Source organism: Phaseolus vulgaris, chromosome 9 (assembly GCF_051622355.1).
Source record: "Phaseolus vulgaris cultivar YP4 chromosome 9, ASM5162235v1, whole genome shotgun sequence".
In the NCBI taxonomy this organism is placed as follows: domain Eukaryota; kingdom Viridiplantae; phylum Streptophyta; class Magnoliopsida; order Fabales; family Fabaceae; genus Phaseolus; species Phaseolus vulgaris.
In genome coordinates this window covers 21,352,208-21,465,524 of record NC_143506.1, presented here as the reverse complement: position 1 = coordinate 21,465,524, position 113,317 = coordinate 21,352,208, and the positions used below count along the sequence as shown (strand labels likewise).

General features: G+C 29.8%; 9 protein-coding genes across 17 annotated transcripts; 4 read left to right on the top strand and 5 right to left on the bottom strand.

The window, feature by feature from the left end:
- Positions 1–5,571: 5,571 nt before the first annotated feature.
- On the top strand, positions 5,572–12,965 carry LOC137820636 (replication factor C subunit 2). Of its 3 annotated transcripts, none has more exons than XM_068624810.2 (14): positions 5,572–5,928; positions 6,030–6,092; positions 7,397–7,454; positions 7,528–7,606; positions 7,689–7,768; positions 8,464–8,586; positions 8,686–8,755; positions 8,836–8,909; positions 9,963–10,083; positions 10,618–10,680; positions 11,557–11,616; positions 12,145–12,270; positions 12,365–12,448; positions 12,638–12,965. In XM_068624810.2, the coding sequence occupies exons 3-14, from the start codon at positions 7,423–7,425 to the stop codon at positions 12,740–12,742; spliced, it is 1,017 nt and encodes a 338-aa protein (XP_068480911.1). In that variant the 5' UTR covers positions 5,572–5,928; positions 6,030–6,092; positions 7,397–7,422; the 3' UTR covers positions 12,743–12,965. The 3 variants fall into 3 exon arrangements, with proteins under 3 accessions (XP_068480911.1, XP_068480912.1, XP_090151389.1); XM_068624811.2 differs by having other exon boundaries at positions 5,694–5,907; XM_090295263.1 differs by lacking the exons at positions 7,397–7,454; positions 7,528–7,606; positions 7,689–7,768 and having other exon boundaries at positions 5,772–5,907.
- A 2,872-nt stretch (positions 12,966–15,837) lies between these two features.
- LOC137822883 (hydroxyproline-rich glycoprotein family protein) lies at positions 15,838–16,615 on the top strand. The gene has a single exon (XM_068627900.2). It carries the CDS (start codon positions 15,932–15,934, stop codon positions 16,439–16,441), a length of 510 nt encoding a protein of 169 aa, XP_068484001.1. The 5' UTR covers positions 15,838–15,931; the 3' UTR covers positions 16,442–16,615.
- A 10,220-nt stretch (positions 16,616–26,835) lies between these two features.
- Positions 26,836–31,166, top strand: LOC137821905 (metal transporter Nramp7.2). The gene is made up of 13 exons (XM_068626700.2): positions 26,836–27,010; positions 27,142–27,220; positions 27,353–27,393; positions 27,521–27,599; positions 27,691–27,795; positions 28,603–28,712; positions 28,921–29,102; positions 29,434–29,503; positions 29,582–29,755; positions 29,869–29,973; positions 30,057–30,188; positions 30,312–30,407; positions 30,544–31,166. The coding sequence occupies exons 1-13, from the start codon at positions 26,900–26,902 to the stop codon at positions 30,874–30,876; spliced, it is 1,617 nt and encodes a 538-aa protein (XP_068482801.1). The 5' UTR covers positions 26,836–26,899; the 3' UTR covers positions 30,877–31,166.
- Positions 31,167–32,510: 1,344 nt separating this feature from the next.
- Positions 32,511–36,866, bottom strand: LOC137821605 (proteasome assembly chaperone-like protein). Of its 2 annotated transcripts, XM_068626278.2 has the most exons (8): positions 36,549–36,866; positions 36,245–36,292; positions 36,129–36,175; positions 33,253–33,319; positions 33,129–33,172; positions 32,854–32,911; positions 32,722–32,768; positions 32,511–32,594 (listed from the first exon to the last, which is right to left on the bottom strand). In XM_068626278.2, coding segments are annotated over exons 1-8 (384 nt in total). In that variant the 5' UTR covers positions 36,621–36,866; the 3' UTR covers positions 32,511–32,593. The 2 variants fall into 2 exon arrangements, with proteins under 2 accessions (XP_068482379.1, XP_068482378.1); XM_068626277.2 differs by having other exon boundaries at positions 32,511–32,768.
- Positions 36,867–37,580: 714 nt separating this feature from the next.
- On the bottom strand, positions 37,581–45,378 carry SWI3C (SWITCH/sucrose nonfermenting 3C). The gene is made up of 9 exons (XM_068624496.2): positions 44,996–45,378; positions 44,337–44,858; positions 43,699–44,234; positions 39,779–40,142; positions 39,637–39,710; positions 39,161–39,288; positions 38,759–38,832; positions 38,468–38,652; positions 37,581–38,234 (listed from the first exon to the last, which is right to left on the bottom strand). The coding sequence occupies exons 1-9, from the start codon at positions 45,012–45,014 to the stop codon at positions 37,773–37,775; spliced, it is 2,364 nt and encodes a 787-aa protein (XP_068480597.1). The 5' UTR covers positions 45,015–45,378; the 3' UTR covers positions 37,581–37,772.
- Positions 45,379–53,423: 8,045 nt separating this feature from the next.
- On the top strand, positions 53,424–59,711 carry OGG1 (8-oxoguanine-DNA glycosylase 1). Of its 6 annotated transcripts, none has more exons than XR_011082966.2 (5): positions 53,424–54,273; positions 54,357–54,567; positions 54,767–54,919; positions 55,023–55,104; positions 59,515–59,711. XR_011082966.2 is itself a non-coding variant. In XM_068627649.2 (4 exons), the coding sequence occupies exons 1-4, from the start codon at positions 53,591–53,593 to the stop codon at positions 59,544–59,546; spliced, it is 1,152 nt and encodes a 383-aa protein (XP_068483750.1). In that variant the 5' UTR covers positions 53,424–53,590; the 3' UTR covers positions 59,547–59,711. The 6 variants fall into 6 exon arrangements, 2 of the variants coding, with proteins under 2 accessions (XP_068483750.1, XP_068483751.1); XR_011082963.2 differs by having other exon boundaries at positions 54,694–54,919; XR_011082964.2 differs by lacking the exon at positions 59,515–59,711 and adding an exon at positions 55,727–55,975 and having other exon boundaries at positions 54,694–54,919.
- On the bottom strand, positions 56,149–65,085 carry LOC137822701 (beta-galactosidase 16). The gene is made up of 18 exons (XM_068627648.1): positions 64,734–65,085; positions 61,837–61,932; positions 61,619–61,731; positions 61,382–61,448; positions 61,091–61,183; positions 60,842–60,985; positions 60,364–60,458; positions 60,144–60,249; positions 59,938–60,022; positions 59,739–59,857; positions 59,395–59,556; positions 59,056–59,234; positions 58,828–58,919; positions 58,488–58,597; positions 58,050–58,142; positions 57,642–57,746; positions 57,276–57,421; positions 56,149–56,599 (listed from the first exon to the last, which is right to left on the bottom strand). The coding sequence occupies exons 1-18, from the start codon at positions 65,016–65,018 to the stop codon at positions 56,482–56,484; spliced, it is 2,208 nt and encodes a 735-aa protein (XP_068483749.1). The 5' UTR covers positions 65,019–65,085; the 3' UTR covers positions 56,149–56,481.
- A 4,042-nt stretch (positions 65,086–69,127) lies between these two features.
- On the bottom strand, positions 69,128–72,139 carry LOC137822704 (BTB/POZ domain-containing protein). The gene is made up of 4 exons (XM_068627651.1): positions 71,812–72,139; positions 71,580–71,725; positions 70,686–70,792; positions 69,128–69,823 (listed from the first exon to the last, which is right to left on the bottom strand). Exons 1-4 carry the CDS (start codon positions 71,919–71,921, stop codon positions 69,218–69,220), a joined length of 969 nt encoding a protein of 322 aa, XP_068483752.1. The 5' UTR covers positions 71,922–72,139; the 3' UTR covers positions 69,128–69,217.
- A 4,561-nt stretch (positions 72,140–76,700) lies between these two features.
- On the bottom strand, positions 76,701–83,716 carry FBP7 (F-box protein 7). Its single transcript, XM_068624397.2, has 11 exons — positions 83,513–83,716; positions 83,189–83,275; positions 82,930–83,042; positions 82,326–82,442; positions 82,147–82,243; positions 81,449–81,522; positions 80,032–80,085; positions 79,844–79,945; positions 79,602–79,660; positions 77,550–77,760; positions 76,701–76,999 (listed from the first exon to the last, which is right to left on the bottom strand). Exons 1-11 carry the CDS (start codon positions 83,526–83,528, stop codon positions 76,940–76,942), a joined length of 990 nt encoding a protein of 329 aa, XP_068480498.1. The 5' UTR covers positions 83,529–83,716; the 3' UTR covers positions 76,701–76,939.
- Positions 83,717–113,317: the final 29,601 nt, after the last annotated feature.

Sequence of the window (113,317 nt, the reverse complement as noted above, 5' to 3'; positions counted from 1 at the left end):
AATTTTGTTGAGTAAAATAAATATAAAAAAATATATTTTAAACATTCTTAATATATATATATATATATATATAATTTATTTTTTTGTTGCGTATAAAGGTATAAAATATTATGATGTATATAGTTGAGAATCTTTTCTCTATTTTAAAAATTAAACAGCTGGATTAAGTAGTAATTTTACGATTTCTAAGGTGTGTTTATCATTAAAAATGGATAAAGGTGTATTAAGATGATAATATAGTAACGAAATAACGTAAGCAAAATGCCAAATTCCATGGCAGAAGAAAATAAAGTGTTTTCTAATAGAAGTTTTAGGCTTGACATGTTTGGCTTTATAAAAGGGTTAAAATATATTAATTAATTATTTCTTTTCGAACTCATAATGTTATGTGATGCATTATGGGTTGGATCACCGTTTATATGTGTATTATTTTATGTAATTTTTTTAATTAATGTGTATAATTGGTAGTGTGTTGAGATTAAGTGACCTAGGGTTCATAATCACTACAATATGGTTTAGAAATACCACGTTAGTGGTTCTGAATAGTAATAAGAATAATGATATCTGAATAATCAAAATTTGTTTTTTTTAATGGAATGATATGAGTTTTAAACGTGATTATTAATCAATATAATCACAGATTAAGTTTAATCAAATATAAAAGGAGTAGAATATATTAACTAATTATTTATTTTCAAACTCATAATGTTATGTGACAACATCATGGGTTGGATCACGTTTATATATAGTAAATTTTTTTATCATTTTAACTTATTTTTAAATAATTATTCTAGATGTATAATCAATGGTCAACTATAATTATTATTGTCATCATTATTTTTCTCATCTCTCGTGTTAACCTTGTGAAAATATATTGTAGTACTATTATAATGAATAAACATGGTGATGAAACTAGTACGTAATAATAACATTATTTTTAAAATTTAAAATTTATATTAATTTTAAAAAATAAGTTGAACACATTTTATTAAATCTATTTTTAGTTGAACAAGATTTATTTAAATTTTGTATCATCGTGTTAAAGATAACATTAGATATGGGAGATGGTAACGCTATGAGTTTGTTAGTAACTGATATGGGTTGATATTAATTATTTTAATTTTTTATTGTTATGTAATATTGTTTTTTATTGAATTTCACTAAATATTTGTATTTATTATTTCATCAATATCATATATTTATAAGTATAAATTTAAATTTTGTTTTATTATTTACTTTAATAATATGTATCCTTATAGTAAATAGTAATTTTAAGTTTTTTTAGTTATTATACTTTGTAGTGAATTTTTTTTAGGAAAGTGATAGTTTGAAAATTACGAGAGTTGTATATAATTTTTGATGTGATAGGTTTAAAAATAAATATATATTATAAAAGATAAATTTATAATTAAATTATATAAAAAATATTAAAATAATAATATTGAGAGTTGTAACGTGGTTTTATAAAAAATTGAAGTTGTGAATATATTTTTATTTTTTTTCTACAGTGTTGCTTTCAAATTCTGTATTTTTGTAAACATTTAGTGCGCACATTTCATTACCAAAAGTGTTTAGTTGGGGAAAATTTGCGATTTCCAGCTTTATGCATTTATATCATTAAGGGCACTTAAATAGCCACTATGATGGGTGTGATTTTGGTCCTCTCTTGTTTAAAATATTTGGTAGCTGGGATTACACAGAATTTAATTCCCCATCCACAAACATAAACAAATTCCAGAAAGTGGAAGAAAAGATGTGAACTGGGTGAGACAAATCGAATTTGTCTTTCTTAAACAAATGATTTCCAGCTATTCAAACAAGTCCTTCAGATTCATCACCTCATTAAACTACTTACCCACCAAAACCATCCTCATTAGGGACATAAATGAGTATACTAAGATTAAACGAATAAAAAGTAATTAGAAGCTCTCAATGAAGAAGAAAAAGAAAGAGAAAAATCCATATTTTGTGGAAACTGGGTTCTCTGTCTTATTCATTTTCATATGATAGAAGTGAAATAATGCAACCAAAGCAAACCACTCTCTCTTGGAGATCCCATATCGACTAGAGATTAAGACATTTCTTTGTGTATAAGTGGGTGCAAACCTTAACTTTATGAGTCGGTTTTATGGGGTTTGGTTAAGCTTAAAGTCCACTTCGTAATATGGTATTAGAGTCATTTTCAAGTCTATCCTAACGAGTGTTTATGTTGGACCTATCGTACCACCCGCTATCGGATCACCCAAAATATATAGTGTCACGTAATACTGTCCTCTGTTACAAGCTTCCACAACATATGCCGTATTTTGTGTCTCCACCAGAACCCCAAATCTTCACTCTTTCTCTTTCTACTTCACAAAAATACCTAAAATATGGCACTATAAATTAACATCTACTAATTAACAAATTATTAACATACCACATACCCTTCTTTTTAATAGGATCCCACGTGGACGGAAATTGGCTCCACGCCTTTCATGCATCATCATTTTTCCCTGCACTCCTGTCCTTTACTCATGCTTCATAACTAAGTAATGTTAATCACCAACATCATGAATTAAAAAAAAAAACACTACAATACACTGTTTTAGTTGTTTAATTACTGTTACAGGTAAATTAAAAAATTTTGAGATATTGTAAGTAAGGAAGACTGTGTTTTCATCTTAACTTTTACTAGTTTTTTTTATTAAATTCTAAATACCTTCATTTGTTAATTATAAATTAAAAATACTTTTTAAAATTTAAATGTCTTGTGAAAAAAAACATTTCAATTTAACATTTAACTTAAATAATATATACAAGAGATTACTATTATATTAAAATCATCTCAATTTAAACAGTTGGATAAAAGTTACGGAGCACATGTACTGCTAATAAAGGTAACTTTAACACAAAACAGTTAAATTTTTTAACCACAAAGCAAACAGATATTAAACAAGGCATGGAAAGGTAACCAAACCTATACACTAAATTCAAGTTTACTTGGTGCAATAAAAATGAATTCTACTTGTACTTACAAAATATGGAGAGGAAATGAGACTCTATTAAGTGTCTCTTTTTTTTCTTCATCTACTTTATTTGACTTTTCTTGTAAACATTATAAAATGTGTTATTAACAGAAGTAAACATTGTACAACGTGTTATTAATTCTTGAAAATGGTGGAAATATCTCAAAAACTCTCTGATACTTAAGTTAGTTTTGATTCTTACATGTTTATTAATTATTTTATTATTGAATTAAATGCATTGTTATTTATACTAACCTCTAATAGACTTAATTTGTTCATTACCTTGACTTTCTTTCAAAATAAATATACTAATTAATTTTTATAATTTTAACCTTAATTAATAGTTAATAATTTTTTTTGTTATATTTACATGTGACGCTTTTAAGAAACGAAATGATATTAATTAAGCATTATTTGATAAGCCATCCTAAAGGTTATTTGTCCATTGGAACTTTCGGCCTATGAGTTCACTATGTAATAAAAAAAACTTTGTTTAGTTCTTATCGTGAATATACAATAGGAAAGCAATGATACAAAGGTCTCTAATCTGGTTAAAGACAATGCATAGTTGTTAAAATTTCTACTTCCATAAATAGTTTGAGAAAAAAAGTAGAACTGCGTATGTGAAAGTAGTTAGAATCCACAAAGAAAATCCATGTTTACACATTACTGTTACCTCTCTTCCCTTCTCTTTGATCTCTCATTGAATGTATAAAGTTAGTTGAAAACAAACAGTAAACATGAATCCTTAAAATTAAAATTATAACAGAATTGGAAGGAACAGGTTTGGAGAAAGAGCAATGGAGGTGGCAAAGTGGTTTTGTCTTGGCTTAAGCATTGTCTTTATCGAAATCCACAAGAAAATGGAAACAAGGATAGGTATTTGGTTATTGGTGAGAGAGGGGTATGTGGTTGGGGAATAAGGTGGTTTGGTTCACACTCTGGCTATCTTATTTTTCTTGTCCCCTCCTCTTGTTCTTAATTACATAAACCAATAAACAACTAATCTCTATTATTTTGTGTCTATTAGTCAAATCCAATATTGGGTGACCCTAACTCTGGAATGTGGACGGCGTATACTTATAATAACAACACATAGAGCATTGGCACAACAATGAAGACAATAAATTATAAACAAAAAGTGAAAGAAAGTGTCATAAGCCATTACAGTTACCAAGAGTGAGGATCCTCTGCCACATACATCTTTTATCTTTCTTCATTTTCCTCCTTCTTAACCCTCAAATTCATTATTACTACTCTAATACTTTCTAATTACTTCTCTAAATCCACATTTTAAAGGATTTTAAATAAATACATTCTGTAAGACTTTATATAAATATTTTTTAGGCTTGGCTTTAATCCTCTCACCTTCTCCAACAAAAAATACATCATCATATATTAATAGTTGAAATGTTTTTCCTTGTTATATTAGTTTTATTTTATTAAAATAAATTATCAATATAAATATTATTAGTCAGCATTAATATCCCGATGCATTACAATTTTGGCAGCCACTATGTGGTATTCCTCCCAATCTTTCACGTAAAATGGCTAAAATACCTTATGTAGTTTTAAATAGACGTGAAGAGACTCAAAATGTATTTTGGATTTGATATTTTGAAATACATTTTTGGATTTGAGTTTTTAAAATACTTTTTAGATTTTTAATTTTTTTTGACAAATTATTTCTCCAACTTCATATTTTTCATGTACATTGTGAATAGTCGATTGAATGATTTTAATTTTTTTAAATAAAATATAATTTCACATTTTTAAATAATTCAAGTTGCATTCCTGCATTCTCATATATTCATTATATTCGTAACACTTTGATTTTTCTTTAATTACAAATATTTGAGAGAAACACAGTTTCATCATTTAAATGTGAGATGATTAATGAAAAAATTTATTGTATTCGACATTCTTAAGTTCAAAGATGTTTTTTGAAGTTTTGTACTCCATTTTTGCATGTTGTTGATTTTTTTTTTTAAGGTTTTGTTACTTTCTATTGTACACCACAAAATTACCTTAACCACCAAGGTTCACCATCAGTCACCACAAACAACCATCACAAATAACCATCACTACTTGAAAATAAAGAATAAGGCACCACACTTTTCATCATACTTGTAAAGATATTGTTGGAATTAAAACAAAGATGGACATGTTAGAGGGAAGGTATAGAAGTAAGAGGAGAATTTGTCAATTTCATTTCTTGCACTATATTTATAGATTTTATTTTTTAGAATTTCTTTTCTATAATGTATTTTTTTATTTGGAATTGGACTTTGATTTTTTAAATCTATTCCAAATTTTCATTTTCATGACACAAAAATCTATTTTGGATTTCCTTGTTTAGAATTTATTTTTTAATTTTAGATTTTTATTTCCCTAATAAGGGGCAAATTTGGAATTTCAAAAGTTAATTGAGTGCAGCTCTAAAATAAGTGGGTGCAAAAAGCAAATGTCTTAAGAGATGGGCAGAATCTTTGAGCCTAGTGATTTTTTTTTCGTTGGGCTGTGTTACCTGGCTATAAAATTTGGGGTTTTACGTAAAGAATATATTTTGGTGCGAATTAGCTATGATGGAAAGATTTGAGACAGGTGTCAGAAGAAGAGCTAGATACTGAGCTTGCGAAGGTAAGCAAGTGCACATCAAGCAAGGGAGCAGGAGGGAGGTTGATAGAGATGCGCAGCAGCATATAAGAGCGTTTCAATCCCCACTTCCCAAAATGGCTTCCACACTCTGCTCCTCTTCCACTTGTACACCAACACCATCGTCCCTTTTCTCCTCCTTCACGCTACGACGTCGTTTGCCCCTCGTCGGAGCCTTTTGCATGCTCAGTTTGGGACTCTCTAATCTCTACACCCCCTCGTATTCCTCTGCCCTCAAAACGGGGTGCGTTCTGTCTCTCTTGCGGTATTCGCTGTTCCGTCTTCGTAACATCGTCCACTTTCTCTTCCTTTCTCTCTCCATTGAGTTCAATTCAATTGCCTTCACGTGCGTTGGTGGTTGTGCAGGTAAGAAGTTGGCTGAAAGCATTGCCACAGAGAAGCTTGCAGCTTTTGTGAACATTGTACCGGGTGAGAATTTCCCACTTGAGATCTGTTATAATCACTCACAACACACTGCAACTTTGTGTATCTAATGGTTTAAAATTAGTAATATCTGGGAGGGGTTTGGTACTTCTAGATATTAATTGTAGTAACAGAGTACTTTTTCTAATTATGTTATTTTTTGTGATTTTGTCCCTGGATTTGAATTGATTTGATAAATACTTGATTCTGGACAACGAGAACGAACAACAAATGTGCTTGCCATTGCATAACAGTTAACTACTAATAATGTATTGGGCTGTGTACTGTCTTGAGTTAGATTTTTGTTTTAAATGAAATAGCAAGCTCCGGAATAAAAAAAAATTGCTTGTATTATGGGTTACTTTGTTTGCATATACCAATCAATGTAGACGTCCCTCTTTTTTTTATGTTCACTTGATCACTTAAATTGAACGTGATTCTATTAATCGAAAATAGTTTCTCTGATTGAAAATATTTTGAATATTTTTAGTTACCTTCACGCGTGGCCAGAACTTCTTTTTGCATTCTTTGTAATGCCACATGTAGGTAACCAAGACTTGAATGAATTCCACCACTTGACAAGTTTTCTTCACTTTTAGTTTATATACTTGTTTCACTTATGGTGTGTGTGACCATGTCCACCAGTGGCATTGTTCTGGTAGGGTGGAAAAGGCCAGTTTTGATATGGTCTTGACTAGAGCTGCTTAAGGTCTCTTGATCACAAGAAATTGGCATAACAGTTAGAAATAAACAAGCGCTCTTCTAATTGTGAAAATAAAACTAAAGAGGGATACCCAAAAAGCTGGTGGGCAATTGCAAGAGCAGTAGTTGTTTTTCTTCTTCAGTCCATCTTTCATACTGCTCTTTTCACCATGTTTCTCTTTAAATAGTTTAAAAGTCAGACTCCATCTGTTTATACTTGCTGCATGTGTGATTTTCCTCTAAGTACATCAGATACACTCAAAATATTATAAGATATTTTAAGAAGTGATAGAAGTCACATTCTATTATGCACTATCTTATGTATCCATATTCTATTGCTTTCATTTATGTTACAAACAACTTAAGTTTCCTATTGGTAGGCTTAGCATCAGGTTTCTCATAACTGGGTCTGGTTTTAAGTTCTAATACACCAAATGAAGATAGTAACTGTTATCAATCTATCATTAACATACCTCATTTTTCTATATTATGATATGCAACTTCCTAGTAGTTATCTGTACGTTTCATTCCCTGATATGATACTGTGTTGGTATGTTATTGCCTTGATATATGCTGTTTTAAAACTTTTTCTTTTTTCTTTTTAATAGTGTGTGAAAATAAGACGGCCTCAGTCATGCAGAGCTCTCAGCAATGGGTCGAGAAATAGTAACATAAGTTCTCTTTCAATTATTTCTATATTTTATTTTGTACAAATCTAATTTTGAATGTTGTAACCCAGCCGACCAAGGAAAGTGAAAGATGTTGCCCACCAAGAAGAAGTTGTTCGAGTGCTAACAAATACCCTTGAAACTGGAAGTGTAATTATCCTTTTCAAATACCTACTTTTCCCTTTCCTCCTCCTCCTCTTCCTCATTGAATCAAGCTAATCTTGTATTGCAGTGCCCCCACATGCTCTTCTATGGTCCTCCCGGCACTGGAAAAACAACTACTGCTCTTGCAATTGCCCACCAGCTTTTTGGGTATCCCTCTTTAGTTTTATTTTCACAATTAGAAGAGCGCTTGTTTATTTCTAACTGTTATGCCAATTTCTTGTGATCAAGAGACCTTAAGCAGCTCTATCTAACAACTACCAGCTTTGGTTGCTCTGTAGATCAAAATAAACAGAGCTGCTAAATAATATCTAATCAAGAATCCAAGATTGACTACTTGTAATGGAAACCAAAGTGATATGAACTATCTGTTAAAACTTTCTCTTAATATATGCTTTACACTCTTAAGAGTATTTCAATAAACCTTTGTTAGTCAGTTTCACCATGAAATCATTTACTGAGTAAAAAGGAAATCAAATCTAATTTAAGGAATACCTTAAGTTCAAATATTTTCACAAAATTTATATAACTACCTTTGGATTCTTGACATGTTGAGCCATAGAGATCCAAAGACTATGCAAATTGTGCATCACTTTAATAGCAACTTACGGTAATAATTTTACCAGGAATATTTTTTTATCAACTGTTAGTAATGAAAGACCTAATGTTACGCAGTAGAGGATCATTTTGAGGGTTGAATTTATCAAAATGTCAATTTTGTTTGTTTTATGAGTTGGGATTCATTGGTAGTAAAAAATGCTTCCGTTTTCTTCCTTAAGCTAATCTGTTGTGCTGATGGACACAATGGCACATGTAATTTAATTTCTAACAACTATATATTACAGGCCTGAGCTATATAAGTCCAGGGTGCTGGAGCTGAATGCAAGTGATGATAGAGGGATTAATGTTGTTCGTACAAAGATAAAAGATTTTGCTGCTGTGGCTGTTGGTACTAACAAGCGTAGGAAGTATGGGAAATCTAATTCTCTTAAAATCCTTTCCCCCTCCTTTCTCTGCTTGTAAGATTTGAATAACTTCCTCCCTGTTATGGTGTTTTGATATTGCAGGGGTCATCCTTGTCCACCATTTAAGATTATTGTTCTAGATGAGGCTGATTCAATGACAGAAGATGCTCAGGCATGTTTGTTATGTTTTTCATTTCTAACGTTGCTGTCTCAAAGTGTTCTGGTTTCACACCACCTTCAATTGCTGTACAGAATGCCCTGAGGCGTACGATGGAAACTTACTCTAAAGTTACAAGGTTCTTTTTTATATGCAACTATGTGAGCAGGTATCTTGTCTTCCATGCTAATATGTACTGTTTAATTTGGTATTCTCATATCTTTAAGGAGCTAATGAGTATTATAGTCACCATGATGAAAGTAATTAATCCAAATAGTGCCATGGAGTGGTTGGCTCCAAAAACGCTATAGCGAGTTATAGGACAATTGCTATTTTGAAGCTTTATGATACGCATAACATAAGTTTTATACCACACATATATATGCTGAAAAATAAGATAAGAACTCCTAAATTGAATAAATTTCTTAATTAATGACAAAGAAATGAGTTTGAGAGATGAACACATTAATAACAACCAACATCAAGGAATCAAACAAGTCTAAGCCTAAGGTTTAAAGCACCTAAATAAATAATTTTAACTACAAAATTATAATAGATATGTCCATAAGATACCATGACCATGATTTCCATCAATTTTGACATGTAATGCTAATGAAGTTTTAATTATTCTTTTGGTCCCTATTGTTGCAACACTTCCCCTTTTAGCCCTTATAACCTAAAACATCTAATTTTGGTCCCTGTATTTGCATCTATTTACCCTTTCGTCCTCCTTGCCAAGTGTTGGCTAACATTGTTTGAAATGAATGAGATGTGGTTCATTTAATCAACATTAATCTGAAATGTCGTTGTATGACTTTAGAGAACAATGACCCAAAGGGTAAAAACATGGCAATTATAGGAACCAGAAGAGAATGTTTTAAACTATAGCAACTAAAATGGAAAGTTGTTGCAATTGTAGGTACCAAATGGTAATTAAACCTTATGGAATCATAATATATTTGAATTATAGAAAACTTGTATAAGTATTTCTGGTAATATATTTGACCAACCAAATAAAACTTATCGTTTGTGTGAATCATAATTCTCAAGATTCATATTGATCAGGAATCATGATTCCCATGTATGAAAAGTTGCTTTGGTATCAAACGCCATGTTAATATGATATATTGATACAGTCCTTTTCCTTTTGTTCTTGTTAATGGTTTCCAAGGATAGAACACATTGACTTCATACATTATATGGTTGTCATTTTTTTCCATAGGATTATAGAACCACTTGCTTCAAGATGTGCAAAATTCAGGTTCAAGCCATTGTCAGAAGAAATCATGAGCAGCCGGATTTTGTACATATGCAAAGAAGAGGAACTCTGTCTTGATGCTGAGGTGAGAACCTTATGGGCTGTTTAGTTCAGTGGAGGGGAAGGGAAGGAAGAGGAGGGATTTTGATTAGATACTCTGTTTAGTTAAGAGGAAGGGAGGGGAGGGATATCAATAAAGAGGATAAGCAACTTGTTTCTTGTTTGGTTCACAAGGGGAGGGGAGACTTTTTAAAAATTAATTTACCTTCATTTCCTTGTTATTTTGGGTTCCCAAGTGTAAATAGGATTATTTTTGTCAATACATTTAAAATGTTTTAAATGACTTATCTTCCCCTTCAAATCTCCCCAATATTGGAGGGGAGCAAAAATTGAATGAGGGATTTGGCTCCCCTCCATTCCCAATCCACCCCCTCTTAGAATTTGAATCAAACAAAAAAGTTTTATTAAAATCCCTCTTCAACTCCCCTCTCCTCTATTTCTCTCCAACCAAGCATGTTAGTTCTCACACAATGTAGTATCATTCTTAATGTTCAGTCTTTTATCTATAGAGGTTTTGTTACATCATAATGGATTATTTTTCATGCCTTTGCTTCCATAGGCTCTTTCAACCCTTAGTTCTGTTTCTCAAGGAGATCTTCGCCGGGCAATCACATACTTGCAGGTGAGCGGCATTTCCTGATCAACACACTCAATTTTCAAACAATTAAGTTATATGATTTCTATTTTCTTATAGTTTTCATGTGTAATTTAACTGAACCTCTTCACATCAAATAATGTAATCTTTGAATGTGATGCTTTTAACATATTCTGCTTGACTCCACCAGACTAATGAGTAACATTCCAAGTGTGTTAATTCTGTGCTGTTTCTTAGGGAATAATTGTTACAAGAAAAACTGTTATTTTTCTTAAAAATATTGCTTTACAGTTGCATGTTGTCTGATTTTTAGGACATGTTTTCCATTTTTATTTATATCTAGTACTGAATCAACGATTAACATCAATGGAAAGTTGATGCGGTGATGAGGTCAAAAGTTCCCTGCTGATAAGATAGGAGAGCCTGCGCTATAAATAATATTTGTTTGATTGTAGGAACGTATGCTTTCATCTTCATGCTTTTCTAGTAATGGCATAAGAATAAAATTCAATGGAAAGATGCAGTGGAGAGTATATTAACACCAGGTTGATAAGAGAGGAGATCCTCTAGTTAAGATTTTCTATTGAAACTTGGTAGAGCATAGATGTGTTATGGTTTGGGTATTTAGTTGCAACCTGTCCTATCCTTTAAAAAATATTTTTCTGGCTTTCCTTCCTGTTGGTTTCCATGTAGACGTTGCTTTCACTTCATGCATAACTAATTTATTAGCATAAACTATAAAATGGAATTATCTTGTGTGCTATTATTTAATACACATAACATAATGCTATCACCAGGAAATGTAAATTGACTTTTTAAATTCAATCAAGGCAGTCCTACTGAAAATAGAGGAATTGTGTGCCTATTTATTTTTTTCAACTAACTTGGTATTTAAAATTGCAGTCTGCAGCTCGCTTATTTGGATCTTCAATTTCTTCAGAGAATCTGATTTCTGTGTCTGGGGTAGGTTGTTGCAGTACCTTCCTGCGACTTCTGTTTCTATTTTCAAAGACAACAATTTAATACATTAAAGTTGTTTATGACATTATTTTGTACGTTGTTTGTATGTATTCACATTGGGCTGAGGATTGATTGACATAATTATTGGCTGAAAGACAAGGATTTGGAATTACAATTTTGGCTTTACGTTAATCATGTGATTTTCACTCTTGCTTTTTAAGTATCTAGATAAGGGGTTTTTAACTTCTCCTAATAGTGTGGTTTCTTGTTATATAAGTTCACAATTTGCGGTCTATTCTATATGCTATTTTTGTGAAGCATTGGAGGTCAAAATTGCATATATTCTTTGAAGTGACCTCCTATTTGGGGTCTTCTCTTCAAGCTGTGTGCCACTTTTTTGCATCATTAACTAGTTTTCAATTCAATTTGTTGTTTTTTGCATAATTTCTGGTAACTATGTACTAGATGGCCTCTTCTTTTTCTCCCATTCCTGTTTATCTGGGCTTTCTAAAATCCCAATCAATATATCAGGTTGTTCCAGAAAAAGTTGTGCAGGCAGTTCTTCAAGCTTGCAGAAGTGGTAATTTTGATCTCGCAAACAAGGAAGTCAACAATTTCATTGCAGAGGGATATCCAGCTTCTCAAATGCTTACTCAGGTCTTTATTTGGTTGTTTCTGTTTCATTGGGCCAGTTTCAATTAAGACTTCTACTATTTTACTTATTTGAGTTTTGCTTTTCTTTTTTTTCCAGTTATTTGAAGCCATTGTTGAAGACAATGATATATCAGATGAACAGAAAGCAAGAATATCCAAGAAGTTGGGTGAAGCTGATAAGGTTACTTACGACTTTTAGGGAATTAATTATACACAATACTCCCCCTTTCCCATTTACTGTTCCTGGACATGATTTTACCACATTTTCTTTTTTTTTGGCATTTTTAACTTTTAAGAACTTCTAAATTTCACTGAAACGCAATTTGCCTATTTTGGGTTCAATTCTCACTAGTTGCTTATGGAATTGCAGTGTCTAGTTGATGGTGCTGATGAATACTTGCAACTTCTCGATGTGGTCAGCAATACAATGCAGGCTTTTAGCAACATGCCAGAAGGATTTGCTTACGAGTGTTAGATATTAGATAGTCAGCATATCGGAAGGATAAATTATTCTGCTGTAAACACGTTGACTTCTGTATCAGAAAATGAGATTTGGTAGTGTCAGTTGTTAACTTGCTTTATGTGGAATTGGATTGTGAAGATCCATGAGTGGATAATTAGACACTAGTTCTTGAGTACAAAATTGACGCCGCTGCAGATAAAGCGAATACATAACTGATCAATTTTCTGTTTTTGCACTTAAATATTTAAAACAGTTAAAGCACACTCTTTACTTCTCAACTCCTCCTCATCCCATAACGAATTAAATGCAATTGTTGAATTCAATATCAGCGGCAACTCAATTCGTTTGACATGTTACTCATTTGATTTTGTCAGTATAAATCTTGTGTAAAAGAGTATTATGCATTCGTCACTATTAATCTAGTTAATCACATCGGCATGTAGCTAAGCTTTTTGTCTGCAATACTGTGTATATACCAGTTGGAACGCCTCCTCGTCTTGTTCCAAAATATGCATCCACATATTTACTCAATATATTTTCATGCATGGAATTTTTGTATTTAGTTCGTTTTGCTTTCCAACTGGATATAATACCATCGATCAACTTCGGATTCAGCAACCTAATTAAAAGAAAAGCAAAGACCAAAATGAGTAGCTCTAACTGAAGTAGTTAATATAAAAAAAAACCACGGCTAATATCATTGCGTGGTAAGAAAATCTCTCCTCAATTCCAGTAACACTTCAACTATTGGTGTGCTTCTTTGGTTGTATGAACTTTAAATGGATATATGCAATTTCTCATGCTAGTTAGTACTAAGATCATTCGGTACTAACCAAAAAATTAGATAATACACTCTTAATCATTGTACATATGTTAATATCGGTCCAACGGTAAAATGATTCATTAAAGTCATATAAATAGCCATAACAACCAAAACAAAGGTACGTCGGTATTACCGTATTTATTGCATCAGCATACCGAATACTTACTTGAAAGTCGGATAACCTTTTACATGTACACTCTCAAGTGAGAATCGAAACCCGAACATTAGGAGAGGAGTTTGAAAGAAGGAGATCACAACTATTACATTAACTTGTACAAGATGTTCTCTCGGTCCCTTACACAAAGAACAATACCTTTTCCATTTTCTCACCCGGCTCTTGCACAGAACCCCATTTTCCATTTTCTCACCCGGCTCTTGCACAGAACCCCATTAGAAGAAACACAATAACTAAGCTTGATTCCTTAAGGAAACAAACCATATGGCTACAACAATAACTCTATACCAAAGGGATTTAAATTCATGTGTTACTACGATAAAGTCAAGACCTCTAAGAAACAACCTTTTAAGCAGTAAACACACTCTAACTGGTTTATAATGGATTATTTGAAATCAACCCTTTTTCAGCCCATGACGTTTTAGGAATAATAACTAACAAGTTCAAAGTTGTTCACCACAATACAATTACAAAAACTTCAAATTTGGAAACAGAACAAAATTCAGTGAGTGCTTTGACAAAGTCAACTCAGGACAATTAATATAAATAAGACAAATGTAATACAAATTCATACCACAAGTAACTCACGCACTCCAACACATCCGGGCATGCTTCCGCAAATAACGAAGTAAAATCATGCATCATAATACAATCCAGTTTAAATTTTTTGCCACATTCCACCTTCACAATGTAAAGATCAAATGTTGCAGCCATGGCCAGAAAGTATTAAATATCAGATAAACTAAACATATATGAATCAGGATAGGATGAAGCTGAGTGCATATAGCACAATCACAATACATGCAACCAAAATTTATAAAGCATATCATTTGAAACTTGGAACTCATCCAATCACGAAGAAAAACCATGGAGCAATTCATGACAGCACAGGGAGTGTATAAACTAAAGTCAAGTCCTCTTAACAGTTACTTGTATCTTTCCACCCGTCACAATTCAAACACGAACACAGAATCCAATCATGAACAGCACGCAAAAAAAAAAAAACATATATAGGAGAAAACAAGGAGAAGAACAATGCCAACTTAAATCAATGCTGTACATTCGGAACTAGGAGCATAAAATGCTATCAGGCTAGTAGAGGAGACAAACCAAAGAGGAAGAACAATAATGAAAAACTTTGACTAGATAATAAGTTGACTGAATAAAAATGATAGAAAATTTATGAAGCTACTAATTAATTGAAGGGTCAGCACGCTGATTATTATTATGTTCTGGAAGCTGTAATTGGTAAAAAGAACATGGTTAGTATTTTTTTGAAGAAGGTTGGTGTTGAATGGGAATGTCATTATGAGTCATTGAGCCTCTTCTAGTATACTACTACTCATAACCTACAATTATGGCCATTGTTGGCCTACCACCTGACTTTGTCTTACTCTCTACTGGCGCCAAAAACAACTTCCTTTCCCCTTTCAAATGCCAGTGACGTTTTCATCTAAAATGATTACACATGCCCCAACTTGTCCCAATGAAAATGCACCCTACATACTGCTCTTCTATCTACCAATTTGAACCTTGTTTTATGCAATTTTTTACTATTTTTTATCTGATATCTTTTTCCAATCTCTTCAATAGAGATCATTTCTTGATTCATCATATTGTCTGAGGAACAACCCCTTTTATTACATTTAATCTCATTGCTTATGCTGACATGACCAATTGACTATAATTCATTGGGGCTGTTTGAACGTTCAATTGTTGTACTGAGTCTAGAGCTCATAAAAAGACAAGAACAGTAACTAAAAAATGGAGAAATTTATGGGTTGAAACAGGAAAGGTCAGTGGTTGATATTTTCAAATCCTGGCAAGAAATGCAGCAATAAAGATAGGGCCATGATGTGAATTCTCAAAAGACGTTTCAATTTTAAATTGTGAGTCCAGAAAGTCCAGTACACAAAGCTGAGTCACATGGTGTGTCTCACTTTTCTCCAATGGAGTTACTCAAGACAACAACAAAGTCAGATACTCGTATCAAAATGGACACGTAAGTCCCACCTCGTGTGGGCCAAACCCAGAGTCCCCACTAATCCATGCCTTTGATTTCGCAAGCACAGAACGTAGTCACTGTTCATCACCCATATAAATACACCATAGTGCCATAAGAAACACACTCGCAGTTCACAAACCATTGCTTTAGTTTTGTAATTTGTTTAGAATAGTAACGATATCAATAAAATCTAATACAATGGGTGCAAGTGTAGAATATGATGATCATGATTCCTTTAACAAACCAGGAGCAGTTCCTTTCAAATGGGAGGTAAAGCCGGGGCTTCCCATTGAGCAGCAAAAGCACCACCATCAGAAGCTGGATTCGCCGTCACCGAAGCTGAGGCCGCCGCCGCCGGCGGGCTCCTACCTGCTGTCTTCGGCGGAGCCACGGACACCGTCCTTCCGTTCCACTCCGAGGGGCCGGTCCGACCGGTGGCGGTTCGAGCGGCCCCTCATGACTCGAGCCGAGAGCGTATCGTCGGGTTGTTTCTTTTCGCCGTTTTTAAGGCGGCTGCAGAGGAGGAAGATGGTACCGAAGCGAGTGGTTGAAGAGGACTATACGTCGGAGCTAGAGACGCTTAGTCGGTGGTCCTTGTCGTCGACGAAGTCGCTGTCGCCGTTCCGAGCTTCCACAGCGTCGTCTTCTGTGGCGTCGTCGCCCCGGCCCGTTAGCGATGCTGAATGGGCCGGATTTGGGCTTTTCTGAAAGAGTAGCTGGGTCGTTTTTTAACTTTAACTTTTTTTGGAGTGGGCCTGCGTGTATGCGGAACGGAATTGAAGAGAGTTTTTTTTTTCTCAGAGTGAACGATATATAGGCGACGTTCTGTAAATATAAATATAAATATAAATTATAAATAAATATTAAAAAGATCATTACGAATGACCAGTGGATCTCTGTCAACATCTTTTTTTTTATAATAAAATATTATTATTAGTATTGCATGGGTTTTAATTATTTTATATTATTTTCAGTATAAAGTAATGAAGTTATATATATAATAAATTTATATTATTACAATTTATCCTTATATTTTAAGGGTTTATGATATAGTATTAACAACAAATAGCTTTCATTCCTATGTGTAACGCATTATATTATTTTTATTCAATTTAGATCTTTTCATCATTGACATTTCAATAAAAAAATTCAAATATATTCTAATATAATTTATAAATAAAAATATTCAATAAATTGGTAAAAAAAAATCATGTTATCTGTCTACATTAAAAATTAGTTTAATTTTAACCCTGGAACCCTCCTTGGACCTTTCCACTCTTTTATGCCAAAAATTGGGATCCCATTCCAATTTTATCTACGATATAATCTCAATTTAAAATTTGTCCACAATGCACTATGCTAAGTAAAAAATAAAAATGCATTTTATTTTTAAACTATAATTATGTGTTACTGAAATGTATTTAATTAAAGAATGATTTTTGATTCTTATGATAAAATGTATAACACAGTACAAAATAAATGTCATCTATTGATGGATAAAAACAAAAAATTGTTGTTGTTGTGTTACTTATGAACTATTTAAATTGTGAACTTTCAAGCAATGTTAATCTAGAATTAAACTAAAAGAGTCTAATGTTTAAATTAAGTGGTGTTTTGGTAAAATAATAATGTGAGTGACGAAGTATATCCTCATGAGATGAAAATAAATAAGATATAAAATATGATGTTAAATATGTTATCCTATCTGAATTTGAATCTCCCCAAATTGTGGAGATGTTGTGGCACAATTCAATGTGCCTATATTTGTGCATATGTTAATACAATTTATAACAAATTTAATGCTAATCTGTTTTGTAGTGTTCCACAACATTTTTAATAGATGGATTCAGCACTGGGACAATGATACTACTTTCTTTTAATACATAACATACAAAAACATTATCTCAATTAACACGCACCATTTATTTACATAAACAACACCAACTTGTTGAAAAATCGATGTCTCAATCTGGTTTTTTAGAAAGATTTCTCTTTTTTTTCTTCAGAAAATCAGTTAATAAAAATTAATTTATAATTTAAAAAATATATATTACTTTGATTTTATATTTTGGTGTTGTTAGATTATTTTTTAAAATAAAAAATAAATATAATAGGATTTAAATTATTTTTTCAAATTGAATAAGTTATTAATTTTGAATTCTTGTTATAAAAATCTAATGACTATTGTACTATTGTCATTTTAAATTAAATTATTTATAAAATACTCATTTTAAAATTGTACTGTTGTCAGATTTTTTATATCATCATATATATTAAAAATTAAATAACCATTTCAACTTTTAGTAAAAACTTATACTTTTTTCAAAGTCTTAAAATTAATTAAAATTAGTTATATTATAAACTAATAACTGGCAATAATTGTTTAAAAAATTATAGTATTTATATTAATAGTTTATTTATGAATTAAAATATTTATATTTTTAATTACAATACAATACCATTTTTAAAATATACATTTTTTTTTTCCATTTTTTCCCATCATCTTCAAAAAATTAAAAAATATATTTTAATTATTCAAAAATATTATAAATTAGTCTTCTCACATATTTTTAAACCATTTCAATAATTTTTTTGAAATTGTTTTAGTTTTGCTATACAAAAGTTAGTAAAAATTAAGTAATTAACCTTAGAATTCAGTAACCAATTGTTGAAAGAATTAAATAACATGTTGAGAAATCAGTTCTTTCAACCTATTTTTAATAGTGATTTGCATTATTTAGAGAAAAAAAAAAGAATAATGTGTTATTGATGTAACTTTTTAATTTTTTTTATGTTATCATTAAAATAAAAGTTGAACAACGACTCCTTTATCCATTTATCTGTTCATCATTAAGAAGTCAACTTGTGAGAATGAATTATCAGAGATGGTAATAGCTTATTCTAACTTCAGAAAACACTCACAAGTCCAATCAAACACGTGTTCTTGTGTCTGTCTATGACTTCAGAACACCTCCATCTCCATGCTGTGTTCATATATTTTAAGAACTGAATGAATCATGCAACACAGAATCACAAGAACATCTAACTATATATTATGTTGTGGTGCATAACGTTAAACTTCAATATGTCACATTCTGCAAGTTGCATATATGGACATTTAACTAGAAACATGCATTTTGCAGGCCACACACAAATTTTCTTGTAAGAGTTTTGAAGCCAACTAATTCCTCTTTGTCATCTTTTAGTTTCATATATGCTAATAAATTCATGTATTCCAGACAAATGGGTGGATTCATTACACAATAAGCCATATGTTAATTAACTATATATTATATAACCAACTTTGCAATGGGGTGGGATAGAATCAATTTATTGTTTTGTTTTCTTCATGAAAACGACTCTCAAACAGATATTGTCTTCAACACAGAATCATTGATCCTCATAAAATATTGAAATCCAATACTGATTTTAACAGTGTCTGATGCTTAAAAAAATACGAACTTTGTAAATTGGAGTTCATTACAAATTAGAAGGAGACAGATTGATGTGTTCTAATTAAAAAATTCATTAACCAACTTCCACATATTGATTAATAAATATCTACAAAATAATAAAAATCAATTTCAGATGCAAAAATAATTAATTATTTTATTTATTATATTAAATATTATTTTAAATATTATTTTAAAAATTAAAAAATTATAAATATATAAAGTATTTTTTATTATTAAAAAAATTTATAAACTAATATATACACGTAAAGTAATTTCTATTATTAATAAAATTTATAAATTATTATTTAATTAATTATTAAAGTTTTAATTATTATCTTTAGAATTTAATTAATTAATAATTAATTAAATATTAATTTATAAATTTTACTAATAATAAAATTTATTCTATATATCAACTAATTTTTTAATCTTTAAAATAGTATATAATTTAATAAATATAATAATTAATTATTTTTATTTAATAATTTTTTTTAGTGTTAGAATAAATTTTCTCTATATATAACTTAATTCCTCCTAATGGATAACAGTAAATTTTGTACTAATCAACTTATCTTCAGTATTCTTCTTTCTATCTATTTATATTTATTCTCTATATATAAATGTATATCAAGGGGAGAGAAAGGGAAAGGGAAAGGGAAAGGGAGAGATTGAGCATTTAATGAATGTTTCATTTGATTGCATTATTATCATATTATTAAAAATAACTAATATAACTCTATTTTTTAATTAGTGGCAAACACACATTATTAAATAATAGTTACAATTAAATACTAATCAACTTATCTTCAGTATTCTTCTTTCTATCTATTTATATTTATTCTCTATATATAAATATAAATATACAAATGTATATCAAGGGGAGAGAAAGGGAGAGATTGAGTATTTAATGAATGTTTCATTTGATTGCATTATTATCATATTATTAAAAATAACTAATATAACTCTATTTTTTAATTAGTGGCAAACACACATTATTAAATAATAGTTACAATACTTTTATTATTACTTCTTTAAATTCACACAACAATGCTACACGTAGAATAGATCTAAACCTTGTCTCAACTTAACACCTCCCATAACGAGATCATAAAATTAATACTTATAATTTTATGCATTAATGTAAATCATTTAATCATGTATCAATATCTTATTTAACGAATTTACTATGATTAACAACTATAGCAGATATTAAACTCATGAAATAATACAAAATACACTATTAACAACACAATTTATATCAACACTAAAATACTTCATTAAATTTTTTACATCAATTAAAAATATAATTAAATCAGAATATATATATAATTGGATACAAATTTCACTTAACAAACTAAATTTATGAGACTGAATTAAATATAAATTTACTTATTAATTTTTTTAACATAATTACACATTTTAAATTTTAAAATAATTACATATGACATAACTATACAAAAGAGGGAGACAAGTTTTTGAAGATATTATAATAAATCATGGTTAGAGAATATTACCTTGTCCAAAAACCATTTACTACTGATATGAGCTTGTGTAGAAAAGATACCCGACGGGGTTATTTATTAAAATGTCATACCAATGATTGGATGAGTATATTCCTAGAATCTTGACGTTGTCTTATTGAGTGCACCTCTTCAAAATAAATGGTAAGAAGGAACTACAAAATAAGGAGAATGTACATTTTCTTATTGATATATTGCAATAGTTTCTTTGAAAAGATGTACATTTTATATTAAAATATGGTTTAATTTATTATCATTAAAAATATTAGAGAAAATATTTAATTCATATTAATTAAATATATGGTCAAAATAGAATATAATTTGAAAAAAAAATTATCACATTACAAAACAGGATTATTGGCAATAAATTAGCTTCAAACTTATTGTAAAATTGTTGGGTATGAAGCCATGACCAACTGGGTTGGGCTGACTAGGCACATGTTTAGTGAGTGAGCTTAATCATTGTGTCTATTTTATAATATTTATTTAAAGAGATCATTGTACATGTAATTGGTGTGCAACAGGATATAATGAAAATCTAATAGTTGTCCGTGTGGATGTAGGTTGCAGTTGGCGACCGAACCACGTTAAATCTTGTATTGTTTATTTTTCTGCAGTTGATTCGAGATTGTGTGTTGCTTCCGCGTGCGTTTTTCCCGTCAACTGGTATCAAGAGCTTTGGTTTGTTTACACACTAGAGATCTGATCAGCATAATTAATCGAAGAGACATGAAAATTGTGGTTGCAGCAGCGTCCCAGAGTCAGGGTTTCGCAGGGGCTGCAGCGGCGTCCCAAAGTTAGGGTTTCACGGTGGCCCAGGATTCGCGACAACCCAGACTTGCGACTCGCGGCAGGTGCGCGTAGTAGGCGGTGCAACGTGCAGTGGTGTGGGTCGCGACAGGAGTGGTGGCGGCTCGCGACGTTGTGCAGGTGGCTTGCTCGGAGTAGGGTTGTGTCCAGGTAGTGCGTCGGCAGATCGCGTTTCGCGACGAATAGGTGCAGGTGCTTGCGGTGAGCAAGACGACACGGAGGTGCAGTGCGATGACAGTGACGGAAGACGTAGGGTGACGCGTGCATTTTTATGCTGGTGCAGCAGTGACAATGCGATGCTAGGCGCGAGGTGTGGCTGTTTTTCGCTACGGCACGAAGTTAAGACAATTCAGTTACTGAGCACATCAATAAAATGAGTTCGTTCTTAGCCAGACTTATGTCAGTGGGCATTAAGTTCGATGATGAAGTTCAAGCTTTACTACTGTTATTGTCTATGCTTGACAGTTGGTCCGGAACGGTTACAACAATTACCAGTTCAGCGGCATCCGATGGATTCACTTTTGAGAAAATTCGTGATCTCATTCTGGGCGAGGATGTCCGAAGAAGGAGTTTTGAGGAATTATCTAGTGAATCGCTATATGTCATCAGAGGTAAGAAAAATATCAGAGATAGTAGGAGCAAGAACAAAAGAAGGAGTCAGTCAAAGACTCGGGATTGCTCAAGTGTAACATGTTGGAACTGCAAGGAGGTGGGGCATTTCAGGAATCAATGCCCAAATGATAAATAAGTCAACATTGCAGAAGACTTCGCGGACGAGGACCTTTTAGTCTGTTGCGTGGATAACAGTGTGGTTTCATGGGTTATGGATTCTGAAGCATTGCAAAATCTAGTTATTGGAGACTTTGGAAAGGTAAGACTAGCAGACAACAGAACTCTTGATGTTACGGGCATGGGTGACATAGTGTTGAAGACATCAGTTGGTTTCTGGACTTTGAAGGATGTCAGAGTCGTTCCAAGCTTGAGGAAAAGTTTGATTTCTGTTAGGCAGTTGAACGAACAGGGACATGAAGTGAAGTTCGGAAATCAACAGTGGAAGGTCGTTAAGAGAAATCTTGTCATGGCCTGCGGAAGAAAGAGAGGTTCGTTGTATATGGTCGGATTACCGTTTGAGGGAGTGACCATCCCAGTTCAGAAGATAAACAAAGTCTGGTTCATAGAATCTCATGGGCAGAAGATGGTTGTCTTTACAAGAGAGAAACCCAAAGCCACATGTTAGATTCAGGATGAACGGGCATGGAAAGGTTAAGGTAGACCAGTCAGAGGTACTTATGGCAGTGGGAGCACGGGTCGTGCTTCAGCTGAGGTTCCTAGATGATAGTGGGTTATGAGAACCAGTATTCCAGCGGTTGAAAATTCTTTAGAAAATTTCTTGTTGAATATGAAAAGTGTTTGTTCTCAGGTTGTTCCAGGATCCGACATTTCTTGCAAGTGGGAGCCGGTAGGAACAGAGAACGGGTCAGTGACTGACGTGTTGAAACTCAGGGGAGTTTTAACGAAGTCTTCAAAATGATTAAGAAGGCTGATGGCAACTAAAGGTGGAACATTGAGTTCCGTCGACAGATTACAGAAGTACATGTACACAATTGAAGCGCAGGTGAACATTGTTCCGTGACTTCAAGTGGGAGATTGTTGGGTATGAAGTCAAGACCAATTGGGTTGGGCTGACAAGACACCATGTTTAGTGAATGAGTTTAATCATTGTACACAGTTGAAGCACATGTGAACATTGCTCCGTGGCTTCAAGTGGGAGATTGGGTATGAAGTTAGGACCAATTGGGTTAGGCTGACTAGGCACATGTTTAGTGAGTGGGCTTAATCATTGTGTCCATTTTATAATCTCTATTTAAAGAGATCATTATACTTGTAATTGGTGTGCAACAAGATATAATGAAAACCTAATAGTTGCCCGTGTGGATGTAGGTTGCAATTGGCGACCGAACCACGTTAAATCTTGTGTTGTTTATTTTTTTGCAGTTGATTCATGATTGTGTGTGTTGCTTCCGTGTGCGTTTTTCCCATAAAAAATGATAAGAAAAGTTACCATAGAAATTCATATTGGACCTAACATACTACATGTTATTGATTCATTAGACTACCCGTGTATGTTTATATCACAAACTTTTCATTGGAGATATATAGTTTTGCAAACTATTAAATTTAATTTTTAGTAAAGTCATTTACCCTGATAAGTTGGAAGAATTCAAAAAAGATAGTTATTATCTTATGTTAGTTGCATATATGTTTTCCTGTTTTCCTGCTTTTTGACATTATGGTGCACTTACATTATCATTTTGTAAGAAAAATGAAAAATAAGATTGTACAGGTAAATTTATTTAAGATGAATGTATTTTATTGAATGTTATATAAATTTATTGTAAAGATATGTCAAAAATGTATATCATTGAAAAACCTGAGTATATATGACTTTATAACAAGTGAAAATATATGTATTATAATATATGCATTATAAACTCTAAATCCTAAACGATAAATTTATAATATATGTATTATATTTTTAGTGTTGTTAATATTGGTTATTTTGATTTGTTAACATTTATATATGATTGATGATTAAGTTTTATCACTTCTGACATGCCTTCTACGAAATTTGGTAAATGATCTACTAGATTTAGGTCTCTACATTATATATGATGCATAGGTGGTGAAAGTACACCACTCAAACTAACATCAAGATTGGAGTGACCTCTAGGGACAAATGTTGAGTCTTCGTTTTGAGATCATGTTAATGAGAAAAGGCTCATGATAGGAAAGATATATTGGTAAAACATATAGTTATATTTATGTATTTTTTAAAAATATTAGTTGGTTTATTTAAAAGAATTAATTGATATTTTGTTTTATTTTCAATATAGGTGCATTATGATATTCCTAATATGAAGACGTTGAGATCGAAAGTTTTTTCTTCAATCATAGTGAAATTTGGTCAACTAAGTCAAAATTGACCATGACTTATGCATTTGGTGTGACACAAGGTGAAAATCCTAATACCAAATTAATTCACGAGGATCGACAAATAATCTTGACAAAATTTTCTTTAAAGACGACTAAATGACAAGTAAAAGGTTAGTACATTTTTTTTTCTAGTGTAAGTTATAATTAAATATATTATTAACTAATATATAAATATTCTTTAAATATTGGTACACAGTTAGGAAAAGGCACAAGCTAGTAAAAAAATGTAATTGGACCTCTTCACTTATTATCTCGAGGAGGTTCTTAAAAGAGCTTTATGCAAAATATCATAAATGAGAAGTACAAAATACAAGATGCACCTATTGAAGATACACAATTCATTATTTATCACCATCTTCCTTCCATGAGAAATAGAAGATAAGTTTACCTAAAACACTCAGACACATATACTTCTTCTGAATCATGTTGATGGTTGAGTAGATTGTAAGTAAATATATTTGAGTTTATTTGATATTATATATAATTGACTATAATCATATTATATTTTGGTTATGTTGTATGATTTCATGGTTTAGCAGAGCACATTGATAAATGTCAGATTTCAATAATATTTCATATTAAAATACAGGCGCTTATGAATATTAGTTGATAAAATAACTATAAAATATCCACTTATTTCTGAAATTAACTTTTTTTACATATTTTGTGATTTTAATTTAAATAAGAACGATTTATGCCTAAATTGAAATGAAAAGACAAAAAGAGAATATACAAAACTAAAATGAAAAAGCTGGAACTCACTTATCTTCTTTTCAATTTTAACTTTTAAAATACAAATCATTTTATTCAAAACTATATAAAATTATAATCAATATAATTATTAAATTATAATTCATTCAAATAAAATAACATGTAATTATTATTATTAAATAGAATATATAAATAAAATAATAATTATTAAAATAGCATAATATAAAATAAAATAACATTATAAAATAGCTAATTATTATTATTATTATTATTATTATTAATGGTGGGACCTATTGGGACGGTTGAATCACTGTTGACTCTATTCTGCAGTGTCAGAAAAATTAAAATGGAGTTTTTCACATTTATATCTGTTTTTGTATTCACCTTACTTGTTCTCTTACCTTTAACGTTTCTGATAACTGGGTTTTAAAGTGTACTAACTATTTTTTAATTATCAAAAAATAGTGTGGACACGTCGATTAGTGAGTGTATATATATATTTAGCGTACTATATTTCTGTTCTTATCGAGGTAGTACAATTTATATAGGGATTGATTTAATTAAGGGAAAAGAAACAAAACATTCCCACTTTACAACTTATTTTAATAATATAATAATATATTTATAATTTATATTAAAATATATAAAAAATATGATTAAAATAATAATATTTTAAGTTGTAAAGTGAGTGTATATTTTTTAACGATATGAACGTTACCTTTAATTAAATTTTTGAAAAATAAATAATTGTATATAATTTTTTATGTGATAATTTTAAAAAAAATCAATTTTTTTATAATTAATTAATATAAAAATAATAATATTAAGAGCTTTAGAATGGAAGTTTTAAAAAAAATGATAATCGATATATCATTCTTTTTAAATTAATTGCATGTTGTTAGTTTTCACTTTGCCCAGTTAATTTATTTTCGAAATAACTACAGTGGTCAAAAGTTTATGCAAATTGTTGTGATTTGTTTGGAGAGAATAAAAATTAGAGGGAAATTAATACCTAATCCATTGACATGTTAACTATGTAGTGAAGGAATCAGAATATGATTAAATTAGAAAATTGTATTCTTGGCACTAATATTTTGAATTTATAAAATGTTAACGAGTTTTTGTTGAGTAAATATCTAAAGATCGAGTGGTTAGCAATAATTGGATGGTTAAAAAAGTAGTAGAATGGTTGCAGGATTATTTTCCTTAAACAATGAAAAGTTATGTAAAAGATGGATATTAGCGTAAGTAAATGATTTAATTATAAGGTGTAGAAGATTCATGCCATCTGCAATAAAATAAAAGTTATTTACCACCTCAATTTTTATACAATTACAACTTTTAAAACTATTATTTTAATATCTTTTTATATCATTTAATAACAAATTTATCTTTTACTATATATATTTATTTCTAAACCTATCTTTTATATATATATATATATATATATAACTCCAATAATTATCAACTTATCATTTTCCATAAAAAAATATGCTATGTGGTGTCAGGTAGCTGAGAGTAAAGAGGCATGAAAATGGAACTCTTAATTAACTTGTCTCAACTCCAAACCAGGCATAACTATTGAGTATTCACTATAAATATAGACACTTTTACATTCACTTAATCACCCTTCATCCTTCACCTTGCATTGCATTGCAAGCACACAAAACTCTTACATGGCTAGCTTGATGCAACAACAACCAAAGGGAGTTAATGGAGGTAGCAGCCGCATAGTCGCAGTCAATGTCACTCCCTCTAACCATCTTCCTGCATCATCTCCTCATGAGGTCCTTCTCCTTCTTAAGATCATTTCTCAAACTTTTATTGGATATGTGTTAATTAACATCAACAATGCAATGAACTTGAGTTAAGAACATGATATATATGTATAACATATATTTCACATTGTTCATCACAGAAGCCTGGGTGGAAAAAGTTCATGGCATATGTAGGACCTGGCTTTCTCGTCTCCTTGGCTTACCTTGATCCCGGAAACAGTAATTCTCTCACTCAATTTCAAAAATTACTTCTCTTTCTAGTTGTAATATGGTTATGTGTCTCCCACACTTTATCATGTTTTCTTGTATCTGTGTAAGCTTAGTGATTCTTTGCCATTTACATATATGCAGTGGAAACTGATCTGCAAGCTGGAGCTGACCACAAATATGAGGTATATGACAACAAATTACCCGAACTGTTATACATGTCAATGTTAAAGATGTTTTGAGACAAGTTTTTGTTTGGTTAAATACATAATAAAGGCTCGAAAACTGAAATTACATGTTTTGTTGTGCTAGCTGCTGTGGGTGATACTCATTGGACTGGTGTTTGCGCTTATAATTCAATCGTTGGCTGCGAATCTGGGCGTAAGCACTGGTAAGAAAGATCCAAAACAAACAATACAAAATGAATGAGATTGATATAGTTTGTGTTTAACAAATTATTATTGTGATTTTGAATTTTTCAGGAAAACACCTTTCAGAATTGTGTAAAGCCGAATATCCATTATTGGTGAAGTACTGCTTATGGTTATTAGCTGAGCTCGCTGTTATAGCTGCAGACATACCTGAAGGTTCTCATTTCTTTTTCCCTTTCAACTTCAATCAAAATCTTATGAGTGTAATGTTCTTAAAAAAAATACTTTCACAACAATTTTTATTTAAAATTTATTGACTTGAAAAAGAAAATTAGATAAAGGATGTCATAACATCAGCTTGAGACAAGAAAGAGTATCTCAACCCACCTCAGCATCAGTTCCAATCCATTTAGGTTGGAAAAAAATAGCTTTTTTTATTAAGTATGGATAAAATTGAATCTAACTTACTTAATCCACTAACTTGGAATTAGGCTGACTCATAACTTATTAATAATAACTCTTTATAATTTTTTTTAAACATTTATGTATATTATTTGAATAGTTTAGATGTTTAATTTATTATATTGCTCATTTATATAAATTAACATTTTATAATAATATTTTTTACTTGTGGTTAGTGTTTAGTGAGATGGGTAAACATCTCACTGAATTACTATAAATAGACGAGATATTGTATCGTAAGAAATTGGAAAAATAAAATATATTTAAATAAATCATCTCAAGTAACCTATCTACCCTTGGTTGGTCAAATTAGGTTAAGATTTTTTTTGAGTTAACTCATTATTAAACCAATTCAAGCCATACCCTTAATTTAAATATATAAAAAAATCATAACTATGCTTAACAGCTTAGAAATGGTTTCTTGATTTTAAAAAATAATTACAGTTTTTCACAAAGTTGGCATCTATATATCTATCTATATGTATATAAATAAATAAATAAAGTTAAATCAAAGTGTAGACATTGACGGTAATTAATTTGATCCAAACTTGATGATGACAGTGATTGGCACAGCCTTCGCGTTGAACATACTTTTCCACATCCCTGTATGGGCAGGAGTTCTGATAACTGGCTGCAGCACCCTCTTATTTCTTGGTCTGCAGAGATTTGGGGTAATTTTGATCATTTTGTTGTTGTAATAATTAAGAATTAAGATCCTAAAACCTCATGATGATTTCTTAATTTTCTTTTTATGCTTTGATGTGTTTGTCAGTTTGTAACAGTAGCAGAGGATTAGAAAAGGAGAATTTAAGTTGGTCTTTTCCACAAATTTGTTTCTAAATGATTACAATTTTCTGAGTGTTGGTGTTGTTTGTGTAGGTAAGGAAGTTAGAACTGCTGATATCAGTGCTGGTTTTTGTAATGGCTGGATGTTTCTTTGGGGAAATGAGCTACGTAAAACCACCTGCATCTGGTGTTTTAAAAGGAATGTTTATTCCAAAACTCAGTGGTCAGGGAGCTACAGGCGATGCTATTGCTCTTTTGGGTGCCCTTGTCATGCCGTATACTTCCTCTTTTCCTTCTACTTAGTTACTACTTTTTTCCATTTTCTCCCCTCAAAAACCACTTTAAACTATCAAACACTCCTTCACAAATTTAAATTTCTCTGTTACATTCATATACTATGTTACAACTCCAAACAGAAATAATAATATACTGATTTCTCCTGAAATGGATCAGTTGTGAAACTAACATTTCTCATTATTAATACATCATTATTTTTGTTTAGTAGCAAAATGATAGCAGCATGTTTTAATTTTGTTTCAGTTTATTAGCATAATGCACCCAACCAAACTAAGTTTATAAACTAGTTTAGCCGCTCACAAAATGCAGGCACAATCTTTTCCTCCACTCTGCTCTGGTCCTGTCAAGAAAAGTACCCAGTTCCGTGCGTGGCATCAATGTAAGCCACTCTGAAAATAAAGAAAGCTTTTAGTAAGTAAGAGTAATATGTGTAACGTATTTGCTTGATTTTACGCAGGATGCATGTAGATACTTTCTCATAGAAAGTGGATTTGCTCTGTTTGTGGCATTCCTGATCAATGTAGCGATGATTTCTGTGTCCGGAACTGTTTGCGCTGCTGAAAATATTTCGGCAGAAAATGCTCATCAGTGCAGCGATCTTACCCTTAACTCTGCTTCTTTCCTTCTCAAGGTTAATTATCTAGTTCACTACAGAAGTTGCCATAGTAAAATCATGATGCTAAGTTTAATCCTATTTCGGCTCCAATTTTTCTGACACCAAAAATTGTTGTCCTTTGCTTGTAGAACGTGTTGGGACGGTCGAGCTCTACCATTTATGCCATAGCACTGCTAGCTTCAGGACAAAGTTCAGCCATCACTGGAACCTATGCAGGGCAATTCATCATGCAGGTTACTTAGAAATATCATTAAACACTGTGTTTTTTATGATTTGATGAAGGATATATGCTCAAGTTGTTGGTTTGATGAAATAGGGTTTCTTGGACATGAGGATGAAAACATGGATTAGAAACTTTGTGACCAGGTGCATTGCCATAACACCTAGTCTTATTGTTTCGATCATTGGGGGTTCTCAAGGAGCTGGTCGGCTTATCATCATTGCATCGGTTTGTATATTCTACAACTCTTTTCTAGTAAATGTTCTAAGAGCATTGGTTAACAAATCAGTGAATAAAATTATTATATTGAAAAGAAAATCACAAAAAACTGCATTGTAAATTGTTTTGCAGATGATACTTTCATTTGAGCTTCCATTCGCTTTAATACCTCTCCTTAAGTTCAGCAGCAGTAGTACAAAGATGGGACCTCACAAAAATTCTATGATTGTGAGTTGTATTCTTCCCTCGTCTACATAAATGCTGTTTAAATTATGGTTTAAAGAATGATAGACTTTAGAGCATTATGTGTTGGAGCAAGATTAAAGATTTTAGATTGAAAAAAAGTGGCATAATTTTGGTGCAGATAATTGTGATCTCTTGGATTCTGGGCTTGGGAATCATAGGTATCAATGTGTACTACCTTTCTACTGCCTTCGTGGGTTGGTTAATTAAAAACAGTTTACCAAAGGTGGCAAATGTGTTCATTGGGATCATAGTGTTTCCTCTAATGGCACTTTATGTGGGCGCAGTAATATACCTAACCTTCAGAAAAGACACTGTTAAGACGTATATTGAGAGAAAGAATGAAGGAGCAGTGCAAACCCAGATGGAAAAGGGGTTTATGGTTGATGGTCAATTAGAGTTGAGTGAAGTTCCCTACAGAGAAGACTTGGCTGATATCCCCCTACCACCATAGGGGACCTGCACTATACTAAAATGCATCACCATCACCTCTTCTCCAATTGTCACCCATGTGTTTCTTCTGTGTACTACATAGTTAACTGCCATGTTATGTAAGCTTTAAGTTAGTTTATATGAAAAACCATTTCAGTGTAAATCCCCAGATCAAGTGGTGCCCAAAATTTTGGAATAAAACCCCCCACGGTAAGTACCTTTGCCATTTTCGACTTTGTAATGCAAAGTAACACATTCATCTTACACTATGCATTTTGTTGTATTAAATCCATTTTCTTCGAGTACAAGAATGTGTTATTCTCACCTGCACACTATATATACATACACATACTAGATTGCACTGCAACACAGGCATGGAGGACACATTTAACCATGTCTGAGTGATACATAAAAATATTCATTTATTTTTAATATAAAATTAGAATATATATTTTTATATTATTAAAGTTAGTTGTTAAGTGGGAACATTTTATTTAGGAATGTCAAACTAATCTTCTTTTTGGTTTAAAAAACATAAACAATATGATACTTTAACATCTATCAAATAAAAAATATTCACTTGACATTTTTAAATAATAATATTTTAATAATATTTACTTTATTTTTTAATTTAAAATTCTAATATATACTATTATATTATTAAAGTGAATTGTAAAGTAAATATAATTTTTTTGAGATAGTGTTGAAAGAAACATTTTCCTTATGTCATTTGATAGTGGAATACGTTAGATTTCTTTTAGCAAACATTTGAAACACCTCTATTCCACTTTTATGTGGATTCTTGAAACAAAGACACCAATGGTAAATTTCACATTAATTAATCATAAATAAATTTATATAAAAAACAAGAGTATTATTTTTAGTTCAAAACTTTAATACAATAAATTTGTAGATCTTTTTATTTTTATTTTATTTTATTTACTTTTTTTTATCTTTATTCAATATCAAATTTCCAAGTCATTTTAACAAATATTTATAATACAGTGAGGTTTTTTTTTTCTCTTGAAACGATTTAGACTATTGCAAAAAATTATAATACATTAATCACAATAAATTCTTTAATTTCACTTTTTTATACAAGGCGTTCTTCTATTTCGATTAAGATTTTTTTTTCAAACTTGATTAATATATACAAGTTAAATATCATATTTAATTTTTACAAAACTTTGACATTGTTTTATTTAAATACACAACATGGACATGATGACATTAAATCTACCGCCATCAAAATTAAGATGAAACATGACCTCTTTGTATTAATTAAGTATAGAAAATTAAATATTTAAATTGTTTAATTTGAACAATTCCATACTCAATACAATATTTTTTAATTTAATTATTTATTATATTAGTATTCTCAAGCTGAAAACTATACTTACTCTGCGCAATGAATAACAACATAATTAAACACACAAGTTATGAAGTATATAATTAAAATACATTTGACAACAAAATTAAAATATTATAATATATTTATTCCTACAAATACATTATTACACATTAAAAATATCATATATGTTCCTTTTATAATGGTCGTTTAAGGTTTATTTACCTAACCAAGGGGGAAAACTATTTTTCGATATTTTTAGTGCAATTTTAAAAGAGTTACTTATTATACGACAAACAGCATGAAAATTGCGATCTTAAAAATTCTACTTTTACTATCCCGCTTCCTACTCCGGTCATTAATTCAACAGTGTCTCTCTACACTTATAGTATCTGCAAAATTCGCATTAAAAAATATTATAAGTTTGAAAACTTGACATTAAAACCCAATCACTGTTTTCTTTAGAACTTCCTTTTGGTAGAAATCCAATCACTTGATATTTCATCAGTAATTTCTTACCACATGCTATTGTCCATCACAGCAGAAACAATGCCTTTCAATGTCTCCTGCATATTGATTGAAATGTGTATGGTTATTTGTTTGTTGATTCTTTTCCTTTTGAGTGAGGAAGAGCAAAGCAGTAAAACATACCACAGAATGGTCTTTAAGACCAAGCGAGAGCACCAATGGCCTGGAGGAGCCAGACAAACTGCAAATCAAGAATTGGAGAGTCAACATGATTACCGAAAACGAATTATTAAATTATACATGAACAAAAAAGGGTCACATATTAACAATTTGAAATATCTCTTTTAAGGGATATTTGAAACCCAAATTAATTTTTGAGGAAAAGTGGAACACTCTAGATGCGTAATAAAATCTGAAAAAGTTGGAGATTTTCTCTCAAATAACAAAAGAATACCTACCTCATGTGCTCAATCAGCTGGCGTCCACATGCTACTAACATTGGCTGCATCAATGTATTCAGTGAACAATAAGCCGAATATGACAGAAAAGATCAAGGATAATCTCAGGCATAGACAAGCATACCTCATCCCGTTTGCCGAACATAACAGAAACGTTGAATGTCGGATTGATGGACACCCCTTCTTCCTTTCTGGCGTTGAAAAGTCATATGTGCAACTGTGTGAGTAACCCTTTCTTTTTGAAACATATCAATAATTTGAAAGTGCATGATGATACATAATTTTAAGCTGACAAAAAAACAAGGATTTATCTAAAGTCCTAGTTATTTTAACAACTTTTTAGTTTGTTAGTTGTCAACAGGGGTTTCCAATTATTTGAGTCAACTCATGAGCATAAGGGTTTGGGTCCCCAGCAAGGGTTTCTAGAAGGGTTGATGGATTCAGAAGAATTAAATGAAAAGGGTACACAAAAAAGAAAAGAGAAGACAAGGAAAATCAGTCAAATCAGTTGGATTACTTCTAGAATCAGTTATGCAGGAAAAGTTAAAATGAGGAAGATCTCTTGACTAATAGGAGAGGCGTAGAAGAGGGTTCATTCAGATTGTAAAGTTTGGGAACTGAACAAGTAACTTGGTCAGGAAAACCCTTTGTCCACGGGGAATCCCAAGGGAGTTGGGAGGATAATTCTCTCCTCTGACCTTTTTATTCGATAAACCATTACAGGGTAGTTTCTTCTCTTTCTCTCTTCTCCATCTCTTAATTCTTTCCCTAATATCTAAGAACTTTATCTTGGATCTACAACAAGATAGGCCTGACCTGCCAGAACATGGACCTGATGACAGAGGCTTTGGAAAATCTTGTGGACAACCCAGCGAACATGGATTCCAATTACATTCTCTAGATTCTAATGTTGGAAGACTTGGAAGTATGTGAATGGAATAGAAAGAATATTGAATGAGGAGAAGGTTATGAACAACTCACTTCTGATACACCAAACTTGTGGCTGAATAAGGACAAAGCTGAGAGCAAAATCAAATTGCCATCTCAACAGCAGCAACCTCATGATTTGGACTGCTAGTGCAGAGAAATTTTTTTGAGGTATGACAGCAGAAGCAAAAGAGTAGGTATGTTGTATTTAGAGGCAAGGATCAGTCATGCATTGATATGGGGGAGGATTTTTAGGCTGCTTGTATGAAAGGCAACCAACTTAGCAGCAATCAAGATCAGCCGGTAATGTATATACAAGATTTCAAAATCTTGGTGGTGCATGTATTGGATGTCCCCAAGGAAAAACTGAGATATTTCTTGGACGGATGAAGTACTGAAGTGCAATACCAAGTATGAACACAATCTTAATAATAGTACAAATTCCATACATCTTGCCTGAGATATCAAAGAGGAGTTGTGTGCCAACACAGTGTTTTGAGCATTGTTGTCAGAACCGGACGGGACCAGCCGGTTCAACCAGTTGAGCTGGGAACCAGACCAGTCTCCATTCCAAAGCTTCCTAAAAACTGAAATTCATTTGAACCAGGATAAAACCAGTTGAATCGGCCATGAACTGGAAAAATAGGGAAAACCAGCAAATTGAGAGATTCAAACAGTTAGCTCTAAAAACTTGTGTTTTCTTGTCGTAGTTGGTGTTTTTAAAGAGACTTACAGTTTCTAATGAACTTTATGTTATTTTTTAACTTAAATATGATGTATTAGATTTGTTTGGTTTCATATATAACTTAATTCTCTAATAGGTTATGTCTTACGAAACTTTTAAGTGAAGTTTAAATTCAAATCTTATAAATTCATGTGTCATCCTGTTTTAATTAATACTACTTGTATATAGCATTATTATATTTAAAATATTAAAATGATATTATTTTATTAAAATTGACTCGATCCTCGTTGAACCTCTGAATTTGAACCTTAAATGCATACCTTCACCAGTTCAGTGACTGGTCCGGTTTTGACAACCTTGGTTTTGATGTCAAATCTACACATAACTCAAGTGAAAGAGGAATTGCAACTCAAACTGGGATCCAAGGAATGAAGTTGTCACGCCTTTTCAAGAATACTACTGGCCCAACCAAAACAAAATTCAGAAAAAGACTGTGTGGAGGAAAACACAGCACCTGCACAATCAACTACCAAGTCCTGTACTATTAGTGCTTATCCACGATGAAACAGAAGCGTTAGTAGCCATATTCCGAATAAAGAAGAAGCAATGAGGGCAAGCGTTTTCACTTTGGCTTGGCAGGTCAGCCATTTAGATGAAGGCATAGATGTCCAAGAAAAGTATCAGGGTTACTATTTTGGCAGATGATAAAAATTGGAGGAAGACGAGATTGAAAAGACAATTCTCAGGAAGGAGAAACTCTGTAGAAAGATCCACCAATTGGATTACATGTTAGATGCTCAAATTATCTCTCTTTTAAGTAGGAGAAATTACACAACTGAGAACTATAAAGTGTCATCATGTGGACAAGTCCTTTTGTTTTGTAGTTATCAAGATAGATGGTGGGGCAAGTCATATTTCATTGCTTGGGAATTAGTAAAGTAATTGGGATGTATTCCCGACCACTCCATTTGGAGTTAGATTATGGGATGGACACAAAAAATTTACCCCGAGGGTGCTGTCAAAATTTGAAGTTAACGGTTTCTTTAAATGACCCTGAAGGAGATTGACTTGTTCAAGTTGGGAGGAGTGGATCCATTTTTAGGGGTGGCATGCATGGTTAGAAGCCAAAGGTGACTAAAAAGTTAAATAAAGATCTCTACATGTCCATTGCACATTAGGGGATGGATTTTCTAATCAAAGGTGACCTGAGTGACTGAGTGTAACAAAGGCAATGATATCTCATAAAACTATATAAACAAGGTCTTAGATGTGGAATTCTCTTTAGTATCAGTAGTACTATATTTATTATCAGGATTAGTTGCTCAAAATTTTACTGGTCAAGAAATATAAATGAAATCAATGATATTGCACAGAAGTCACATGCAGACCTGGCATACACTATTGTCCCCATGGTTCCTATTTGAGTAGCAATAACCTGATAAGCAGTCAGAAAATTAAGTACTATCACCATAAAAACATAGAAAACAACTCCATCGGCACTCACCAGAAAATGATCTTCGTATCTCGAAATAATAATCTCCGTTTCATTTCCCTGCACGCAAGCAAGCAACTTCTAAACATTAATACCAACATTTTAACATCAGTATTAATTATCAACATTAAAAAATATAAATCAAACAGCTAAATTTGAACCTCTAACATTGACTTTGGGAATTTAGAAAATGAAATGAAGATCTGTGTTTAAAACTTCATTGCATCTTCTAAAATTATAAAATCAATGGTAGGGAGTTCAAAATTAGTTGTTGGCTACTAAGAGTTGCAAGAAACGGACACTCATGCATGCATACATTGATTTCCCGAGAGAAATTGAGTTGAGACACTGGAAATTGTGAAGTGGAGCTTTCCGTATTCATTGACATCGGCGCTGATAGGTCACACTCACACTACTCAAAGCGTCTCACAGTCGTTACCGTTATCTCAAAGTATTTCTTTTTCGAGAATCGGTTTCAACGGAGAAGATGAGATCGCCGCCGGTAGTGCCGACGAAGCGGAGAGGCGAGGTTTTCGTCGTTCCTGTTGAGAGAGAGAAGAAATGGGAGAAAATGTGCACTTCTGTCTTACTCTTTGCTACCAAATTTGGGTCTATTTTGAAACAAAATTAAAGTAAAAATTTCTAAACTCAACTAAATAAATATACTTTCATAGTTAGTGAGTTACAGTAAAATTGTGTTATCTTATGGATAAATTTGTGATTAATAAACCTAAATTAAATAAAAATAATAATATTTATCGTCTTTCTTTCTCCTCGTTCAAACTTGAAGAAAACATTAGTTCCCTCTCTCTCAAACCATGACTTATTTTTCATTGTCTTTACTACTTCCTATTAGGGCAACGTATTACTAGAAACAATAAATATTTTAAAGTATTATTTAATGCATAATCAATTATGAGATAATTAGTTATAAGTTTTTTTTCGTTATTTTATAATAATAATATTATTATTAATCATAAATCATTTAAAAAATAATATTAGAAATAATAAATAAAATTATTAACAAATAAAATCATTTTAATTTGTATCTTTTTTCTACTCTTCATTTCTCATTCTAATTCTTTTTCTTTCTTTTATACTACAAATAGAATAAAAAAAGTCATAAAAACAAGTGCTTTTATTGATTATCTTCTAAGCACAGTATTGTTACATTTAGGATATAACAATACATTTAGGATATAACATACACGAGCAGTGAAAACAGCAGTCTTCATAGCGTGGCCCTTTTCATCCAAGTAGTTTTAATGTAATCTAACTAAACGAGATCTGTGCCACTTGACATGATTTCAAGGTACCTAAAGGCCACAAGAAAATAAACAAGAAAGAATTTGGAGCATCGCATAATACTTATTTTTCCATTAAGCAACAGTTTCACAATCAACTGCAACGAATTACAGGATCTACAGAGTAAATAACTTTTTTGGCACATCCACCTAACCTCCTCTTCGCTTCTGAAATAGATGATTACCAAAGAAAATTACACCTTTAAAGTTCCAAAACTCAAAATCTACTCCCCAATTTAACCTAAACCAGAGTTAGTTCCTGATACAGGCCTCAACAATGGATGATTGGTTGTGGGCTGCACATTACCGGGGGCATTGAACATGGCAGTTGAAGAAGCTGATTGTGATTGTTGTATCATAGACAGCGGTAATCTTTGCCCCAACCCAAACATCGAAGGTCGTGGGGCAAAGGACATATGCGGATGAACTGGTTGGTTGCCGCCATACCCTGAGATGCTGGGCTGTGAGGGAGAAACAGAGATCATTTGTTGCCTGTTGTTGCCGTTGCTAGCCATTGAAGGACCAACACCCGATGTAGTCATTGTGGGTGCGGCTCCGGCAGCTCCAAGACGTGCTGATATTACACGAGACCGTTCAGCAGCAAACCTTTGCTTTGTTCTCTCCAGTTGTTCGCATTCTTTCATCAACAATGTTTCAATTTCCGCAAACTGTTTCAGCTTCAACTCTAATCTTTTCAGCTGGCAATAACAGCAAGCCACTAACAAAAGTTAAAAAACATCAAAATACTAGCTCCGCACCTGATTTTGAGTAATCTCCAATTGCTTAATTTACTTTATTCTAAGAAAAATGTTAACTTGTTTGCACACATAGATGCATACCATCCAGACAGAAATGGACAAAATAGAAATTAACTACATCTGACATTTTAGTTTGATCAACTGGAATTACAGTCAGAAAACAACAGTGATACCTGATGATTAACTATGTTAGCACACAACCTCTGAATTTCTCGCTCTTCATGATCGGCAAATAATTTTGCTTTCATCGCTGCTGCAGAGAGGCCTGCTTTAGCTGCATCTTTAACTTTCTCAACAGATAGTGGGGTTGTCCTACCATCATTTAGACTCCATGAACCATGTACCTTTGCCTTATCCTCTGAAACGAAAAGAAGTATTCCCAAGAAGAAAATTACATACTGGGTTTTATTAAAGGGCTGGGGTAAGGTTGTATATCGGCAACATAAAAAGCAACCAAAACTGACCATTACTATTATTTGATACCGCTGTTTCTCCATGAGACCCACCATCTCGACAACGTATGTTTTCGGAATTTGTCCTGCATATGTGAAAAATATTAATTTTTATTACAAAATTCTTAAACTAGCAACTTTACAAAAAGAACCGGACAAGTAGAGCTTAATCTTCCGCTCCACCCACCATACTATTCTACCATCGGAACAGGATACAGACACAAATTAGTATTGTCTATTCTTTTTTTTTTCTTTTACGGGAGTTTTGCACAAGGTTCGATTCCACTTAAAGAATTGTTTAATAAAATAAAAAGCCCAAAAGCAGAAGATAAGATGTACAAGACCAATGAGTAATAACCACGGAGAACACAGTTCATCCAATAAAACTGCACTGGCTATGACAGACATACTCACCTATTATCATGTCCTGGTGCTTCCACCTGTGAACTGTTGCCAGAATTATCCATTGACAATACTGCTAATGCTGCATGAGCACAAGAAGCAGCTACTCTTGGTCCAACTGCAGAGGCTAAAAAGGCAACCTTTGGAATGCACCAACCAAAACAAAACATATAAGAACTGCAGAATATAAAAGGCAGTTTAATTTGTTGTGAAACTTAAAGAGACTAGATACAATATCTTAGTCAGCACATCACCCTTTAACGCTTTAGTAAGCATGGTGACCAGTAATGTGGTGGTTCCATCAAAGAGAAGCGATGTAACTTGAAGGAACAAGTTTTGTTTATAGCTTTTTTAATAAATAAACATGAATAAATTAGTTAAGTACATGATGTTAAGTGCAGAACTATAACCACATCCTATGCTGATAAACATGTTTTCAATTGCCTTAGTTGAATAATAACTTAAGCATATCCTTAGCAGTCACCCACCAAAGCCATAACAGGATTTCCAGAATTTGCAAAAGGAAGCCTGCTGTCAGAATCTCTAATTTGATGGACAGGCCCTGTAACAGCATAGATACTAAATCAAAACCATATAACAAGCAGGTTGAATTAAAAGTATAAGATAGACCTGCAGTATCTCCGTTTGAGTAACAATGCAGTCTTCCACTACCATCTCTATCCATTGCATTGGATGACACAGAGGTGCTTGGAACATTAATATTTTCCAATTTTCCATCTTCCATGGGTAGACGGAGAAAGTGAAGAATGCATTGTGCTTTTGACTTGGTACCAACATGCTCAGCAATTTCGTTCCAATTCTCATTGTAAATCTCCATTGCTTCAAGAAGCAGTAAAGTTTCTTGATCAGTCCAATTATCCCCGTCTAGTTCACCATAATCCCTTGTCGAATCCACCCTTAAAAAATCTATACTTGAATGACCAATGACAAATCTCCCATCATGAAAGCAATCAGTGCAGAGTAAAATATCAACCTGTAACAAGAGATTCTAATTCAATATGATGGAAGAGGTGTTCAAAGTTAATCTGCAGCTTACTTAGTAACCAGGGTCAACTAATAATGGGCCCATAGTTTACAAATTTTCTATTACTATATATCAGGTAAAGGAACACTTAACTTATAACATTTGTTTTTCTTAAAACTTTAATAGTCCTCTTTTACGAAGCACAGACTTGCATACACTCAAAATAGTAAACATTTCTCTGCTGTGAGATCAGTCACTATAATGGCTATAAGACAGATGCTCCATTCCAGTCTCGATACAAATCTTAATTTCAAGACACAAGTAATTGGGATAATAATCATAGTGCATGAAGGGACCCAAGATACAAGAATAAAAGACATTGAGCCAAAGAAGTTAAAGTAAAGTAATTATAGATAAGTTAGGTACAATAGAGTGGTCACACTGTTGACCAGATTGTTTAAATAGTTTAGGATTCATTCTGAATAGGACCGAGCACGGAAAGCTTGGAAGGAGAGTTCTCTGCTTTACTGCTTGTCATACTATATACTTCACAAACGCAATTGAATGCTTTCTTGTTCTCTGTTCTCAGTACTCTTTTATAAATCTCATTTTGTTTTTTGAGTTTGTATTTGTAATAAATAATAATTTAGTTTGACCTGCATGATCTTTTACCATGGAAAAAATGGGTAAAATTGTTAGACAAATTGGCAATGTTTTGAGTCACTGACCATGGAATGTGATTATGGGCAGCATATATAGCAGAAATCTGGAAGAATATGGATGGTATAGAATTTTCTTTGGCAACTATTGGATAATAGCATCAAGAAACAGGGAATTAGCCTTGAGATTGAGGAAGACAAGGAACAACCAGTCAAGAGATGCTGAATCTGCAGCTGAATAAGCCAAAAGGCAGGCAGACAATATGATGGTAATTGGCAATTTCGTGTACATTGTCAATGAAGGCAATCTTGGGCAAGAAAACACCAACTTGCCTGATTTCAGTGGCAGCAACCCAATAGTGGTGGATTGATTGCAAAAAGAAATCCTTCAAGGTACAGAAGATCAAGCTGGAAACGAAGGTTACTCATATTAGCATGGAAGGTTTAGCAGGACACTGGTTCCAAGTTTAGAGGAATAAAATGTCAAACTTGACCTGGAAAGGGCTGATGCAAGCATTGATTCCAGGATTCATTCAGAGAAAGAAATGAAGGCAAAGCATATATGAGAGGTTACCACTGTGTGACAAACCACATTCGCTGATGACTATATTTGAGAATATGAAATTTTGGTGGGGCATGTATTGGAGATCTCAAAGGAACTTCTCTTTAGGTATTTCTAGGGGGGATTGAGCACTGAAGTAAAATGCAAAGCGCAGGCTGATGGAACACCAGTAGATAAAAGTGATAAAAGATAATTTGAACAATGAAATCGCACACAATACAGCAACACACTTGCTGTCCCAGTCCCAGGGACAAAAAATGTCTCATTACACAAATACAGCAATTCACTTGCTGTCCCCAGAACTAGAAGTATCTTACAGAGTGTAATCTCAGTCCGCATACTGAAAATAACTACACAACCTAATATCAGTCGTATACTCCTAACATAATACATAACAACCAGGGTTATTTTCTACACATAACTTCCGTTCTGCAGTTTCTAATGCAGAACTAATTCTAGCAGTTATTTTCAACACTTAAAACAGCCATAGATCAGCTCCCATCACTATGGCCTGCAGAAAAATCAGCCATATCACTAAGGCTGGAAGATAAAAACTAGTTCTCCACATTATTTACCTACTTCAATGACAATTACTTCTCCATCTTTGTTTAGGGCTTCATTAACTACCAAAATTAACAATCTCAATTGTTTCCCTGCATATTGATATATGGGACTGAACTTTTCTTCACACCTAAAACATAAACCCTTGCTTTTCCTTTCCATCAATTCTTGATATGTAAATTATGCAGGCCTTTATTGTCTTTGCTGAATTTTATGTTAATACTCTGTTCTTCAACCTGAGAATGCCATAGATGAAGTTCCTTTGTTTTGTCCAGATTGAATGATATTTGAGTTCAAACCTGGACTGAAATGACTTTGGCTTCCATTCCACCCCGCAGTCATCTTGTGGTAATAACTGATCCTGCATCACCTTCTGGGCCTTATAATACAACCGCTTTGATGGCCTTGAAATAATGCTAGAATATCCCATTTTTGCAGACAAACCTGCACTCCCAGTTACAAACCCACACAATTGCATTTCTTTCGGAATTGGTACTGCATAACAAGAATTCTTGTTCTGATCTGAGTACAAGAACTTGGCTCGTGATGCTTAATTTCAAGTTGCAAGCCACCCAGAAAATAACCCAAATATTGTTCTTCAGGTAAACAATTGACTTGTGATGAGTGCAATTCAAATACTTCCATAAACTCCTCCACCAATTTATGAATAGCTGGGGGAAATTCCTACATTTGAGGCTTTTTCCTCATCTTAGGTGGCCAAACTTTTTTAGAACCTAAAAGCTACTTTGAAGTTGAATTTAAAAACAAAGCTTTAAAACTAAAGCTAAATCCATTTGATAATTATATAATTTTTATGTCAATTCAAAAGAAGTTCCTTTCATACAAAAATTCCTATTGGAAATTATGAGAGAAAAGATGGAGAAGAGATAAAATAGTAGTAATGAAATGAGAGGTCTAAACACATATCTAATACTCCCAATTTATTAATAATGGGTGAGGCACTATTGTAGTACAACCAATACGAGCCCTAGCATAAAACACAACAAAATAAAGGAATGTTGAGGAAATGTTTCTTATTTTTATTACCACTTTTGCTTTTAAGTACCAAATTATCACCTTGTTTTCATTGTTGTACGGGAAGATTCCTTATGTTTCTTAAACAAACTTTTGAAAACAAGAAACAAATAGAAAACAAAGTAGTTGAAAGTGAAAAAAGGAAAATGAAAGCAAAAAAACATTTTTTCAAACCAAAAAAACCCCCAAGACCACTAAAATATAGGAATATTAATATTTTAACACTCCCTCAAGTTGATATTTGGTGAGTAAGTGTGAGCATTGTATGTTTACCTTTACATGGCATCCTTGCAATACAGCAGTAGATGCATTCGCATATGTCAAACCAAATCTCACTTGTTATTTTTATCTCTTGCTTTGTTAGTGTAATGAGCCTGAGTAAAGGGGGAAATATTCAGAGTGCCAGGTGAAATATAACATCTAAAGAGTACTCCACTGTCATGCATATATAACCCATCTAAAGGGCCATGGAGGTGATAACTATTTCTTAAAACGGAGGAACTAGACTTGGTGCTATAAATAATCTTCAACTAAAGGGGGTTTATCATGTCCTGCAACTATATGCATTGAATGCGAAATGCTATAGTAGCACTGTATACTCATGCAAGGTGGTCATGTGCCGTTAATCATAACGGAAGCCCTTGCTATTCAAACTTTCATTAAGACCATCATTACCCACATGACGAAGGCAATAAATAGCCACAGGACAATAATATAATATTAAATTTGAAACAAAAATCCAGAGTACCTCTTTTTGAGACTGGTAGTATACAACAGGAAGAGGACGAGAACAATAATTGCAATGATTCTCCGATAGATGCTCTCTTATTCTGTCCTCCAGATCAAAGAAATCGGCATTGTGTGCAGTCAATGACGAATAAATTTCGTCTGCTTTCAGCTTACAAATGGGATTGTCAAATTTGATCAAACTATCAATAGATTTCAAAGCCTCTGCCGGTACACGGACCTCTCCACTAGGCTCCTCCCTCAGGCAAGACATAACATTGGGAGACTCGAGACTCGGCATCTGAACACAGTAATTAATAATTCCCCAATGATCAAGGAACCTCACAATCCGAGTCAAATCTTCAACATCAACCCCAGTCAACAAACCCTGGCAATCAGAAACCGTAATCCTCTTCCCAGGCTCCTCCAAATGCAACGCAACAATGCAGTTCCTACACTCCATGTACTTCTCCGGGGTATGATCCGGTGATTTCCCTGAAAAGAAATGCGGCACTGCTTGCCTCTCTAACCTGTGCACGGTGGCAGGCGAAAACCAATCTGCTCACACAAACCCAAACCAAACTAACATCAATCCAAAGCGTCCAAAACTCAGAAAACAAAACAGAAGTCAAACAAGCACAAAACCGAAATTCAATTAACCTGAATGCATTGGAACCACAAGAACCTTAGCTCCAAAGCGCTTAACAACGCCACGACCTTCCAATATGGCAGGGGGAGTGATGACAAAAGAGGAATCACCGTCAAAAGCGAAATTATCAGACGGCACAGACGACAGCGCTTGAAGCTGGCCATAAGACACGTTTTCGAGAACAGGAGGAGTGAGAGCGCTCTGAGCCTTGTTGTCTCCAGACTCAAGAGCTCGCTCCAGAGCCACGATTGCGGTGACGGAGGAGTGAGGGCGGTTCACGGAGCGCTTTACCACCGCCGGGAACTGCGAAATGAGCACGCCATGGTCGGAGAGGACCTCCGTCTCCACGTGCGGTTGCGAATTAGGGTGGTTTTGGTGGTGGTGCGTTTGTTCTTCGGAATCGTACTCGCGTTCCGCATGGTCGTCCTCCGCATTGGGATTTTCCTCGTCTTCCTCCTCGTCCTCCTCGTGCTTGGGATGGCGCCGAGCGATTTGCGAATCTCTCTTGCGCTTCCTCCATCTGGTTCGGTTCTCTGCCAAAAAAAAACTCAAATGGAAACAAAATTGAGAACAGCGGTTGGGGAATTGAGCACAGAAGAGAAAATTGCGGGAATTGGAAACGCAAGGTTGGCATTGGGAGTGTGAGGGTTTTAGAGAAGTGAATGAATACCTGAAGGAGAAGCTGGCATGGCAAGAAGAGAGAGGGGTTTAAGGGAGAGAGAGAGAAAGAGAAAGAGAAAATTGTGGGAAAGATTTGAGTGTGGGGTCGTTGATTGGCGCAAAGGGTTGGGATTGTTGTTGGAAGAAATATTTTTGAGTTGGAAGATCGATCTCTCTCTCTCTCTCTCTCTCTGTGCTGGATGGATGTGTGATGTGTGATCGACGAGGAAAAAAATGGTTGGCGTTTGGGGGCAAAACACAGTGTTGATGTGCGTTTTTGTGGCTGTTACCGGAACCACACTGGAAGACCGTGTAGGGTACAATTCTGGCGCCTTCGCTTCCCTCGCGCGTGCTTCAAACGCTGCATTTCTATTAGCCTGTGTTTCGCACGAAAGGTTCAGATACTTACTTCACATGCCACCTTTGTATCCCTCGCTTTTTTTATGTTTTAATTATTCTGTTAAGTTCTAACGAGTATTTCAAAGATGTTAATTAATTAATTGAGTAATTAGTATCTTAACATCTATGTTAATCTTTGAAAAAACATCTATATTATAATCAATGTTGCTAAATGTATTTTAGATCTTTTTCACCGTGTCGAATAAGTGGAATTTCTATCAAGTTTATTGATAATTAATGTTTACAATTACAATTTATTGATGACATTTAATAGAGTATAACACTTAAAGTTTACTTTAACTAACATAATGTTTGAAATATATTTTATATTTATGATGAATAATTTAATTTATGATATAATACTGTTTTTAACTGTTAGTGTTTTTAAAATTGATTGGAAATTAATTTATAGATAAACTAAAAGCATGTGCATTGAAAAAGGATAAAGTAGAAAGTTATGAAGATGTGTAGAGAAAAGGTAAAAAAATTATAGTTTAAAATAATCGACGGAGATTTTCTTAGTTAATTACGAAAATAACGTCAATAATGTTCATTTTAATGGAAAAATAGAAACATTTATTTGAGGGAGTAAAGATGATATATTTTTTTCTCTTCAAAATATGATTAATACATAATAAACAATATACTTTAGAAAAATTAAACTAGAGATCGTTTAAAAACTGTGATACAAGTTTTTTGTTTTTTTTTGTTTTTGTTTTCATAACAATAATAAACATTCTAAATATTATTATATATATTAAAATGTATTATACATGACTCTATATGATTATCGAGTGTATATTACGATCGATATATTTCGGTAACCTAAAACGAAAAATTAATCAATAACAATTAAAAAATAATCAATTGATTTTAATATGTTTATATTATTAAATTAAAATAATATTAACTTAAAAATTGTAATAAACTTACACATGAATATTGTTCTAGTCTAGTTCTATAAATAGACTTCTATAAATAGGTAAATATTATTTGGTAAGACAACATTTATTAGCTCAATGATTACAAATACCTTCACATTATAATCGAAATTCTTGAAATTATCGAGATTCGATAAATAATTTACGCACAAGTATAAACTTACTAAATAGATTAAAAAAAAACAGCTTCTAAATACTAATAATTTTATTAGAAAAACAAAAACATATTTTAAATCTTTAATGCAATGGTGTATATCTATACTAATCAATAACTACAAATAGTATTAGATCATTGCAATATTTTAATATTCTATTTTTTAAAGATTTTAATTTTAATCTAAATGATAACTAATTACATATTAGATGAAATTTATTTATTTTCAGATACAATACAGAATATATATATATATATATATATATATATATATATATACACACACGAAGTGTTTTATTGAAATTAAAATACTACTTTATATTAAGTGTTTTTTCAAAATTTTCAACTCATGTTTCTTTATCATTTCAAATATTAAGGTAAGGGAGATGCATGTATCACATTTATTTATTTGTTAACTTTACAATTGTTTCTGCTTTTTTATAGGTCTCTAATATCATTTTATTTATTTGTTCGTTAATTTTATAATTACTTTTGCTTAATAAGGTATTTTAAAACTTATTTTATCTATTTTGTTAATTTTATAACTATCATTTATCAATGAGTTCTGTAATGTCATCTTATTTATTTAATTGGTTACTTTATAATTATATTTATCCATACTCATAATCTCATTAAATTTTATTTAAAATTTGTCTTTGTTTGTTAAAGGATTTCCAACTCATTTTATTGTTATTTAATATATATATATATATTAGTTATTTTTAATTTCAATATTCATTATTTTTCTCTGATTGACAAATAGACATTTTCTTCTTCTTACATATTTTCTTGATTTTTATATCTTTATATAAAAAATATTATTATTAAATAGAAATTGCTCCTAATAACTATTTCTCGAGATTAAACAATTTTCTCTCATATGTTAACATGGTCAAATTCACTTATAATCAACGTAAAACTAATTCAAAAGTTTTAACATACAAAAATTGAATTAGAATATATTGATAAAAAATGTAAAAATGATAAGCATATATATATATATATTTTATTTTATTTTTTATTATTAAAATAATATAATAACATTGAAAGGACAAGGATATCACTTCTAATCTAACACTCTCTGAAAGTTTGCTACAATATTTTTTACACATCTTATATTGTTATGATCATTATTCTTCCAAAGAATACTCATATTAACTCATTGTATATTATATCGCTTTACTATTCCTTTTCTTATTTTTTTAATATGTAATTGAATTACAGTCTTACCTTAAAATATATATGTACATATATATATTTAGATGGTGGAAAAGATGTTAAAGAAATATTTAGATGATGTTTGTTAAAAAATAATTTATATATTAATTGATAGATCATGAATTAGTTGATAGTTGGTAAATTGGTATTTAACTAGTAAATGAAGTCCTAGTTGACAAATTTTTAATTTATTATTTTTTACATAATAAGTTAACTCATTAATTAAAAGTGTTTGATAGAATGAGCTAATAAGTTAGTTAGTAAATATGATATATAAGTTTTATTGTATAAACAAATTATAATAAAAAACTACTATTATATAATTATAATTTCATATTTTTAAAACAATTAATTTTAATTAAAATTTGTAGTGCTTCTATGTTTTTAAATACATTTTTTTAGAAATGATTTGTTTAAACTAATTAAGTTAACGAATATTAATCAAAATAATAGTTATTTCTTTGAGAATAAAATACTTTATAATTTGAACTACATAAAAAAAATAAAAAAGTAACACAAGTGTAACATCCTAATTTTATTCATATTTGCTAATATATATGTATGCAATATCTAATTAACAGATAAACATATATTGTTTTCTCATATTTGTATCTCAAAACAAAAGATATCCCTCTTCATAGGGATTTAATATATACATCAAAAAGTTTTAAAAAAACAAAAACAAAGTCAAACATTCAATTTACATCTATCTAATCCTTCTGTTGCTCACTTAGGAGTTCTATTCCCTGCAATCTCATATCCAAACAACAGGGTAAGCTAGCCATATAAAACAAAATTCTATAAAATTTCACTTTGAAATTAATAAAACATAAATCATAAGTCTCATACAAATTCTCAAATCATCAAGTGTCATACAAATTCTCAAATCATCAAGTGTCATACAAATTCTCAAATCATAAGTGTCATTCAAATTCTCAAATCATCAAGTGTCATTCAAATTCTCAAATCATCAAGTGTCATTCAAATTCTCAAATCATCAAGTGTCTACTAAAATTCAATATTCATTTTTCACATGTCAGACTTCCACTGACTCATGTCACATAGACACTTGACTCTACTTCCGGAAGACTCGTGTATTGAAACTAGAATCCTGAGACCTACACCTGTCATACTACTCGTTGTGAATCCACACAACCATGCGCATAAACATCTCAATATCTCGTATGACAGGGTAAATTCATATGACATGAAAGACCAGATTATATTTCAAACCCCAGACAAAGTCATATGAACCTCCATCGACTCTCACCGACTCAATAACTTCGTCTATGTGATTCCATTATATCAGTAGAGTCAGGATGTCTCATTACGGGCCTGACAGATCAATACACTCTAACAACAATCTCAACACGGTATTTCCTTTCCTGAAAATACTATGTCTTGATCACACTTTCAAATCATTGCACACTTCATTTAACACGTCAATACATCATTCAATCATAATATATAATTTAAACTTTCTAACAATCCAAATATATCCAAAAAGTTATTTAACAATAGTAATCTAAAATAAACTATGCTAAAATAATAAAAATAACAATATTCATATATGTATACAAAATTTTGGTTTGAACGAAAATATTTTAGGTTGATCGAAATCACACCAAAGAGCACCCAGGAATTTTGGTTTGAACGAAAATATTTTAGGTTGATCGAAATCACACCAGAGAGCACCCAAAAATTTTGGTTTGAACGAAAATATTTTAGGTTGGTCGAAATCACACTAGAGAGTACCCAGAAATTTTGGTTTGAACGAAAATATTTTAGGTTGATCGAAAATCACACCAGAGAGCACCCAGAAATTTTGGTTTGAACGAAAATATTTTAGGTTGATCGAAATCACACAAGAGAGTACCCATAAATTTTGGTTTGAAAAAAATATTTTAGGTTGATTGAAATCACACCTGAGAGCACCCAAAATAACAAAGTCCCTGCTATAGCTAAAATTACTCTAATCAACATCAAACAACCAATATTCAACAACATTATAATTGCATAACAACAACCATATATCAAATTTCACCTTCAAATCTTATAGCTTAGTGTTTTATTGGAAATTAAGACTAGCTTCCTTTACCTGAAATTTAGAAGATATTCACTAAGAGCTCCAAAACCACTAAGAACCCAAAGATAACTTAACCTGTAACACAGAGTCATAATAAAAAATCTAACTATATCACTCGGACCCTGAGCTAACAGAGATTAACCCTTAAGCTAAAAGGGTCACATGCAAGCAAGGACAAAAACAACCTAACAAGTTCCAAATTTGACTCAAAGAGAAGAGCAAAAATGAACTTACTCTATCAGATATTCTGATCGGACAGTCTTGTAGTACTCACTACCAGGAGTCATTTAAAATATACCACTTCTACTCTAAATTAATTTTCTAGATCCTTACACAAGTAATATTAAAATAGTGTAATAATTAAAATAAATATTCAATATCTTAATTATTGAATTTGAAACGCTTATCCTAATAATGAAAGAAAAAATAAAATATCAAAAACTAAGATCTAGAAACATGTAATTTATAAATTGAAAGTGATTTCCTTTTTATGTTAATTGTATATAAACGATATCTTTTAATAAACATATATACTAATTATTAAAATAAAATATATATCAATTACTTCAATTATTTACTTCAATCATTAATGAAGTTTAAACAAAATAATAAAATCATTTCTTTATTTTATTAGTAAGATTTTTTTTATTTTTTATCATACTAAAAATAAAATATTTCAATATTTATTATATTGAATTTACTGTTCACTTTATTTAATTAATGACTTTGATTAATTAAAAAATATTTTCAGTGGATTGCTAAGCATTTGCCTTTTTTCATAAATTTTACACAAGTTTCTACTAATTTAATAAAATATTTGAAGTAGTTTGTTTGATCATTAATTAATTTCGTAAGTCTTTTTTTTTCATATGTAGCAGGAAAGTTATATGAAAGTTCGTTGATTCACCTGAAAATTACAGATTCGCATTTTTCAACCCCTACATTCAAGGTGAGTTAGTTTACTTTGACCTATTTTTTGACATTCATGATATAGGGTAAAGTAATTGAATATCATAATAATTTTGTTTTTCTTTTTTTCAAAAATAGTTGACTTTGGTTCCTAGCTTTTGTTTTTGAAAACAAATTTTTGAATTAATTTTTAGAAACAGGTTTTATTAAAAAAAAAAGAAAAATAAAACACATTTAAAGTTATTATTCAAAAACATTTTATGGTTATATTTGTAAAATTCTTAGAAAATGACTGTAAATCATACAAAATTAACTTTCAAATTTTAATGGAGATTGAGGTTTTGACATGGCGTTTAAAAATATTTATTTAACACAAAATTACCGGTAAAATATAATGAAAAAAAATTGAATGTTGGCATCGATGATAGGCTGTGATAGGCTGCATTAGGAAATGCATGTTTCTTTGTGTTTTTTTTTCACATGTGTTTGGTTTAGTCTTATATTTTTGTTTTTTTATGTGATAGTAGGTTGTATTTAACCTAAAAAGTGAATTATAAGTTTAATTAAACTTTATAAAATCAATTTATAAGATGAGGTTTGCACCCACTTATATACAATAAAATATTTTCATCTCTAATCGATGTGTGATCTCCAACATAATAAATGCATCAATTTTATTTTACCTCTATTATAGAAAATTAGATGATTGGAAACTTCCTTCAATATTACTCACAAATTACTCACAAATTAGAGAATTGAGATTATTGTTGGATGCTTAAGATATTACTATTGTTATTTTAGTTTTCACCTTTTTTTGCATTTTATAATAAGAAAAAATTATGTTTTTCTTTACAATTTTAATTATAGAATTGAATTGGTTTATACTTTTAAGTTAAAGTAATTATACGTACTCTTTCTTCAAGTTATTGTTTTTCTTTCCTGAAATTCTAAATGTCGTGTAATTGAAGATATTTGTTATAAATATTTGTAGATATTTTTGAAAATTTGTTATATAATATTTTTATTTTTTATTATTTGTTTTAAAATATATTGTCAAATATGTAAAGGATTTGACACAATATTGTACATTTGAAAGAGGTAAAAGATATTAGTTTTATAACAAAAGTTGAGCCATGAATGTGAATAATGAATGTGAATATAGTAAGTACGATTTCTACATACATTCCGATCTTCTTGGAGCGAGATTCTTTTCCATAAGTCTCGATTTCTCTTGAAATTGGATCTCTGCAAGCAAGACTTTGACTTTTGAATCTCCTATGCTAGAACAGTATTTCGTGTCCCACTTAAACGGGAAAAGGAGCAACGAATGTTGTTTTCTTCTCTCTCTCTATAAAATGGGTTTCTTACACCTTTTCAATATCGTCTCTTTCACGATTTCCTCGATTCACTTCTTTATTATTTTTGTTTACTTTCTAATATTTTCAGTGTTTTGGGTTCTTATTCTAAAAGAGTTTATTCGCTAGTTTTGTCGATATTATTCAAGAAATTATTGTATCCTTAAGAGCTTGCATAGTACACCACATATAAGTACTTACGGATAGTGATTATCCACGCTTCAAAACATTAATTTTGTTTGTGTTTTGAGTTTTTATTTACTACACACAATACTAAAATAAGTTATCTTAGTTAGCCATTTTAGAAACCAATACTTGAAGTCCAAAATTCTTAAACTTTATTATATATTTACCAATTTTTTTCTTATACTATTTTGTAAATATTACCTCTTCATATCGTGATTCATTATCAAATCAACTAATTAAAACTTAAATTGTTTTTAATAACTACCACACAATGCTCAATTATGCGAGTAATTATGAAATAAAATATATAATTTGTAAAAACGCTAATTGTCTACATTGTCAAACTCATATGTTTGGTAAATAAATGAAAATGGTTGTCTAAATGTTGACAAATAAATGTTGCATATTCTACTAGTTTAAGGCAATCTAAAAAGTAGATGTGGTTATAAGAGAAAACTTATTGCCTTTGAGCTATACTCATGACAAAATACTCCAAAATCATGAAAGTGTGGTCAAATTATTAACTAAAGTTAGGTCCTAGTTTTTTTTTTAACTTTACAATACTATATTATGTATCATTCACCTCTCATATTAAAAATTCTTTTTTTTTTTTTTAAAAAAGCATTTTCTTTTGACAATTTCAATAATAAATATAGTAAAAGAAAAGGTGATTGAAGTAGGTTGGATTTTTTTTTCTTCCAACTAGTTTTTCCTCATTATCAACTAATTGTTACCATATCAAATTCTACTTAAAAAAAATAATTGAAATTATTGTATAGAAAAATAAAAATGAATATATGAACATGTCTTCAAATAAACAATTAACAAAAAAAAAAATTAATACAACATAAAAAGAAAAGTATAGAAGAGGAAAGTTATGTGAACTATGCACAACTTCAATGTAAAAATAACTGAGGTTGGATAGATTCTGCAAGACTTCAATGTAATATACAAATAACCATTATCACCTAACTAAAATCATTAAATTTAAACACTTGAATTCTTCTATATGTTGATAAAAACAATTTTATTAGAAACTTAAACAAAATCATCATAATTGAGATAAAATAATAAATAAAATAACGTGATCGAACACGACTTATTCATGTATATAATTTTTTTTAATCTATTTTAGTAATATTAAAAAAAATGCACTAATTTAGTAAAAAAATATGAGAACAATGATATTTATACCGAGTAAAGATTTATATACGTTAACCAGGCTAATTTGAGTGGGGATTTTAAAATCTCTTTAATTCAAACTTCAATAGTAACGAGTCAGTATCATCCGACCCGACCCGAGTGGACACGTCCTTGTTTTACCGGTACGTTGTCTGTCGTAACCCGAGATAGGCAGATGAAGCCGTTGCATTTGCGACCCATCAAGGTCTCTCTCCCGGCCATGACCACCAAGAAGAGAAAAAGATCCCCAAAACAGGTCCCAGTCCCTCCCTCAACGCCCCCAACTCCCCAAACCCAGGCCCGCCACTCCCTCAACACCGCTAAAGCCCGGGCCTGGGCCCCTCTCAACTTGACCCAGGCCGAACTCTCTCTGCCACTCACCTTCCCCACGGGCCAAACCTTCCGCTGGAAAAACACCGCCCCTCTACAATACACCGGCCTCGTTGGGCCCCACCTCATAACCCTCAAACACCTCCAAAATGGCGACGTTTCCTACTGCCTCCACTCCCACTCTAACCCCGAAAAAGCCAAAACCGCCTTGCTAGATTTCCTTAACGCCGCCGTTTCTCTCGCCGACTTATGGAAGGCGTTTTCCGCTTCCGATGCGAGGTTCGCGGCGCTAGCGCTCCATTTGAGCGGTGCGAGGGTGCTCCGGCAAGACCCTTTCGAGTGTTTGATTCAGTTTCTATGCTCTTCCAATAACAACATTGCACGAATCACGAAGATGGTTGACCACGTTTCGTCTCTGGGAATACACGCGGGAGACGTTGGAGGATTTCAGTTCCACGTTTTCCCTTCCCTGGAACAACTTTCCTCCGTCTCAGAGCAACAACTCAGAGACGCGGGTTTCGGTTACAGGTTCATCAGTTACTAACCCTAACTACTCTTATGCATGCATTCAATTGCAAATGTGTTTGTGACTGTGATTTATCTGTTGCTAGGGCTAAATATATAATTGGTACGGTTAATGCTTTGCGATCAAAACCTGGTGGAGGGGAAGAGTGGCTTCGTTCTCTTCGTAAGTTGGATCTTCCAGATGTTATATCCGCACTTTCTACGTTACCTGGTGTGGGTCCTAAAGTGGCTGCTTGCATTGCTCTCTTCTCGCTTGATCAGCACCATGCCGTTCCTGTTGACACTCACGTCTGGCGGGTAAGCTTACACTAAGATGTTATTTATGGTTACTGTTTGACTATTGCATCTTTTGTAGAATGTTGTGATTCATAGAGTTTAGCATCGAGTGTTTATTTGGATGTTTCTCTTTTACACTTGGGTAAGATTGCCACCAAGTATCTCTTACCTGAGCTTGCAGGTTCCCAGTTGACACCAAAGCTCTGTATTCGTGTTGCAGAGGCATTTGTTACCAAGTATGGTAAATATGCTGGGTGGGCGCAGACTCTATTGTTCATAGCTGAATTACCTTCACAGAAGGCCATCATACCTTCACATTTGTGGACTATCAGACAACGAAATCCTGCAAAGATAGAAGATGGCCAAGAAATTGGTAAGATAAACAAGTTTAATCTTTTGTTCTTCACCTTTTAAATTTGCACATTATACGTTCAACTTTCTGGCAAATATTTACTACCTTTTGTTTTTTCAACTAGAGTGAGATCTACAAATGGTGTGATTCTCAGGACATAAATGTACGAGACTTAGTGTGACATGCTGCTGTCAAGAATTCATTAGGTAGAATATGGGGATACCATACTGGTTATTCTATTATACATACTGTTGACTGCTCTTTCGTCTGGCTATAATTTTTGTTCTTTGCATTTTATTAGATTTTATTGATCTGTTGTAAACCGGTAGCTCACGTCTTTCTTCTTCACTAGAATAGAACAAACACCAAAGATTTATCTTTCCCCTTGTTATTGGACTTGGAATTTTACTTTCCCTGTAAATAATTACTATAATTGATTATTTACTTTTTACCTCCCTTTCACTCATTTGATTCTTGTATTTGTAATGAAACACATCTGTTTGCACATGTTCTTTTGTTTAATGAATGTTGATGTGTACATAAGCATTTCCTCTAGGGACATGGTTATATAGAATTTAGTTTCTAACGCATTCCTTGATGTTTTTACTCTTTGCATGCACGGTATTAAATTGCATCAAACTGTTTCTTATTTTGTTATTCTTCAAGAGCTACGGTAGTAAGTAGGTACTTTGAAAAGGGTGATATTCACACAGACATCCGTATTTAAACTTATGTGGTTTTCTTAGTTCTTCTTGCAAGTTTCTTTATATGTATACTATAACTTTGTGTTACTTCTTTCCTTTGACTCATAATTTGCGCTCCTTTCAGTTGTAGTGTTGAGAATGGTGCTTCCTCTGTCATAATTGAAATCCTGGATAAATAAACTTTCTCTGTCACTGTGCACACTTCTATTTGATTATATTTCCCTGATGATGTAATACTACATATACTATAGGAGTCTTGTGTAACCCCAACAACTTAGATTGGTATTGAAAGATAATATGATTTGTTGAGTTCTTGATTGCTGCATGCTTTTGGGGTATGTTATGCCTGAATAAATATGTTTAGTTGACATGCACGTTGTAGACTAATTAAATTGTTAGGTACGTAGGCAGTGTAGATTTAAATTTGAAAGCACAAAGGAGATAGATAGTCATTCAAACCCATGAAACTTATAAAAGTCTGTTTTTTTGTTTGTTTGAAAAAAGCTTTATAACATAAGCAAATGATAATTTTAGAACGCCTAAAAGTTATGTAAAACCTCAAGTTCTATTTGATTGTTCTTGTTTATATTGTGTAATTTGTATTAGCAGTTTAATGATGGCAAGTATCATCTCCGTAGAGAATGATTTTTTGCTGACAAGGACAATCAATGAACATATTAAAAAGTCCTAGCAATTAATGACAATTTGTTTCTCTAAACCCCCCCTTTCTTATATTTTGGAGATGTCTATGCATATGGGGGGGGAGAAAGAGAGATACAGGGCCATGCTAACGTATATATTTCCTTTTTCTGTACACCTGGGCTCTCTGCATCCATGTAAGAAGATAGATCATTCCTGTTTACACATAATGTGTATCTTCTACTGTGATGTGATGTAAACTAAGTCTAGAGTGATTGCAAGTGGGTTCCCAGTTTCTTCTTCTAGTAGAACTAGTAGGTTCCCAGTAGATTTAAGGAGGGATCGGGGTATGTGATACCTGAATAAAAATGTTAAATTGTAAGTGAGTAAATGCTTGACATGCTGGTAGGAGACTAATTATATCATTAGGTATATAAGCAGTGTAAAATCAGAATTTCGAAGTGTGAATAAATAGAATATTAATTTTCCAAACACAGGGCACTTATAGATATATGTTGCATTTGTTTGAAAATTTATATACTCTAAATGACCATTAGGGTTACCCATTTTGAAAGTGGCTACACAATTGAAGTTATAATATTTTATTTATGTATAATGGTTGTCCATTATATAAAAAGTGTGCAGTTTATTTATTTATTTGAAGAAGTTATTGTTTTGGAAAACTGTCTTAATTGTGGTCACTAGGAGCCCGCCTTAGTTGCTGTCTCTTTTGAAGGTTACCTTAATTTCAATCTCTAGTGATGGTTTACTTTCTCCTCTATCAATGATAGAATAAAGCTTGGACCATCCTCAATTTTTACATGTCGGTTTGTGGGATTGAATTAGGTTACAAAATCAATTTCCATGGTTTATAAAAATGTTCTGCATATTTTTACTCTTGTTAAAAAATAATTACATAACTATGTATTATAATCATCGGGGGAGGGACTTCCTTAAAATCAGCGCCCGACGTGTTTTGTGACATTATTTAGGGAAATAAGAATGTTTAAAAAAATTATGGCATAGGATTATACCATTTTTGCGAAGCTGTTCCCTTTGGTGTGTGGAAAGATACCCAATATCGACCTATACCTTGGCCATTAACCCAAGCATAACCCTTTCCCATGGAACCAAGGTTAAGCGCTAGTGGATCGTTGCCCTCTGGTGCATCAAATGTGGTCTGTCAATAATCATGGAAATAAAATATTGGTAAACTGTTAAAACAATATTGTAGATAAATGGTAAGCAGTTGTGATGTAAATGGAGAGCAGTTTTCAATCCGTAAATAAGGGCTTTTAACATGTTTAGTTGGCCTGTACTCAATATCCATTCTTGGTTGAGGAAAAAAAAGAAATGACAAATTTAGAATGATCATTGATTATTGTTTATTGATGATATACCTTATACCATGTGAGTGGCTTCGTTGAGCTTTGAAAGCTTTCCCAGTGAACTTTACTTGATCCACTACCTGTGTAGATTTGCAATTTTTCTCCCAACAGCCCAACCTTAATGCAACAAATGCAAGATCAGCACGCAATGTGCAATATTTAGTTTAATGATTAGCAATCAAAGCGGAGGGTTCAAGCACACCTATTTCTTATAATTTGAAATTTTAAGAAGCTGATAATGAGTATATGCGATAGAACAGAAATCTGTTTAGTAAATGATATAGGCAAAACGATTTATACTATTCAACTACTTTGTGAATAGTATGTCAAGATAATTTACAACTGATGAAGCATGAAGACAATTGAAGTTTCATTGATTAGAGACTCTAAGTGGGTGTCTCACTGTTTAGATATAATCACCTGATATCCCCATGCTTGATTAGTGAAATCTCGGCCTTGAACTTTCACTCCACTTAAACCGGCAACTTTGTGCTCTAGATATGCTCCTGAGTTCTTCAAGTAGAAATAAACATATATTTCATGTAATCAATAATCTTTCTCTGGCTACCATATTGTCAAATAGTTATTTGTATGATTTTAAGCAAACTGTGTCTGTATCTGCAAGCGCATGCCTGCCAGATATTTGTTCAATAGTAAAGGATGCTTCACTATGAGTTCTTAGTCTACCGTGATCTTAAATCTTGGTAGAAGAAAAGAAACATGTGAGATGAAATAGCACCGGATGGCGGGTACGTCATCTTTGGAATTTACAAATACTGCGAAGATTAGTTTTTTAATTTATTCTTCATTTAATTGATCCTGAATATAAAAAGAAGTCTTAACAATTAAGACAATTACCGGCAATCCAACTGTTGCACTGAGGAAAGAAATATTGTTCACCCCTTGTATAAGATTGAGTTTATTTTCCATGACAAAAGATGCATTTTTGTGACTTCCGTGAGCAGAACCTAGAGTTAGAAGCATGTAGAGACCCCAATGTTAGCAACTCAAATTGTAGAATGAAAGATAAAGTAAGTGATGTACAACGTATTCAAGATAAAAGAAAAATGTGCGTTATAACCTAAAGTAATATTTATGCAATAACCAAGTCTGTAGCCAAACGGATCAGTTAGTTCTATCGCGAACAAAGATGCTTTCCTTCTATCTAAAAAAATGGGATCGTCAGGTTGAGGTTTACCTACTAAATTTCCATTGATGAAGGTATGCAAAACATGTCCTTGGCTGTGTGCTGTTAGAATGGATTGAGCATTAGGAGAATTGTCATTAAACCTGCACGAGATGTCAACAAGAGGCTTAGTGGAATATATATGGACGTTGTATAGCATACATCTCTGTATGTAGCTGGCATCAAAAAAAAAATAAAAAAAAATGTAGCTGGCATCAAGTTCGTATGTTGCTATTTTACCTGAATGTGTACCACATATAGTCAGATGTATCTTTTGCTGTGCTGATTTGATCCAATAGTGCATTTGCTCTTAATGAAGTATCGTCAAAGCTTGGGATGGCTTCTTTGTACACTTTCCATTTTTCAGCTGAATTGAACTGTAAATGGGGTTTCATTGATCTGTCATTTTGTGTGCGTACCTATAAGGACAGAAAATATGAATTGCCTTTTACTAGCATCAAGATGTTTGTCTTTAATTTAATATAAAGATTACGTAGTAAACAAAGCACAAGGAAACTATCCAGCACATGTCTTGTCTTTTAAATAAATGACACTATATATTGAGCGTTTGATTTTTACCTTGGCAGTGTTAAAGGCTACATTCTTGCAGTCTGGTAGAATACTGATTGATTTGGGGGGTAATTGGTATGGAGTGTTTTGAAATTGAATTGTGACACTTCGATCTGCATTGTTTTCCAGGAAGGCAGCACATTCCGTTGAGCTACTTTTGAAAACATAAGCCTGAAGAATGATGGAAAATGATTGATTTTGTTTGAAAGATCCGTCTTTTGGAGAGTACTTTATAAATTGTGACTCAAATACTAGAATTGTTATTCACCTCATGCTCGGTTCCCTTTTTTAATTCTGGTTAAGAAGGTAACAATTTAGTAAATTAACCCAATCGTTTTGTTTAGTTTTCTTACGTTCTGTCGTGAGCCCAAGCTGAAGCTAGTTTGAGTACCATAAAGTAGAGATTTTGAACTTGACTTGATTGCTGCATGCAGCTCCTTAAGATGGCCCCATTTTGGTTGCCTAACCAAACCTGCTTAACTTAGGGTAGTCAATCACGCAGTGATTCAATATCTATAATTTTACCTAAATGGAGAAAGGAAAGAAACATACCATATTCATCCAGTGGAGCTTCGTCATAATAGGCTGTCATTACGAAAGCAGAGGCTATCTTGTCGAAATTGGTTCCTCCATGGTACTGCATCAAATCCAAATAATCCATCACGCGACTTAAAAGACAAAATAATGGCATGCCTGCTTACATGCTGGGGATAAAGAAAAGAGAAACCGTTACAACAAGGTGCTAGCAGTAATGATACCATGTAGTAATTGACATAGCTTCCTCTCTTTGCAATGAACAGAGCAACATTATATGCAATGTCTTCAGCCGATCTTACATACGGTACTCCACCAAAGACTTGGTAACTTTAAATTTTAGTGTGGAATGATTGGAGTTAGACTTCTCAAACGCTTTCAAAGTAGTACTTTCTAAGAAAAAACAGTTTGTAAACTGTGATGCAGAAATTCACAAGAACTTACAAGCTTGTCCAGTTCTCTGTCCAGAGTGAAGGCTTGTTAGGTGAGTTAGGCCCCTTAAAAGTTGTCCCACACTGCATGCCATTGCATGTGTTGATCTGTAGATTACTTGACTTCATTAATCGATGTTATAAAACCATAATATAACTAATTACGTGTTGTGAATCGAAGGCTGGACTTGATAAGAAGTAATAAGAGTTAGTAATTAGTAATACATTTCTTGAGTGCATTTTGATTGACAGTTCTCGCTTTTTTTTTCCGATTCAACAATCCATTTTTGAGCAAACATTCACATCCCTCTGCAGTATTATTAGATAATGATCCAATGATAGGTATAATCGTTGTCCTTTTCTCTGACCTAAGTAATATTTATTACTCATGAGCTTGTATGAAGTGTTTAGTTCCAAATTCTTCAATTCTTGTTTAATTGAACACTGAATTTAAGAATCCACGGAAGGTAAAATAAGTAGTAGACACTAACCACGGGATCAGGAGCATTATCTTGCTTGCACATCACCCAAGGCACACCAGTTTGGAGCCCCACAGCCATTTGGGCAGCCCAACGAATATAAGATAGTCCTTTCTCGTGAAACGCCCCTTCAACGTTCCCATATTCGTTCTCAATCTACATTCACCATAAACCCTTTATAAATACAAAAAATAGAAATAAAACAAAAAGTCCGAGTGGTACATAATTGTCAAGTGTCGTCGCTTTGAAGTTTAAACAAACCTGTGATAGTATTATAGGTCCTCCTTGTGAAGCATAAAGATTGGCTGATTTCATAACGTTGACTATTTTGGCAGCGAACCTTTGCATGTGAAACTGCCATTAATGAACGGTCTGTTAATACCAGATTCGAGTGAAAAGTATAGTAAATAGTAAATTGTGTTAATGTCTAAGGAGACATGACCCAAATACTAAATAATATTTTGGATAAAGTAACAAAGAGACAGATGAAGTACTACGTCTGTGTAGTTCAAATTACAGTGATGATCACATTCAGAAACTAGAGTTGGATACCTTGAATTGCTCATTGTCAGATCTGAATACGATACCCGGAATATCATGTAACCATATTGGTAGACCCCTGCACCAACAAAACCGCCACTCAGTTTCTTCTACTACGGAATCATTATCATATTATTTCGTATCATCGAATTTCCCAAAGCAACTTCATTGAGAACAAAATATGTTTAATTCATACCATGATACAAACTCCTTTGTGCTGGAAATTTGTTAGCTTAATAGGGAACTTACCCATATGTGCATTCACTCTCAATGTATGGTCCAATTCGGAGGGTTACATATAAGCCTTGCGCTTGAATTTCCTTAATGAATCTCACTATATTATGCCTCCCTCTAAAGTTATACTACAAGCCAAGTAAAAGATCAAGAACATCATTCTTCTCGTGATTAATGAGCTTTGAGAAAAAAATAAACAGAAGAATAATATAGACGAGTTTGAGTTTGTTCACCTGGCCTTGTTGAGGTTCGTGAAGGTTCCAAAACACGTAAGTTTGTATGACATCTAATCCACCTTCCTTAGCTTTCGCAATTAAATTAGGCCACATCTGTTCAAATCACAAGACACAATTTAGAGATGCTTATTTTTTTCTTGTTCTTAGTTTCCCATTCCATTAGTCCAACACACAACTTTTCTATACCAACATTAATTTCTGCCCTCGTTTCATTGAAATTTGACTAGATTATTGTGTGATCTTCCGTCTGCATTAATATTAATATAGTATTTTTTTATTCAAACGTAGACAAATTTCTTCCGTTCATAAAAAAAGTTATAATGGAAGTCGTTTACGATGCCTACTAGATTTATAATTGATTTTTTGAATTCAATTCCCATTGTTTAATCCTTCAACGAATTTGTGTTAGCACTGTAGCTCGTTTTGATCCTTAACTCTTTTTGATAGTTTAATTCAACCTGCATTCAATTATTGCAAACCCCCCAAGAAAACCTAACCTACTAAAATTGACAACAAGGTTTACATCCCAACTATGAACATTATTTTTTCACGTGAAAATTAATGAACATGTTAGAACAATATCATGTGCTAATTATGTGATTTTATGAATACTTATTTTACCACATATAATAAAATGTAAAAATATAAAGAGATTCTACAGTGTTCTTCTTATTCTTATTTTTATTATTATAATAGTAATTTTGTTGCCATTAATATTGGACCCAATAAGAGAACTTGAAAATATACATAAAAGTTTGCTACAACAAATTAGGTGTCACGAATTAACATTCTCAAAAAATTGAAGCATGTATTTTTTTTAGATATATCTCTATATAATACGTTTTCCCACATTAGAGGTTTTTAAAGTTTAAAGCAACGAATAATTCACAAAATGATCCCTTATCATAAACTTAAATTCAACTTTTTTTTCTTCTCTGAAAAAAATAGACAATTAATAATGCCCGAACCCTGGATTATTTTTAAAGTTCCAACATTAAGCTACGAACCAATAATTTTAAAAACTTGAAATCTTAAATTGTTTATACAGAACACATTTTTTTTTTTTAAATTGCATATCTAACACTGTTCACTAGTAACTTGGTTTACCTATGTTTTGAACCTCCTATTATCTATTAAGCATAATCGCTATGTGAATTTTCTTTTGGACACAAGTATGTGAATTATTTAACATTAAAAAATGATATATCATTATCTCAACATATAGACACTGTATATCCAATATAATTAATCAAATCCCATCAGATAATTTTTGGAATATTTATTTCGTTAATTAGGTTTGAGAAAATACTGCACAAACACATCTTGATTTTCAGTTAACAATGATTTATGAAGTTGCTTTTAAACATCATATTTTACAAGTATATTTTCTACAAATTAATTACTCTACATTTCATGTTAGTCTTTAATCTCCCGAATAGAAAGTTTGTTAGTAGTGAATCCACTAAACAATTATTAAATGCAACCTAAGTAAAACATATGAAGCTAAGACACTCTTTTTAAATTACGTGTCTTGACACACATATCAAACACCAGCACTTGTAGGACGTGTGCAGTTTAAAAAATATTTATTGAATTTCTGATAATTGTAATACGAGTTTAACACGATTTTAAAAAAAATACATTAATTTTTTTAAAAACTCAAATTTATTTTATAAATTTTTATTATAATTATAAAAATAAAGAACCAATCTTTTAAACTAGTCCGGAAAAAAAAATTTTACTAAAAGAATTTGAATTAATACACATAAATATTTATTGTTAATTTATATAATTTATAATTATATAATATATAAATTTGTGTTCCATCATTGTTATACGTATTTTCATATCCGTATTTGTATTTCAATCTCTTATATTTTAATAATTATATGTATTTTCATATCCGTATTCATACGATATCAGTGGTGTAGTATGGTTGTTACATATATTACACCTACACCTAGATTTAGTGAGAAAAGAAAGTGAATCCAATGCTCTTTTGACTCCAATGAGATCCGATCAGTGATTAAAAAATAAATTAAGGAGATCCAGTCAAAGCTATATGGATGAAGAAAAATAGGAGTAAAAGATGGAAGTTCCCTTAAAAAATAGTATAATTCCCAACATGAAAATAGTCAGCTGTAAACAGTTTAAACAAAAAGGAAAGAGAGTGAGAACCATGAGTCAATGGTCTCCATGTGAACTCAAACCTTCATCACACTGCTACACATGCATCACAAACACTAGATGCCATTACAGTACAAAAAACAATTACGTTATTTAGTAAAGCACCAACACTTTATATATATAGTCCATATAATAGAATTAGAAGTCCCTGCAGATTGCTTTCTTTTATAATAACACCAAAGAGAAACAAACACCTTGTCTTATTGTCAGATTATTTATGCCAGTCTTATTTTTTTATATTTTCTTTGAAGAGTGATGTTTAAACTACGACCTTGTTGCTATATTATATATTTCTATCACTCATTTTATTTTCTTCCCACCACATTATATTATTTATTTATTTTCTGTATATTTGTGTAGGTTGTTGGAGGGGTCCAACAATATTTTTATTATTTTTTATTACGTTTCACATCAATGAAGAAGTGCAAAACAAGAATAGCGTGAACCAACCATAGCGTTGCAAGAATAAACCGTATCAACGCCAAGTTGCTGAGAGTATTCCAACGATAGAGCATTGTTCATATTTCTTACCTAACAAGTACTACAACGAAAACCAAACGGTTCACTTTTCACATTATCTCTCTGTCCTAAACCCATAAACATAATAAAAACACCACATGAACATTACAGTACAGAAAAAGAGAAAATCACAATAATCAAGCTATTAACTGTGCAAAAATTTAAGATCAAAAAGCGAGGTTGCGTACCTGAGGAGTGCTACGAGGATAATGAATTGAACCGGAGAAGAGGATTCTATGTTGTCCATCAACGATTAAGGATCTTCCGTCGTAGGTGACATTGCCACCACATACGCCACCAATAAACGCCGCTAAGATGAGAGCGAAGGGAGAAGACCATCTCCACCACCACCACACCTTCACCATTTCAGCTTCAGCTGTTGCTGTAACTTTGTTAGCTTTTGGCAATGAAGAGTGTGCGTTTATGCTTCTTTCTTTCACTCTCAGTGTATGTTGTTTGTGTGTGATAGCCATTTATTTATATTGACATCGTTACGTTAGTGGTTCATGTATAATATATGGAGTTAATATAAATATGAAATGGTATTATAAACAAATTTAAAAGGAATTAAATAATGTATACAATTAATTTACCCCACAGGCCCACATCGTATGGTTTAACGTAAAAGAAACCAATTTCGGAATTCTTTTTAATGCATTAATCGATTAATATCAAATTTTCTCGATTTTTTAAATAAAAGGACGTGGCATTACATGTGAGTATCTTCTTTTTTATGTACAACTTAAATATATTTTTAGAGTGAAATTCAATTTTTGGTGTTTTTCCGATTTACAGAAAGAACGGTGATTGATCATAATTCATTTATGAAAAAAATTATTAGTTGTAGCTTGATTGCTTCCAGAAAAAAGTTGTAAGTTATTGTGGTTAAATAACTATTTCGTTTTTTTAAAATATAATTTTTAACTAATACGTAAATTAGTTTTAGTTTATATTAATTTTCTTTTTATTTTCCTTTTTAATAAGAATTTCTGGAAAAATAATTTGAACATTGGATATCGATTGCGATGAGTGTAAGAGTATTTGATTCCCACAAGAATATCTTTTTTTGTTTCTCTGTTGTTGCGTTACGAAAATAACAACTTTATTTTCTTTGGCTTGCGTTAATGATCAAAATTTCTGCTCTGTTTTCTGAACTTTGAATCATAAATATTTGACAAAAACGAAAAAGGAGAAATATTCCATTATCATGGTTGCGTTTGATTTGTGAAAAATGGAAAAGCAGAGAATAAATAAAAGGAATTCTTCTTTAATTTTATATCTATTTTGATTGTGTTTTTAAAGTAATTTCATAAATCAATTTTTGAATAATTATTTATAGGAAAAATGATCATTAAAAAAATAAAAAATAAAGAAGATATATTAGTTTTAAACCTATTTATCAAACAAGTTCTTTCACATTTTAATTTTTTAAAATAAGAAACAAATAGTTATATTTAGTGAACCTATTGAACTTATAATTACTTTGAAAGTTATATCAATCTAATTAAAATTATTAAACTCTATTTTTTTTCCGTCTTTTTTCCTTTAATATTAACAAGATTTAAACAAAAAAATGTTTAATTATTCGATAATACTAGTTATTTTTCACTAACTAATATGTAAAAATTAATATATTTATTTTCCTTTTCTACTAGCTATTGTACTTTACTTTCCCTTCAAATTTTCTCTAGTAAAAAAACTTTGTTCAGTGTAAAAGGAGAAAAAAAATGGTATTTGAAAGTTATTAAGAAATGAAATGAATCAATACCTTATTTTATTGAATTTAATTGAAGAATTTTGTAAAGAAAAGAAGATCGATCTAAGGTTTTGAAGGTAATGAATAATTAAGGATGATAATATGTTGATAATTCTATATTAAATTATAATTAGAATGAAAAATATTTTTTTGTTAAAATAGATTAATTTTAAAAAATATTTTCCAAAAATTAAATGATGTATTATAATCATGACACATCTTTTTATCCATGGATTGCAGAACCCAAAACCACTACTCATTATGAAAGTGAAAGTGATTGGAAATGTAATGAGGAGATTGAAAAGATAGGGTACACATCCAATCAAACCATACCACAAATGCTCTAAATACACAATTTCTGATAAAGAAGAATCTATATATCTTGAGAAAATCATTAATTATCAATATATATATATATATTTAAATAATGGACATAAAAGTATAATTTCAATTAAAAATAGCAAAAAATATATTACAATTGCATATAAATTTTGTTAATTATTTTTTATTAATTAAATAGGAGGGTGGGGTGTTTTTTCGGATCCATCAAGAACTGAGACAAAAAGGTTTCTATCAATGAACAGAAGCAATTTTGGTCCCAAGCAGTTGGCTATCACTTTCAAGAGGGAGTTCCCAACAATTAAAGAAGAAGAAGAACTTTATATATAACTGCTAATTCATGTGCAGTTACATTTCTAGTTGCCAATATCACTGTCAATACAATTTTAAGTTGTATTAATATAGAAATAAAAAAGTGAATATGTCTAAACATTGAAAATCTATTTGATTATGAGTTTTCTTTAAATATCTTCTACATTCATCTTTTTTAGTACAAATACTAATTATATTTGTCCACTAAGATGTAAACTAATAACATAACATCTCACAACTAAAATAAAAGATGAAATAATAGAAATAAAATAAATGATATTTAATAATGTAATTTTATGAAAAAAAACAACAACATTATACTACTAATTGCAGGAAGAAATAATAACTTATATCTTAGAAATAGAAGAAATAACTTTCAAGAAAATCTTGAAAAGAGAAATTATTTTTCCTCTTTTAATTGTTTTTCAAACATTAAAGCAATAAAAAAAGAAGTGATTTTAAAATGTTTTCTATTAAGAAAACATTTTGCTCATTTTATAACAAGAAAAATAAACATCAAAAAGTATTTTTTTTTTCATATAAAACTTTTATTCTCACGTTTTTCTAGATTTTTTTTTATTAAATTAATCTCTTCACACATGTTTTATTACTTGTCATTTAAAATATTACTATTTTTATAGATTACGATAGGATTGATCTCATACACAATGTATATATTTGTCAATGTTAACCATTTTTTATCATGGTATCATAAAAAAAACTAGATGAATAATCTATGTGAAATTGTTACATTTACAAAAAGTAAAGAAAAGGGTTTCGAGATTTGAAGAAGAGAGAAGAGAGATGAAGCGTGAGAGAAAAGAAGAATTGTATTATGAATCTAAGTTATACAGTCAACTTATTATTTCGAAAAGTCAATTTGTTTAAATATTGTTGGTTTCGAAAAAACAAGCTGAATTTTATATGTTTTTTTTATAACAGAATTTTTTTCAATGATTAAATCATTTTTGTTTTTTTATTGAAAACTTATAAAAAGAGTTTATCTGAATTATACAAGTAACGAATTAGAAAATAAAAAAGATAGAAAGATTAGTTTTTGAGATCTTAGAGAAGTTCTTGGATCATTCTTGTGTTGAAATCTCTGAGGTTCTACCGTGTTGGTGTTAACTACTGTTTTTCAAGTGTTTCCATCATTTTTCGTTTTTCAAGTGTTTCCATCATTTTTCTACATTTTATGTATGGTGTTAGACAGATTCAATAGAATTTTTGTTAATATGCAATGAGTTTGTTTTGTGTGTATGTATAAAGGCTTTTGTAGGGTTCAAGAACTAATTTGATTGTATAACTTTGTAATCTTGTGTTTGTTTAGTGAATTCTCAACTGGTTAGGCTAAAGACTAAATATAACTCTTGTGGTAAGAGGAAACCAATATAAAAAATCTGTGTGATTCTCTCTATCTTTCTCTTTATTGCTTTAACTTTTAACGTATCAAATATTCATTGTATTTCAATTGATTAAATAAACATAAATTTGGTTAATATATTTTATATTTATCTGTCAATCACCTTTATGATTGGTTGAACAAAATAATCAATCAATTAATTTTATTAGAATTTTCAATCTAACATCTAGTTTTGAGAAAATATTTTGAAAAATATTTACACCCCTCTTGTTTTCGTTTCAAATGATTTTCTTTTACATTTGTCATCTTTAGTCAACTAGTTAATATGGATTAGAGTTGTGAAAACCAGCTATTCAGAAATGGATCCTTTTATTCTGATTTAAAATTAAAAATTAGATCTAAATAAAAGAAATACATTTTTAATTTACTGAATAAATTTGATTTAATTTTTAAATATAGTGATTTATTATATAAACTCTAACACACACAATGTGTGTCCAAAAGAACGTATAAAAAAGAGACAAATCTACATCTTTGTTAGGATGGAAATTTTACATCAACAAAAAATACGTACTAGAATTCTTCTCATGACTAAGTTTTACTACAAACACAGTTTTGAAATGGAAATCACTGCACATAAGTCATTTTACTTTAAACTTAATTTTAACAAAAATATATTCACAAAACTAAAGTCATCCAAAATTCAGATTGTAAATACTCCCCATACTAAATAACTTACCAGGTAAATGCTGGCTCAAATATACTCTATTTACCATTTTAGCCACCTAGCCTTCAGGCAGAGGCAGTTAGTATTATGAAAAGTTATCATTTTATAATAAAAAGTAGAAAGAGAAAACATGATTATGGCCATCCATAGAGAATTTACACATCCATGAGTTAACTTATACAGGGTTAGAAACTGAAAGCACCTCCTGAAACATCTCAATCACTAGCTCCCTATCTGCATGTTGGAAAAAATTATTCAGTTTATCCCTCACATCATGTATCTTACCAAATTCAAATAAGAACACCAAGCATCCTTTCTTTAACTTGAGCAATTCATAAAACCAAGCCTCATTTAGCATATCAAGAACATTTCTTGAGTTAAGATCTTCCAGAAGGCTCTCCTCACAGATGTCTTTGAGACTATCAATGTCATATTTATTAGCAGCTCCAAGCAATGCAAGCCGGTGTTTCCAGAAATCTTGTTGCTTGATTGTTCCATACAAGAAACTTATAAGAGCCGTGCAGGATTCAAGTGACATGTCTTCTACATGGATTGTAGAAGACTCTTTTTCCTTCAGGTTGTGATGAAACATGCTCCTAAACACTGGAGAACTTGATGAGAGAACTGCCTTATGAGCTCTCAATGAGCCATCAGCAGTGATGATGGTTAGGTCAGCATGTATAGCTTCATCAAGCATGCGAGAGAGGCAACAAATAGTGCTACTTTGGGATTCAATGGTTTGTACACTTCCAGATGGCCATACAGAGCTAGTTTCTTCACCCTGAGTTTGAAAGAAAAAATCATAGATTAAGCAGCAACAATCTGAAACTAGTTTAGAGTGATCAGGGGACAATGTGCAATATGGCAGAGCAAGTAACTCAAACCAACTTCATGGGTTGGTATCAAAAGGTCATTTGCCATAATAATCATCTTACAGGTTATACTTATAGAGATGTTCTAACAATAGACTTTTTAATATTTTTCTTCTAATATACTCTCTATTGTTACTTAAAAAAGATTTAACTGCAAGGATAGAAATAGAAATAGAAATTCAAATTCTTGACATGTTTATATTCAAAGATATTATCTAATCTTTAAGATGTGAATTAAATTTAAAGATATTAACATTATTTTAGGAACCTGCTTATTCTTTGATTATTAGGATGCAATATGTATAGATGAAGGTTCTTGATATGAGAAGAACTATCAGCCTAAGGAAGGTTTTCTCAAATTTGTCTAAAAAAACTGGTAATCGAAGGTTTCATAAGATTGTCTAGAAAACAGAAAACTCATAATGAGGATTTCTCAAGTTGGTCCAAAAATCTTGTAATGTGATTTAAAATCATGAATAAATATAGAAATGTTTTGTGAATTCAGGCATATGAGGTGTCGAAACAAGCTAATTTGTGTTATTTTGCTATTTTTACATTGTAGTGTTGTTTGATCCTCATTGTTGTGTGTGAAGAGGGATTTGTTTCTCAAGCAAAATCTTAACCAAGAAAATGAGTGTTTAAAAGAATGTGTCAAAAAGTGTTACTAAACAGGTAAATAGTCAAAGGGAAATTAGTAAATTTCTAAAGAAAATAATATTCAGCACATCAATATTATATAAAAATAAAATATAATCATGTATAGAAACTTACATTTATCTTCAGGTCTAGAAACTCAACATCAATGATGTAGCGACCAACGGAAGGAGTATCCACAGACCAGATAAAGTCATCCTCTGTCCTGAGAAGCTTTTCTTGAACTGCGGCAATTCCATTATATAATATTAAATTTAAAACTGCTACAAGTAATTGCAATTTCAGACTTCATATTTCCAGTTTGAGTTGCAAAATGAAAATCACAATATGAAATTATCTCCTTTTCTTCTTGGCAAATAAAGTGGTAAAGATAAGGAGGCCGTGTCAGGCTCAGAACTTCAGGTATAAGTGAAAAAAAGGCCCTGCTGATAAATAAACTGAGATTTGGAAACTTGGGAGGATTGGGATAAAATTTTCTGTCTGTGTTAAATGTGTGAAAAGAAAAACACAGTTTGGTTGAAACTTCTCAAATTTGGAAAATCAAAACTAATACCTTTCTCTGTTGATCCTGCACCTTATTACAACCTATAACCTTGAAGCCCCAAGACTCTGCTGGTGTAGTCATCATTAATCAGTCAATTACTCTTCTTCCTTACTAAACTAATCTGACCCCTGATGGGAGAATCAGAATTTGCTGAACAACTTAAGCAATTTATCTTTGTAAAAGTAACCAGAGGACAAGGTACCCATTAACCACTCATCCCTCTCTTTTGGGATGCATTCCCCAATTGCAGTCACACAGTAGTGAATGAAACTTATTTCCCTAATTTCATACAGCATTAGCCAATCCTTCACCCATGGCCAAATCACTCTTTCTCCCATATTTTATAAATAAAAAATGCACATTACACATAAGCTACGTAAGAAAAAATAACACTATAAGATGATAATGACAAAGTAAGATTTAACAAAAAGCCAATTAATAAAAAAGATGTTAATGCATAAAGGTACCAGGGGAAATATGAAAGCTGCGAGATGAGCTAGCATTGGAGACTCGAAGAATGAATCGAGCAAAAGGTGGTTGATCCTTAGAAACCGAAGAAGGTTCCGGAAAAATATGTATGTAGAGGTACCTATTCCTCACAACTGAAAAGTACCTGGTGAAGTTTAAAGTGAAAATCTCAACTCAAACTCCTTCAATTCAACTACACGAAGACACACAAGCACAATCACACAGACTCACCAGTTCCAGATTCCGACCTTGAAAGGGTCAGATTTTTTGTAGGAAGAAGGTCCGAGGTTGTCAATTTTCCACCGGGCTAATCTCCCAAGCGTCTCCACTTTATCGTCCATGCCTTTCTTCTTCTTATTCTTCTTCTCCTTTACCTTGTGGATGGTATCACAATTTCACAAAACACCTAACCTACAATTATACAATTACAACAACGTTGGACTGTGTCTAAACACCAGTTTTTGTAACCGTGCGACGGAAAGTATTTTGATAATTTGTTGAGTGCATGAGAAAGAATGTATAGAGAGAAGTAAGTGATTTTAGATTACATCTGGAGTCTACTATGCTCTGTCAATTAATACCATTTATATCAATTTAGCATAAATGATCAAATTTTATATCTTTAAAATAAAATTATATCAAATATTTAAAATATTTATATTTTTCAATTAGATATCTGACCATTTAATAAAAAAAAATGCAAACTTTAACAATAAGAAAATTAAAGTTTTAGAACTCTAATTATCTTTATCAAACATCATTTTGGTGATTTCTGGCACATGGTTGATTTAATTTTTATTTTAATATTTAATAGGACAAATATTTTAAAAATATATATATTTTTTGAGTATTTGCTATGTAAAGACACATAAGAATAATGACAATACAAACTGAGTGTGAGACTCAATACAAAATGTAATATTTTTTGAGTATTTAATAGGACAAATATTTAAAAAAACTCAATTATAATACCTAAAGTTATAAGACAGTTAAAACTTAATTAAACCTATAATAATATAATATTTTATAATTAATTTTTTTATCGTATTTTATATTTAACTTTTAAACAATGGTTTTGAAAGTTTGACTAATTGTTTATTTTTGAATTTTGAATAATCTAATTAATTCAATGTTAAAAAAACACTTTAAATCATATCATTAACATCAGAACGTGGTTTTAGAAGTTTTATAGGAAGCTTTTACCTTAGGTTTCCTTTTTTTATGTACAAAACCAATTTATATAAAGTTAGAATGCGTATCCAAACACGATATCACTCTCTTACTTATGTACAAGACATTTCGATTTTTTGGAGTAATTATAGGTAAATTGCTATTTTAATATTTCTTTAAATGTATAATTAATAAAATTTAATACATATTATTTAATATACACATATATAATCAATATAAATTTGTCGTCTTTCTATATATTATTATTTTATGAATATCTTATTAATATAATACTAGTAATATGTTTTTAACATTTATTTAATACATTTTATTATTAGATAAACTTGTATAATTAACAAAAGGTAAATCCCATTTTTATTTGGAATTATTTTTTTGTTTAATTTTAATAATTCTTAAATTGTATTTACTTAAAACAATTTGCATACATGCTTGTATATTTATAATTTGAAAAAGAAGTTGTTGTTTACTAATGTATTAACTAAAATAATCCTTCATAACTAAGACTAGACAATGAAAAATGGTTAAAAATGAAGATTAATTTCATATTTGATGGATAAGTTGGTCTTATATAAAAGTGATTTTGGTGGAAGAAGAATTATTAGACTGTTATGGTAGATATGACATACGTATTGGTATTTTATATTCATGTGAAATTTATGTCAGACCTAGAAAAGTTCGGTTAATTTATTAAAATGATGTCATTTTTTAATAAATTTATTGAAATGAGTCAATTTTAAATTTTTGATAAATCGTTTTTGAAAGTATGACTTTAAAATGAAATTCCTATTGAGGTTTGAAGTTTCCCAGGTTTTTGTAGTAATTGATTTTTTTAACAAAAAAATGATTTAATGAAATCATGCTTAAAAGCATGACTTTGTATATAAATATATATTTTTAAATCGTCATTGTAAATACACTTTTTTTTTATCTTTTAATTTTTTAAGTAGTTTATTATAACAATTTTTTATTGTTGGACTTTCTTTTTAATTTTTTTATAAAATTATAATTTATAATATTTTAATTAACTCAAATCTATACTAAAATATTTCACTTCATATTTCATTATTCAAATATTTTAACTATTTATATTTTATATATTTTTTTTAAATTGTAAAATTTATGACAATCATCATATCAATCACAAAATTGAGTTTTTGATGATGATGGGGTTATTTTTTTTTTTACCAAAATGGGATCCGTTTAAAAAAATACAAAATTTAGGCAAGTCATGTCAATTCGGCATGACTTCATATGCACAAATTGTCCCAATTAGACACGACTTTTGTCCTGTCATACTGAAGTCATGTCAAGTTGGCACGACTTCTGCCCTGTCATATTGAAGTCGTGTCAACTTGGCACGATTTCTGCCATGTCATAATTTTTTTTTTCTATGTATTTATTCATTCATAACACTCTTAGAACATTCATTTTCTTTATCTATGTATTTATTCATTCAATTCAAACATGATTAATACACGATTATCAAATTTTTTGTTCCTTAAAACTAACATTCTTAGAAAATTATGTATCAAATTAATTTTTAACATTACATAACTTACTACCCAATATATAAACAATAAAATTTAAAAAAAAACAAAATTATGACGTGGCAGAAGTCGTGCCAAGTTGGCACGACTTCAGTATGACATGGCAGAGTCGTGTCTAATTGTGATGATTTGTGTATATGAAGTCGTGTTGAATTGACAGGACTTGCCTAAATTTGTATTTTTTTTTAAACCGACCCCATTTTGGTAAAAAGCAAAAGTCAAAAACTCCACAAAATTCATTAGAGTTTTCTCACAAATTCATTTTAAGATATCTCAATTCAAACACACTTATTTTCTTTACACATTTCTCTCAAATTCTCATACATCTCCTCTCTAATCCAAACATAACCTAATTTTAGAATTAGTGTTGGAAAGTATGATTTTTTGTTTTGTTTTAAAACTATTTTTATAAAAAAAATAAAATTTACTCATTTTGATAAATTCATTAAAAAATTATATCATTTTAATAAATTCATTGAAAAGTTAACTTTATGATACTAATTCTTATACAAATCTAAAATAAATAAAAAATATTAAAAAATTTGTAGACGATAGATAGTCTTATAAAACTGGTTTATATGTATAAAAAAACCACAATCCAAAATCTAGTATTAAACTGCTCATAGTTTAAAGATACATATATCATTTTACCTTCACTTGTTGCTTCAACCTAAAATTATTTGAATAATTGAGATATTCTTATACTTTTTTTTTTTTCACATTAGGCTACTTTTAAATTTTATTATTATCACATCTCTCTTTTTTCTCCTTTTCGTTTTACTTTATTTTTTTTCTCTTTCTATAGCATTAAAGCATGTTTGTTTCCATCCTCTCCTCTTTCATTCTTCTTTATTAAAAGTGAAGAGTAAAGCATTTACCTTTTAAAAAGCTCAATATGCTCAAAAGACTTATAACTTTAAAATCCCAACAATTAGTGGGTTAATTTAATTTTAAAACTAAATTAGTAGGAATTAAGTTATTCTCATTTTGAATTTATTTATAAGCTTAAGATTTTGAACATAGGAACCCCAGCAAATAATAAAAAGCAGAAACTCTTATGTGTATTTCGAATTTTTTACCATATATAATTATTAAAATAGATAATTTAAAAAAATTATTAAAATACATAAATCCTAACAGGGTGATACGACTTCATATTTAAGTCGTATCAAAATAACATTGAAGTCTTGTTATTTTAACACAATTTTTAAACAAAAAATTGTGTAACTTTCACATAATTTATTAATTTTAATAATTTTTTCAAATTTTATTTATTTTAATAATTATACTATAAAATTATACTATGTCTATAAAAGATCTGTGTGTATTTTCCCTGCGCTCAACCCAGACAAGCAGAGTAGTCATGGGGCTTTACAACTGTTCGAGAACCTATTTCAAAGCTCTAAAATGTGAAATATAATTTTGTATTCTGAATTTTAGAGTTTGAAAATATTTTTTGGGTTTAAAAGTGCTATGAGTTATAGAATTTGAAATACAGTTGTATTCGGAATACAATTTTTAAAATTCGAAATACAATTTTTAAAATTCGAAATATATTTTTTATTATGAATTCTATATGAATTATACAATTTAAAAATAAATAAAAAATAAAAAATCTTGCAACTTTTGCTCACAGATAATTTTGAAATTGAAAAATTTATGAGGTGTAGGAAGAAATTGTCCAATTTTAATTATATCAAACACTTTTTACTGTTTTTTTACAACTTTTTCTTTTATCTTTTTGTTCATCAAATTTTCTTATTTACATATTTTTCTAATTTAAATTTTTCTACTAAAATATATGTATTTATAAATATTTATTTATCTAAACTTTTACTTGTCTAAATTATTATATCCTATACACTTATTTTTTTAAAATAAATATATTTTTTACAAATTTGTTCCAAATGAACTATTTTTAGAAAATGTTATTTTCTTCAACAAAATCCTCCCTTCATTATTCTTTTTTTTATAAAAAAAAAGCAGCTTGGAATTTCAGTTGATTTTTTCAATCAGCCTACCCTCAGTTACAATTCAAAAGTCAGCAATCCAAAAAATTGAATTCCAAATCATAATTTTTGAAGGTCCAACAATATTATCCTCCATTCGCTTCACTTTTTATATATCCAACCAAAGCAGAGTATAAAACTATAAAACTCTAATTGCTGGTTAAAACTTATCCAAAATTTGTGTGTGAAATAACTGAAATATCAAAGCGATTCTTAGTTGATTACTGGGACATAAATGGCAATTATCAAGTCAAAGAACTCTTGCTTCAAAGTATTTTCATATAACCAAGAATTCGATAGAACAATTTCATCAATTCAACATTATCTACATGCTAAAAGAACAATTCTTTTTATAGTGGGTGAAAAATTCGTGAACACGTCAAACAGAATTCTTTTTATAGTTTTATATCATATCTCCGAATCCATGATTTGCTAAAAGCTACAATTATTACCGTTATGCAGGTGCATAAATAAAGGAATAATTCTGCAAAACGAACCAAATCCATCTCATCACAACACTGTTACACATAGATACATATATACAAATTTAGTGACTTCAAGATGTGTATTATTTACAAATGAGCCAATTCTATTCCGAGGCATCCGAACAATTCAACCAGGCACAAAATAATCCATTTTCTCCACCGGAAGATTCAAAACAGATGTCTCCGCCTGTACAAAAGGGGGAGAAATTAAGGAGTACTAAGATTTCAGAAAGAGGTGTGATTAGAGACGTAATGTGAAACGATAAGACAAATAATCTCTTCCGATAATTAATTGTTGGCTTTTCTTGTATTATTACCTATGTTAAAGTGTCAACATGCTCCTCCATAAACAAGAGAGAAAAGTAATTTTGAAAAATGAGAAACAAACATGAGTAATATTAATGTCATCCAATGCCACCTACATATATGCTAGTAGCTAATGGATGATCTTTTTCAACAACGTTAAGCTACGAACCTTCCATTATAGAAAGTTCTTTCTCAATTGACTAAATTACAAAATGAATGAACTTTGAACTTTATCGCTTTATTAAAATTATAGCATAATCTAACCTATAATTTAGGGGATTTGATTACTTTACAACGTTTGAGACAATATTAGACATAACAAAAACCAAGATGTAATTCTCATTGAATCCAGGGCATCATTAAAATGTTTATTACTCAATTTAGCAGCTGAAGGCTTATAATTAAAAAAGGATCATATGACAAAAATGTACCTCTTCAAATGGAACAAAGACAAAGGGAGTCATGCCCCTCTTATGTGAGACAGCTGGTACATCTGGGTTGTGTGTTTCATCATCCTGCCATCCTTCAACAACTCCAAGAATGTCCTCCTCAGGTACACTTGCCTCACTACTGTTTACACCACTAGTGACAAGTGACATCAAATCCATCCGATTGTTAGCCCCTGTTGTAGTTCCCCTTATCCTATACCACACGCAGATCAACAGAAGCATATTGCAAAAGGAAAGTCCATTTCATACTGTCAGTAAATATTAATTTAAAAAAAAATAAGAATAAAGAAATTAGCATAATTTCTCTTCTCTTTATCAAAATCCAAGCTAATTTTACATGATACAAAACTTCTTTTCTGTTTCTATATTCTACTTTTCAGTATAGAACTGTTAAAACCAATGATCTTCAGTAACTTTCAAGAGCCTAGCGGACATTTCAAAGTGATGTAACACAAAGACCAATTTTAATTATATTTTGCATTGATGATTTTATTCTAATTCTCATACGGTTATATAGGATGTTATCTTACATCCGAAAGAACTCGCCTATTGTAGAAGTATGAAGGCACTTGTACCATTTTATAACTTTTTCTCCAAAATTTAACAAATTTAATTACTAAATCGTGATATTAATCATACCAAATTTTAGATAAATATTCACCGGTAAGGCAATTTCATAGTTAACATTGAATTTAATTTAAAAAATATATTATATGCTAAAATATATTCCCAAGATGAATTAGAAGGTAGCTTTTACGTAGTATGGAACTTTGCAAACATAATGTACTTAATGGGAACATTTAATCTCCTGGGAGACTAATGAAATTCATCGTCCATTAAAAATTATGTGGTATCATTCTAGGAGTAAGTAGATCCCCACTCACTTTATGTTATATTATCTCTTCTATTTTATTTATAGTGATAAAACACATTCATTTTTGCTTCTATGTGATCCATGTAGCCATCCTCACCTAGTGAGATAAGATTTTAAAAACTTTTAACTCAACCCCGTAACATCGACTTCTAAAATGAGAACTATCCAAATTTTTATAAGCTTTATTTAAATGATGTGAAATTGAACCACCACTCTTGAGGCAATGAGAACTTTCCAAGTTTTATAAATTCTATTTAAATCATATCTCTATTTGATGTGAAATTGAACCATGACTCTCGAGACTACAATTAGCACAACCCTAGAAAGGCCGCAACTAAGACGGGCTAATTAAAGTGGTCTACCAACAGCTTGGAGTGCGACAAATACATTAAGGTGGCCCAAGAATGGACTTGGACTAGGTTCTAATACCATTGTGAAGGGGAATCTAACTTCCTTGCTAAAACAAGGTTAAATTAACTCCAATTTTGGATTATCAGCCAACATTGTAACTAATTTTGCCTGACTAGGTGTTCTCGATTGCCACTTTTCTAGTATCCCATTTTATTGTCAATTATGTGGATCAGAAGTCAGTAACAGTGACATGTGATTAGCACCTAATATGTCAGTGGAACCCTGTTAAATTTACTTAAGACGCGGGTGATAAATTGAATGGTTGGGGTGTTGGGCTTACTAGAATAGAACCCATATATAAAATATCCTTTGCTCAGGTCATTTTTCTCCAATGACAACAAATTATTCCATCCCTGTTTTGGCTCCCTTCACAAGCATCAACAACGATGCCTCCTTATTCTATGATCCATGTTGAAAAGGATATACTGCTTTCTAGATTTATTTTTTATCTGGCATGGAGAAGGGAGGGAGTTGTTTTGAGGCATCCATTGGACCAGTGAACTCCAAACAACCTTTAATAACTTATTATACTGAAAAAATTTCTCTAAATTCAACACCTCATCCTCCACCAGTTGAAGATAATTTTGACGAATATTTGATCTATTTTCTAAAATAACAAAAGTATAAATGGCCCATCAAATCCCAATCTAAAAAGATAGAGAACAGGAAAAGATTTAATTTCTCGTTCTTGATGTTAGCTTTACTGTTCAACTAGACATGTATGCTAATCAGGCAAACCCATCAAATACCTTAAGCGTATCCTCAAAACAGTAGGTCGCATGCCTGGATATAAGACTGCAGCTTCAACCTGCCGTGATAATATCAATCGTCAATGCCTCAAAATCCATAAAAAGAAATATAAATACTAATTTATGCAATAAATGTCCAAGAAGAGAATGTCCACTCAGATCTTTAAATAATTAAGATTAAAAGGAGGCAGAAGTATCAGGAAAAAATCAACTACATAATTTGACAAACATAAGAACATAACCTTGTCATCTGACAATGTGTAGTGACCACCAAAAACACAGTCTGCTTTAGATGATCGAAAATTCATACACTTCACCACATCCTTGATCTTCAGTGATGAATTCTACATAAAACAAAAATAACTTCTCATACAATCAGATAGAAGAAAGTATACACATTAAATGGATTCAGACATTACTGAATTATAACCTTGTAAAGGAATCGCCCAGATGGAAAAAATCTCATGTACCGGAAATAGCAGACCTGCAGAACATAGAGAAAGTTTACTTACAAAAAATAAATAGGTAAATAATGAAAGCTAAACAAGAATTATGCACAACTTGCTTTAACAGTGTCTTTCACTGAAACTTGAGGACCAATATAAATAGAACTCACATTCCTATACACTTATAAATGGTTCAGGGAATCATCCTAGATGCACTGCTTAACAATTATTTTTTAAAATTTTACAAGAGAAAAAAAGAGGCATCATGTAGTATCCTGTATATCCAGACCAAGCAACCACCAATGCATAAAATAAATGCGTAGAACACACCTACCGGGGGAAGGTAATCAAATTTTACATTAAAACCCTCCAGTGCTGAGAGTACTAAAAAGGCAATACAAACTTCAAAAGCATTCCATCATACCAAGGATAATACAATACACTCACCAGTCTTCTCCAACAATTATAACGGTTTATAAGGAGAAATATCCTATTCAAATACTATAGCGCTAAATGGTTACAGTACCAAGAAGACTAAAAATAATACCCAAAGGTGCATCCCTACACTCAGGTTTTTCACACTCTCAAGAGGATCTGACTGAAACATTTAAGGTTACAACAATAAGTTTCATTAATGGGGATTATCATATGTCAATCACAAATAGAAACTGAATTAGAACAATGATTCACTTGCTGCTTGAATTTGTATGACCGAGACAAATATCATTCTTAAAGTTTTAATTGTCGAGGGACAACAAGAGGTGCTAGCAGCTATCATCTAATTTTTGAGGTTACCCGGACAGGACATCAAAAGGTATGCGTATGATTTGCAGGCTTATAGACTTACAGTTTCATTCAAGCATATTGTGTTAAAAATCTTACAGAACAAGGTTCCTCACATGAAAATGCTAGGATTCCGTATTGTTTAGCCTTTATAAATTCACATACAATTTTACGGTTTCAAGTAACAAGTGTTTCTAACTCTTAAAAACAGTGGACATTATAAACTGATGATGCCAGATTTCTTAAGTGAGGAACACTAAGGGCTGTTTGGTTTAGTTTGGTTTCTGTCTTTATTTTCAGCTGATAAGTTTTCATTTAAAATGGCAAAATTGTCATCTTGTATTCCTTTTCTTTCTTGTCTTCAAGTTTTAGAGAAAGAACTCGAGTTATTCATGAAAATGTATGAGCTGAGAATGAAAACGGAAAATAAAGCAAATACCTTCTGATACTTCCAAAGTAATAGTCTACTACACACATCTTATTCCCCAAAATAAGATATTGAAAAATAGTTGACGAAAACCCAGTTAATAAAATGCTACTTAATGACATTAGCAAATATTAAAAAAAGCAAAAAAAAATGTCTATTGACTAGCAATACAAGAAGATATTGATGCATACCACGTGTACGGGATTAGTGATTTTCCACTCAGCAACCCCAGCTCGAATATAGGTATTTCTACTCACATAAAGACCTGAGTCATGGAAGCATAGTAAGACAAACGGACCTAACTAAAAATGCAACATAAAAGGAAGAGGAAAATAGTGTGCATTTCATTATAGATTGGATTTAAATTAAGTTCATTTTCTTATTTTTCTTCTTCTCTTTTTACCTTTGGTTGTGGAGGAGGGGAGGGTAATAAATGTGAATGCTAAGATGTCCCACATTCGCTAGCAATATGTCAGAATAGTTCTCATATGGTTAGAGCAATCCTCTACCTTGAGTTAGCTTTTGGGGTTCCAGTTCATTTACAATAAAAAAAAACCATAGTCTATCAACTCTAAATGTTGGGATACTTGCAAAATTTAGTCGTGTGAACTTCAAGCTCCAAACCTCCAGTATCAGGCAAGGAGGGAGAGTTAAGATGTAAAACATTGATTAGAGAAAAGAAATATGGCCAAAATACTCCTAATAGGGCTAGGACAATCCTTCCTTTTTAAAATAGGTAGGGCTGAGTTAGGCCCAGTCCATTTCTAATAATGAGAATTCCCAAGCATATTTTCAGATCAGAATAAAAAAAATTAACCATCACACACCATTGTCAATAAGTATGAGGAGCAGAAAATAAAGTTATGCAATAAAAGACAGTTGTTCTTACCATCAGTCCGCAACCTTGGTCGTAACAGCCACATTTTCCGCCAAGAGCCATAATATTTTGACTGAAGTATCTTGTAGTTTTCCACAATCCCAGATAGCTTCGTAAAAGGGACTCTATAATCAGAAATGTGATTTTTAAGCAGTAGGAATTCTATATTCAAAACCTTCTTCTGAGTTTACCTGCCAAGCCTTCAAGCATGCATTGCGCCAAAATACAGGATTACGAATTGTGTACTTCCATTTTCGACATACACAAGATGCCTTCCCCAAGTCATATGGAGTCATTCGAGTAAAGACCTATAAAATGTATTCAGTAAATCTCTCGGTTTTTCTTGTATACAAAGATAGACTTTTTAGAATATGAATTTCCGGGCATATAAAAAAATTGGAGAAAATGACAAAGAGTTTTTATAAAGGTTTCAAACAACTGAAAGAATTAGGCCACGGATATTCTGGTTCTTATTTTAAGAACATTTCCTGAGCTCAAAGCTTACCATCGACAAGGCAAAATCTACTATCAAGTTTTCAAAAGAGGTATTTGGGCGACTGAGTGTGTGTAGGTGTGAGAGAGAAAGAGAGAGAGAGAGAGAGAGAGCAAAAACTGAGTTCGTAAACATGACCAAACTGTCCCAGATCAAACACTTAGACTACACACGACTGATCTGAAGTAGTAGCACACAGCAGATAGTAACTACTCATATTGCCACTTTCACATAATGTACTTCCACCATCAAGAACCACCATTAAATCAATGATAAAAAATATAAGTTGATGCGTGAAATACTTCAAAAAGCAGCTCATCAGGCAAGGAGCGATGTATAAGTGCTGGATCCACGTAAGGCCTCCTACTTGCACTCCCAAATGGCGCAACAGGTCTAACATTAACTCCATAAAGATCTGAAACAAAATGCATAACAACAAAAAGAAGTGAATTACACCACCCAGTTATACAGAACAACTGATTCAACCCTACAATAGAAATTTTGGAATAAGAGGAAGACAAAAAAGAAACCAAGTAACCATTGTAGCAGCGTGGAACATACCAAGCCATGGCCTCCTCGTAATAAAATAGTCAACGGTCTTCAACCTCAAAACCGACTCGAGTTCAGAGGAAACCGCCAAAGCAAAATCTGTAGAAGAAGGAAAATACAAACAAACACTCGAGTTTGATCACTCGTTCATAAAACAAAACAATCTCATCACACCAAATGAACTTAATTATTCAGCTGAATCGCCAATCTTTAATTCTCACTTGACCAAAATTTCAAAAACACAACCAAAATTAAGAAAATACATGACAACAATGGGTATTAAAAAATGATAAATAAGAATAATTAATTGTGTGGGGAGAGAAAATCCAAGTTTACCAGAACCAGAAGCCATGGATGAATGTAGCAGGAGGTTCCTTCTCGAATTTCTCAGACAAATTGAGAAGAAAGACGAAGGACGGGAATGGGTTGGGTAACAATTGCAGAACAGAAGAACACATCGAAACGATGTCGTATCGACGTAGGCCAGGTACGAAGTGTACGCGCCCCTAATTTATGGCGGGTCCCTTTATACTGAAGCCTGAAACTGACACGTGACATCCCATTCTATGGTTGTAGTAATTTTAACAAATATTACGTATTCACTAAATGCGTCTAGATACATTGCTCAAGTTCCATAACCCTATAACCCTTCTTTGGCGTACGGATACGTATATCGGTGTCGATATTCGTATGATAATTATAGGACATTTATTGGTGAAGTGTTTAACTAAAAGTTATTTATTAAATTTTTGAAAATTTTGTATGATTTTAACACAATTTTAAAAAAGATAAATACAATAATTTTTTAAAAATTTAAATTTATTGTATAAATTTTTAGTGTGATTATAAAAATAAGAAACAAATTCTTTTGAACAAGTTATGAAAAAAAAATCTTCCTTCTCTTAAAAATCTGAAACATACTTGTGAACACAAATATTTATTATTAATTTATATAATTCATAATTATATAATATATAGATCCGTGTTCTACATTTTAGAGATTACACGTATCTTCGTGTCCATGTCCGTGTCAGTGTCCGTATCTGTGTTACATAGCTCAAGTTTAAAAAAAAAATTATCACATTTCTTGTAAGTTATTATTTAAATCTTTTTATATATATATTTTTTAAATGCTCAATTTTTAAAACCTTACTTATATGAAATTTTAAAAAAATGTATCTTATTCAGGGATTTAATTAGAACATACTTACCGTCATTTCATCATTAATTATTTTGAAATTTCTCTAAATATGTTGAACTTTTAAAAAACCTATTTATATCAAATTTTAGAATGCCATAAAAATCAAATTTTAAAATATATGTTATCTTAAATTTTAATTAAAATCATTGCCCATTTTATTAATTTATACAATTTAAAATATTGACTTTTTAAATAGTTATTTTGAAGACTATATTTAATTTTTTCATAAAAAAATTTCCAATAACAAATATCAAAATTAATATTTTTATTGAAAAATACCAGCCGCGTAAATTTTTACCATATTGTTAAAATAGTTTAGTTTATGTGTGTAAAAACAATTCACTACAGTAAAAAAATGCGCTACATTTAATTTTTTAAATAAAAAATAGAATATTTTTTTGACCATTTTTATAAGATCATTTACACTATACCTGTGCATTGAGAAATCCTGTTAGATTACAAACTTATTGTGCAGAATTTACTTATCTTTTTAAAAGTTCATAATAAGCAAAATATATATAATGTATTTCAGGAAAATTCTTCTTACACCCAATATAATTTTAAATTTCCGAAAATACCCTTTATTTCAAAAATAAAAATTCAGAACTGAAAATAATATATTATGAAAAAATAGATCCGAAAGATTTTTTTTTTCCGAAATAAAAATCTGAAAAAAAAAATCAAAAGCTCTTTCCGGGAGAACTTTCGTCTTTTCCACAGAAATTGGGTGCAATGTGATATGGTGCAGAAAGCAATTGCCAGTATTTGAATCCACAAAGATTGAAATTGTAAGTGGGTCTTGTGTCCCGTGTGGAATATGGTTAGCTATGGGCTGCTGGCTACTTCTTCCTGTACCTCCATATGCTTTTCCAGCACCCTCTTAATTTGTATAATTTTAGAAATACCCTTATGTAAATAAGTTAAATGTTTGAAGGAGGAGCGAATTTGTATGTATTCTTGCGGCATTCATTGAAAGGGTAGAATAGTTTTTGCATTGAAGAATCAACTTATAATTGGATCTAGAAAAATGCTTTGAATTAGGTAATTTGTAAGGCAAAGGTATATTTGGATTATATAGAAATATGTTTTAGATTAGATAAACCGGAAACTAATATTAAATTTGGAAATAATTTTTTAAAATATATTCTAGATTATATAAATTAAAAATGAATAATATATTCAAAAGTAGTTTTCAGTTTATATAGTTTGAAAATATATTTTTGAAAAATTACTTTTGTATTATTTAAATCTGGTGATCAATTTGGGATAATAAAATGACTTCTTTAAATATGCATAATCTGAAATAGGGTTATGATATTTTGAAGTTTCACCCTATAACCACAATAACTATTAATATTTTTTTTTAAAAAATTAAAGAAAAAACTTATTTAATAAAAATACAATTCAATTTTTTTAAAATTTAAAAAATTATAAATTTCTATAAATAATTAAAATATTAATATTTATTGAATTGTAGGGTAGAACACGGTTGTCAAATAAACATTTTGTGTGAAATATTTATAAACTATGAAAAACGAAATGATAAAAGACACAGTTATAAATCGATGAACGAGAACAATAAAATATAACTCAAAAAAATAATACATTCCACTACATAACTATAAAAAAAATACTGCAAAATCCTCCCCAAATACATAAAGAACCACCTTGAAAACCTTCAACAATGTCAAATGAGTGTTTGGGTGCTTGGGGCTGAGAGGCTTAGCAAAATAAAAAGAAGGAAAAAGGTGAGAAAGTCTTTGGAATTTTGTTGTTTTATTTTTTTACTAAAGGGCAAAATCGTATTTTCATATTTATTATCGGAGACAGTACATGTGGAGGTACAGGAAGAAGGATCCTGGGCTGCTTGAGCCCTACTTTGTTATTCTTTTTGGGCTTGGGCCTTTGAACATATTTTGGACTGCTTCTTCCTACATCTTTACATGTTTTTCTCTCACCTCCGTAAATTTTTGTATTTCAAAAATATTTTTTTATAATATTTTAGATTACGTAATCAGAAAGTTTTTTTTCAAAGTTGTAATTAGCTTATGAATTATGTAATCCATAAGTCTTTTTTTAAATACGTGATTAGTTTTTGAATTATATAATTCATAAGTTTTTTCTAATATGAGACAGTTTTTTTTAATATGAGACATGAGATTAGCTTATGTAATATGAAAGCTTTTTTTCATATGCATGGTTTCATTTTCAAATTACATAATTCAATTTTTTTTAATTATATAATCTGAAATACCATTTTTTTAAAAGTATATTTCGAATTATATAATTCAAAAACTATTTTCCATAACACCATTAAAAATATATTTAAGATTACATAATTTATAAGCTATTTTCGAAGTCAATATTAATATATACATATATATAATTTTTTAAAATTTTATAAATCTACAAGGTGGAAAAAAAAGATAAAAAGATATATTTTTTTTTGTTATTGGGTGGGAGGGACACAAAAATATATGAAAATGCCGGAACAAACTATCCATCTTTTAACCATTCAGGCATAGACTAAAAAATGGAGCCCAAACATAAGAATAGATACAAAAGATAAGTGCCCAACAAAAATATATAAATGTAGGTGTGAGGTTGATGATGCAATAGTTACATATGGTAAAATATAAATTTATTTAAAACAATATTCACTATTTATAAATAGTTTTAGAATCGAAATTTGAGAAAGAAATTAATTATGGTTATCAAATGCTCAAAACTCACTTTTGCCCGTGCAATGTCAAATTCAAGTTTTTTTCTCTTTTTCTAAAGTTCTTGACCATTGAATTAAGAATGAATGATAAGTTATTTATACATATTATCCACATTTGGTTAAAGCATTTTTTCTTGAAAGAATCATGAATTATATAACACTATTAATACATCTAAAATGTAGAAAAACTATTTTCATAAAATAAAACTAAAATTAAAATAAAGAATATTATTTTTTATATTATTATTATTTATGGATTTATTTTGATTTTTTTTTTTAATTACTGTCATTATTCTATAATTTTTTTTTTAATATTATAATATTATTAGTATTTTTATGTTTATTATTATTTTAAAATATTTTTTTAAATAATATATTTATAAATGATTAAATTATCTTTAGTATTATAAATAATTAAATAATTAATTTTAAATTTAATTTTATTAATATATATATATTTATATTAATTTTTCTCATTATAATTAATATTATTATTTATTTTTATTTTATAAATAATGATATTATTATTATAATTTTATTACTATTAACTATTTTTATTTATTTATTTTATTAAATAAATTTATTTATGTTATTATTATTTATTTAATGTTTATTATTATTATTTATTTTATTTTTAATATTATTTAGTACTATATTATATTATTTTATATTATATTATATAATCAAACCTATCCATTATTTGTTTAAGTTATGATTATATGTGTTATATAAACTTTGAAATTCATCTTTTTTTTTTACACTTTTACCTATTTACCTGCAAACCGACTCCGGTAATCACGTATGCATAGTAAGAAATTTCTACCATGCACATTACAAAAAGAAATGACATGAATAGTGAAAAAAAAATGTAGTTTTGTCTTTCTTGAAGATGCATGCAATTCTAATTATCTTCTCTCATAATATCGAGACACCCTTTAGTGTTGTATCATTCAGATACCAAACATATTTAAAGCAGAAATTCGGTCATCATTTAAATGATGGCAATTGCTTCCTGCACCATATCACAGCACCCGATTTCAGCCATATCACAGCACCCGATTTCAGCAGAAAAGACGAAACTGTCTTAAAAAAATTTCAAAATGTGTTTTGGATTTTTTTTTCTGGAACGAAATTTTATATTATGAATTTTTTTTATTCAGAATGGATTTTTCATTTTTGTTTCTAGATTTTCATTTCTGAAACACAATAATCTCTTTTCAAGATTTTTTTTTCGAAATGTATTATTTTCAATTTCAGATTTTTTTTCCAAAATAGAATTTTAATTTTTTGTTTCCGGATTTTTATTTCCAAAACTCAATAACCACTTCCAGATTTATTTTTCTGGAATATATTATTTTCAATTCCGAATTTTTATTTCAAAAATTAAGGATATTTTTGGAAATTAAAAAAATATGTTGAGTGCAAGTTAAAAATGATTGGGTGTGAGAAGCATTTGCCTTAAATGATTCATGATTCAAGGTTATAAATAAATTCTCTATAATAAAGTAAAATATATTTTTAATCAATTTATTATATATTTTTCACTTAATACTTACTTAATTGTTGAATCATCTTTTAAACATCAAATCCGATCGAATGTCAAAAAACTAAAAAAATAAACTTTGAAATTTAAAAGAATAAAATATTGAAGAAAAAAAAAACAATCAACACCTCAACAATTTTGCAATCCATTTCAAATACTATATACAGTATCAATTTATATAAGTAAAAATGTGTTTTTGCCAATGTCCGCTTTCTTATTTTTTCATAAAAAAGAGTGATCCATACATAAATTTCCAAAAAATCAGTCCACCTAACTTATATATATATATTAGTGAACTATTTTTTTATTAGAAAATATTAAATTGTATATTGAAAGAGGTTAGTTTACACAGTAAAAAATGATGTGAGTTTATAATTATGATATATGTATTCTCAGTGCAATCCATATTTCAATTAAAAAATATTTAGCTTTTTATCTATAATATACCAAAAAACATTCATTCTTTTAATTATAATATAGTGCAGATTATTTTTTCTCATTTTAAGTTTTCTTTGTTTTAGGTTTGTGAACAAATAACACTCTCTAGAGTTTGTATATCTTACTTTGGAACAGTAAACAGGCAGCAAATATGTCTCAAATATCATCAGATGGTTGGAAGGTTTGTGTGTCCATAGTATCTTGTGGTTGGTGTGGTTTTCTTTTGTAGACACTAAGACAGAAAAAACAATGATTGTGTAGTGATAAGGGAATAAACTGTCATATTGTCGGTGGAAAGCTTCATTATGTAGAAGTTTGACACAAGCAATGTTATTATTGAGTGTTCAGATGGGACAACATAAGTTACACCTAAATGGAAATATGAGTTAGCAACAACTACACAAATCAACTTTGACCAACAGTTTTTATACCAAACTATTTTATCCTAGCTAACTCTTTTTATGTATACATATATAGAAAGTGTAAAAGGTCACTCAAATACTTTTTTGACATTTTATATTCTTTTATACTTTACAACTTCCATAAGTCTTACTATTTCTAGAACATGTTAGTACTTCTCTCATATCCTAACCCTTTTCAGACATTTAACAAACAATAACAACATTGTATTATACATTAAACCACATTTGTACACCCTCAACATATATAATAGAAGTTTTTATGTTTTATTTTATTAATTAAGATGTAATATCTTTAATTAAATAATGGACGAATTATGAAAAGGTGAAAATAAACAGAACACTTATTGGAGATCAATTATATCACTAGGAGGAAAATGAATAAAATTGAAATAAATGGTATTAAAAACTAAATTGTTTAAAAATCATTTAAATTATTATTTAATTTAATAAAATTGTTTGAAATTAATTTTAAAATTCAATTAAGTTGCATTTCTCTCTCTAAGTTGAAGTAAACTGACTATGATGCTAGGCATTAAGATCAAAGTCATCCTTCTTCCTAGGACATCTCTTGTCACTGTTCAACTCCAAGATCTCTCTGAAAAAAAAGAGAGGTGGGCACTGGAAAAAGACATTCAACGTCTAATTAATCCCATTACTAAAGAAAACCAAGAAGATATAAACAAAATTTAAAAATTATATGAATATGGTAACACTGGAAAGTTTTTCATTTTTTTTTATAAAACTTTTTTAATATGATAACCGATGATATGGTAACAAATTATTGTTGTTAGTTAAGATTTCAAGTTACATAATGATATTTAATATAAAATTTTTTATAAAAGAAATAAAAAATAAAAAGTAAAAAATTTAAAAATATTTTTTAAAATTCATTATATTTTTTATGATTTATTATTTATTTTTGAAAAATTAAAATTTAGTACTAAAATCCTTTCAGAATTAGAGATAAATAAAAGATGATGGTTTCTACTACAAACTCCACTTCCTCTTTCTTGTATGTCCAGTTGTTAAAGAAGTTACAATGATGGGTTGGAGATATTTAAAAAATGATATTAGAATTCTATTAATGGATGTTATATTTTTTATATAAGCGATACTTCTATTTTAACACTTCATTACATGTTGTCTTAATTTATATTATTATTTAGACTATATTAAAGCAAAAACATCTCTTTTCCATATAGATTTTATAATTAATACTTCTAATAAACAATTACATCGACATGTCCTTCCATATATATAATTTTCAAATCAATATATGGAATATTTATTTATACTCATTCATAATAAATTTAGAATCATAGGAGTAAATTAAACATGTGGATGGAAAAATTGTACTTTTGTTTAGCACAATAAAATTTGTTGAGTAGATTTAATTTGTAATTTATCTTCATTACTTTTGGATTGAAATCTATGGAATTAGCAAATTTAATTGAATCCTTGAGTGTATATGTGAAATGTAAAATGTGTATGGATATATAAATATGAGCATGATTATATATATATATATAATTTTATTTTATTTTTATTTTGGAGATTCAAAGTATGATTTTGAATGGTGATATATTTTGGTTTAATGTTAAAATCTATATTTTGAAAGTAATTTATTCTAACAATGAATTGGGAGAATTGATATGTACATGTTTTATTTGTGATTTTTTTTCGTGTTTCTAAGTTGATATCTCTTAAGTTGCGGACTACCATTCGAGTGATACTTAAGAGGTGAGTTATGAATAAATGCATTACTCATCATTGCTTAAATGTTAGCTTGAGTGTCTAAGTGATGGCTTGAAACTTAAGCGAGAAAGAGATCAAACAACTCTCACTACTAGGGAATAAATAACACTCAAGCATAATGAATTGACAATGTGCATTAGGTTTTGGAATGAGTAAAACCATATTGTGACATGTTGATGTTTAACTAATAATGTGTTCACTCAAATGTTGGTGAAATAGTGTAAAGAATGTTTTTGAAACATGTTGGATGACACAACATGATGAATCTGTGAGTAGCCTAACACCGACTAACCAACCCTAGCCTCATAAAAGGATTATCGGGAGCATGACATAGAACAAACCCTAACACGCTAGAGTCCTCTCTTTAGGCACATCCACTCACACTTAACACATTAATCACATGTGTAGAGTTTGACTCCCTTCTTATATCCATCTTTTTACGCATCATATTAGGAACCCATAAGGAATAATTTGAATTTCAAATGTCCCTTGAGAGTAAAGTTATTATACTTGATTTGTGAGAGAAGAATTCTCTACTTGTGAGTCTTATCTTGAGTTCTAAATTTAAGTAGTGGCTCCTTTTTCACTCATATTGGTGTGAACTCTAAGTGTTGTGACTTCTTTTGTTGCTTCCACTCCATAAGCTCTTTCTACTCATCTTTTTCTTTTATTCCATTCATTATATCTTGATCTTTATACTCTTCTATGGTTTTCTTTCTTTTTCGCCAATGATATGTCTACTATTGTGTGTTTCTTTTTCCTTTACACTCTTTGAAGAGCGCTTTCACACTTATATAACTCTCCTCGGGTTAAATTTGTGTCCAATGATAATATATACTAAGTTTCACCATATTTCTAATTTAAATAACTAAACAAGATAAACTCTAAATAGAAGTGTGTGCTTTAATCTCTCCTCGACAACTGAACTTGTATCACAATAAGTGCATTACTTAAATGTTAATATGACACTTAAGTGATGGTTGCTCAAGCAATGAAAGAGTATTTGAGTAAGGATGAGACAAGATTATTATTTTTTCCCTCTAAAGTTGTATTACTTAAGTGGTATGAAGTTGCATAAGTCTTTCTTAGTTTAAGGAAGTAAGATCGCTCAAGGGATGCCTATATTGATGGTGAGATGATTTATATATATAAGATTGATTTGTAATATGCATGTTTGGATATATTTATTAATGGTGACGATGAAATAAGTGTATTGATATAATATGCATTGAGTTGTTTATTGTATGTGATATTTATATGATATGTTGCCTTCATTGGTATGACCCTCTATGTGTGGTATGACCCTCTATGTGTGTGTTGCCACTTATGGTTATAAAATTCAATTTATAGGTGAGTGTTGAGGATACATGAGATGGTATTATGACACAAAGATTGTAGTATTAATCATGAAATTTATTAATTAAATGAGATATTATATGTTTTAATAATAATCTAATCACATATATATATATAAGACTTTAAAATGTGAAATATGTTATTATTATATGAATTTAAATATTTGTATATTCTTAGTTGAAAATGATCCAATTATAATTCATTATTAATTTCTTATGTTAAGAAACTCACGTGATTAATATATGTATATGATTTTTTTAAAAATTAATTTATCCTATATGATGTCTTATAATCATACTTTATACTAGAAACTGGGAAGATTATTTATAATTTTCCTAATTGTTTGATAATGTACTTATAATTTAAGTTTTGGAAATATTAAGTTACAACTAATATGTATACTTAATTTTAGTAGAAGTTACATTTCATATGACGAAATGGATTAGTCTTCTTTTTTTTTCATCTTGAATATTATTTCTATCATTCACTTTCTCATGCGTTTGGCCTTTGTTAATTGAAAAAGTAGCAAAAGGAATTCATGAAAGTTGAAAGATTCTCCTCCCATACATATAAAATATGAAACTAGTTATGATAGTGAGATTCAGAAGAAAAAAAAGAGTTTATCAATTAATTGAAGAACATAATAGTGATAAAAAAAAAAACTCAGCACAATTTAATTTTAACTGGGTCCACCATTTATAATGACCCTAAAAAAACATGATACGGAAAGGGCCATATATCTGTGAATATTTATTTAAATTTTTAAAAAATAATAAATAATTTATTTATTTGATCGCTTAATTATCAAACTAAATTATTTCTATCTTTTACACGATTATATTAATCGAGTCATTTAATTCATAAACTAATTTTAAATACTAAAAAATACTTCAATCTTATAATTTCATACAAAAGTCCATAAATTAAAATAATTTAATCCTATAACTCTAAAAAAATTAAGAAAATCCGACATTACAATAACATGTCCAAACAAAAATCAATAAATTATAATAGTTAAATTTCTGTACAAGAATATTTACATTCCTCTTTAAATGTAGGATGTATTTACTTATGTTGTCCTTAAATACTCAATTAAATAGTATTTATTTCCTATCCATTATAAATGCTATCATCACCATCAATATTTTGTTCATCAATCGTGATCGTGTAGGTGAGTGATGACCTTTCACACAGAATGACATGAAAGCAACATAACATATCGATAAATGAAAACCTTGCATAACATATAATTTTCTCAAAAAGCCGAAAAGGAAAAAGACACAATTTATTAATTAGATTATTTTTAGAGTAATGTTGTATGTTTTAATATATTCTCTTATAAATTTTATTTAGTATTTGATAAAGAAAATATTATTTAAAAAAAGCATTTACTGTTTTTAGAAATTAAAATACTCAAATTTACCACTCTATATATTTTATAAATAAGGGGTTGCAGAAATATTTCAAATTAATACATAACATTTTACATCTTGTAATTGCTAAATTGGGTTATTATACGTTTTCTATAAGATAAAATGATCTGGAAAAAAGAATAAGAGAAATATTTTTCTTGTGAATCAAATCAGTGTGAAAAGTTAGAACTCTTGTGGATATACTTTTTATAATAAAAGATAAGTAAAAATAAATTTTAGAAGACAAATTTTGATAGGTTTTGTTAACTAATTACATAAAAATGTATTAATCAAAGAATGAGTAAATATAAATTAAACATATTTTAAGGATTGTATTAAAGATTATGATAAAATGTGCTATTCCATTTTATAATTTTTATTAATAACATAAATCACCTTAAATATTAATAATTTTTTAGACTTTACAGAGTATCTAATTTAATCAAAATAATAATTTTATTATTATTTTTAAAATTAGTTATTATTTAATAAAAATTTTAAATAAGAATTTCGATATAGTCCATTTAAATTTTTCTAATATCTATTATATTTTCAGCAACAATTACTAATAAGAGAAAATAATTATTAATAAGAGAAAATATGATAAATGATCTTATAATCTTAGAGGTGAGAGAATTTTAAAAAACATGATTAAAGTGATGGTGAGATTTTATAAATAAATAATTGAATAATTAAAAAAATATGATGATAACTATCATATTCATATCTTATCTTATATTTTAATAATTAAACAAGTCTTTATACTTTCATTCAGATTTACGTCATTTATGGACATTTATATTATAAAAATAGGAAAAAGAAGATAAATTATAATTTTTCAATTATCTAAAAGAAAAACTAGTTTACGTAGTAAAAGGATTTGCTCGACAAAAATGAATAATAGTATTTTTTTTTACAATACAATTTTATAGTTTTTTATTGTTATTAATTTGAGAAAATATTAGTTACATTACACCTTTAAAATATCAAATACAATTTTCTTAGAATTATTTTCTAATAAATTATTTAAAATTTAATATAAAAGAATATTATATTACTTACTAGATAAGAACAGAATATTGTAAGATATTGCCCATAATAAGGATGATATCTAGTTACTCATTAGATAACAGATGAGGACAGAAGTTGCAAGATTCTAAATTCTTACAACAACTCGAATAAGAGTTTATCTCTTATTTTATGTCATACGAATAACTTATGTAAAATTTCATAGATTATTGAATTCAGAAAATAAATACGTATTTAATGGAGTATCTGTTCTTTCTATCTTTTCGATTTCACTTGTTAAAAATAGATTATGAGGTCCATCTAATAAATATTTGAAAAATATTTATAAAATATTGGTCAATATAATAAATATTATGTGGTATTATTAAGAAACATAAAATATTGTGTGTAGATGCTCTTAAAAAGATGTTGTGTATGAGAAAACATGAGCAGTGGCATTAAATATATGATTCTAAATACTAACCAAACAAACAGTGTCTTCCATATTCATCTGCTTTAGCTGATGTGACGATTATGAAATAAAAAAAATAAAAAACAAACAAACAAACAAACAGAACTTATGCCCAACTACTCTTCTTTTTTTCTTCCCACGATTCAATATTTAAAAAAAAAACATCATCGATTCAGAAAAAAAGTTACTTTTATTTTCTCAAATTTGTTTAGACAAGTAAAACTATAGAAGTCAAAAGAAAATTAATTAAGATACCCAAGCTATCATCATATTTGTTGAATAATCACGTTTAATTACCTTAAATTATTAATAAATATAATAATAAATTTTAACTTTAATTCAATTTTATAAAATCAATTCATAAAATAAAGTTTATACTTATTTATATATTATAAAATAATATTATTTTTAGTATTCACTATTAAAATAAATTTTTTATATTAATTTTAGACTCGTCATAAAGAGATAGTGTAACAAACATAAAGTAAACTAAATGAAAAGACTGATAAATTTCTCTATTATAAAAAAATAAAAATTGATTGGCATGCAGTGTAGCAACGGTCATGATTGGTTTGGTTTAATTAATTAATTCAGCATTACTCCAATGTTATCCCCAAGGATATGTAAGTGCTGATGTTGATATTTGTGTTTAAAAAGTTCTAAATGAAATAACATAAAACAAAAACGAAGATAAAATAAGAAGCCACAGACCCATATTCATCCCGTTCTCTCTCCCTCTCTCTTCTCTCTCTTCAATTTCTCTCCCATATTTCATCTATTCAAAAATTTGGTTATGCCATGGTGTAACTGAGGAATCAGGATACATTTTTACCCAATCAGATTTTCAAACAGAACCTGTAAATCTTTAAGCTTATCCAGACTGTGGGGAATCAAATTCTAAAAGTTGCTTGGAAAGCAAACAATTAAGGTAAGGGAAGCTAAATTTAATTTTTAATAGCACCCTAGGATAGAAGATCTGAATGCGGAAGAGACGTGGTCCCAATATTCAATTTCTCTTGCAGGGATGTTAATTGTTTATATATTATTTAAATTTGTAAAAATATTAGATTTTGATGGTTTAATATTTAAGGTGTAGTTTTTTATGTTAATTACGCTTTTGAATATTGTGGATCATGTTTGGAATGATATTGTTTGATGAAATGGTGTGGAATTGAATTCATACATTTGGGATAATGTATGGACTAATGTTTGTTGTGTATTAAGTATTGATGTCGAGATAATGTATGGACTGATGTTTGTTGTGTATTAAGTATTGATGCCTATGTGGTAACAGAGATCTCTGAGCTTCACTGATGATCTAAGTCACATAGACTAAGATATCAGGTGGTGAGAAGCTGATGGGGGAGTTCATGCACACCGTGACATATGAGATGCACGGCTTGGGTTGTATTGAACTTACCCTGATCCTTTCTGTTGGATTCGCTGGTAATCTTTGGATCAGGTGTTAGTCTCTGGTAGGACTTACTTAATACGGGTCTTCTGGAAGACGTTGTTTGTTGAATATTCTGGATGTGTAGATCCATGTGATTGTTTTATTGTTGAGATTTGAAGAAGATTGAATAACTGAGAAATTGATCATGTAATTTTGTTTTCTAGTTTGATTTAATTGTGTATATTATAAAATTCTATTTTCACTAGCTTACCCTTGCTTTTCTTATTGTGTTTGAATTGCTATGACTGTACTATGTACACGAGCAGATGATCTTACAGGTGTCAAAGGGTCTAAAGAACTTTAGGGTGCTGATTTTGAAACTTATATTATAAATATTTGTATTTCTATATGTCCTAATCATGTATTAGGAACGTTTTGAAAAAATCTAAGCCTGTATAGAAATACGTAGAACTTGTATTGTAATAGTTAAACATTATTTTCTGGGGTGTTACATTAAATGGTATCAGAGCGGTTCATCCTTAGGATGACTTGAGGGTAGTGGGTTTATTGTGTTTCTCCTGCGTGTAGATTTTTGTTTAAGTCTAGCTTTAAGACTTAATTAAAAGTTTCTAATAGGATGTTTAACAAAGTTGTTGTTTGAAATCTTTTTTGTGTTTGAGTCAAACTGGTTGTTATAAATAAAGATGATAGTATTAAGGACGAAAAGAATCTTGATAAAGTGGTGAGGGTGCACACTCATGACTAAATCAAGATGATTTTCTATCTTAATTCTAAAATTATAGTATACTTTTTTATATATTTTGGGATGGTTATTTCTATATTATATTAAGTTGATATTGAACACAAGTTTATTTTAAGAAATAAATTTAATTAGTGTAAGTGTTTGGTTGTAAGTTTTAAAGTAGTAATTTCAGCATATAGTTTTACACCAACAATTTGTTTTAGTGTAGTATTTTTTTTTTATATATAAGGTAGGTGGTTGTTATTACCGATGAACTCAAATTCTAAGTGAGTTTGAGATGTCTGTCTTTGGAGGACCTAAATATAATCTTTTGGGATGAATTGACTTTATGCCGATCACTTTCATTTTAATTATGATGAATAGAAACATCACATCTTCAAACTGAGAGAATATGGAATGAGTAGTTGCACAACGAGTATGGAATGTGTCATGAATTAGGGCAACTTGTTTCATAATGCAACTTCAAATAGAGATAAATAATACCGGTTAAATAAGTAGTACTTTGGCATAGTGGAGTTTTATACACAGTTTTCCATAATAAGTGTTGATTCGGTCGGTCATCGGTAGTCGATGACGTCAGCAGCAGATAACCACGTGGACCACTCGCACGGTGACACGTGGATCAGGTGGCAGAGAAATCGGGGAGGAGATCACCCGGTATGGTTATCGGTGGTCAGTAACCGAGTGGCCATCGACAGATCAGTTCCAAGATAAACGGGTGACACGTGGATCAGGTGGCAGAGTAGTCATGGAGGAGATTCCCCGGTATGGAGATCGGTGGTCAGTAACCTAGTGGCCACCGACAGATCAGTTCCAAGATAAACACCCGGGGGAGAACGCGAGAAGCAATAGAGCACCAATCAGTCATCGGGCGCATGGTCATCGGGGTTTCGTGTTACACGCAGTTAAACTGGGACTGAGATTCCCAGCGAGAGCGTTACGCATGGACCTCGCATGATCATACCTCAGAGAAAGAAGAGCTCCTCGTCGGTATAGTCGTGCACGAGAGTGGCCTGAGGGAGTCAGTAAACCGGTCAGTGATTGGTTACTCTCTCAACCCATTACGTGCATGGCATCGTGAAGGGGAAATCGTGTATGCAGAGAGCAATGCTTGGTGAGTGTGCATAGTCCAGCCACACCTGGCGTTCTCCTGGGAATGTGCGATTTCACCCAGATGGAAGAAACGCGCTAAGTTACTCCGCAAGGGAATAACTTAGGCGCACAAAGAGATGCGCTAGAGCCCTTCAGGTGGTGGCACGCGAACGGTTAGATGCGAGTTGCATGCCTCCACGTGTCACTGTCTGAGAGGGGCGCGACCCAGATAAAGGTGCACTCCGTGTCGTGAAAGGTACAGACAGAAAACCCAGACACCCACGACCCTGACTGTGGTACGTTTTCGTACAAAAGCATAACAGAATTCTGACACGCGCAGAGGACAGCGTAGCAGAATTCTGTTAGGCACAGACACAGAGGGGGATAAAAAGAGAATCAGAGAGAAATACACACACACTGTTTTTTACACACATTACTTTCTAGTGATTCTGTGACCTAACTTGAGCGTCGGAGTGCAAACGGCCGCTAGAGGCGCCGTCTGTGTGTTTTGCAGGTTGCGTTCGAAGTTCCCAAGGAGGAGGTTCTAAGAGTGTTCTTGCAGATAGCACAGTTGCCAGAGGCGGGTCAACCAAGCGACAAGGCAATTCCTCCACGCTCGAGTTGTCGGCAGGATCAAGTGTCAAGTTTGTCTTCAAAGATAAAAGTGGAATTTTCTTTGGTCTGGTGCTTGAGCAAAGTTGGCGTTAATGACACATTATAAAATGTCTTCATCTAAGTAGTAAAGTTAAAAAAAAAAAAAAAAAAAAAAAAAAAAAAAAAAAATTGGAGAAAATAGATTGTTGGGTCGAGTATGCTACCATGAGGAATATCAATATTGTCGGTAAAGAAGAAAGATGAGGAATCTAGATTATGTGTGGATTTTTGAAAGATAAACGAGACTAATGAGAGATGATGGTATGATGGATCAAGTTGTATGAAACATCAATATTTTCCAAGTAGACATGAGATTCGGATATAAAAAAAAAAATTTAAGTAAAAAGTGAAGATGTGTATAAGACAACCTATATATCCAAATATGATCGGTAAGGACGAGTAATGATATCGTTACAAGGCTAGCATAGAAACAAAAAGTTATGTGAATTTAATTTATAGTTATATGAGGTTGATTAGATACATTCAATATTCTAAGGAAAAAAAAAACAGAGTAGAGGAAGGTTACAACATGAAAAAACCATGATTTTTTTTTTATCAATGGTGTAGAATATTAGAAAACTTTATTGAAATATTAAAAAAAAATATTTTATCTAATATATATATATATATATATATATATATATAAAGCTTCTAAGATCTTGTATCTCATTTTGATTTTTTTAATATACAAACTTAAATAAATAAATAAAATATTAAAAATTTATTGGAAATTATTATTGATAGTAAAATTTATAAATATTTTTCATAAGAAAAAAAATTAAAAAACAATTACTAAAATGTACGTATTCTTAATAGTGTTAATTTAATAAATATAATGACTAAATTTTTTTCTAACTCAATCTATGTTTATGTTTTTTGGTGGAATAATAATTCTAGAAAATAGAAACCAATTTTTTTATTATTTTTTATTTAATTAAAAAAAATCATCTTTTAGTAACATTTTAGAAAAATATACTATATATATATGTTAGTTTAAATTTATTTATAAATATGTAACAATAATTATATTTATTTTATTTATAGTAACATTTATGTAGAAAAAGTTACTATAATAATTGAAATTTATGTAATGTAGTATTTTAAAAAAAATATAACTATCAAAATGTTATTAAAGATAAAAAAATGTGTAGTGAGAAAAGGAGAGAAAACTTTGAAAAGTGAAAAAGATATTATATCTGTTAAATATTGTAAGTGATATAATAAATATTATAATCTAATTTATTATTAAGATGGATAGAGTACAGGTATCATAGGAAGATATAAAAAAAAAATTATGATAGTTTTACTTTAACTAATTAATAAATATCCTATGTTATTTACGATTCTCTCACTATCTAATTTATTATGGTTGATGAATTATAACTGTCATAATAAGTCATCATAAAATCATAATTTTGCACTAATGATATTTGTGGGATCTCAAACACATCTGTCACGTAATATCTTTGTGAGTAATCTGATAGTAATCAAACCGTGAGTAATCTAGTAAGTTTAACAAATTTTCGTTAGAATAAATTTTAAATAAGTCTGATAATCTAATTTGAAGATTGTTTTTTAGAGTTTCTTTTGTCACACTTCATAAACTAACTACAATTTATAAAAAGTTTTATTAATTAGAAAAGAGTAAATATTTAATTTAATTCCGGAAAAAAATCACTTAACCTGATTTATTTTATGAAAGAGAGAAGAGAGATTGAATATTCTCTAAGGATTATAAATATGGGACATTTTAATCCTTCAGCCGTTTTACTTAGTATTTTAGTTAGTATTTTAGGGATGAATGTAGGTCAGATATTTTTAATGAATTAATTAGTGCACATTCACCACTCTAAAGAATAATTACGTATTAAATTAAAATTAAAGTAGATAAAAAATAAATAAAAAAATAAGTACGAAAGTGTATACGCTTGTATTATTGCAATGTTATTTGGTGATATTTTTCTTCTTTAAAAACTGGTTTGAGTATTTTTTTTTTCAAATATCAAACTAAGTATGGTTTTCCTAAAAAGTTATATAATTTTTTTAAATCGTTCAAAAATTATATTTAAAAATTAATCACAATATTTTTAATGTAAATTTAAATAAACGAACTTATACGTCAATTCGTGTGTTAGTATTATTATTCCATGTAGTGCATGATTGATTGATTTTAATTATGGTGATTGTTAATATTTTAAATTTCCATAAACTTGATTTTTCTTTTTGCTTTTTAGCATGAGGTGGGGTGTGTTTCATCTCCGGATCTTTAACCCATGTTACTTCAACTACGTCAACTTTTTTCATTAAATCTATATTCTACATATTCTATATTTATATTCAACTAAGTCAAATTTCCAAGGTCTCATATAAAACGTGGCTCTCGTATCTGTAACACCTTTTTTTTGTCTGATATAATCATATTATTAATATAATTATATTTTTAGAGGTAAATATTTTTTACTAAATCTTGATAAAAGCAAGATATGAGGTAAATATATATAATTTTAAAATTTTACATTATATTTTTCTACTCCACATGCATGTTTGCTTATGTTTAAAGAGAAATGAGAGGTTTATTTATCAATAATTTCTTCATTTCTTCGTGTTACTATTTTATTTATCGTGAAAATATATTGATTAATAAATTATGGATGGTGGAGAAAATCTAAAAGTTAATTACTATTGATTCTTTTAAGATAATTGAGGCTTATATGAGAAGAAATGTAAAGATTGATAGGCTTATTCCTTGAAAAGTGATAAAATGGAGGTTCTACATGCACCTCTATTATTTCTCCTTCACCTCCATAATTTAGGTGAAAAGTTTATTTTCCCCTTACTGAAATAAAAAATGACTCATAAGTCCATGCTCTCCCATAAGCTTATTCGTTGAATAAGAGCGGCCATAAACTTTGTGGAAGAACACTTGTGAAAGAAGAAATCTTTGATGGCATGAACTAGTACGTAAAATGTTTAGAGTATAAACTAGGAGTAGTAAAGTACAAGGATAAAGAGAATAAAACTTATATGAATTTTGAAAAAGAAACCTATGTATAATGTGAAATAATATCATACAAAAACAATATTCAAATCAACTTTTTACAATTATATTAATATAATCTATTTTATTTTATAATTAAAAATATTTAAATTATTTTTTTAGTAACTAATCGAGATAAATAAAATTTGTCATCCTTGACATAATAATAAATAAGGATATAATATTAGTGATATAAATATAATTAAATAAAACAAACTAACTACAGATAAATTCAATAATATAAATAAATATAATGCTTCAGTACATAACTAATCCATTCCACCACTTCAATAATATATATATATATATATATATATATATATTTAAAAAAATTATTATTTATCTGCAAGAAACAATATAAGTGATATAAATATAATTAAATAAAACAGATTAACCAGAGATAAATTAAATAATATAAATAAATAAAATAGTTCAGTACATACATTAAAAAAATATTATTAAATAAAAAATAATTTTAGAAATAAAAAATAATTAATTGTTATATTCACATTTAAAACAAAATATTTAAAAAATAATAAATTTTAAATTTTAAAATCTTAGAAATTAAAAATCCAAAACATTTTAGGCTTTAAAGCAAAAAGCCTTATTACACGATGTAAAAAAGGAAAAAAAAAAAAAGAAAAACCTTAACCCAAACATAGAAAAACACAATCTCATTAAAAATATAAAAAATCATAACACACGTGTAAAAGAATACATAATAAACAGAAATATTGTTGGAATGAAAAATAAATAAAATTATAAATTAATTTTTAGAGTTATTTAATTTTAATATTAACATAAATTATTTTTATTTATTTACATTATTAATATATGATTATTATTATTTATGAGTATTAAAATAATAAAAAACATAACTTGAAAATAAAAAATATGAAAACATAAGCTACTGTGTTAGAAATTCATAATCAATTATATATTATTTATAAATCAATAAAATATAATCGATTATATATCATTTATAAAACAATAAAAACAGAGATAAAAATAGAGTGATAAAGTGAAAGTGTAATGAATTATGTAATTAAAAACCAATTATATTTTATAACAAAATAATTATTTTATACAACATAATTAATTACATTAAATTCAAAGTTATTTTTCTTCTACTTTTATTTAGTCTATAAAAAAAACATTTATGATTTTTTTTTCTTTATCTTCTTTTCTATCTCATCAGATCATTTCCTCTTTCTTTTTTGTCTTTCGGATTTCTTTACATTTATTTTTTTAATATTTTTTTATTGATGAGTAAAATAGTAAATGACTGTAATTTTAAGAGAAATTTAATAAAAGTGTCGTGATTTAATTTAATTAAAAGATAATAAAATTAATTTGAATATTTATTGATATATGTGATTGATTTAATTAAATTAACTAGGATTAAGTTATTTTATAACGGAAGATTTAGTAAGATAAAAGAAAAAAAATTATATCGATAGGGTCCACATGATTGAAACTCTGACCCGACACACTTTAGACCAATCGATATGACCAACAATAAAACTGATTAATGACCCAACATTTGTTAATCTACTTTTATTATATCCATTAACGACAAATGACCCACAATAATTATATAATTAAGCACAAATCTCAAAGGATGAGGTACACAATCATCTAATACTAAATACTAAGTGTTGGGTGTCGAAGTTTGACTTGAGCGTCAAAGCTTTTTTTGCAGGTACCATCTGAGGCTGAAGTTCAATGAGAGGAGGAATGGAAGAGCGGTAGTTGCAGGAGTGAGTTCGAGAGGAAGGAGTGAGGTGTAGACGGCCAACCGAGTGACGGGTGGTTCAATCGTTCTCTTGGTTTCAACCCTGTTCGAGAGAAAAAAAATATGAATAGAAATAACATCTCATTAAATTTTAAAGTGAAAGTTAATTGAAAATTAATCTCCTATTCTACTATTAATCTTTTTCTCTTCTCTCTGAAATACTTTAATATAACAAGTTGAATAAAATTGTTAGGACCGAGAAAAATAGTTTAAGTAGAAATGGTATAATTAAAATGACACTTAGATATTTATTATTAAAGTTAAAAGAGCATATAAATGGAAATTGAGTTATTCAGGTTTCATTTTAAAAGAATTATCACCTTTCTAAAATCTTCTTGTTTCTTTTCCTCTACTTTCTATCTAAGATTCTGAATTCGTCATTGGACTCCTGACAGTGAACTCTGCAAAATTGTTTGATCAAAATCTCAGATAAAGTAAGTTTATTATTGGCTCATTCTCCTTTGAGTTAGGTTTGCCTTTAGTTTAAGCTTACATGTGTTGCTTTTATCTTCAGAATAGTCTCTCTTAACTCAAGTTCCTAGTGGTATAGTTAGATTTTTGTTAAGACTCTGTGGTGCAAGTTACCTTTAAGCTTTTGGTAGATTTGGAACTCCTAACGAGTATTTGCTAAAATTCAAGTAAGGGAATCTAGTTTAAATTTTTAATAAAACACCATACTAAAAGATTTGGTTGTGGAAACGTGGTAACTAGTTTCAAATTTTGTTTGAAGGATTAATTTTTTATGACTAATGCAAAATATTGTTTGAAATAATGAATATATTTATTACGATTCGATAATATTCGGTATTAAAGGTTGTTCGATCAATTACTCTAAATACATTAAATAAATACATTAAAACAATACATATTATATAATATGGTTTATGGGTAATATAGTTTAATACAAACTTTATAAATAATAAATATGTTATAGAAAGTAACGTGCGTATTTATTATTATATTGACTACTCCCGATAAAAAAGCTGAAAACAAAAAATATATAATATGAAGGAAAATAAGAATAAATGTCGAACCGGTAACAAAAGTGGTTAGACCCTTACAAGATATACAAGACTGAATCATTGCAGAATGACAGAACCAAGTAAGCTCTATCATCATGAATGTCACCAAATAATAATAGTAAGAACCATAAAGAAAATGAAAGGCTTTTTATGATGTAAATATGTGAGAGGGACTTTACTATATATGAAAGGTGAAGGAATTATTGGCACCTTTCACCAAAGCAATTCAATTCAAGGAATGTGAGGCTCAAAAATAACGTTACATAACTCAAATCACCACCGTCCTCCACCAATCATCTTGCCGGAACCACAGTCACTCACTATGCACAACAAAGTCATACATTATATATATATATATATATTATAGAGTGTATTTTTTTATAATATGTTGTCATTATTATTTTAAAAGTTATAAACAATATTTTATTTAAACTCCTAATTTTTTTAAAATATTAAGAATTTATAAAGTTTTTATTTTAACTTTCAAGACTTATTATCTTATTAGAATCTGTTGGGATAATATTATTAAAATTAATAATAAATATTGACTGACTTTTTTAAAATTCAAAATTTCATCGCAATTTTATCTTTAAAAAATATAAAAAAAATTGAATGAAGAGAAATGTCTTAACTCCGATGTAAAACTATTGTATTCACTGAAAAAAATTATAAATGACTATAGTGTGCTTCGTGCACCTTATTATTCATTATTGATCATACACAGCATCTAAGGAACAATATCATCCCTGCCATGCCACACAAATCGTATTGTCCCTCTCTTTCACAATCATGCTTAAAAAGAAGATCCTTTCAATTATAAAAATATTGCTACCTACCGACTCTTTTATTTATCCACAATATTAATTTTGTTCAATTTTTTTATTAGATTATATTTACTCGATAATAAGATTAAAATCCGGTTTTTAATAAAAAAATTATTAAAATATATTGATATGATATAAAAAATTATTTTTTCTTAAAAAATATATACTTTTATTAACAATCAAATAAAGTATTAAGAAATTTGTGAATCTTATAAAAAAATTATATTGAAATAAAAATTGAACAAGTATCTTATAAGTGAAGTGAAACAATGAAATACATAAAAATTAAATTGAAATTTTTAAAAGAATTTTTATATTAAACAAATTTTATGATAAAAGTAAATTCAAAAATAAATTTAATACCTTTAAAGATATATTATACATTTTCTCTCAGTCTCTATTTGTTACTTTCTCCCAAACTAAAACAAAAAACACCATTTGTAGAAATTAATTTCAAAATATGAAAAAACTAATAAAAATGTAACATATATACACCGTCCAAAACTTTATTCTAATACTCTATCATGTTATTTTATTTTAAGGATGAAACTTTCAATATTCATATTAATTTTAATTTTATATATTTTACAATAAAATAGTTTGTGAATCCCATATAAAAGAATATCTATTGTATATTATTATAGATAAAAAAAAAGCTAAAATATGACTGAAGAGAGGAAGAAGAAATACTGAATTAAAGATGAGAAAGGAAGAATTGTTTCTTATAGAGAGAACAAATTGAAGAGCTGGGGAGAGAGAAAAAAAGGGAAAACTTTTCTTTGATACTACAAATAGTAATATTTTAAATTAAAATAAAAGTTAAAAACAATTAAAATATTAATATTTTACAATGTTAAGTGTATTTATTTATTATTCACTTTTTCACTTAAACAAACATAAAAAAAACACGCCTCCCTCTTCATACTTGAGAAAGTGAAGATTAATCATTAATTATATAAAAAAAAAATAGATTTATATGGTTATTTCTTTACAACCTTGTACTAAATAAATTAAAGAGTTTCCGGTTAGAATTGAAGCGTTGGAACACATTTTGAACAATAAGTTTGATCTTCAAATCAGAGATAAATTTAAAAACCCTCTTTTGAGATATGAATGTGATAATTATTTCCAAATGAAATGTGGAAGTTCAATATGAATCAGAGTGAAATAAGGAAGTTAATTGTACTCCATCATTATTAAACGTTTAATTAGAAAAACATATAGACTTAAACCTAACATCGAAAAACTAAAAATCTAACGTGTTAAACTATATTAGACTTCTTTTATATGCATAACATCAAACTCTATAGGTAAAATCCAATACGGATAATACATTGATTTTAATGTACTGTTTGTTTTAGTAGTGAAAAATGAAAAGATTTACGGTATATAAAGAAAATCTGAAAATTAAGAGAATAAGAAATAAAAAAGCACAGAAAGCGATAATATTTTGAGATTCAGACTTTATTTGTTTCTTTGGAGAGATTTGGATTTTTTTTTATAAATATATATTTATATAATTAATTATTTGTAATTTACTTTCTTATATTTTATTTATTTATTTTAAACTCAAATATTATTATTTTTATTTAAAATAAAATTACATAATTAAATATAATATAGTATAATTGATAAAATAAAATTTAAAATGTTAAATGTTAAATAAATTTATTTTAAAATATATAATAATTATTATAAAATTATAATTACAAATAATAATAATAATAATAAATGTATATAATAATTATATTAATTATAAAAAAATAAAGATTAAAATAATAATGTTATTAAATATAAAAATAAATTTTTATCAAATATTTTAAAAAAATATTTTTATCAAATTTTATATATTTCAAAAATTTAATATTTTAATTACTAGAAATAACATTTTAATTAAAAATAATTATAATTTACAGATAAATCAATCAAATTAATTCTTCAACAATTTTTAAATATAAAAATAATTTTGTAAATTTACATTTTTATTAATTAAAAAATATAATTTTAATTATATACCTCGTAAACTTTCTCAACACATTTTATTCTATTTATCTCAATCAAAATAATCTCAATTTCTTCACATTTTTTCTATAAATTATTTCAAAATTAATTTCTAATTTAAAGAAAACATAAATCTTTAACTTAAAAGTACAAATCCTCAGTTCATGAACAGCTGGCAGTGCATACACTTTTAAATATCCAGCTCTGATAGTCAAAATCGTCCGTACTTGTTTTTGTTACTTCAACTTAATTAACTTTGACTTACTTAAGTATACGTGTCTTAAATAGTTTAGTCTTCTATTTTTAAATGAGTTTTCAGTTTAATTACATGTCAAAAAGTTTTTCTTTAAACATAAATATAAGAAGGTGAGAAATAACTAAATATGTTTTAAATAGACCTATTTGTATTTAAATATATGTTTTGGGCTGATATTTCATTTTTTATGAAAACGAAAAGCTTAAATGTTTTTTTATTTTCTAAATATTCATAAATTTCCACAGAATTTTTTGTAAACCTTCATAAAGAAGTCTCAGTGAGCATTCACACAGCTAATGACTACATACAACACTCAGTTTTATTCCTAGTCGTGGTCAATCATCTTTCATAATTAAGAAAGAAAATGTATTATTATGATAACTTTGACTATTAGTCATACCAACGTGAGTACGGCCTAAACCATTTCTAAATTTAAAGCTAAATTAACTTATAAATTTTTTTTATTATATAACATAATAATATAATAATAGAGATAGTTTATATCTATTTGATACATAATTAAATATTAAGAAATGAATTTTAAGTTTCATTTAATTTTAAAAAATTAATTTATTAAATAAAATTTATATATCTTATAAAATATTATATAATTCAGGTGTGAAACTATCATATATTTACAGATTATCTAATAATAGATTGATAGAAGGTAATCAAATAAGTTAAACAAACTTTAATTAGGATAAAACTTAATTCAATTTTATAAAATTGAGTTATAAGATAAAATTTACACTCATTTATATATTATGAAATATTTTAATCTTTAATTGATCTGAAATTTTTAACATAAAATTTCAAATTTTAAAATAGATTCACAATATCTCAAATGCACAAACTTAAGGTTAGAACAAATTTTATTTTATTTATAAAATAATAAATAGTTAATTTATATTTCTTTGTTTTGGAAGGATAAATTAAAAAGTTTTTTAATAATTTTTTTAAAAAAATACATCCCTAATTTATATCATCTGAATATTTGACTGAAGAAAAAAAGAGTGTTTTAATTGTTGTGTGTACATTCAGGTTTCCACTGCAGTGTGAGTAATGTTTTAAAAACATGCGCTATTGATGATAGGTTACAGTAAAGTTGTAGGGTTTAGGACATAGGGTCGTAGACTAGGCCGGTACGTATGCCGGTTTTCTTGCAATTTTGATTCAGCCGAAATCCTGTGTCTTCTCAAACACCCAAAATTCTAGCCTTTGAGCCACACAACACAACTACCTCTCACTTGTCACTGCTCACCCCACTTAGCAATTGACACTTTCCAAACCACATTTTTCAAATGTCCCAAAACACAAACTTCCTCATTATCTTCAATACTTTTATTCATCACATATCATCTTTATATAAGATTAATTAAATTAAAATAATACCTTCATAGTCTTTTTATAATATCATTTTTCTTATTAGCGTTTATCATAATTAAAACTATAATAACTCACTTGTATAGTTACATAAATTATTATGCTCAGTTTTCACTAAATATTATGGGTTGTTTCTATTAAATCGTTGAAAATATTAATTGTTATCATGTCTTACAAATTTAGTTCTTAGAGCATATTTAGCTTGAAATAAAAAAAAAATTGTCTTATGATGGAGTAACTTTTATACTAATTGTAATTTTTATACTATTTTTCCATTTATAACTCTATTTTTTTTTCTTTTTCATGGGTCTATTAAGATATTCTTTTAACAAAATTAAAAAAATTACATAAATTCATAATCATTTCTAAATAAAAATTAGATTAATTATTTTGTTTCTATTTCTGTTATAATATTGATCTGAAAATATATCACTATATTTTTAAGTTTAATTTACATATAAATATCTCACTTGATATAAAAAAATTATTAAATAAAATATTTTTAAAGATAAAAATTAATTAATCATTATATTAACTAAATTAAATATTATTTTAGAAACTAAAATAAATTATTTTTATTATTAATATAAACTAGTTTTTAAATTTTAATAGCTACCAAGTTATCAACGTATTTGTTAAATTTTTTTTATTAATTAGATATCAATTTAAAAGTTAGTTTATAAATTTTATTAATAATAAAAATTATTTTAAATACTAATAATTTTTTTAATTTTTAAAATAATATTTAATTTAATTAATATAATAATTAATTATTTTTAAAATTATTTTTCATTTAATAATTTTTTATATGTGTGATAGATTATCTTAGAGTAAAGTGAGAATATATTATTAAAATAAAAAATAGAATAAATATTAAAAATTCATGTTTTTTAATTATAACTTAATCTCTCACTTAATAAATACAAAAACTTGTTAAAAAATAGTTTTTAATAATTGTTAAAATGTGCCCATAACAAAGTGTAAAGAAAGCCTGTATTGAATGATTACTTTAAGCCATTCATATTTATGGAACACTTTAAAATAGAATAAAGAAGTTAATGAGTACTTTATTATCTTATGGCTTCATGTTAGCAAAAATTAGATAATTCATAAACACGTATTGTGAATCCAGGTAATGTATTTGTTTGATTTTATGTGATGAAATTGACAAGTTTAGTTAATGGAATATGTATTGAATTTTAGTTATAAACGAGCCATTGAGCAAAAATTTCATAGTTTTGATAAACATTTTCTATACGCAACATCTTTAAACTAAATCTAGATAGATCTTAAGTTTTTGCTTTTCCTCTTGTGTCAACTTCATCATGATGACTTAATGGAGTAGATTCCTAGTAAGAATAGTATGAATTTAGCCAAAAGATAAGGTTTAAAATATCAATACCAAAATTGGGAAGATTCATATATGTTTTTATTACAATCAATTATTATCACGTGTTTTAAAGATTAATTTGATTAATGGTATACTTCCTTCCTATCTAGATTAAAATAACTATATATTAAATTAACACATGCTAAAAGTAGCGAATATTATTAAAGTAATCTCATTTTTTTTTATATAATATGTTTTTGAAGTTTTACAAATATAAACATGTAATTCACTATTTTTGTCTTAAATTAATTGTAGATTTTATAATTTATTTAAATAAACTTCTCTATTAATATTTGTAAAAAAAATGATACATTTTTACGTACACTAAAACTAGATAAAAATTCTAGCGTGAGACTTGCTTTCAATATTTCACACACACAAAAAGAGAAAATCATGAATAATGAGGGAAACGTTTTTGTTCTAATAAAGTTGTAAGTGCAAACACTACGTGAAAATACAAATTCTTAAATAATTTCGTTTTCTACATACATTAATTACATACATTAGATTCTCAAATCATCTAATGTACATATATTATAATTTGATCTACATACATTAATTACAAGTGACGTGGTCTTTTTCTTACATTCCAATATACAATCAATATAGAATTATTATAACTTAGATTCTTAAATTTTTTGATGTTTAATGATTACAATTGTATCTAGGTACGTTGTCTGATATCTTAATTTTATTTAAATTTAATAAAATAAAAAACAAGCAATATCTAATTCAAATATAAATAAATACAACTATCTCATAACTGTATTTCAAAAAAATTTCTCTCATCATATGAATTTTAATATATACACAAAAGCTTTAAAACAAAACAAAACATTCAAATTAAAAACATCTCATCCTCTGGTTGTCCACTGATGATCTCTATTATGTGCAACCTTGTATATTTCCGTGTAATTACACGATCATCATAAATTAAAGAAAGCAACCACAAATAGAGAACAAGGTAAGCTAGCTATATAATTTTTTTTTATATAATTTCAATTTCAAATTAATAAACATAATTCATCAAGTCTCATATAATTTCTCAAATCATCAAGTGTTTATTAAAATTATAATTCATCTTTCACATGTCAGACTTCTACTGATTCATAACATACAGGCACTTGACTCTACTTCCAGAATACTCGTGTATTGAAATTAGAATCCTAAAACTTGCACCTGTTATACTACTCGTTGTGAATCCACACAGTCATGCGCATAAACATCTCAATATCTGATCATCTCGTATGACAATGTAAATTCATATGACTCGAAAGACTAGATTATATTTCAAACCGTAGACAAAGTCATATGAATCTCCTTCGACTCTTACCAACTGAATAACTTCATCTATGTGATTCCATTATATCAGTAGAGTCATGATCGTCTCATTAGATTGGGACCTGATAAATCAATACACCATAATAACAATCTTAACATGGTATTTCATTTCCTAAAAATACTATCTTTTGATCACACTTTCACATCATATCATATCTCATGTAGCATATCAATACACCATTCAATCACATCATAATTTAAATTTTCAAAATAATCCAAATATATCTCTCAAAATTCATTTAAACACATAACTAAGTTCCTTTAATCATATTTTTAAATAAAATTTAGAATGTTCACCGAAAAACAATAAGAATTAATAAACTATGCTTTCAAAAGCCAAAATAAAAATTTTAAGTTTTTTTTTTTACAAAGAGTCTAGCTTGAGCAAGAATGGATCTCGTCCAAGTTAAAATTCTCTCGCTTGAGCGAGATTCAATTGAGAGCACCCAAAATTTCATCATAGACCCACCCGAGCGAGATTCCTTCTTGCTTGATTGAGAAGGGACCCGAGAGCACCTTATTTTTTACTCTATACTCGCTTGAGCGAGATATGCATAAACATCTACATAAATATGTTAATATTGCTATTGTTATATTGCTAAAACAAATGTCATTCAACTCATAATTTTAATAATCTACACATTAAATTAACAGTTCTTACTCATGTAAGCTTTCTAAGTCAATCATCATTTAAAATCAAACAACCAATTCTCATCAAACATCACATTTTAAGTAATTCAACAAACTATACAAATTCAATTCAATTCACCTGTATTACCATCCAAACACTTTCAATTGTCAATCACAAATACTTTCAATAACGTATTTGCCTTAAATCAATATATAAATTCAAAATCAACC

Excerpts from the sequence above, each read along its gene's own strand:
- LOC137820636 (XM_068624810.2), top strand. The coding sequence starts at position 7,423 with ATGCAGAGCTCTCAGCAATGGGTCGAGAAATA. Across the intron at positions 10,681-11,556 it reads GGGCAATCACATACTTGCAG|TCTGCAGCTCGCTTATTTGG; the intron begins GTGAGCGGCATT and ends TTAAAATTGCAG. Across the intron at positions 11,617-12,144 it reads ATCTGATTTCTGTGTCTGGG|GTTGTTCCAGAAAAAGTTGT; the intron begins GTAGGTTGTTGC and ends TCAATATATCAG.
- LOC137822883 (XM_068627900.2), top strand. The coding sequence starts at position 15,932 with ATGGGTGCAAGTGTAGAATATGATGATCATGATTCCTTTAACAAACCA.
- LOC137821905 (XM_068626700.2), top strand. The coding sequence starts at position 26,900 with ATGGCTAGCTTGATGCAACAACAACCAAAGGGAGTTAATGGAGGTAGC. Across the intron at positions 29,756-29,868 it reads CTGCTTCTTTCCTTCTCAAG|AACGTGTTGGGACGGTCGAG; the intron begins GTTAATTATCTA and ends CTTTGCTTGTAG. Across the intron at positions 30,189-30,311 it reads GGCTTATCATCATTGCATCG|ATGATACTTTCATTTGAGCT; the intron begins GTTTGTATATTC and ends ATTGTTTTGCAG.
- LOC137821605 (XM_068626277.2), bottom strand. The coding sequence starts at position 36,620 with ATGTCAATGAATACGGAAAGCTCCACTTCACAATTTCCAGTGTCTCAA. Across the intron at positions 32,912-33,128 it reads CAGCTGATTGAGCACATGAG|TTTGTCTGGCTCCTCCAGGC; the intron begins GTAGGTATTCTT and ends CTTGATTTGCAG. Across the intron at positions 32,769-32,853 it reads GTCTTAAAGACCATTCTGTG|GAGACATTGAAAGGCATTGT; the intron begins GTATGTTTTACT and ends ATCAATATGCAG.
- SWI3C (XM_068624496.2), bottom strand. Across the intron at positions 44,235-44,336 it reads TGTGGTTCCAATGCATTCAG|ATTGGTTTTCGCCTGCCACC; the intron begins GTTAATTGAATT and ends TTGTGTGAGCAG. Across the intron at positions 39,289-39,636 it reads GAAATCCTGTTATGGCTTTG|GTTGCCTTTTTAGCCTCTGC; the intron begins GTGGGTGACTGC and ends TGCATTCCAAAG.
- OGG1 (XM_068627649.2), top strand. The coding sequence starts at position 53,591 with ATGAAGCCGTTGCATTTGCGACCCATCAAGGTCTCTCTCCCGGCCATG. Across the intron at positions 54,568-54,693 it reads TTGACACTCACGTCTGGCGG|ATTGCCACCAAGTATCTCTT; the intron begins GTAAGCTTACAC and ends CACTTGGGTAAG. Across the intron at positions 54,920-59,514 it reads AGAAGATGGCCAAGAAATTG|GAAGGCAGCACATTCCGTTG; the intron begins GTAAGATAAACA and ends ATTGTTTTCCAG.
- LOC137822701 (XM_068627648.1), bottom strand. The coding sequence starts at position 65,018 with ATGGCTATCACACACAAACAACATACACTGAGAGTGAAAGAAAGAAGC. Across the intron at positions 61,933-64,733 it reads ATCCTCGTAGCACTCCTCAG|ATGTGGCCTAATTTAATTGC; the intron begins GTACGCAACCTC and ends TGATTTGAACAG. Across the intron at positions 58,598-58,827 it reads CATCAATGGAAATTTAGTAG|GTTCTGCTCACGGAAGTCAC; the intron begins GTAAACCTCAAC and ends TTCTAACTCTAG.
- LOC137822704 (XM_068627651.1), bottom strand. The coding sequence starts at position 71,921 with ATGGACGATAAAGTGGAGACGCTTGGGAGATTAGCCCGGTGGAAAATT. Across the intron at positions 70,793-71,579 it reads CAGCTTTCATATTTCCCCTG|TTCAAGAAAAGCTTCTCAGG; the intron begins GTACCTTTATGC and ends GAATTGCCGCAG. Across the intron at positions 69,824-70,685 it reads TTCTAGACCTGAAGATAAAT|GGTGAAGAAACTAGCTCTGT; the intron begins GTAAGTTTCTAT and ends TTTCAAACTCAG.
- FBP7 (XM_068624397.2), bottom strand. Across the intron at positions 82,244-82,325 it reads CATGCTTGAAGGCTTGGCAG|CTATCTGGGATTGTGGAAAA; the intron begins GTAAACTCAGAA and ends CCTTTTACGAAG. Across the intron at positions 77,000-77,549 it reads TCTTTGTTCCATTTGAAGAG|GCGGAGACATCTGTTTTGAA; the intron begins GTACATTTTTGT and ends CCTTTTGTACAG.